The 144,179-nt window shown below is 40.0% G+C and overlaps 1 protein-coding gene across 5 annotated transcripts; it reads left to right on the plus strand.

The window, feature by feature from the left end:
- Window positions 1-36,137: 36,137 nt before the first annotated feature.
- epha7 (eph receptor A7) lies at window positions 36,138-113,817 on the plus strand. Of its 5 annotated transcripts, none has more exons than XM_046372310.1 (17): window positions 36,138-36,374; window positions 37,949-38,013; window positions 38,611-39,280; window positions 55,578-55,733; window positions 63,889-64,224; window positions 92,838-92,962; window positions 94,477-94,645; window positions 97,241-97,349; window positions 99,457-99,512; window positions 101,939-102,052; window positions 102,508-102,693; window positions 103,002-103,063; window positions 103,278-103,487; window positions 104,419-104,634; window positions 108,676-108,869; window positions 109,491-109,646; window positions 111,522-113,817. In XM_046372310.1, exons 1-17 carry the CDS (start codon window positions 36,281-36,283, stop codon window positions 111,634-111,636), a joined length of 3,033 nt encoding a protein of 1,010 aa, XP_046228266.1. In that variant the 5' UTR covers window positions 36,138-36,280; the 3' UTR covers window positions 111,637-113,817. The 5 variants fall into 5 exon arrangements, with proteins under 5 accessions (XP_046228266.1, XP_046228265.1, XP_046228269.1 ...); XM_046372309.1 differs by having other exon boundaries at window positions 36,142-36,374; window positions 101,927-102,052; XM_046372313.1 differs by having other exon boundaries at window positions 36,142-36,374; window positions 104,485-104,634.
- Window positions 113,818-144,179: the final 30,362 nt, after the last annotated feature.

Below are 144,179 nucleotides of genomic sequence, written 5' to 3' on the forward strand. Positions count from 1 at the left end.
GCTTTTGTTTGTCTGTGGTAAGCTGCTGCCTCTGTCACCTGCAGCTTTGGGCTTCATATGATTGTATTTTTGGTCATGAGCAAAAGGCTATTCTGAATATGCAGCTTGTATTTTTCTGCACAAAAGGGACTATTGTCAGCAGCTTTTCCAGACATTTAAGTTAAGCTGTTTATGCACTGTGGACTGCGGTGGCTGTAATCTCAACTGACTGCAGAAAAGGGTGGCCAGCTTGTGATGTCACAGTTTTAAACTCAAGCACTCGGCCTTTCTTAACTCACCGCAGTCATCACACATGATCAAAAGATTCCTGACTTTGTTACACACAATTTTTTTTTCATAAGCACGGTCCCCACATGTACTGTAGAATGTTTGTTGCTTTAATTGTTGGGCACCCACCCACTCATCCACATATAAATAAAACCCCCACACACATCCTCATTTACACACATGCACACACAGGCAATGAATGCCAATACAGGAGCCAAAATGAAGCCTTATTATTAGAAATTTTGGGTTCGGCCAAAGTGCACAAGAGCGCCTTGGGATTTGGAATAAGACACAAACAGACATTTAATTAATCTACCATGAATTTTTCAAAGTTACAGCCCTTTAAAGTAGGATTATTATTATTTAGTATCTTGGGTTATGGATAAATTATGAAGAGAAACAGGCACATCTTACATGCATTTTAATTAATCTCAGACTGCAGGGGAGAGAAAAAAAAATGACTTTTTATCTGCTGCCAAGTGATGGACCACCTACAGCAGTTGAGCGCCGTCTGCACTGATGAGCGTCACTCTGGCCAACAGTGGGCAGACGGAGTCAACAATTTACAATGCATCATCAGCGTGACATTTTTAAATTTGCAAATAACATTGTTGGTCACAGGTAAATCTCAGGTTGTCACGTTTTACACAGACCCAGGTCAGTAATTGTAGCTCTATACATATTAGTGTTAAAACCTGTAATTACACCAGGTCTTGTATAAATCCATAAGCTCCACAATGCTGTAATTTATGGTTTCAGCAAAAGTGAACAAAGTGGTGTGACTTCAGAATTTTTGTGCTCATCATGAAAAAGCTTCATGCAACCAGTTTTTTTATTTGCTACAATGAGAGTCTGCAGCCACGCTAGAAGGTGTGAGAGGCTATAATACTGTAATTTACTACCGTGTTGTAAGCAGTGATTTGAGCTAACTGCTAACTTTAGGGTTTAGACTGTTAGCATGCAAATATTTTCTAACTGTCAATAAACAACTGAGAATTATGGTCGCCTCATTAGTTTTGCAGGTATTTAGACATAAACTAAAGCAGCAGAATTTCATGACAGTTTGTCCAATGGTTGTTGAGATACAGTAGGTTTTGCTTTTTATTTCAGTGCCCGTGTTATGAGGTTACAGCAACCACACTGACTACATGTGCAGTGCAGCTTCAGAGGTGCCCACCACCATTCAGCGTTATGCCTGCTTTTTCTGCATCACATGTGTGGTTCACGGCAAAAATAGACCTGAAAATGATCTGCTGATAGTCATATCAAGATCATAGCAGCATGTCAATGTTTCACTTTTACAGATTCAGTGTCTATATGTGCAGAATATGTCACAGACATGAAAAGAAAATCATCAGGTGAGGAGCAGAATTTTTTCCTGTGCTTTCTCTCTATTCTTATTATTGATCATTATCAAAGGCAAAGCGCTTGTTTTTGTTTTTGTCAAGCAGTGCTCACCAATCATGTGCTAGCTGCCTTTCTAAATCTGTGAAAATTGCACAAAATGACAAAAAAACACAGAGGAGGGAGACACACGTCGACAGATTTTCTGAAATATTACATCTCTTTCTTTGAATGTCTTGAAACAGACAAAGATATAATATTCAGCATTTACACATTAATGATAATGCTCTAGACCTTTCTCATGTCTTTTTAATTGTGTACTTAACATTATCCCAAATGAGTCAGAAGTTGGTTAATGCAAAGTGGGTCATGTCACATTTTCATTGGCAGAGGTGGTTGTTGAAATAATGAAGACGACAACTCCCACAGTCCCATGCTACTTATACCTTTAGGTTTGACTGACAGACCCCTAGTGGCAGAAAATACATATTCTGCTATTAGCAACTGCTGTCAAAGCTGGTGACTGAAAGTACTGTTAGCGGGACTGATATGTCACAACAGGAAATGAGCTAACATTAACAACATGTTGGGCTGAGTGAATGAAGTGAAACAAAATGGCAGTTCAGTCTAAATATCTGCTAATTTCATGCTTAACTTAGTAATGTTTGATGCCACAAGAAATCTGGATCTTACAAAGGAGCTTCATGCTCATTCATACTCTAATTCTCTCTCGAAGTGTGAAATCATTAGAACCCTCCTTCAACTCATTCACCTCCACTTCAGCATATTCAGTGCCCAGGTTTCCTATGCTGTGGTGCATGATGTAGCCTAACCATCAAAGTCTCAGAATCTCCAAAACCTCATATTTATCATCTTTATGGTGTCCATGGCAATGAAAATACTCACATACTCATACTTCGCTCAGGATGAAGTTTCTCCTGACTGAATTGTAAATACTGCTTGGTGTACACAGAGGATACCAACCTATAGCTCAAGACTCACCAGAGTATTTTGGAAGGTTGCTACATGTGTGCAAATAAAACAACAATCTTGCCTAATAATCATGCCAATTTCTTGCACTCATTGTATGTTTAAACTTAAACCTCACTGCCAGAGGATTAGTCAGCACACACACACATACTAGGCAGCCAAACACTGTTAAACCCATAGAACTTTATCTCAGATTCTAGTGGACAGCTCTGGGCACTGAGCCAGGTAACATCACCTTGTTGACCCACTTACAAAAAAGGCAAATCAGGCTTTTATGAGATTGTTGCTCAGGTCTAAATAGGGGTGACGGTAATGGCGGCAATCTACAGACGTCTTTGACTGTGCCTGGAGCCGTATCATTACAAATGACACAGCAGAAGAATCATGGCAGCTGCTCTGCAGAGGAATGCATCTTGTATGCGATGAAGCTGAAGAAGCAGAATACCTGCCTGTGTGTCTCCTCTTGCTCCGTCTCGCCATTGAAGAGACGTCAAAACAAATCTGATCACAGTCTGTAACCTTAGCTAAGCATAATGGACTTATTTCTGGTAATTTACCCTCTCTGCTGTTCATACCTCTTAAACACGCTTGAAGAAATAGCTGACTATAAGCATCAGTCAAGACATTGAATTGCACTCAGTTGCTTTTGTTATGCTAAGCTTGTCAAGCAGCAACTGCTCGCTCTCAGATTTCTTCTTACGCCTATGAAATCTTGTATTTTTGGACAGATAATCATTGCGGTGTTATGTGAATCTTAAAACACTAAAAATGTATCCCTTTTGCCTCTTCTGCCTTTCAACATTTCTGTACTTCTCCTTTTCTTTGTGTTACTTCCTGGCAGAAGAGGAAGTAGCCTTCTCACAAAGCTCGATCGTATCTTGTGAGTCCAGCTGACGCTACGAGATCTTAGTGTTGAAAACATGCAGCTGCTGAAACTAAATAGTAATTGCTCTTTATGACAAACCATAATGCATTCAAATCCAGACTGGGTTAAACTGAGTTTGCGACATATAGCCTGTGTGTGGGTTTGTCACATGGAGCCAATCCGGACCTGAATGGGACTACTCATAATCTTCTGCCTGCTCTCCAATTATTCATCTCCACCCTGCTCCTGTCCCATTATTCAAAGACCGGTCCAGCCTCACCCTCTTTGTCAGATGATCCTCTACTGCTCTGTGGTATCACATCAGGCCTGACTCTGGTTTTGTGTTTTTAAGTTTTTTGGATGTCTTGTTTCCTTGTGGGGTGGCACGGTGGTGCAGTGGTTAGCACTGTCGCCTCATAGCAAGAGGGTTCCAGGTTCGAATCCCGGTCTGGGCCCTTCTATGTGGAGTTTGCATGTTCTCCCTGTGCCTGCGTGGGTTTTCTCCGGGTTCTCCGGCTTCCTCCCACAATACCAAAAACATGCACATTAGGTTAATTGGCTACTTTACATTGCCCCTAGGTGAGAGTGTGGGAGTGTGTGGTTGTTTGTCTTTGTGTGTTGGCTCTGTGATTGACTGGCGACCAGTCCAGGGTGAACCCCGCCTCTCGCCCGCAGTCAGCTGGGATAGGCTCCAGCTCCCCCGCGACCCTGATGGATAAGCGGTATAGAAAATGGATGTTTCCTTGTGCTCGGGTTCACCTGCTGCCTCTGTCTGCCTGCAAGAGTCTACGTTTAGAAACTCTTTTTGGAGACAGCATGCACTCACCTGCCACCCCAGCCTTTGAGAGGATTCCCCTGGTTTTGAGATTTTGTGTTGTTTAGCCATGATCTACCCTGTGAACTGTGAGAATCTTTTTGAGTTAACTTTTAAACTTGGCTCGCTGAGTGTTCTGCTCTTTTGGTTTCACTTAACAGCCAGAGGCACAAAATAAAACCTACCTTGTAAAACAAAACAAACAAACAAACAAAAAACCCAAAACACCTTGACATATGACATCTCTTGGTCTAAATGTGCAAAGCCGGAGGAAAAAAGGAGTAAAAAAGCTTTAGTGTCAGCCAATTCTTTCAACTAACAAACTGCAGGCTCTGAGTTCAAATTGCATTGTTCTAATTTGTCCAAATGAACCCAGATGAGAACAAGGTTCCAGCGTCTGAACACACCAAAGCTAGGGGGCAAACACACTCTCACCGAAGAGATAACCAAACACCATTTGATATAGCCAGTTGTCTAATTTACACACTTTAGCTGTCAGCATTCCCACACGTCTGTATTATATGACAAACTAATCAAGTACCATGGGAACAGGGTGAGCCTGGAAGACATCTGCAGCCGTATGGAGGATGGGACTGAGCAAAGCCATTCTATTCTCTACGCCTCGTTCTGGTTCTAATAAGTCATCAAGTACCGTCCTGCAGGCCTCCTGAGCTGCTAAGCTCTTGTTCAAACATGATCCTTGCCATGTTGGTGATTTGCAGGACAACTGGCTCATTGGGGATGTGAAAAGGTCAGGCTGAGGTGCTTGTCTGGGCCCCTACGCTAAAGCTGATACACAAGCAGCCCTAATCTCCATCAGACTAGCCACCAGGCTGGGAATAGGAAATTTTGTTGCTTCGCTTTCAAACCTGCAGTTTGCTTCGCTTTGGTCAGATTAAGTCATGAGGTCATACTTTTTATGTGCTAGTCTATCCACCAGTTTGGTCTACACTAAAATGTCTCAACATCTCTTGAATGCATTATCATGAAATTCAGTACAAACATTTATGTTCCCAAGAAGAAACATCTCAATAACTTTAGTGATTCTCAGACATTAAGGTCAAAATTTCACCTTGGTTAAGCGTCGGAATTATTTTGTTAATTGCAAATGTGTAGTGACTTTTCAGCCTCAGTTGTACTTTGTCTTCAGCACTAAATAACAAATTTTCACAAACCAACTTTGTGAGCATGGCAAACATTATACTCTCTGATGAGATGAAAACAACAACTAATTAACAAAAGGCACAAATTTATTGAAACAGATGTTTCATTTCCAGTCAGACATTCATTAGGTCAAATTGGTTGACATGGACCACAGCACTATAGCTGACAGGCTCTATAATGACAGGTGGGGTTAATCCCACCCACCCAGTGTGCCTCTCTGAGGCAGCATACAAATACTCTAATAAGACAAAAAGAAACATCAAAATGTACATGACAAAAACACTTAAAATGTGATTTTATTTATTTTGTTGGGATGTGTTAGGGTATTGGTGTTAAGGTTCTGAAAACGGGACCTCAAAGCAGGACACAAACAAAAGCCAAACAAGCATTTACTGAACTAAAGAGGTCTTCTTTACAGAAGATGAAAGATAATGGAAATCCAAAGAGCTGAGCAGAGCATCCATTCACAAACAGACAGGCAGAAAAAACACACAGAGGCAGAGCATGGGCAGACAAATGTAGGCAGAGCACAAAAACAAAAGTCTTAAATCCAACTTTTAGGAAAGAAAACATACAACAAGCTGGGGGCCAATCTGAACACAGCTAAAGTTAATCTGGTGAGGGTGGAGAGGAGAGAGCGGTCTTAAAAAGGTGGCGGGTGATTGGCACATTGGAAGCAGGTGTGTGAACAGGCAGGTGAGGAAGAACAGGAACGCCCATCTCAGCTCCGGATTGGACCCTCAAGAGAGACTCGACACACCCACTCACAGAACCAGGAAAGGGGAGAGATAGGAGAAAAAACAACTAAACAGAAAAAACCCCAAACCCAACAACTGGGAGGAAGGAGGTATAGTGAAAATGGCTAGGAGAGAGATAACTGATAATATTAAGATATAAAACTGCTGACTGACATTCCAGTAGAGAGTGGGGAAATACAAACAGCCTAGAAACATCCCATAAGCAGCAGTGATGACTTAAGTTTTGACAATTTTGCCCTTATTTATTTATTTTTACCTCATATTATAAGATGATGTAACTTAAGAGGGAATACAATTATAGAAAATTATTAATTATTATTGTTACTAATACTGCTATCATAATCACCGTAGTACCTCATGTATACTCCATTATCATTATCTACAGTTCCAGTATTTCCCACCCCCCTCTCCCTCTCTCTCTTTGTCTGTCTATCTTTCTCTCTCTCTCTCTCTCTCTCTCTCTCTTTCTCTCTCTCTCTCTCTCAACCCAACCGGGCCAGGCAGATGGCCGCCCATCTTGAGCCGTGGTCTGCTCCGAGGTTTCTGCCTGATAGAAAGCAGTTTTTCCTCGTGAAGAGTTTGGTCTGGACCTGCTCTAACTGGAACGTGTCATGAGCTAACTTTTACTGTGAATTGGCGCTACTAATTGAATTAAATTGAAATTAATTAATTAATCATTACTTACTAATTAATTAAAAACTAATTGAACAGCTGCATTTTATTGATATTTAAAATAAAACCTGACAGAAATGAAAACTCTCTATCTAGAATTCTGCTTTGAAAATACAAAAAACATCTATGCAATAAGAGCATGTGTCTCTTTCATTATTTTTCTATAACAACATTGCTGATGTAAAGCAGTCATCACTGTGCTGTTTTTGCTTGCATTTCCCAGAGATCTTTGGTCAAACCATGTGGCCAGTTCACCTGTTTTCTTTGGATGGGCTGTTGTTGAACGTTTGACTCAGTTCCGCTGTTTCATTCCTGGGTCACAATCCAACCTTTTCGTCAAAGTCTTCAGGACAAAATCTTCGTTGCTTTGAAGAGAAAATGTTAGAAATATATATAAAGCATAAATTAATTTGTTTCAGAGCTGTTATTAAGGCTAAGGGGGGCTTTGTACTCACAACAGTAAATTTGTACTGGTACACAGGAAGTAAATTTGAATTCATCTTCTTCCCCCTGAATACTGTGCAACAGCTCCCTGAGAAACTGCTGGCACACTGCATTGCTCTGTGTGTGTGTGTGTGTATGTGTTTGTGTGTGTTGGGACTGCATCATCACTGACCTGAAGAGAAACCGTGTGTGGTCTTTGCAGTTCATAGACGAGCAAGTCGAGAGCTGCTTACCAGAGTAAGAAAATGATGAACAACTGAAAACAAATGGATATGCCCCATCTCGTAACAGGGAAGTTGGGAGACTCACAGCCAGTTCAACATACAGTATGCAGGTTAAATTTGTTTATCTCCCTAAATGTCTCTCAACTTAGACAAAGATTTAATATTATATTCACACATTTGTGACAGTGATTTAATATAAAATTTGCACAGGTTCAACCGATGGCAAGTTGGTCCCCCCACCACCTCTCTAACACACACACTCACACAAAAACACATACATGCATCAGCTTTCTTGACAAGAGAAAAAATATAAATGCAAAGTACTGCAAAGGCAAAAAACATAACAAATATATAAAAAATAAATGAAGCAAGCTGGTACGTGGCATGTCTCCAGTGAAGTATCATTGGTGTCTGTGAACACCAGACACAGCTGATCAGCACAGTGCTGCAGGATGGAAGGAGAGACACAGTCTGATCCAGATGCTTTGTGGTGGCCCTGTCTCTCAAACAGTCTGCTGACGTCCCACTACAGTTTGGATAGAGTCATCACTGTGGTAGGAAATGAGGTGTGCAGTTGTGGAGAGGGCCTTGCTGTGGTGGGGGAGGTGGGGTTTGTGGATGGAATCACAGGAGATAGTGTCAAGATTGTCCCACTGTCTGTCAGCCACAGTTTGGCAGCCATAAGTTGGCCGTGTGTGTCTGTTTTAGACCTACACCAAGAAAACCATGGAAACCGCTCATGGCCAGTTAGGCTCCCAAACAAGCAAGTAAACAACTTGTTTGTAATGATAGCTTAAATTCCCTAGATGTTGTTTAAGCTAGTCTTACCTTGCAGGATCAACGTTAATACTGAAAACTGGAGTTGTTGTTGAGATCTTTAAGTCTGGACCAAAGGAGCAACTGATTGAAAAATTGTCCAACACTGACATACATGGAGCCATGCTGGCTCCATGGATACAAATAAACGATAACCATGAACAATGGAGCAGATTGAAAACCATCAAAATGATTTGATCCTGTGGACATCCATTCATGAGCTGCCACGGAGCAAAACCTCTCACCTATGGAACAACACTGTGAACAGCCATTCACAGTGTTTTCTGAATGGCTGTTCAGCCTTTTTAGTGGTCAATGTCTGGTTCACTTAAATAACGAAATGTATTTGTACAATGATTAGTTACATTTAGACAAGAAGTACTTCTGAGTTTAATGCCTCTGAATAAACCTAATGTAACAGCAAATTTATGGATCATGTGACATGCAATGTCTGTGCTTGTAAAATACAGTGGAAACAAAAGAACTTTGAACCAAAATTTCTACAGGTTATGGTAAGTCCCTCATTGTTGTCCCCACAGCAAAAAAGTTTTATTTCTCTTTAGATGCTTATTTGATGGGTTTAATAATTTCAGGAAAGCATTATTATTTATATGTATTAAATACCATCAAGTGAAATGAATTAACATACAAAAATGGTATTTTGTGGACAAAATTCTCATGCAAAATCTTGAATGCACTGTTTACGATATTTAATAGCAGCACAAGTAAAGTGCATGATGTAATATTATGCAATCTTTAAGCAGATTGGAATGTGGGTATTGGACTTTAGTAGTGAGAAAAATGTGATACAAAAAAGCTGAAGCTGTGTTTGTAGGTGATGTAGTCTGAATAGATGAAGGAATACTTTCATGTGATTTCTGATGGCCCTGCCAATTCGGAGGGGTTTGTTGCGCAACTCAGTTCACTTTTTATATGTTTTATGGATCGCCATAACTCTGACACTGATGCTGACTATTTTGACAGCGTATTTTGTTTTTCTGCTCTACAGAAGGAACATAGTCAGTGTTGTTTCAGCTCTGCACGCCTCCAAAGCAGTTTGCAGTGCAGGAGGGCACCTGCAGTGCTACAGTTGAGATTGCTGATACAAGGTTCCGGTTGTCCCCAACCTTGATACACCCGGGCACCACCCTGTGAGCCAGCCAAGCCTCCTGTCCTCTTTCCTCGCCCATAAATTTTGAGCAGGGGATTATGGATTCAATTGGCCAACCGTTTAGCTGCTGTTGGCCTTTGACTGGAGGGGCCTCCACAACATGAGCCCTGCTGCACGGGGTCTGCATGCTAACACTGAGCCCAGAATTCAGGAGGCAGCCCCCATCTCTCTGACAGTCACAGCCCCTGCGCTTGACATGGTGTCAAGCCCAGGTGCCGCGGTGGCTCAGCTCCTCTGAGCGCTCCAGACAGGCCAGATCCAGGCTCTGACAGGCTCAGTCTGTGGGGAGAGGCTGAGTCCAGACGCTGCTCTGACCCCGCTGGCCTCCTGTATGTTGTTTACCTTTAGGTGTTGGCACCTGCTCAAAGAAAGAAAGGAGGGGAAAAAACAGCGGTGTCTGCTTCCACCTTTTCCAGACAGGAATCAGAAATTGACAATGCTAGGGCTCAGAATACCTCAGCCAGACCTTGTGGGCCCTGTGGGGCTGCCAAGAACTGACTGGAGCTTGACCATGGTTTAAGCAGGTTCTTCAGGCCAAATTGACCTGGATTCATCTTTTACCTTGACAAGAACAGTTTAATAGCAAGTTTCTCTCTTGCTGCTCTAAGGGAAAAAACACTTACATTTAAACTTATGTTTGAATTAACTTTCCAAGTATATAATGAATGGCTTTCAGGTCATACAGCATTTGGATCTGATTTGTACTTGAACTCCAACCAAACCTTCAATTACAGCAGTAATAAAAGAAAAACGAAGAAAATTCAGCCACACTGGTGATTCCTATGTGAGTTCATGCAGACTAAACTGCCGCTTTGTTTCACCGTGCCTCGATACAAATGGGTTCTTTTTCATTAGCTTGACTTGATATCATTTCCTGCATTTTGTCCAACAATGTGACATCCAAATGAGAATTTGAAAATACAATACAGATTTAAATACATTTGGCCTCTCAGTTTGGGGGCTAAAAAGGCCGGACGTCAATTGCAGCAGATATACTTTCTTGCTGATGTTTACTGCACGCTGATCTATTCTTGGTGAGCATTAGTGCATGAGTAATTATGGAGAATTATTCAATGGAAGCATAATTATGCAAAGTCTTTTAAATGACGGACAAATCTGTCACATTATATTCATTGTTTTGCAAATGTGGTTGATGGTTCTGTTATCTGTCTCTTGCTCTGCAACACCTGTTTTGTATAATTAAAACAAACTTTGACATGGGATTGTGACTGTGGCAATTAACAGCATCATAAATGCTATTCAACCATAGAAAATAGATGGCTAATGATGGCCCACAGGTGATTTTTTTTTTCTTCTTCACATGGACATTCTTTCATTTAGCGTGGGCAGCAGCACATGCCAAACTAGATCAGAAGTGTGGATTTGAATCCATGAATCTTGAATTTTTTATTTTATTCTGAAAGACGTCCACATACCTGCCAATCTATCCTCATTTAAAGAAATATTAATGCACTAAAGAGAACTTCGGACCCTGTTTTTGTCGAAAATTTTTCTTATAAGTAGCAACCACTGAGAAAACCAAGGATATGTCCTCATTGTTGCTTCTGGGAATGTTGGGATGTTAAGTACATGAGAAAATTTGACAGCAATTGTGTACCAAAGTATGTATGCACTAGAAGTGCTTGTTTTTTGCCACTGACAGGTTCAGATTGTTATTTTAAATGTGTGACAACATCAGGTTCTTTTTTGTTCAACCGGAAACAGTTGCCAAACTGTTCGTTCGTGCCAAAGCCACCAGATTCCAGTCACTAATTTTATCATGGTTAACATCCCTCATCCGAACTTGACAGAAACAAAATAAAATTCACCAAAACCATTTTGGTTTGCCAACTCACCAACTCTAGTTTGGTGTAAATAAACCATCAATTGACCACATTAGATGTGAAAATATTCTGTCTCTACAGGGTGTTTCCCCAGCTCATGCCCACAGCAGTTTTCTTTCAAAACTTTCTTCTATCTTCTGTTGAAAATTTGTTTTATATGGACATAATATTTTAGGAGTCAGGGTCATGGGTCCTGTGCCTATGTGCCTATATGAGTGAAAGAAGACTGAATGTGAGAGGCCCACAATGAAATATGGCATGCATGGCGTACTGGAAAATATCTGCAACACTTATTCTAACACTAAGCAAGTAGTAGAGGCAGTAGTGGTGTTAAAAATAGCAGTATGCTGTATTTCTACCATTTAACAGGAACAAAAGGCATTTTGTAGTCCTCTCAAAGAAATGGCTTACTCGCACTCGTGTCAGAATCCTAAATGAATGAGAGTAAAGGTGAGAAAATAGAGGTGTACATCCATTTGGATTGTTCTATTGCTTGAACTGTAGTGTAAGTAAAGTGTCATCCTATGTCTGCAAATATATTCCCCCTGGGATCAAAGTCAATAATCCATTACATGGATTAAAGGAGCCCCTTCTGTCCTTCACTGTTCACTTCTGGACAGCAAATAGCTTCTGATTTTTATTCATTGGTTTCTATCGCAAAGAAATAGTTGGTAAAGTATGTGTCAAAGCAATTTACTCCCTAACATATACTCTCACACAGAACAAGACTCATGCTGTTCGTCTAAGCATTGGGCTTCCTGACACACAAAGGCACAAAAAAAATGTGAAAAAAAAAATCCCATCTTGAAGGAAATCTTAAGCAGATGCATAGAAGCAAGAAAATCCCCCTGTATAAGCCGTTATGGTGTGAAAGCTTCTCTCTGGTTATGAGCTGACAACACACAGCCTTTATTAAACACAGGTTTCATCTGTGACAGATCTAGAAAGGTATTTCGAGATGCACCGCAGGTTGCGTCTAACCTGGATCCGCTGGTACGGCCTATTCACAGCATTTAAACCACTGCATCAGAGAAATGAGACTCCTCCAATCTTGCCCTCTGAAATCTAGGTTCATGCTTGACAATGTATTTAACATTTAGTATGTGCTCAGTACACACCTGAGTTCTAACAGCCTTACATTTCTTACCATTGTCACATCCACAGGATCCAAGAATCCTTTCAGAACTTATTTTGAGTTAAGATGAGGTATAATCACATCAATCTAGAGTAATCCCTTGGACGCGCAATATAAAGGGCATGAACGTTGCACTTTTCCTAAGACCCCACTTAAAGGATAATTCCAGTGTATTACAACTTGGGTTTTATTTGTGTACCTAAGTCATCATTTCAATCCGTAATAATGGCAATGTACTCACCAAGTTGTTTGCTGGGGTCTGGGACATCTCAGATTCCACCATGCATTACAGGAAATTAAAATACCAGGATGCTAGGATGAAAGCAGCAACACATCATCCATCTGCACTGTTCAGACAATGCATCAAAACACACTTTTCAGTCATGCTAATGGCGTGCCTATAGGAATAGAAAGGTTGGGCCTTCAGTCTACCTCTTTGGTCCAGAATGAAATATCTTTATATAACTATTGGATGGATTGCCATAAAATTTGGTCCAGGCATTCGTGTTCCCATAGAGGACAGATGTTGATGATCTCCTGGTTACTGTACTGCCACAGTGGGGTGACATTTTTGGTTTAAGGTGAAATGTGTTGACAACAATTGTATGGATGGGAATTAAATTTTCTATATTCATGTTCCCTTCAGGATTATCCTCCGCATTTTATCTAGTGCCATCATCAAGTCAAAATTTTTTGTTCAATACTGTGATTCATGACTGAATACTTTCAAAACTAATGAAATTTCCTTCATCCTCACCTGGACTTTGGCTTATTTCTGACTAGGAAATTGAGTGTATTAAATATTACACTTCATTAATGTATTTATTTTAGCATTTTAATTATGAGAATGTTAGCATGCTGATATTAGCATATAAATTAAAGTTGTGTGTGTGTCAAGAGCCATTCACATGGTATTTAGACTTTTATTCTTAGTAGATGCCAGTCATGGCAACAGCCACATTTTAAAAAGTCTTGGTCTCTCCACAACAGTACAGCATATAGGAGATCTTGTAATCACCCAGATTATTCTTTAAAACCCCATCACGGCACTGTTAGCAACAAAGCGACATTATACTTCAGAAAAGTGAACTCTCCACTGGTTCAACCGCAATTCCCCATTTAGCCTTTTGCAAGCTAAATGGGGATTTGGGGACTGGGGATTCATTGCTGGCTGGAACTATAGTACCCTAACTCAGCTAACCCTGCCGCTTCACCAATATGACCTCAGGATTCAATAACCTTATTTGCCTATTTAGTTCAAGACATGCACTGCAGACCGAAGTTGTTACAGCAAAGCAGTGATTTATTTAGCCAATTAAACTTGGGGATAATTAGGTGGCGACAATGAAGGAGCCGGGCAGGGAATGTGTCCAGTATGCCGAGGTTAATGATAATCCACTTTGAGATAAGTGCCATGTGACCAATGGGAGTTCAGATTGGAGTGCCTGATCCAGCGGACATCACCGGGTCTCTGAAGTGCACAAGGCAAGCGCCTGGCTGATGTACTGTAACTCCCAAATGTCACATTCATTATTGTAATGTCTTGTCCACACTAAGATACACCCCTGCATTTATTTGATCATGTTAATTTCAGTCTTTAGCACTGATGTTTGTACTTTTTGCACAATAATGAATAACAGAACATGAAAGCATCTGTTATTTTCTTAGTGAACATGGCAAGTTTGGAGTAATTGTATGAACAGAGATGAGACCTCCAATGTTGTAACTAACAAACAACAATGTTGGTTTTTTTTTCTCTCTGATTTACACATTATTGACAGCAGTGCGTATAATGAAATAATCATTGCCTAACCAGACATATTAAGTGCTATTTTCCCCCACTTATTCATTTAATGGACATTTTGAGCTGTAACATTTAAATAGATATGGATGTGCTTGTTTTCTCTTTAACCTTGGTGTAATCAAAATCTGTGAAATAATAGTGACAAAACTGACATAAGACATAATCATATCCAGAGAATAGATCAAAGTGTAAATATTATTATGTAACCATAGCCAATTATAGCATTTAAAATAATAGCAGGTAATTTAATTCATTAGCTAACAATTTGGAAATATTTTTTCCCAGCTGTATGTTACTACTGCAGCAGTCTAAACTAAAATGTGAACTAAAAATGGAACTAAAACTAAGGACAATCTTAAACTCTAAATAATAAAATGAAAGTGCATGGTAATGTAGTACATACATGAAAGTTACAATATATTGTATGTTCATGCATTATATTGGTATGGCAAGGCGCTTCAATGGAACAGCAAAGATTAATCATAACAATAAAAATAAACACTGGATATACTCTGCATATAGAACAAGTGTGTACATACTGTGCAGATATGCATGTGAAGGTATGGAGTACAGAAACAAAAGGTTATATCCACACATATAGCTGTGGTTCCATCATTTCATAAATATTACATAAACTTATATTTGTTTCCTGAAGACTTACCTAAACCATAACCATAACAGTTACTTGCCTATGCCAATGTTGACTTAAACTTAACCTCAACCCAACTTCAAATTTAATGATTTACGTTACTGACGTACAGTTTTGCTTCCATAAAGAAGTTGAGTGCTCACAATGTGACTGCGTAACCAAATTTTTGTTCCCAAAACATGAGTAATACAGATCTACATGTACACGCACACACACACACACACACACACACATCTAGGCAAGGGTTAATCACTTTTCAAATAACAAAGTTTAAAAAGAAAGCATGAAAAGTGGAGAGGGAGGGTTTTCACATGGCGCTGACGGTAATTACAGAGCCCTACTGTAGCAACCCTGCAGCAGTTAAAAAAAAATGCTATGTGCTAATATCTCTGCAAATACATCAGTACCTGTTTGGACAGATCTGTTATTGTGTATCACAAAGCATGCCTCATCACAGCTGTTCAGGATCTACTGTATTAGCATCAGAGCAACACAACCAGTGAGTCACAGCAGCAACCAAATGAAGAAAAACACACACCTTGCCTTTCCTATACCGTACGAACAGTGAGCCTCATTATCCACTAGTTACACATGGATTTGAGTCAGAGCAGACAAGTGAGTAAGGAAGGGATCAGACACATCGCATCATTATGCACTAACCAATGTGAAGTTAGAATGCAGGTCCAGACTGGAGTAAAATGCAAAGTCATAATTTCCCCTGGTGAAATCAACACCTTGGGAAAGCTGACGTCATGTATTTCATGTTACTCAGATCAACAATGTAAACAGCTAGGTAGCAGCAGTCTGCTCATGATTACAGGTTTTGTGATACACTGCTAAGTACAGTTCTTTAAAACACACATACTCAAGCAAGAGGCCTCCTCACAGGGAGGACAAATAAGTTGGTAAGGGATTTGAGCCACAGGTGGACAGGGCACCAAACTGGGCAGTTAGTGAATCCATTTCTACCTGCTGTTAGAACTGGGGAGGGAAGTGCTGAGCCCCCTCTTGTATCTGCTATGCAGCAGGTCTGTAGCAAACTTTCAATAAATAGCTTTTGTCCTTCAGGCAGCCAGCTTCCATAGGTGGACCTGCAGCAGCCCAAACAAACAAAGGAAGTGTTGTTGGAGGAGCAGCTGGATGCTTATTCTCAGACACACACTTCTTTCCTTATTGTAGGGCAATCTGAATGCCTCACAGCAGCCTGAACACAGAGTGAGAGGTTTAATGACTAAAACCATGCTTAGATTTCATCAGTTTTTTCATCGTAGGGTGTAATGATAAGTAATGCTTTTATAAAGGAATGATTTCCTGAGTAATGAACCTGAGGGAATTGGTACAAGAGGAGTTTAGTTTTCCTGAATATACACACCTGGAAAGAAGTGGTATTTAGCAACATCAGCTTCAAGTTAACGGGCCAGTAAAGAGCATTTTTGATATTAGTTAGATGAAATTGCTACATTTGAAAATGTCCCATTGCTAATCACGTCTTTTATTTTAAAACATGTATGTATATATGTATGATGTAATTGTAATTGATGTAGTATGATGTAATTGATGTAATTTGTTATATGAGATGAGATGAGATTTCAGGAAGTGGACAGCAGTAGTTTGGGGAGTATGATACAGGTCATCTTTAGGGTCAGGGGTAGCCTTTAGCCACCAGTTGGGGAATTGCGCCCTGCTGCTGTCCATTCAACAGAACATCAATGCTGCCCGGTGACAGATGCAGTGGTGAACAGCTGGTGCATACTAAGTGTAGAATTTTAACACCAGACATTCATTCACAGTGTGCGATTAGCAATGTAATTTCGATCTATCTATTGGACTTTGAAATTTTAGCCTGATAATGATGCTGTAGAAAAGGTGAGGAGGGGGTCACCAACATCTTTGAGAACTGTCCTCTGGGAACAATTAAAACCCATATCATGTTTCACAGCAATCTGGCCTGTAGATGTTGAGATCTCTCACTTTTGTCTTGGATGGACAGACCTACTGAGCAAACACCAGACATCACCATCCTTGTTTCGACTAAAATTCGTTTTGCTGTTCTCAGAAGACGGCATCATATTTCCATGACCTGCAAGCTCCTTGGGAGCATTGCCCTTTCAAAGATCATTTTCATGACATTTGTGCTTTATTAGACAGTTCACAGTGCATAGAGATGTTAAGGAAAGCAGGAAATGGAGCAACAAAGGTCAGAAGCTGAATTTGTACCTGAGATGTTACAATTACAGACCAGAAATAAACCACAAGGAGACCCCACCAGTGATCTCTATGGAGATTTTGCCCCTCTTCCAGTCTATGGCTTGCGCCTAAATTAACATTCTAACACAACCTTGGCACTTGGGTAGATTTCGGGTATTTGTCAAGAAAACATAACCTGCTATGAGATTCAAAGGGACAGTAGGAAAGCTACAGTGGGTGTATCTGTGCATGTGCTCTAATTCTTGTGATGACAAACTGAAGGTGAAAATAAAGTTGACAGGAATCTGATGGAATGTCTGAACTGTTTAGTATTGTAAGACATCAAAAAGATGAATGATTGCATGTGACAGATCTCAGCATGGGATATGTGATATTCTAAACAAATGATTATGTGTTGTAGTAAAAGACAAGTGGGGACGGATACAGAATGAAAACTCACTATGTGTGTAAATTTTGTGGGTGAGACACACAAAAAGCTGACACGCCCACTCCCACTCACACACTTTCATGCTTGAGTCGCAATGACAGGTCATGAGAGGCAAAAATGCTGAGGGAGATGTTTATCAGGATCTGAAAGATGAGAAACGATAACAACAATCAGGACAGGGAGAAACGAGGAGGGTTACAACAGACCTCGTTTCAGGGACACTCAAGTAAATAAGTTCTTTTATAAGGAAACAGCTCATTCGCAATGTAAACTGAAGCTAAGACAGCCGGAAAATGTCATTATTGAAGATATAGTTACTTAGTTACACGCCTTTAAAGCTCCTATATATATATATTAATAACAATCTCTTAAAAATATACAGAAAAGTAAAGGACAAAGGATTATGGTGTTGTAGATATATGCAAAAAATAAATACACCCTATGAAGGACATATGATTGTGGTGCACTTTTCTAAAAACTATATATATCTTCATGTGATATTAACAAAAGTGCACTCAGTCAGTAACACATTCTCAGCCTTGGTTAATAATCATGTAGTGGGAATTTTTAAAGCCAGTGTGAGGAAAAATGCACCTACACAGAGAGCAAGTCCTCTACCATGTTGCACTGACAACAAACACTGACTCTAGAGAGGTTATTTCACATTTTAAACATCCACCCACAGTTTTCCTGCACGGCTGGAAGGAGAAACATATGCTATTTAAATTATTACATTTTAACAATGTCAGTAATTGTGGTTTTATTTGTCCTGATGACACAGTTCCACACATTGATGCAAGGAGGGTCCCCAGTACACCTACAGGCTGACTTTGCCTGACTTGAGCTTGAGTGAAATATTTAAATCAAACACTGAGCATTGTTTTATTTTTCAAGGCTGCAGCATGTCATTACATGCTAATCCTATATGTCTGTTGTATCATTATATACACATTTTTTGTTTCAACATTGATTGTTGCAGCACATGTTGGTGTATTTGTGCTGGTTACAAAAACATGCCATGTAATATTATAATTATTAGGCTTAGCAAATGGGGCATACTATTGTGTTTTCTCAATTAGAACAGACATTTATTAAAACCAAAAAATAAAGACGATAGAAAATATTGTCAACCAAAGACTCAAAAACACATCTGAGTTCTACACTGTAAAATGTTTCCTCCAGCAGTACTTCTACTAGTACCTCAATTAGTCATATTTGTGGAGGCAACACATTTCCCCTACCATGAACTGTGTTGCACAGAAAAGTCTCTCTACTGTATATATGAGGCACAGCGGGCACCTCTGTTACACCAGTGAAAGCTATGTTGAAAGGATGTGACCTGCATACATATATTTTGAAAACATGCCTTCACCACAGAGGGAGGAGGAGGAGGAGGAGGAGGAGGAGTACTGTGATCAACATGCCTGCGCACGACTTGGATTCAAGCTCACTCCACTGTAGCCTTAAGTCATCACATATAGAAAAGAAAAAGCTGCAAATCTAGAAAGATCACCAAGCCCTGACAAGAAACCAAAGACGCAATCAACACATTTAAAAACATTGTTTCCATTGTATCACATTCTGCATAAAAGTTTTGGACTGTGAGACACTGCTGCGGAGAGACTAATGGGATTATCATGAATATCATGTGGTGATGTGGCAGCTACACTGATGACTAGCCCAAGGGTGTGGAAAAACAATTATTGTGCAAAACCACCAAAGGGAAAAGCTTTTTTAAAAAGAAGAAAAAAAAAAGGCAATGCATTTCCTCTCCCCTCATCTTCATAAACCTGTGTGGAGAGAAAGGGAAAAGAGCCGCTATGTTTTAATGGCTGTCATGGGATGTCACTCACATTTCAGCAGTTTTGACAGGTCGAACATCATCCCTCAAACCACAAAAATGTAGAGCAGCACGCATGCCAGCGGCTACTGTAAAGCTGATGAGCTGCTAAAGTGACTTATTATGATTTCAGATGCCTTATCTATTATGTCAAGGGAACAGGGTTTCAATTTAACGCCAAATATAACTTTACAACAGCTCGAACCCCACAAAGTGCATTTTTCACACTTCCTTTGTTATTATGCTGACTATTATTAAGCAAAGCTCTCGAAATGAGGAATAAGTGCTTCTCTTGTTCTTTATAATCCTCTGATGTTGAGATATGTCTGGAAATAAAGCGTGTGTCTCTTCTTGCCCTTTAAGTGGCAGTTTCGATTTCACGTGTTGAATACGTCATGTAAGAAGATGTGGGGCCCAATTGTTTAGAGATTTAATTATCTGATAACATTGTATGAAGTATAGCTTTTCCAATTATTGTAAATTCATGTATAGTGCCCTGTCTTGTCAATCCTGATTCTGACCAAGCTTTCTTAGCCTTCTCTAAGCGTCTTTTGGATCATTAAGTGATTGGTATCTTTATCTCACCTTGTGTCTGTCGCCTACGTCCTTGTATTTATCCTCTTCGTAACAAATCATACTGTCACTTTTTATTGCTTCTGTTTTTTTTTTTGTGTATGTGTTTGTTTGGGTTTTTTTGTTGTTGTTTTTTTTTGATTCCATATTGTCTTCTCTCCACAGGTCATTCTTTGAAATTTGAAAAATTATGTATGTCTGATCTCAGTAGAACAGGCTAAGGTTGCATGGCATGTAATGTAAACAGAGGCAACCTTTCTGACCCACTGTATGCACCAACAAATAAGAGTTCTGAAAGCTGCAGCCCTTCTGTTTGCGCTTGCATCACTTGCAAGCTTTTCAAAAGGGATTTTTTAAAGGTAAAACCAGGACCAGCTTGGGCTGTTTTGGCTCCAACTACAGCAGGCTCTCTTGTCTGCCTAAATTTGGACTTATCAAAATGCTGAGTGCATGTGGAGCAGAGTTAACATCCAAAGAACTCAGAGGGTTTACTTTACCAAAATTAAAAAAAAAAAGAAATAAAATAAAAGTTTGTTTCTTTGTTCTAAAATAAGTTGCAAATATCTGGCTAACAAGCTTCCTGCCGACTCTGATAACAAACTTTAATTAGACAGCTGATGAAAAAATACCAGAGAGGTTAAGTGACAGAATTGAGAGTTTAAAATGAAATGTCTGCTTTTGTCTACCTTTGTCCAAAATCAAACACCCATAGATTGAAGAATTTCTACAATTTAGAGTGAAATCCACGTATTGTGTTAGAATTAAGCATTTGACTGGCGTAGCAACAGTAACTAAACGGGACAGGCCAATGCTAATGGACAATCACCTGTTTTGCACTGCATAAACATTATCGGAAATCCAAGAATTTAGTCTTTAATATGATAAATGTCACTGAAACTCAGATATATAATCATGCAACCCAGATCATCTCTATCTAAGAAAGATCTTCACTCTCCATTTACACCTCTGCAACTCTCCATTACAACATCCATTCCTTGTTATGGGCCTTATTGCCAGATGTTCACAGTCCTTGTTACATAACACCAGAGCTAGTAATGATTATAATGACAATTTGTTTTGTTTAGTTATGATAATGATTACATTTACTCATGTTTATTCTGGATGGCAGTGCATAGTTGCCTATTGTGGCGTAGTAATTCTTTTAATTCAGATGGGAGTGCAGGGTTGGGGGGGTGCCCTTAATATACGTTCTAATAGCTGCATTGGTTGAATTATGGAAGGACTCAGGCAAGTCTCTGAAAAGTAGACAATTGTAAATAAACTCTACACTCTAAACATTATATTCCAAACATTATATTTCAGGTGCTGGAAATCGGCTGCTTTAAAACCCATAAAAGCTTTATGTTATTATATGTAGTTTTTATATACCCCCACATTAGTGTGTAGTCTTAAAAGCCCAGTTATTAGTATTACATAGGTAAGAATAGGCATTATGTTCAGTTTAAGGGCTCAGTTGGAAGACATTATTGTATCATTGAATCTTGGTCCGATGCCTGCCGAGCAGATTCATTTGAGGTGAAGGTGGATTTTTTTTCTTCTGTATCTGTCATATGCATAAAAAAAGTTTATCATGTGGCAACAAGATACACCACATTTAAACTAAGTTGCCACATATCCATGCTTTAGTGAGCAAAGTGATGCTCAGGAAATGCATTTTACAAAGTGTAATTCTCATTTTGGAATCAAAGTCTCAGTAGAATATTTTTCCTTGTTGCACCAGTGTCTCAAACTGTCTCTTCCTTCTTGACACCCCATAACAGGCTTTAATAAACCCATTACTGGTTCTTCTTGCAAATGCTTATTGGCATAGTGGAGGGATTTATGCATGAAACGTGGAAGGTTTTGGGCTTCACACTATTTCACACTGGATATGTTTGGTGACAGCGAGCTGTAATGGATTGAATGGTGTGAATCCATATGGATTTACTATAGGGAAGTAATAAAACATGTTGGCTGGCTCTTTCAGGGGGAGTGGGTGACCCAGCTGTAGACCCCGGAAGATGAACAGTCTTTCTTGGCTTAGCATGAACGCAGACAGATTTCACATAATCACAGATGTGTGGTTCAATCCCCACCTTCAATCAAACACATTAAAAATAGGGTTGCAAAGGTTTTGCAGTTCTACTTTACAACTTTATTATTAATCAAAAAGTTTCTCTTGTCTCCTTTTTAGACTTCTATGAAGTTTGTTTATGATTTCGAAATTAAAGGTGAACTTTTCTTTTTTTTTTTAAAATTTCTGTGTTAATTTGTTCATCTTTACTTGCATGTTATTTTATCGACTTTAGAAAGAGTCCACTCTCTCCACCCCTCTCATATATAGCTTTCCCAAATGCACCTCTGTTAAATCTCTCTTTAATCTTTCATTTGTGCTCGATCGCATATCTCTTGGATTCATTTCTTGGCACTTTCTCCTTTCTAGTTGAAATGTGTAGTCTGTCTCTCATCCACACAATGTTCTCTCTGTGCTATCAGTTGTATGCAAATAAAGTAAACATATAAAGCTGTTAATTCCAGTGAGCCTTGAGCATATGTGACTAGATAGTCATGAAAAGACATGAAAGCAAGAAGCAGAAACGTCCTCTGGGTTTAGTATAAAAGCCATTTAACAAGAGTCATTTCTACCGCAATGTAAAGGACAATAAAAAGAAATCATGATCTGCAGTTCTTTATATAACATCTATAAAATCTAAATGCTACAGTCTCTTAAAGTGTCCTCATGTCAGCCAAGGACATGATGAGTGATTACATCGTCTTTATTAATGTTTAATTTTCATTTTCTTCTCATACATTTTTCCCTTTTTTTAAAAACAGCCACATAGACAAACTTCATCTGAAATACTATTCTTATATCTCTCAGACTTTCCGCTTCTTCCCTTCCTCCCCCTCTTTTTATCTACATCACAGAACAACAAACAAAGTCTTGCTTCTGTGGTTCTGACAGCCACACGAAACCCAAAGTCACACAAGTTAACAAGTGGCATATTTCCACATGCTAATTCAGTCGCTCTGGGAAGTGGGCACGCAACAGTGACCTCTCTCTGAGTCAAAGTATGCCACCGGCATATTAATGCCAATGTAAACATAGTCGAGGGCTAAATTACAAAGCTACAACTGCATCCTCTACATTTTAATAAAAATGATGTAGTGTTAGCACTTGATATTTATTTTCAGTGATGCGTTCTCTAAATCTCAAAGGTCAGTGTGGTCAATCCAAACTATAATTGTGAAAAAAGCTTTAGGGCACATCACACATATCTGTCAAAAAGAGTATATTCAGAATGGTTACTTTATACACAGTAATCAGTTCTCTAAAAGCAGTACTCTGTGTAATGTGTAAGCGCAATAGTTCATAATTTTCATGAAACTATCTTGGTCATGAAAGTAGTAAACACCGAAGATACAATAAAATACATCACACAGGAAAAACGGCTAAAAAAAATAAACGCAGTTAAAAAGTAGTAAAATCTTTGACCAAATTTTAACTATTTCATCTACTGATTGGTAGTTTAATTTACATATCTCAAATAGTATGTTTCATTAAACCTGCAAAGCAATTAGTAATAAATGCAGTGGAGTAAAACAATACTTCCCTTTGAAATGTAGTCAAGTAAATAGATAAAGATAACATATAACTTAAGTCATTCATGAAAAAAAAAGGTGAAGGACACCAGTTAGTAAAAATTACAAGCAAGGTAAACACTCTCTTACGATCAGAAAATATATCAGTGAAGAGGGAAAAATTGTGCAGAACAAATGTACTAAATTATTTATGGATGTGAAACATACCAGGTAACTGGTAGATATGATGAAAAAAGAGCAGAAATGAGTTTAAACTGCTTGAGTTAAAACAGCATAAAATGGAAACAAACTTGTTCGCACATGAAGTAGTCAAGTAAAGGTTCATAGTTTCTGTACACTTCCATTAAAACTGACTTCACTCCAAGAGTTAGCATTTTAACAGGGCAAGCTAACAGTAGCTTGCTGAATCTTCTATGCAAAACGTTGGCAAAATTTAAGCTACATATATTAATATATTAATGCTAAAGGCCTAATTTTTAAATATACTTTTTTGCTTTCTGCGTGTCCGTGAAGCAAGAAGATTTCAAACTCATGTCTGTGTGTTCAGTACAGATCCAAAGTCATGTTAACCTAGCTTAGCACAAAGACTGGAGGCAGGGGGCAAACAGCTAGCCTGTTTCTGTCTCTGAAGCTTGATAGCATATTGTACCTTGTTTGTTCATTTCGAGCACATATTTCATTTTAGAGGGCATTTCCTGCTCAAACTATTTCTGAGCTAACATTAGTATTGACAGTGACTGGCAGCTGTAGGGTTTTGTTCCATTGTGCCTGTGCAGAGACCAAAACAAAAACCTGTGCTCAATCACTGATTGTTCCTGGCCATTACCTGGAAGCTGCCTTTTGCTAGATGGATGCAAACATTGTTTTTCATCCATTGAGATCATGTAGTAGTAGGTGAGTGTTTAAACTGGACACTACACACTCTAGCTATTTCCCCCTGCTTCCAGTCTTTATACTAAGCTAGACTAATGACGTTCTCACTCCAGATCTGTACTTAACACAGAGACATGGGCTATATATAAACATCTTATCTCACTCTCAGACAAAAAGCAAGCAAAAATAATCGATAATATTTGAACAATAAATCGGTTAAACAGACTGCACAAAAATGCATCATCAAGACATCAGTGGTAAAAAGACTGAAACAGAAGTTCAAAATAAATTTAGAGGAAATAGAATATAGAAAGTGACCAGTGCTTTCCATTCTCCATTCAGGCAGAGCTGTATATGAATGCTGTCCACCCCGCTTCAAAGCCACGATCCACTCAGCATTCCTTCATGCTCCTTCCTCCAACCAATAATTACCCCAATCAGAAGATAAAAAGGAGCGGAGGGGCCAGGGCTAGATGTGGGCCGATCCCTATAAATCTTACATAATCCCCTTTGTTTCCCTAAAGGGCAAAAAGAACTGAATCTGGAGTCAAAAGTGCACGCAGGGTGTTTTAATGACAGAGACGAGCTGAAAAGTTTGCAGCTCGCCAGTGGCGTCTCATTAATATATACACATAGGCTGGAGCCAGTGTTAAAGGATGACTACCTGCTACCATATTCCACCTCAGTCAGAGCTGATGTGCTGAAGCTCAAACGACTGGTGATGAGGAAGGAGTTTAAGAGAGGCGAGTGGCTATTGATGTAATAATGATAGCAGATTTCTCCCAAGGCTGCTGCCTTGCTGCTGGAAAGCTTTGGGCCTGACTGAAACCTGCTGAGGAGATCTACGTGTTTTCTGTGATTTGTCAGACGATAAAGACATTATTTTATGGCTAAATTCCTTGCATAACAGTTAAATGTATAAGAAAAGATTGAAGTGCTGCTTAAGTCTTTTGTTTTTCACATGTAACACACCAAGTAGGCATTTTCTGTGATGTGCTTTTACCAGATCTCCATCTTTAACTAAGCATCTACCACTTTACACAAAAGGGATGGAGAGGAGTATTAATTATTTTGCTGGAAAATCTCACAGAGTGTTAATCATAATCAGAAATCGTAAAAAAATGTTCCTAACTGGGAAGATTCACTTATCTTAAAGAAATACAGGCAGAGAACAGGGTCTCTGCACACCAACACACACTTGTAGAGGGTCATAAATGATGATTAAGAGGGATTATTTTTGCATGAGTCTATACATTTTTTTAGGAAGTTCCTGCACATTATGCCTTTAAATCGTTCGTATGTTCAACTTAAGAACAAATCTGTTGAGTATGAGTGGGTCTCATGAACTTTGTGTTTTGAGCCCTAAGCAAGTCATTATTTCCCATCATTAAACTGAAATAAGAAGAAAGAAAATACTGATAATAATAATGATAATAACGATAATAACGAGGGGCGGTACGGTGGTGCAGTGGTTAGCACTGTCGCCTCACCGCAAGAGGGTTCCAGGTTTGAATCCCACAATCTCAAAAACATGCACGTTAGGTTCATTGTTCCCCGCCTCTCACCTGTAGTCAGCTGATATAGGTCCTCCCCCGCAACAGATAAGTGGGACAGAAAATGGATGATGGATCATGATAGCAATATAATTATAATAATTAAGCAGCACCTGGGCAAGTTGGGTCGTGAAGCCATCTTGACCATTGGACAGCAGGTGGCTATAAGTCAATATTGGCATTTCAGTGAAGCTTGCACTCTGATCCAACACCTGAAGTTTGCTGCACATTGGACAATGTATACTGGAGTTACAACAACCTCCTGTTTCACGGCAAAGCATGGAAATTCACCGTACAACCACAGAAAGGTCATTCCATGACAACTCATCATTAAGCTCTTACGACTGTTCTGACCGCCTTTGAGGTGTGTCTGGTCAACCCGAGGGAAACAGTACACAAAAATTGTCAAATATGAACATAATTGCTAAGAATACTGAGTTGGATAATAAAGGGTTAACTCTTGCTTTCATTAAATCAAAGCTTTCAAAACAGAAAAAGACTGAAACAGAAAGAAAATCTATGTCATCTTAATCACAGCCCTGTTTGTGAGGGGACTTTTAAATGAACTTATTTAATCTTCAGCTGATCTTCAGCCTTGGGCAAATTTGATGCAGGTTATCTTCACCATAGTTTTTCTTTGTAAGTTATTTCCAAATTCATTTCAAATCAATTACATGTATGAGTTTTTCTAAGCATATATTTTAAAGTAAATCTTCATAACACTGAATCTACCCACAGAAGTAAGGAAGCACACTCTTGATTCTGATACTCGAATGCATTAAATTCTTGCTAAACAAACTGTTCAGATGATCTGGAGAGCCAATCATTGTTATCTTCAAGGTTATACTCAGCTCCTTCACCTCTCAGCAATATTTTGAATGTTTGTTTTGTGACAGATATACCTTAGCATGCCCCATGGAATACAAAGATATGCACGATACATCTGCATTTAAAAATAGCATTTGCCTTCCGGATATTGTTACAAAACATGGAAAAGCACTAAATTTTAATTTTCTCCAGTCGTTCAATGCACCAAAAATCAGACGTTGATTAAGTGGACAAAGAATTTAATTTTCCCATCTACCAATAACACCTTCCCCTGCATGTTAAAATGGTCATCCCATTGTGAGGGCAGCTGATTAAAGAGTAATTGTAAAAAAAAAAAGAAGGACATCTATTTCTCAGGGGTCTTCAGTGCCAGACAGGCCGCGTGGCTGAAGGCTATGTCTGGGCAGAGGACAGCCGTTGGACAAAGTGCCGGGGGAAATGCAGGCCAAACATCGCCTAAACTGGATGCTGTCAGCGTTGCAGCAAAGAAGAAGAAGAAGAAGAAGAAGAAGAAGAATCAACTTTATTGGCAGTATATATATTTTTACATACACACACTGAATTCGTCTTCTGCATTTGACCCATCCTTAGTTGAACACACACATGCAACACGGCAGCTGGAGAAACACTGAAATAAAACACCTTTCTGCTGAGCATCATTCAGATTCACGGAGGCCACCTTCTTCTCTTTCACACCATGGAAACCCTAACTGCTTCACCCTGTACCCCAAATGCTGAGCTCTAACTAAGGAGGTTCATTTATAGGCGACAGTTCAGTAACTCGACACTGCTGCTACATTTGGATCTGGGTGATACAGAGTATACCTAAAAGTCTGATGTGTTCAGTACCTGAGCAGGGCGATACGAGCCCCGTGGAGCCTTGTTAATCCTATTTCACTTCATAAAACGAGATTTATGGCTGAATGAACAGCTGTACAATCCTATCACTAAACTGTGTTTCCAGTTGTGCCTTGACATGCATGTTATGGAACTCCAAAATAGCCAATACTCAATCATTAAATACTGTAAGACATCATGAGTAACCATAGGAATAAATAGTAAAAAATATAGATAAAGTCAGGCAATATTTCATTCATTCATTATTCAATTAAATATCATTTAAAGGACTGGTGACAACACCCTTGTCTTAAAAAGTCATTGTGCCATGAATGAGATACTATTACGAAATAAAAATAGACTTTTGACATATAAAAATGTCCACAAATTAATTAAAAATGACCTAAAGCAAAAATATTTCTAAAAACAACCATAAAATAATATTTAACAACATAAAGAGTTTTAATAGTTTAGTATTGGCACTTTTTGATTTCCATACCAGCATTAGCAAACTGTCCATACAGTGTACTAAGCACAACAGTCCTATGTCAAACAACGTGTACACTTTCTGTTGGTGTGAATAATTACACAGTAATCCAACTTCTTTCATCCAGCTGATGTATTAACAATGGCACATTGCATTGGGAGTTTGTTTTCAGATGTCTTGACTGTGGGATTCTGGGCAAACTAAATGGAAGCTATTTTAATCACTCCTCAGTAAACAAACACAAAAAACATAATGACGGTGGAGGAACCAGCCAGGCCCTCATGTATGGATCATGTGGAGTGAAACTGACCACATGTTTCTCGGATGTATAGATGTCTGGCTATCTTCATTGTCAACAAGGATTTGAGCAACCCCACGGTCACACTAACGAGTATGACTTAGGAAGTGATGCTGTCATCAGACCCGCACACTGCAACATTGTGACATTTCACTGAATGAAAGTGATTCCTGTGTAAAGCCACTCTTTTAGTTTAAAGTGAAAGAAGAGCGGTGATCCTGGAATGATTTGAAATTAGACTTTAAAGGCATCGCCTTATGTGAACAAGGCAGATTAATTAGTGCTTTAATTAATTTTCATTTGCATGGAAATATCAAACTTGAATTAAAAGGACTGTCTTTAATGTGGATACATCAATTACTTTTGTACTTTATAAATACGGAGAATGTTGAGTCATTTGAGGCGACATTAGACCTGTTTATGTCATATTTTACATTCTGGCTGCTGTTCTTTCTGTAATTACAACATTTTTTTCTGTACTGTGGGAAAATGAGTTAGTTATAATGTCTTGTACACTTAGAAGTTGCAATCACACATCCTGTGATCCATTAAATAAGGCGCAACACACAACATCTTCTGCTGTAGCAGCGTAACTAAAAACTAGAGCAACGTCCCAGACAGAAATGTGCTTAAGAAATACAACTGCATACTTCTCTCTTTGAATCTCCTAATTGGATCTCATAGAAATGTGGATTTCTGCTTATTTCCTTGTCTCCTGATGAACCAATTTTCATAATTGTAACCCGAGGCACATGTGACTTTAAACACAAGGGAAATTTTGTGCGCAATAGTTACTCATTCTCCGGTGCTTTTGCATTTTAAAACTTCACTGCAGTTGCATACAGGCTCCAGCAGGAATGTGATTATATCAACAAAATGGTGTCAGGTGCAAATGGCTTTGAGCTGCCCCACAACAATACCAGTTGAGTTTTCAACACTTGAGATTTCCTCTGGGACAGCCATTCCATATTACCAATCTATAAAAAGAAGCAAATTGCCTGCTTGCACAACCAAACCGCCATTTGACAGGGCCTCTGGGCTGCTTCTCATGGTCGCTATTAAAGCTCCGGGTGGTGTTTTCCTTCAGGGCCTGACAGGCAGACTTCTGACGGCCCCCACCCTGCCTGCTGGATGCCAGGATCAGCCAGTTCACAGCCCCACTGTCTGTGGACGGCTTGTTCGCTACTTACTGACACAGCCTGAGTGGTGCAAAGGAACAAGATACAACTGTGTACATAAGTATTTCCAACTTCTTTACACATCTCAGCAGTCTGTGAGACTGTCTAAGAGGTGTAATTCTAGCCTGCAGGGAGGAAACACTGGGAGAGGAGTTAAGTGCTGCCTGCCTGATGAGGACACTAGATGAATGTTTAACAGATTTCTCCAGAAAGGAATACAAATTGTTAGTCTCTGTTTACTTTTATTTCGTATACATATATATTTGTTCTCTACTTAGTATGCAGTTCTTTTGACAATTAAAAAGAGTTTTAAAACATTTAGACCATTGTAAGAGGGCTAAAACTTTCCACACCTGAGTTGATGAAATGTTTTATAATGGCTTTGCAACTCCTGAGGGAAGGTGACCCTCAGCACTGGTTAACGTAAAGGAGGAACTTTAATACAGTGTTAGGATAACAAGTCTCCAGGCAGAATTTTTTTCCTCAGTTTCGTTGTCCCATGTACAATGACAATAAAGACTATTCTCTTCTATTCTATTTAAGAAATGCTGGGCCCCCACCCACCCACTCAGCAAGAACTTTTTGACTAGTCACCTAGAAAGCACATATTCATGAAGCACATTGTCTGTCGTTTGCTGAGTGATTTTGATTCACTGGCAAAGAGCACGAGGAACATTTCTTCCAGAAAAAAGGTTGTAAATGGACCTCAAAGGCTTCTTTGGTCTAACCGCTATCTTCAAAAACGAACTTTCATGCTTATTATTTTCTGAAAATGAAATCTCCCTTCATAATGGTCTTAATACAGTGTCAGAGCCCTGTTCTGACCTGGAATATAATTCTCAATTATGAAATTCTTTGCATCGTTATGTAATTATTACTTTATTTCACTTTTTTTTTTCTTTTTGTCTGAGTGTCTTTTTTTAGCTTTTGTGTCTAAAATAATAAGAATAATAAGAATTCATTCTCAAAAAGCCACAGGTAAAACTACCTGATGTACAGAAAAAAAACAACAACACAGTCTCACAGTATTAGTGAAAAGTATCTATTCCGAGTGTTACTAAATATGAGTTTGGTTAAGTATGTGATGCGTTTTTATTTATTTGCTTTATTCAGTATAGTATGTTTTGGGAAGCATGGAAAACATCCAATGTCTCTGTATGTATGTTTATTTTTTCACAATTTAACTCATTTTAGGCCAATAGAATCAATCAATCAATAAATAAATAAAAATAGAAAAAATAAATAATTCAGTATTTACCTACATGTATTCTGAGTGGTGAGAAGGTTTTGAAAGCTAGATCGTCATGTCAGAAAGTAAGGAAAAATGTTAATGATATAAAAAGTAATGGAACAAAAGCTGAATAAATAAAATACTGAAAATTCTAATAATTAATATGCAGAAGAATGTAGAGACTTTTGATGTCTTTGGGGATGTGTTTGGGGAATTTGGCTTCCGTATTTCAATCGAGACAGGCTGATAATAAAACAGAAGGAGAGAATTTGAAATAAGGTTACATTTAATGACAATAAAGAATTAGAATGTGGTGCTTAAACCCTGGCAAAAAGTAGATGACAATGGGAAAGGGTTTGACCACTTAGGAGACTTTCCTCAGGAGCCTAGACACCGGCCATCACTGACTGATACTTCATGAAAGAGGAACTTCCAAGCAGGATTTGATTGGAATTGGCCATACATCTGCAGTAGTGGTGGTGAGGGGGTGGAGGTGCTTTGCATCTTCATGGCACTGAAATGTCAGCTAAATGACAGCAGACAGAGAGAAAACACTTTTAAAGTATGACAGCTCGCAAATGATTGGCCAAAGCAGAATGTGACAGGTTGTGATAGGATGAAGAGTGGAAACATTTCAAAGCGTACAACAGTCCTGCAGGCGTTTCATTGTGTTTTTCTTATTTTCCAAGCAGCCTCTGATTTCTATTCATTTCGTATAAAACTAATCTCAACTGAAATCTGAATGCTGCCACACTTGACCGACAAACCATTGTTTGATGTGTGTTCTGCCGTTCCTGTTTGTACCTTGGGTTGATCTGAATGTTTCTAAGTGCGCAGTAAAATTACCCTGCTCCTTAAACAGCTTTTCGCATTATAACTTTGTTTGCCTTTTTTGTGTCTGTATCATTTCTATTTTTCAGTCCTATTATCCTATTATGCCTATTATTATTATTTTTGTTTAACCCCAAAACCTCTATGAAACTCTATGAAAGATTTTATAAAGTACAAGTGGCCAGTATCCATAAATGGTAAGTGACTTGTATAACTTCATACACATGTCAGCAGACTTACATCTGTTGAGATGTCATACAATGTAATTTATTCTCTCTACGTATTTGTTCATGTTTTTCAAATGGTTTAGCCCGAGCCAAGCCATACAACAGTGCAATCATATCACATCCATACAGGGTTAGTGCAGCTGTTTTAAAAAGGTATCAGGAAAAATGATACTGGAACATGAATACTTCAACTACTCAATTGATATCTCAAGAAAAAAAAAAGTGAGCATAGACAAAGTTGTGTCCATTGTCAGTGATATCTACACAGCTGGGTCCATTAGGTGTGTGTCAGTAATACCCAGTGCTTCTTGCTGCGACAGCTGCATCTTCTTCCAGCCACTCCCTCATCATTGCCGCCTGTTGTGACAGAGCTGGAACATGTTCCACTGGTAGAGAGCTGGTGCACGCCAACACACAAAGTTTCACAGCTCTCTACCACGAGTGACATTTTGACAAGGTGCACGCTTACACTTCTCTCCGTTAGCCAATCAATTTGGCAACGACGAGGCAAGGCGATAGCAGCTTCATTACTGTCAGTGCTGAACATAATGCCTCTAATGCTTAGTGTCACTTCCATATGAGGATAACAGGAAAGCCTTAATTAGGGGACAACATGGCAACAGTGAGCATGTTTAGGTTAGGTACAATGAGGTGAAACAGACAGCTTCCAGTTTAGTTAGATATCTCACATTAGTCAAGGCTACTGTTAAAATTGTCAGGAGATGTTAGGAGAATGACAAAATGACAAACATTGGGGACACACAAGTACAAAGATGTCTGGTGGCCTTCATCTTGTCCTTAACTTTTAAAACTTACAGTATATTCCAAAGATGAAGTGGAGCTTGTCATAATAGAAGCAAAGTCGGTGAAGAGGACAGAACAAATACTTCAAAAACAAAGTCAAACAGTAAAACTATTACCCAAACTGTTCTTTGTAAACTTCCATCACAGTTTACAGGGTTTCTTTTTATTTGTCATATGTTAACACTGAATGTAAGATGGTGAAACTTCTCTCTCTAGACAATTCAGATGCAACAATTTTAGACTTATGTAGTCAAGTGGTTAAAAATATCTAGAAAAATGTTGGTTTATTTCCAATATGTCTGATCATTTGACTGGCAAGGTGAGATTTTTTGTTTTTTTAGTTGAACTGTTGTAGTATTTGCAAATAATGACTTTGGTACAATACAGGACTAGTCAGAAATGTGAAAATATTAGGGTCATGGATCAAAATGGATGAAATGTTGTCACATTTAAAGATAATGACTACTATTAAGAATACCAGAATATGTCTTAAAAAAAACTTTACTGTGTGCATGTGTAATTATGGAATGAGCACTCCTGTTACTCTGTTGTTACTAGTGCTAACTTTAATTTATTATATATAACATAAGACCCTAAATGTAATACACCAGGATGATCCTTTGAGCACAACGAGGTTCGCTGGGCTTTATGTTGTCCTTAACTTTAAGGAAAATCTTACAGCCACAGAAGTAAAACCAGCTTGACGGGAAGAACGCACGCTGATACGTATTCAGATACTGATAAAATTAGTGTACAACAACCAAACCTTCTGAAATCCAGTCCCTGATGGAGACTGGTGCAGTGATGGCTTGTCATACAGACTGTTTATGAAAAAGGTTAACATTAATCCAGATTAATTCAACAATCGTTAGTTCTACACTTCTGTGAATGTGTATCAAGGGCAAAAAGGATTAGCTGTAATTTGCATAATAAACAGGCCAAGCAAACAAACAAACAAAAACAGAAAAAGCAGAGGTAAATAAACCTTGAAGTGAGTCCTTGTCTGCTTCTGTCCACTTTTATGTACACACTTTATTAATCAATATTTGTTGGCCGTAATTACAACTGTTTGGCTTGTTGGGAGGTAATGGAGATTAATTAGTGACCTGCAACAAATGCTGTATGTATAAAGGGATAATGAGCTTCGCTTTATGCTTTAATTTTTAAGTAATATGCCAAGTCATCCAAGAAAGTGGAAAATTAACTTTAGACTTTTTAATCATTTTTTTTTTGTTTGTTTGTTTGTTTATCTGTGTTATTTAAGAGCCCCGAGCGTTTCATCTTTATGGTGAAAGTCTCTCAGGCAGCAGGGCCATAATGACTCAGGTCCTGTCGTGTCAATGAATCTTCTCAGTGGGGCTGTCCCTCACTTAAAGTGAACTTCCACAGATTAAAAGCACCATTTAACTATAGTTTGCTTAAATATTAAAGACACTGTTCAGAGTTCAGGAGCTGAATCACAAACTCTTTAGTTAGTTATATAATTAATGCTCATTCTGTCTCACCGTCTCCTCTAAATTTGTCTGCAGTAAACACAACACCTCTCACACTTTCTTCAGTCCTGAAAGAGGCAGCCAACCTCTGTCCTTCCTCCCGAGTTTTCTTCTTTCCATTTCTTTTCGTTTTCCCTTCCCTTTTCCCTAATCTGAATCAAGCCTCTAAGGGCTGAAAGTGTTGTATGTTGTAGAAATGGCAAAGCCCTCAAACCTTTGATTTTGGAAATAAAAACTTTTGCTTTTGTGTGGTAACCCCAAAGCATTCAGGGTTTCTCTCACAGTCTGTTAACATGCAAACATGCTGTGGGTTGAGTGTTGAGCAAAAATCCTGTCAAAGTTCAGTGGTGCAAAGTAACAAAGATGCGTTTTGAGGTACATGTTGCTACACCACAAATCAGGGTGGAATGCTGTTTTTTTTACTACATCTATTTGACAGCTGTGGTTACTGGTTACTTTTCAAATTAACCTGTTCAATTATATATATATATATACACTTATAAAATAAGCTTAAAGATTTAACCTGTTTGGTTTGTGAGAAAAAGCCTTATTGGGCTTCCAGCAAAGGCTCAAAACATTCAAATTATAGAATATTTCACAATAAGAGAAGAATTAAGAGGGGAAAAAGTCTGAAAGACAAATTTGTGTTTCTGAACTTTTGTTATTTCTTCTTTCCTCTGCCATTAATTTTCTCATGGCCCATCAGGTTTATCTGGTGACCCTTCAGAGGTTAACTAGCTAACCGTATATAAAGTTGTCTTCACCCAGACTGTGAACTTTTTTTTCGCTTCAGAGCAATGGCTTTTACTTTTCGACATTTCGCTGATAGGACTTTTTTTTTTTCTTTACCTGTAATGAAGTGTTTTTACATGATTATACTGATAGAATACTTTAAAGTAAAAAGATCTGAATAATGCCTACATTAAATTAAGGTTTTATTCAGTTTTTATGATATCACACTGTTGTCATACTGTAATGAGTGACATCACAAGCATCCTGGACAGAGTGATTAACAAAGTTAACTCTTTTAACAAGGTTAAAAGGACAACTCTAAAAAAAAAAAAAAAAAAACAACAAATATTGAAAAAGCTTTGTGGATAAAAAGGAGCTCATCGACAGCTGCTTAGTTTGCCTCTGTGACAGGCTGGCCCATGCCAAGAGCACCCCACCTCCTCCACCTCCTCCTCCTCCTCCACCTCCTGGCCACCAACGTAGTCGACATATTAAATTCAATTCAGTTTAACTTAATTTCAGACACATAGCTCCATATCAGTATAAATAGTTTATATGGCGTATATATCTCAGGATGAAAGTGAGTCTGAATTCTGTGTATAATTCATGACCCAGGAAACAGTGAGTTTTGCAGCGTGAACTTTGTTATGTCGCTGAAACACACAGCTAAAAATGGGAAGCAGAAAATGCCCCTACGAGCTGGAGGTAGGTGAGGTGGATGTGGCTCCTATGTTCCAACAGACAGATACAACTGTGGGCGTCTGATCGGAACTCCCTCATTTAACGACTCAGAGGTGACACAGCAGTGAAGTGAAACAAACTTTAAAGAGTGTGGAGATGATTGTTTTTCAGAGGATACTTCAGCCACACAGAATCCTCTGGGCAGAGACGCTTGGGTGTGCGTGTGCGTGCGTGTGCATGTGAAGATAGCAACTACACTAGTACAAGAGCATCCCTAAACCTTCTGAAGAAAACTATAGACATCTGAGCCGAGTTGTGACAGCATTTCCTCCTCCGTGTACCCCCCCCCCGCTCCAAAACCAATCCACCTTGACGCGCCTATTGGCCCTCAGTTTTCGTGACGTTTCACTCTCCGCGTTACGATTGGACAATACCTCCGCCAGTCGACTTGACTGACATCACCGGAGCCACAGTCTCCTCCCAGTGGCAGCAGACGCTATTTGAGTGGGGACCAACGGCTTGTTGTACATAGAGCCGGTTTAGTGTCGTCAATGGGAAGCACGCGAGACGGTGGCAAAGCGAGTTACGGTCTAGAGTGAAATCCACGGCTGCACCATGCTCTCCAGGTCTCTCCCGTGTCTGTGGATTACATTTTGCCTTCATTTATGCTGCAATGTAAACTGCGGGGAAGCACAGAACGCGAAGGAAGGTAAGTTCTTAAAGTTTGGAGTCGTCCATCCCATCGCATTTGGAAGACATCCTCTCGAGTCCAAAGCTAATAGACAGCTTCTTCGTTTTCTATTTTCTCTTTAAATCCCATGAGATTTGTCTTATATTTTTCACTTAATTTTTTTTTAACTGAAAAGGTGGATGCTTTCTATGCGCAGCGCGGTCAGAGAGGTCGGTGTGCGCGGATGACAGCGCTGTCTGCTCCCGGACTGTTGGCGAGCGACCTCTCGGTGTTTTTACGCACGACAATTCAGCGCCGTACAACACGGGTTAGACGCAGGAGCTCTTGTTTTTTTTTTGTGTTACTCCAGCGGCATAACTAGCTTGCTCTTGAAAGATTAACAATCCGCCACGATAAACTAGGTAATGTCAGCGGATCGATCTTTCCAATAGACTCGCCTCGCTCGAAGTGAGTGAGCCGTCTGTCTGGACGCAGTTTGGGGAGGTTATTTCCTCCAAAGTGGCCTCGGCTCCAACAGTCCTGTCTCGTCTTGTTTCTTGGAAGGAAAATACAGTAGACTGATGTGTAACACGTATTCTCTCTCAGACGCTCAAGTTGGCCACAATCGAGGCTGTAAAACACCAGAAATAAGAAATATTAATTGAAAAATCACTGAAAATTGGCACTTTTAATTCTGTTTTGATTAATCAAATGATATTAAGCATAAAAACAGAAGATCACAAAGCAGACACTGATTTTCTCACCACCGAAACTACAGTATAATAACCGTGCGCGGTGTGGATGTAATAAACTGAGATGAATTGTAAATCCTCGGTGTTTATATGCGGGAATTCGCAGACCTCTGTGTCTCCTGTAAAATATAGCCGGAGCATTTTATTATCAGAATTATTATTTTTTTTCCACGGCGGTGCGTCCTGGCTGCTGTCACTCTTTGATTTTGGCGCTGTCTGCTGATATCAAATTGAATTAAAACAACTTCATTTCTATACACACAAAAAAAAATTAATAATAATAAAGCCGCCATGGTGCCGCTTTGCGCTCCCGTACGCTCCCAGAACATGAAACAAGCTGCTTTGATGAATCTCCTCCTCAGATTAAAATGCAAACAAACCGCCTGTTGGATTGGCTCATTGTAGTTTTAGGGCCGTTTTGAGCTGAAAATATTCCTGAGTTTAAGCGCATGTCTTTGTGTGTGTGCGCCGGAGTAGAAGCAGCAGCCGCTGCTTTGACCTTAACGCAACAACTTCCACTCCAAATTCGAATTTCAATAAACTGATGCCCAAAATAAGCGCGCGTTTAACAGAGTACATGTTCTTGAAACCTTACGCGAAATGACTCCGGACACATTCAGTTTATGTCTCCTCTGTCAATGTCTTCATTTGTCTCCCACAAAGTCCCCCGCAGTTATGAGGACCTGTCTGCTGCAGTGTATATATTTCGTGTTGGATGTTTCTGCTTTAGCTGCTACTGCTGCTAGAAATTAGGTCACGGTTATATGCGCTATAGATATCGATGTGTGGCCTATCAGTAATGCCCAGCCCCGGTGCTCCCGGTGAGATTTAACCACCTGCTTCTTGGTTTCCTGTCACTAGTGATTCTGCTGGACTCCAAGGCACAGCAGACAGAACTGGAGTGGATCTCCTATCCTCCCAATGGGGTAAGACTGCAGAATCTCTGCATCGCTGGCACACTCAATATCTATATTTTTCTTTCCCCAGCTTTCTCTGATGTCCCTCGTCTGTGATCGGAATAATAATATTTAACACAGGCACGAAGCATACATAAGGATCAGTAACCTAAAATTCGCTGCTCACAAAAGTCTTCCCAGAATAAAAGATAAAGAATGCAAGAGGTTGTTTCTGCTGCTAAACTCTCCGGGCTTTTGACATTCAGAGCACAAGGGCCTTAAGCAAACCACTTCCAACTTGGTAGTCTGATTAAAAGCAGGCTGTGAGCAACTTTTTAAATAAATAATATGAGCAGAAGCAGATAAACTGCGCACAGTGGTTCTGTAAAGATGTGTTTACGTGATAAAAAATGCAGCTGTTGATCTCGCCTCTTTCACCGCACTTTACTGTAAATAGAAATGACTATATTTCGTGTACATTTATCATATCCATTACAGAGCAATCACCTCCAGCTTTATCTCCAGTCATTAGATCTCTGTTTCACTTTGACGCCTTTCACGTCTTAACTCAACGTGCTTATGTCCTCTGATGGATCTATTCATTCTCAAATGTACGTCTTCTTTCAGTGGGAAGAGATCAGCGGCTTGGATGAGAATTACACACCCATTCGCACGTACCAGGTTTGCCAAGTCATGGAGCCCAATCAGAATAACTGGCTTCGGACTAACTGGATAGAGAAGGGCAATGCCCAAAGAATTTTTGTGGAACTGAAGTTCACCTTGAGGGATTGTAACAGCCTACCCGGTGTGGTGGGGACTTGCAAGGAGACGTTCAACTTGTATTACCAGGAAACAGATTCCGAGGTGGGCAGGAGCTTAAGGGAGAACCAGTATGTGAAAATTGACACAATCGCCGCAGATGAAAGCTTCACCCAGGGTGACCTGGGCGAGAGGAAGATGAAGCTGAATACAGAAGTGCGCATAATTGGCCCTCTGTCCAGGCGTGGCTTCTACCTGGCCTTCCAGGATGTAGGGGCGTGTATTGCCCTGGTCTCTGTCAAAGTTTATTACAAGAAGTGTTGGTCTATCATCGAGAACCTGGCCACGTTCCCAGACACCGTGACAGGATCAGAGTTCTCCTCGCTGGTGGAGGTCGAGGGCATGTGTGTGAGCGACGCTGAGGAAGAGGCCGACAACTCTCCCAAGATGCACTGCAGCGCTGAAGGAGAATGGCTGGTGCCCATTGGGAAATGTATATGCAAAGCTGGATTTCATCAGAAAGGAGACGCGTGTGAACGTGAGTGCCTGTTACTTTCCTCTCGTGATCAGAGTGAAATATATTTTTAGTAGTCATTTAATTGACTCATTAGCATTCCCAGAGGTTTTTTTTTTCTTTTTCTTGTTGAATTAACTTTTAGAAATCAGTCAGGGGCATCGCGGATTTCAAACAACAAAAGGTGTGCCAAGGAAAAAAAAAAAAAAAAGCAATAAACTGGGGAGTATTTATGATTTGATTATGCAAATCAGGTAAATGACAATTAAGGCATCGCTGGCTGAATAGTTGTGTTGGCAAATGGGATTAAAGCGGCTGATTTGACAGCCGTAAAGATGGATAAAATACTGAGGACAAACATCCCCAGTGTAATAATTGGAATTCTTGTTAATTGATTACGAGGTTATTAATTTATAGTCGTGATTCTGTTGACTCTGGGATTAAATAATAACTTGAGTTTAGCTCCTCAGCTCGAATACTCATCTCTTTCTTACTGGCAGTGAGCCAAGACAATCACCAGCAGAATACACAGGTCTAGAGGAACTCCAGTCAGTCTTTTGGTATCTTTCTACGCGGGCCAAATGACCCTGACAGAGAGAGAAAGTGGATAACTGTCGTACTGTGGCATTTAGGTCTCAGTTTTGCATTGTTGCTCTGCCGGATTGTGCCGCTACAATTAATAATAACATGCCTTCTGTCACTCAGAGGATTATTTTCACTGACCACCTGACTTTAAAGATAAAAATCACTATGGATTAAAAGGGGGTGACTTAGGTCACAGAACTTAAGTGGCTGGCCTTGTTAGCCAAGCCAATTTTTCTTTTTCTCTTTTTTTTTTTGAAAAGTGGGCAACCATAATCTAAGCAGCTTATGAGGAGCAGCAGCCAGTAATAATTGAATGGAATGCATCTAAGAACAAATTAGTGTCCCTGGCAGACAAGCCTTTATGTCACGCTGTCATCCATTAGGGATCCCACTGAGGGAGGTGTGTTAATGAAATATATTAGGCCATGTAATTTAGAGCAACACAGCTCGCCTCAAGTTGTGCTACATCTCTAGTGTTAGCAGGCTACCTCTGATTGAACCCCATGGACCTCCTTTTTATTGTTCTCGTTGTTAATATGCATAGATGGAAGATCCAGTTGTGCCCTTTAGTGGAAAGAAAGAGCTCAATTTATTTCCACGGGGAGAGTGATGCACAATAAGAACCAATACTTCTGGCTTGTCAACGTAATTTTAGCTACCTTTTCTTATTACATCTTCATGCAAAGCTCTCCCAGCACAAGACTGCTGCATCTTACCATTAATTAATCCGTTCACGTGTCAACTAAAACAACTACCTAGATATAGGCAGTGAACCTACCCTCAGGTTGTTTAAAGCCTGAGGAAGATGGCTGCTTAATGTCTACGTGGATCAAATTCCAGTCTTGACACTGCACCTTTATGAGCTTTATCTCCACTGAGGCATGAGAAGCCTTTGTATTAAGGGGTAGTTAATCTAAATAAAATGAGAATCACGGTGCACCATCAGCACTTCTTCCAGCAGCTCTGCTGACATTAAATTGTCCATTCAGTAGTTTCCCCCAGCACAATCTAAAAGCTATTCAAAGTATTTCTATCAGCTGAACAGCAGAGCAATAAGTCCAAGTGACTGTGACCGTTCAAAATGTGAATCCTGGCATTTGGACCTCAGACTAACTTGTCCGGTTGGTTTAAAAGTACATCTTTCTAATGGTGTGTCGTGGTGATGTTTATTATAGGCTTCAGTATGCTCCAAACAAAATACTTAATGTGAAGTGAGGACTGAAAAGTAACCAAACAGGAAAATGGCGTGAAAAGTCTGCCTTCATTGAGACGGGGGAGATGCAAAGAATTGCACACTTTTGAACAGTCTGTCCCCAGAGCGTTCTTGTTTGCATGCACAAACAGTGATGGAACTAGTTGTGTGAAAAATAATAAAAGGAGATTGAGTAATTCAAATCCTTCGTCCATACGCCTGGTCAATCACTGCTTGAGGTGCGTATAACTGGCAGGTATCAACTCTGTTCAGTTACAGTTGTTGTTGCAAACATCAATTCAAAATTCAAATTCTGATGTCAGAAAGGTGTGGAGGCAAAGGGTCTGTTTCAGACCCTAATGGACAACCTGACAGGCACTTCTTTAGCAGCATGTAGGTGACTTAACACAGTCCTTAATAAGATTTTAGTAACTACTGTGTGCTATGATTATAACATGGCCGACAAGTAAAATATTCAGCTGGAGGGTGGGTGCAGGTGGAGTGAGTTGAGCTGTCAGTCATGACATTTGAGGAGCCCCCTCTGTGGATGCAAAGGCCTCCTCTGAAACGTGTTGTGATCCACTCATTCATCACCGTCAGTAAAGAGGGACCCCTTGTCTTTCACCCCCGCCCCCCCTTACCCCCCCCCCCTCCACACCCCGGTCTCTCTTTAACTCTTTGTGTGGCAATCTTTGGCAGTAAATGTCACTCTTCTTCTCCACCCGCTGTGTTCAGTGGTCTCAGTGTAATGGGTACTGAAAAAGGCCAGTTGAAGTGTCTCCGCAGCCTGCGCGGGCTTCATTTCGCGAAGAAGTGCGTGTTGTGAAAATAGCGCCCATTCATCTGCTGGTCTTGTTTAGCGCTGGCTACTGGTTGCAATGGAGCCACAGAGTCGTTTAGACAGAGAGAGGGCCCTTGTGGGAGGACATTGGCGTCTTTGTTTCACTCAATCCCGGGAATGTATGTTGTACGATTTTGACACATCACATCATTGTGGTACTAAGTAACCAGTGCCTTAGAAATGATTAACTGTTGACCCTCGACCACACCAAAAAAGGGAGAAGCCTCTGTCTGGTGGAAAACAGATAAAACAGGCTGTATCTCACTGCTATCGGTGCATGCTAATAAGAAAATTAATGAGAGGATACAGCATCCTGTAGACGCTGGCACCATCCATCTTGACTGTCAGGGAGTTGGACAGAAGTTAGTTGGAGACTGATTGATGATTGAGCCCCCCAAGGGAAGGGGTTGACCGCGACAGTTAACATGTATGGAGGACGCCTGGACAGCACGAGACATGGAGGAAAAGCTTCACTTAGCATTTCAAATAAAGCCAGGAAGCCAAGAGTCAGGAGGTCCTCATACATCTTGATGCTCCCCTGATTGATAAGGTGTGAATTTAATACACCAAATGGCTCTCTTTTACAACTGCTGCAGAACTTAATTATGCAAATGACAGGTGTGCGCCAAATCCACAGGAGACCCAAATGGACCTAAATCACTCAAGATTGAAATAAATTGGTGATGGATGGGAGCTTGTCTTGTCACTGCCAGTGTCTGCTTTGTGTGAATAGTAGCATTCTTCCACAGCCCAGGGCTTTTCCTGTTTGTTGTCTTGGCATGGCAGGTAGCAGTCAGATACACAGATGGTTTATTCTTTGCTCAGGGTGTTACTACTAATACAATTGGCGCTGTCCTGAAATTGATAAGTTAGGGGCGGGCTTTGAGAAATAAGTTTCCGAGAAACTAAAATGTTTAGGTGAATTATTTTAGACAAATATCAAATGAACTTTCAAATATTCTCTGGTTCTTTAACTTCTAAAATGAGAGGATTTGCTTCTTTTCTTTCACTTATATCCGTGCGAATGGAATGTGTTTGGGTTTTGGAGAGGTCAGACTGAATTCTGTTGATGGTATTTAATTATTTTTGGACATTTCACAGACTGAACAATTAAAGTAATGACAAATGTTAGGTTATAAACACACGATGCTATATTATTTTCTGTAATTCTTTATGAAATATATAAATTGTTTTCATTGTTTAAAATTAATTGTTCAGTCTAAAAGATATCAGCAAATTTGCAAAAATGTCAAACACAGTTCCATAACTCATTGCTACATCTACCAATGTGTCCAACAGTCCAAACCCCAAAGATATTTTGTGTAAACAGATGAGATCAGAAATTTTTCAAGTTTATTGGACAGGCAAGATATAAGGGTGCGACATGCAATAGGTCAATGAACTGATGTCTGTGCAGCGACCATGTGACATGTGCCAAAGTTGGTGCTTGGACCATTTTTGCTTAAAAATTAGTTAAAATGTTGATGTTAATTTTCTTTTTGGCCAATTCATAAGTTATTTAATAAACTCTTTTCAGCTCTAAATATATTCATATTTTAGATTTAGTTGGATTTCCAGGATTATCAGTAGGGCTGCCTAATCATGGTTGTTCAAATCATGAAAAATGCCAATGAAAAATTTGCTTAACTAAGAACAGATGTAAGCCTGTCTTCCTGACCAGAGGAAATTACTGTAGTGTATTATGCGTATATCAAATTGCTACTCATTAGGAAAGACTAAACCACAGCTACAGTTAGTTATGAAGAGGAGGCAGAAGTCTGAACTGCTCTGGCAAGCAGTGAAGATTATTTATTTTTCTTCTGCATCCAGTGCCCCTTTTTAACTATACACATCCACATGAGAAGCAAAGGCAAGAAGAAGTTGTTTCCCGGGATACTCTTGCTTGAGCTGGTGCCAGTCGAGCTTTCTGTGGGATCTGACTGCCCTGTCATCACGTCAAATTAAATACAAATGCCTCATTTTACATATGAAAAACTTTCACCGAGAGGCCCATTCACAAAGTCGTTTGACTTGGTAAATATTTGTCTCAAAGTTACAGTCTTATGAACCGCACCAATTCGTATGCTGAAACAAAGGCAAGAAAACAGAAGAGTAATTATTTGCTCCAGCTGGTCTCCAAATTCACAGATATCACACTGAAGTTGAGTGGGATCTAAAGAAAAAAACACAATCTAAGCACAAAAAACTTATCTCAAAGCCTGCCGGTGTCTGGTCAGTGGTAATGGGTTTGTCTCTCACCTCTGCTGATAAACCACTACTGTTTACAGCTACTCACTCATGCATATATGAATATCAAGCAGCTGATGGAAAGCTCATTCCACTCCTTGTTTAGAAAAAAACTATTTTGAGCAACAACAACAACAAAAAAAAAATCTTGAGGTATTTTCCAAATACTACTAACTTTATGGGTTTTTAATTTTAACTCTCGAATCCTTGGTCATTTTTCCTGTTTCTCAAAGAATCTCTAGTCACCGCAAAAGCCAGACATGGCATATAATGTTATTTTCAGACTAATTTAGCCTCCTCAGAAATAACACCACTCGTCATGTCAGTGGTACCATACATGACGTATTGTCGTATTTTTAAGTGATTTGAAATTGTATAAGAAAGAACAGAGAGTGATGCAAGGATATCAAACTTTGTTTGACTTACAGTATTTCTGTCAAAAACAAAATGACTTACAACAATCAAATGGATTACCAAATGTCTAATTTTGTTGATTTTGTTTGTGATATCTGCTGTTTCCGATGTGACTTCACAGAATCACAAATGTATTGTTGTTTACCCTTGATGCAAATAGAGATATTGACATTTCTGGGTACGGTACTCTGCACTGATTCCAGTAATTTGTGCTTGCTGTCTGGTTTGACTTTAAGATGAAGGAAAGGATGTGATTTTAGATGCAAATGGTGTGAACCAGCTATTTAATGCTACAAGTCGACAAGAAAAAAAAAAAAGCGGTCGAAAGATGACTTATCAGTATCCACGTTTTGGAATTTGACCTGCCAGTCCAAATTTGAGACACTATGTTGCATGACATGAATGGACAGAATCCAAGTAAACAGCCGTCATTCTCATGCAAACAAAGACATGTGGTCAGTCATATTGGTAAGAGACTTTGTTAACCCTGCAGAAAGGGAGACCTCTGTGACTCTGCGTCAGATAGTGTTATTTCCAAGGTGACACTGGGGTCCACATTTGTCCATGCATGAGGTCTGTGAATATTAACTTCATTTACACATGGCTGCAGACCAGTGCACCACCACAATGGAGGCCTGCCTGTTGTGTTTAGTAACATGATCGCCCTGGCTGACAGGACACTGTCAAGACAGAAGATGGATGATCGCAGCAGTTGACCTCTGATCGCCAGAAGAGTCACCTCTCCGGCCCCCTCTCCCTGCATGACAAAAGAGCCCTCCCTGTGGTGCAGCGGCCCTCATCTCCACTTGCACTAACAGGTTCAGACATCTCCATCGATCCCTTGTTCCATACCTCTTGCAGTTCTGAGCTTTTGCCCTTTTTAGCTATCCAAACTGTGGCACAGATGTCTTTTTTGTAATTGCTTGCCTGCTGACTGCTTGAGAGGGATGTGATCAGACAGGCGAACTCCATGTCAGAAGACAATGTCTTTGGTGTTCTGTGTTGTGTCCCTGTGGCATGAGAGGGTGAAAGTGATATGTGACTGGGCCCAGGGTCTCACCACCTTGAAGAGGCAATAGGGAGGGCCCTGTTGTCAGTGGAGCTACTCCTCTGGGATGCCTCAGATCACTGGCTCTGTACTTCAGTTTTCCTTTAACAGGAGAATCAGTGACTTATTACATAACTTCACACTTTTTCCCACTTAGATCCAGAGCAGAGGAAGCGGGACATAAAATTGGTCTTGGAAGACAGATTGCAATACAACTATACAATGTTTGCATAGTCAGATAACTTTGAATTATCTAATCGTCTGTCAGTAATTTGCTAGTCTTTTTGATTAATTGTTTGGTCATCATATGCCTTTTATAAATTCTCAGATCATAATGAAAATTGGTCATTTTTCTGTCTGCCTACGTTGAAAATTAGCATCCATTTAACCAACAATTGAAGAGCAATCCTGATCTAAACAAGCACTTGTGGGCACCTGAGGTCTGGCTGGTGTTTTTGTGTAAGGGGAGGCCATGGGGCCCTGACCACAGCGGTGACCAGTTTGGCATTGTTCCATTCATTTCTGTCAGAGAGGAAGGGGGGATTGGGATGGGTGGAGGCTGGGTCATGAGGGTTGGTAGGCATTGGTACAATTCAGAGATAATGCTCAGTTGCTGACTGTGGACATTTTGAGTGCAGATTTTGCTTGGGCTGCAGGGGGGCTTTGGATCGGTCAGACCTTTGGACCCTGTGCTTTCATCCCCAGAATGCAGAGTCCTCCCCTCATCTGCGGTTCTCCCTTTTTTAGAGATGACCACCTCATCCATTAAAGGTAGCCGCCTGGCTGGCCTTAAGGGCCCTCTGTCCTGTTTCCCTGTGAGTTAAATGAACTAAACAAAAGACGATTAGATAGGGACATTTTCCATGTCACTGAGAATCCATTTCAAAAAGCTCACTCCGCATGATAGCTTAAGGAGGCAGAGACCTCTTAGGAAGACTTTGCACAGATTGAGCTGCTGCTCAGGCAGAATGTGAGGCTGTAAATTTACTGATGTAATAGGTTTAATATGAATGCCTTCGTTTGTGACAAATCAGCAGGAGAGCTGAAAGAGAAATATGTGTTCATTAGTTTGCCATTTATTACCAAATTGTCCTACTTTTACGTCAAACTGGACGGATTGGCTGTAGCGTGACTTGTAGCACCACAGCAGGAGCATTAGCTTAAATATTAGGATAACTTAATCAGCGTCTGGCTTTGATCTTTGCTGTGAACAACTGAGTATAGGCACTTCCTTTGGGTTTTCGCTACTCAGAGAGCAAAGCTGCATGCCCTCCAACACTGTGTAAGGGAATGCTAATCTTCTCTTTGTTTCTTGTGGAAAGCTACTTATCTCTCGCTAAGCACAGGTACCTCGGATGAATGGCTCGGTTGTCTGTACGTGTGGAGTGCAGCAGCAGCCAGACAGAGCCATTCCAAGTATGTGTGGGGTGATGGGAGCATCCAGCACAATGTGACATCGGATTCTTTAACCGTTTAAACTTATGTCCAAGTGGCTCCTTTAAAGCTGTCTACTTTTTATTGGCCTTACTGTAGCTGTATGTCCTCGGCACCCTCCATTCATGTTGGAAATGAGGGTTGGAAGGGGTTTGACGCTAAAACTCTATCTCTGTCCTGGGAAGAGATTTTCAGCACTGTCTTAGTTGTTTTACTTTTCTTTGTGTGATGTGCCACTGTTTCCTGAAGCTCATAGGTAGGAGATTAACACGTCTGCCGGCAAAAACCCGGCTCCTGAGCATCTCATTCTTTATTAGAAGGGGGAAAAATGATCTCGATCTCACAACAGGCTCAGCGGGAAAAGAAAAATTTGACAAACACCTGCTGCTTCCTTTGTTGCTCCTCTGATCGGAGCTGAAAAACAAAACATGTCAAAAACAGTGTATGAAATAGAAAAAAAATCTTTAGTGGAAATGATCAGATCTGATATTCAGCATTTTTCCAGATACTGGAATTAGAAAATTAGTTGTTCAATAAATACAAAAAAACAAATTGTAGATTTATATTTTGTTTTAATAATCTGCATCTGCAAAGTAACTAGTAACTACAGGTAAAATGTAGTGCAGTAAAAAGTCACAGAAAATGGAATCACTCAAGTAAAGCACAGGTTCCTCAATCAGTAAATTAAAATTAGCAATAAGATTTGGTAGAAGTTTTAGTGTAAATGTATGTCAGGTCCAAATATCTGTTATCACCTTTGTTACAAATAATTGGTATCAAAATATAAAATCCCTATTCTCTAAACAAAACATTAGTAAGCACTGCAGTAAGCTTAATAAATAACTCATGTCTTCCTTTGAGGTGCACTTGATTTCTCTAAAACCTTTGCCGCTATAAAAGTCCACACATCACCTGCAAGAAGAGATCAATTGAGCTGTTCTTTTCAAGTAGAAGAAATACACTCAGCAAGGATTTTTCCCCAGGTCTGCCTGCCTGTGTTGCTCTGAAATTACTCACAAGATGTACTGCCTCTTGCATTGCAGAGGAAAACACCAAAGGCTTTAGTCCATAAAAGAGATGCAGCCATAGTTCAGTATGCATAAAATGCCAGTAAACACAGCCTGATGAATCTCCACACCAAGACCTACTATTTATTGAGGCAAAGAACATAAGTCACATCTAATCAGAGCAACACGCATAGACCCCCAGGCTACATTAATGCAGTAGAAATAAGCTCTGTGTGAGCTATTGACATCCTTCTCTATAGTCGTAATGCACGGTCATGGTCCTAAACGTACGCCCTGAAAGTAAAACCGAAAAACATAAAGCAGGAGTTGGGCTTTTAAATAGCATTTCATGGTTGTCTGAACATCCAGCTAGACACAGCGTAATGGCTGACAGAGAATGTTTATGACAGTATTAACAATGGATTGCAGTGTAATAGAAGCGATCAGATGAGTTTGAGGGAGAAAAGTCCTTCACAGGTGGCACAGGAATATTTCTTTCAGCACCAGATGAAATGTGTCCATAGCATAGGGTGCTGTAAAATTCTCAAGTACCAAAAGAAGGCACTGAGTTTCTGGTCAGATTCAATCTTCAAACATGAAATTCCTCACTTAAAATCACATTTTTTTTTTCCTAATTTTAGATTTTATTTTGGCAAATGTCTTGACTGTACATGTTAGGACAACATTTAATATTTGAGCAGGGGCAGATTAACCTGCTACTGGTTAACCTCTGTTAACCATTATAAATTTATTTAGGTATATACTGTACAATATACACCCATCGCCCACAACAAACCACTGAAAGGTGAAGTGAATATCATTAATAATCTGTTTACAATGCAATGTTCTGTGGGGAAACCTTGGTTTCTGGCAGTCATGTGGATGTTCTTTAACAAACACCAGCCACCTAAACGCTGCAGCAGCTTCCTCACAGCTGGATAATGTACCCCATCACATTTCGACAACAGCTCAGGAATGTCTCAAAGAACACAAGAGCAGCCTGTATACCCTCGGCAGCAAATATTTACATTTAAGAAGCTGAAACTTGCAAATAATTGACATTTTTGCTTTGAAAATTACAGAAACCCTTATTAAAATAACCCTCACCCCTAATCCCAACGTTTTATTTTAATTTTCCTTTGAGCAACTAACTAAGTAATTGTAATTATTTCAGCTGTAATTTCAACACAGAAACTTCAAGAAGGAAGACCCACTTCAAGGCAGCTATCATTATTGTGCTTTAGTGTTGCGTGTTCCTAAATTAGCAAAAAAACTAGTTGACACCACTATTTGGAGCTTTTGCGGCCCCTGGAGTTCTGGGGTCTGGTCTGCATAGCTGCTCTGCATTGTTGCATTTGAGAAGTTTGTGGGGAAAAAAAACAAAGCAAAGAAAAAGAAAAAAAAGTGTACAAAAAAATCCTAGATAAAATATTCTGAAGTTTATATAAATATTATATATTTATATGATCATATTCTGTGGCCTTCTTCAGCAAATAGAAATTGCTCAGCGAGAGTAAAATGGTTCTGTAACAAGGTAAAAAACCCAAATCTCTCTGTAATCTGTGCCAGAATATAGAAAAATCTAGATATAGATAGATATCAGAACATTTCAATGGATAGAGGTATGCATGGAGGCCAGCTCGGCACTGGATGACAGAATCATGCAAAGGAAAAGACTCTTGGATAGATTTACTCACAGACTACAGGTGACAGTCTCGTCATCATACCTGGCCAGTGTTTAGAAACAGTATAATTATACATTCTGAATTATAAAGACATTTCCCTGTTGGAACGGCAGTGGCCGTGGCAAACATTTTACAGAAATAAATGGTATTTTTAAAAAAAACAAAAAACCAAAAAACTGTTTCCTTTATCACGCTTGACCCATTCCACCTGGCATTCATCAGCGGCAGGGCCTGCATGTTGGTCCTGTCTGCTGCTCTCCTCCCTCTGCCTCTTTTATCACTCTAATGGGGTGCTATCTCCAAGCTGCTCTCTCTGGGTCTCCGCAGCCCCGCTCGGCTCCCTTCAGCACGCATTCTTTCCACATCCATCCTGACACACGGGCGGATTTAACACATAATCAGGCCGGACGGCAGGGCAGCCGGAGAAGGGGGTCGACCCAGCCCTGACAGGACTCATCATGCTAGAACCGTGGAGACACAAAGGCCCACACTAGTCATTCTCACTCTGTCCCTGGTAGTCTGCAGAAGACAGGGGGAATCTTCCACTTTCACAGCCCGTCCGGAACAGTATTGAGACAGATGGGAAGAAACGCAATATCCCTGCTGCCCTGCTTGGACCCCTCGGAAACTCCATGCTCAGTAGTAATCAGCATTGTAACCTTGATTAGATTGGGGGCTGCAAGCAGGCAAGGAAGCTCGGCTTCCACTTTTCCCAAGACGCAGTATTGTTCAAAGTTTTTTGATACCGGCAGCAATGCAATACCTTCAGTAGAGTTTCAGTACAAAGACCAAAACAGTACTTTTGTGATATTTTACTTTCTTATATAATACTAACCACATCTGCATGGGCTCCATGATGCAAAAGTGTAAATGTGTCACCTGACAGTGTCCGCAAGGGTCTTCCTCAATGCCTTTGTAGATACCTGCATGCTAATCAAACTATATGACCACATGTACTGTACACACGTCATACACGCTGACTACTTGTCTTTGAACACATCCACCTGTTCAGACATCCAGCATATTATAAAGTGAACCAAAGCAGGTCAGAATGCGACAGTAAGAATCTGATGATAAGAATCTGACTGAGCATTCTTGGTTTCAGTCAAATTCAGCTCAGTTCCTGATAGTTGATCCTATGAATGTATTTCATTTAATAAGCAGTACTAGTGAAAATAGAAATATACACAGAAACTAGAGGAAATTTGGAAATTTTGGCACAAGATCAAGATAGTGTCAAATCACAGTTTTTGGCCATAATAAGGAGTGGAACCTTGACTGGATTTGTGGGTTGAAAGGAAGTTTCTTTTCCAGTTTCTGGAAACATGAGTGCTCATTTAAAATGTTTCCGTACATATGCCACTATGATACAAAGGTCGTTAGTTTAGGTGCCAATACTGAAACAACAATTTTGATCCGCAAACCTCAAAATATACTTTCTGTAAGAAGCTCACTGTTTGCATGACCTAAACATTGTATCTGGACTTCCACTAGGGTGTCAGATTCTGACCAAGCATTTGTGGTCATATTTGATACAGTTTTTGATTCTTGTGGCCATGGATGACATTACTTTGCTAAGCAGCCCCAGAACATATCAAACCAGACAGAAAACAAAAAAGGGCAAATGTGGAATTCAATCTCTTAGCAAAGCCACAAGATTAACTAAGGAGAAAAAAAAAGTGTCATGGCGTCACACCCAGACAAGGGAAATCATTATTTCTATTTTGGCCAGGAAGGGATATGTCAGGCTGTCGCATAAGGAGTTATTGGTGCTCTCCTACCTCCTTTGCGGGCCCTCACTCAGAGCATCATGACACTGTCAAAGCATGAGAGAAACTGGATGTTATTCAAGAATGTTAAGAAGCTCTGTGGAAAAAGAAATAAACTGAGGGTTAGGCTTAAAATACACAAATCTACCCCCCCCCATTTTTGCATATGTGTCTACATAAGATAAGGAGACCTTGTTTTATTCTCTGGGCCAGTGTGTGATGTGATTGAGACGCTGTAGTCACGGGAGTGTTTGATTATCTCTATCCCACTACTCTGAGGACTGCTCCTTTCTCAGGCTCCTCTTACTTCTTTCTGTGTAAAATTGCTGACTGCAGCTTGTCCCTGCACACATCACTGAATGAAAGTGCTTGACCACTGGAAGGGAAATTACAGATGCTGGATCTGTAGCCTGGCGAGGAGCTGGCTGGAATGTAAGACTTGTATTTTTTTTCTCTCTCTCTCTGCTTAACCTCAACCCGCTTCTCTAAGGACTAACTAATTTCTCAGTGTCGTAAATAAGCTGGCTGTTGTGTCTGCCTCTGCGTTTTTTTTCAACAGGCCCATGTGTACGAGCACAAGCCATTAGTTGGCCTTTATCTGTGCCAAAAGCAGAACAGACTTACATTTTTCAAAGAGCCACTCTTATACTCTCTATCCTTACTAATTATCCTTACTAATGTAATTACAGGTTGGATTAAGTCTTCTTCGTCTCAAAGCCATTGCAGCTAGTAAATAATCTGAAGTTTTGCATGTACATGCATGAATGTCAGTGTTGCCCAGTAAGGAATCAGTCATTTTATCAGGCTACTTGTTGTAATTGGTTTGTAGATATTTTTATTCAGCCAAAAATTGTTGCTGCAGGGACAGTTGACAAAGAACCTCTCGCTCACTATCATCCCATCTCAGTGTCTCAGAGTTTCTCTTCAGCATCTGGTGCCAAGCATGGAAACTCGCCAGCAGTGAGTCAGTGTGCACTGCACTGCCGCTGCCGCTGCTGGGACAGGAATGCTGGGCCGGGATGGCTGTGTTTGTACTTGTCACTCAATGCACTGCCAGTGGTGGGGAGAGCTGCAGAAACACTTACTTGCCCGTGTCATACAGCTATTCGATTTTTGAGGCCTCATTTGCTGCCTTGTTGCTTCTGTAAACATTTCTGGGTGCCAAACCCAGTCAGACGCACTGATAAACACATATGCCTTTGCAGGGGGGAAAAAAAGAGAGAAAATGAAGTTGTGTTTTGCTTGTGAGCTTGAGGTAAAGGGCAAGTCCGCTTTAATAAAGTGGGGTCTCATTTGACCATGTTAAGCAGAATAGTTTTTGCTTAACGATATAGTATGTTTTTCATTCATTTTTCATTTCAGTTTCATTTCTGAATTAAAGTGATTCAGAACAGCTAGATCTTTTTTATATTCTTTTGAGTTGTGTACTTACATTATCCCAAATGTTTCCAACAATGTTCAATCCCAGAGAAATTTGTATTTTTTTTTCATCTTAAAGGTGCATTTCATTTGGTTGCCCGTCACCATAACTTCCAGGAAGGAAATCACTGACCGTAATGGGCCTTTACTGTGACCAGAAGTGTTAAAGGAGAAGATTTCAGAAAATGGAACTACATTTTAATACACAGCCAAAAGTTATGTTGTTTAGCAGGTCAGCTAGAATTAAGATTTGATGTGTAGTTACAGTACTACTAATGCATAAAAAACTCTTAATTGCTTTAATACAGGCAGGCTTACAGCTCTTGACATTGGGGCACAGAAGAGCACTGGTAGGTCAGTATATGGAATTGGCCAGTACCCTGAATCTGGATATTAGTATCTGTATTACTTTGAAAACTGTGAATTTGTAGTGAACTGGAGTTTTCCAGAAAAACTGTGTTTACTTTCAAAAGCCTCCCACAACCTGACCTTGCGTTCTTCTTAATCTGGGCTGTGGATTCTCTTGTCTGCTGGAGTGGTGGTCACGATGGGAGATAGCCTTGGTCCCTGCCGGGCTTTCCCCCTCTGCACACTGGCCACCCAGCAGATGAGCTCTCAGAAACCCAAAGGCAAACAGACACACTAGCTTATCAGAATGTTTAAACAGCCTGGCATGGTGGGTAGTGGGGGTGGGGGGGGGGCATGGACTTAGGCGAGATCTAGCCAATCTTTAACCTGCTGGAGAAAGTCCTTCAGTGTCATTATCAACATCCATGGGGGAGTGTTTACACTGATACTGCAACTAGACATGGTTTCCTTTGCTGTTTGTCAAATGTCATGGCTCATCACAAATGTACATACAGTAAAAAGCAGTTAAATATGATTAGTAAGTACTTGTAGATTCCTGCATGTTTTGTCTGGTCAGCATTCAAGACCCACTACTTGTAGCCTCCCATGGCTCTGTTTTCAATTACTGGCTCGAAAAGGTAAAGGAAGATTAGAGATAAAATCGTGTATTTTTCCCTCTTGAAAAAGGTCTTCTTTCATGAGGTTGTGGCAGAGCAATAAATGGAGAATGACAGGACTTTCATGTAGCTGCAGTGGGGATACCCTGAGCTGCAGCCTCCTCCTGACGCTCTGGAAGTGTTAAAACTCGGATTCTTATCCTTCTTATTCCAGACCAGTCACATGAGGTGGCCAATATATTACCTCACAGAGAGGAAATAAAAAAGGAGCAGAACCCAGACCTGTAATGTGGAGTTGCCCAGAATGAAAATCATTGCTTATTTCCCTCACTAGCTCATGAAAAATGCATTTTTAGTGTAATTTCATAGTTTGTATGCAGAGCTATTCACAGAAGTATAGATTTCTTGCAGATTGTTTAAGAAATCACGTGGCCTGGATTGCAGTTTTTCACCAGGCTTAGCTCTGTTTTGCACACACACAGCCAGTCACTGTGGATTAACTGACTTGCTAAAATAGCCAGACCCAGAATAGACCTTTTACTTTATTTAAACATTAATCTGACAAATACATGTGACTTAGAATCACTGTATTTTGTTTGCCATTTACTTTCTGCCTTTGTCATTACTTGTTTCCACATTGTCCTCCAATGTTTCATCATTTGTGAATTATTGGGCTTAAGAATGGAATTCTTTAATCCCACCACACAAGCAGTGATGAGTATTTTGTTTATCGTCTTGGTCAAAGGTACAGTGTTGAAATGATCCATACGCTTGTGCTTGATATGTACACTTATCTCTACTGAAGACTGTTTCCTCTCAGAGATAGGACTCATAATAAACAACTCAGACCTCTGTAATGACCTGGGGATTCATCAGAATAAAAATAGCCTTGTTATTTTCCTTTCCGAGAGTGAGGTTGTAGTTTATCACTGGGCTAGCGCTTCAACATGAAGTATGCAATGCTGTTTCATGGCTTGGTCTGCTCGATGAAGCCCAGGGAAGGGGACAGGTTCATTCAAATACATACTGCTTCAAGATGTGAACACAGTAGTTTGTTCTGTCATGCCCTTCTTATGGTGGGAATTCAGGTGTGATGCAAAGACTCTTTCAGACTGTGTTTGAACAAGACCGATTTTGCCTTAAGACATTCAGTGATTTGTAATAACTCCTGGGATCATCAGTGAATATAATCCTGTGAGAACCTGGCTTAGCTAAGGGTTTACTAAACAGAATATGCTGTGAGAATTTCTGGTATCTGTTGAGTTTCTGGTTAAGGGTGGTTACAATTTTGAACTGTGGGCTGTGGGCCACCAGTGTGAGGAGTTTTGGTCCTTAAAAAATTTTCAAGTAAAAAAAAAAAAAAGCTAAATACTTCTCAGTGCCTCAGCATTTAATATTGTTATGTTTTAATAAAACATGTGTCTTGCTGTCCTTTGTTGTACTTTCTTTTTATCTCACTTTTTTAAGTTCCTACCTCCATAAAAGCCGATTTAAGGGAAGGGTACAAATTAGCATCTGCTATAAATATTATGATAACTGCATCAAACAGCTGCTTCAGTTTGTCTGTGTCTGTGCTATCAAATAAGCCACAGACTAATCAAATTGTGCTCCATAAAATTCTGACTTTCCTGTGAACTGAGCTGACCTTACCTGATAAAACCTCCACCATACTCTCTTTGCAAACGCTCACTCATTTTTCTTATTTCTTTCTGCAGCGTGCGGTCGTGGTTTTTACAAGTCTTCCTCCCAGGACCTTCAGTGCTCCCGTTGCCCAGCACACAGCTTTAATGACCGCGAGGGCTCCTGGCGCTGCGACTGCGAGGATGGCTACTACCGAGCCCTTTCCGACCCTCCGTCTGTGGCCTGCACAAGTAAGTCTGCCAGGCCGTTACTAGGTAAACACAGTGCAGATCGCTTGCCGCAATCTGAATTTAAACAGCCTCACATACTGTTTAAAAACACACCCCAGAGCCCACACCAGACCTGTTCAGTCAGTTTGCAGTGGTCTCATGAAAGCCCCAGATGTGTTCCATGGCAGTTCCTTTGCCTCCTAGTATGTCATTATAATTATGTTTGCAGGCTTGAATGTCTGTTTTCTGTCTTAGCTGGTTGCTAATGATGAGAGGAGCAATTTGCCATTTCCCGTCTGAAAGATTGCAATTACAGTCAGCAGCGGCAGCCCAGGCAGCACCCTGCGTCTTCATTTGTCCTGGCTAGTGTAACAGTTATGTGACAGCCATTGATGGCTTATTTACACAGACCAGGGGATTCAGACTGAAGGGTGGAGCTGATTTGCTTCCAAATCCATTCTCAAACATGGTCATTTCAAGGTGCTGCTGGATGTTTTTGTTTGTTTTTTTCCCCATCGCTTTCAGCTACTGTGCGTGGGGAGTGGCATACCCAAACGTTAGCGCTGTGCTTTATCTCCAGACATGAACAGCACCCCTAAACATAATCTTTGCACCTTATCTTTCATTCTAGTGATAATGAATTACAGGACTGCTGGAAAGGCCCACAGGCTTCAGGGTGCTAGATGCACACCTCTGTCATTCTTTGTTTGACATATCTGTTAAGAAGGAGAGTGGATAAATTAACACGTCGTGGTTATTTATTTTGTACCATCTTCATGTTGATTAAAAACAACAAAATCAGACGTGCATTTGCGGGAGAATCAGCATGCCCGCTTCGCATCCTGAGTAGTGCCTCTTTTTCCCTGAACGACCAAAGTAGGCCAAGTCAGAATCTCTAACGTGTGTGCATGCATGCGTGTGTGCGTGTGACAGAGGGAGACTGCTGGTGAAAAACTGTTACGGTGCTATAGTGTCTTGTCTGTGCATTAAATCAAAGAATCAAAGACAGGATTATATGGATTGCAGTTTGGATGTAATGTTGTAAATATCCTATGAAAAATGACTCGTTGTCATTTATTGGTGTCTGTAAAGCAGCCGTATTGAGCAACATCTCTGTCTCTACCCGATTTGTTTCAACATTTCAGGTGCATTTGTGTTGCACCTTTCTGCTTGTATTACATAACTGAAAATAAATGAAAAGATTGGCTAAGCTAGAGTGTTGCTCTTATTGTGCTACATTTAGCACGACAGAATAAAATTTCCATGGGTTTTTATCTCAAAAGTAGAGCAAGAATTGAACAGAGACTTGTTTGATGCTTGTGGTAATGTTCCTTTTGCCTTGAGTTAAGCCCTGTTGATGTCTTTAAAGCAATTGGCTCCTGACAAATGAAGTGTCATGCCTCCATAATTGTTACTCATGGCTACAGTGGCTGTTAGCCAGTGGCCTCCAGAATCTGGCTAGAGGAAATGGCACACAATGTAACTAGTTATGTCTAACAGTTTGCCATATGGCAGAATTGTAGAATTTGAGAATGACAAGTGTCTTGTGAATGAAATCAGGGAGCTCAGTTGCCTCTGAAACTCCAGAGATCGGATCTGCACATGCAAACACTTTGCGAAATGTCACAGCTTCTCTGTAGGGGATACAAAACCTTAGATTCTATACACCTCAAATGTCTGTCAGATATGTACACATTTTTTCTGTATTCAACAACTACTATCACTATTACTACTACTATCATCATCATTATTGTTAATACTGTTATTGTCATTCCAATACTCTGTGGTTATCGCTGCTGTAATGCATCTGTCTATGTAACCCCCCACTCTCTCTCTCTCTGGCTCTCTCTCTCTCTCTCTCTCTCTCTCTCTTTCTCATTCTCCCTCCCTCTCTCATACAACCGGTCAAGGCAGATGGCCACGTTGAGCCGGGGTCTGCCTCATGAAAGGAAGTTTTTCGTCGTCACTGTCGCCAAGTGCTTGCTCATGGGGGTTTTGTTGGGTCTCTCTGTACTGAAAATCAAATGAAAGTTTGGTCTAGACCTGCTCTTATAGGAAAGAGCCATGACTGAGACAATTTTTGTTTTTTATTTGGCGCTATTTAAAAAAAACCCAAAACAAACAAATAAACCTGAACATTTGCGATACCTTGATAAATTAACATATATCTGTCACCCACCACACCCCTTCCACCATCGAAGTGGATCAGTGACACAACATAGTGGCCAGACTTTGCATACCTGGACATCTACAAATATTTGAACGAGTCAGCCTGCTGTACAGTTGCTTTTCAGTATTTTCTTTTTTCTTCTTCAAAAGTCACAAAATATTCAACTAATCGTGACTCACAGTAGTTTCCCATTTGATTCTTTCCCCCTAAACGATGACGTGATGGTGGTCTGGCTTATTCTCATCACCGTCTGACACAAACAAGTACATAACTCAAGCTAAGTAAATTTGAGGCCGGCCGATGGCCGCAAACCACCGACCTCTCTGCGTGGCACTGAGGCATCCATGCAGATCCTGTTCCAGAAGACAGGTTCATTACTCACTCCTCCAACCACCCTAATCAGACATTAACGCTTCACTCTAACTTCTCCTACTGATCAAGTACAGGACTCACACAGTGGTTAGAACAGGAGAAAGTTCCCACTTCTTTGCAGTGTCCTCTGGCTGTTCCCTTCTGGGTAATCACCTTGGCCAAGTAGCGCAGTAATTACCGAAGTTGCCTAATGCACACTTTCCATTATTCATTTTCATTAACTTTGGGTCTACACTTGATGACCCCATACCATTATATGTAAATATGTATTTTTAACTTGTATGAATAGCTTCACTCCCCCCTCCTCATATACCCAGCACAATTTTTGCACGGCTTTCTGTACGTGCATTTCCTCATTCATCTCTGGATTAAGTCAGTGTGACCAATAGTCACTCTGGTTTCCATTTTTTCTGGCCTTATCCAGAGCAGAAGTGAAGAGTAATTGAAAATGAATTTGCACTGCCTGAACAAATAGCTTGATTGACAGATTTTTTTAAATACGGGTTTGTGAAGCTACCATATCGTAGGCCTTTGCAAAACAGTGAGATGGATCTCTGGCACACAGAGATTAAGGATGTGTCTATGAGGATTTGAGGGGAAATGAGATGAAGATGTAATGTAGGGACATGAAAAGCCAAATCCACGCTGAATAAAGATGAGGGGAAAAATGGCTCCAAAACATAGCTCCAAATACATTGTTTCCCATGTGGTATGTGTTAAGAGGGGGTGGGAGGAGGAAATGCTTTTGTTTGTTGAATGTTTGTCTATGCCATTCATATGCAAAGTTGTGTGAAAATGGGATATATGTGGTTGGCCATGGGGAAGCATTTTCTCTAGAGGCAGGGCAGATACTGCAGTCGCTGACAGGTTGGGGAGTGGGCATCAATCATGCAACAGCTGTGAGCAGTGCTGGTGCAAGCTAGGGGCTGAAAAGGGCAGTTGTGAGCAGCCGTCTCCTCCTCCCAGCCCCCGCTGCCCCCCTTAAAAATGTGCCACCTCAACAAGTTGACGTCTGTCAGATGGTCCATCCTGCTCGGAGTTGCTAGGGGACTGTGAAAGGGCTGCTGAATGTAGGGGCTAGTGTTACTATCAAATATGAGGACGAGGGTTAGGATACATTTTGTGCTTTTCTTTTTTATTCTACTGCCAGGCTGAAGCTTACACCCGGGAATCCATTCGCTTTCAGTTTCAGATAATTTGCCTTTTTGCAGTGTTGTTTGCTAATCCTTTTTGACATGCACTCAATTGAAAATAGGGCATTGACGTATATATTTAATGTTTTTACTCATCAATTTAATTGATTTTTGTAAATGAAGCCAGCAGTATGTTTCAAATTATTTGGGATGGAAACAACAAAACTGGGAATTTGTTAACAGTGATAGTATCATGATTTAGTATGAGAGGGGCAACCTTGAAAGGCTCATTCACAAGCAAGGATGATGCGAGGTCCAGTTTATCAAATTACCACCACCAAGTACTTGCTGCTCTAGTGTTCTGGAGGTTTCGAGACCTTCGGGATCTGTGGCCTCTGGGCAGTGGCTCACTTTTCCTAGTTGGTGATTCATCCATCAATTCATTATATATACCTTATCCTTTTCTTTAACAATGTTATATAATTACGAAAATCAAAACAAAACAAGGAAAAGACAAGTTGTCTAAGTTGTAATAAACCAAAAGAATCCTTTAAGATGCTGGGAAATCACACAACATATTACCACAATGACCAAATCTAACCACCATACTTGTATTTACTTGGAGTCGATAACTGCAAACGATGCTGATCAAAAGGCAAAGCCTCTCTTTCTCTGTCTTGTTCATGCACATGTAAATTCAGTGTAAACTGCTGCATGTTTTTTGCCCACGTTGTAATTAGCATGGACCATGCAAATAGGGATTGCAGCCAATTCACTCACAACAAGATTCAAAAGTACTACTGGTAATATCGTCTATATATTATATTATAGTTTCTATAAAGATATCATACTCATTATGCTATCATCATTGTTTAACATGACACGACAAGACATGAGAAATATTGAATTTATTGTGGTACCGAGGTAGCACATGGAGCAATTCTCCTCTTCTGCATGGCTTTCCTCTTAAAGGTTCTGCTGTAGCCACATCATTAGAGGCTAGGTCAGAGGGTCACAACACACATTTGTAGAGTGAGGATTACCTCATGGGTGATTTGAATACCACTCACCCCTGCCGCCCCTCTCCCCACAGCTCCCCAATTAGAGCACAGCCGGCTAATAGGCTATGGAGGGTTCAAGCAGCCCCGAGCACCTCTCAAGGCCGATAAGAACCGGATTCTTCTCTCCTAAGCTTGGATTTACTCAGGTCTCACAACTCTGCACAAAGTGGAGATGGGCTTTGAAACATGACCTAAAAACGATCGGCTACTATTCTATGTTTTCTATATGGTATTAGATGTAGTGAATACTTGTTTAAGTACTTGTTTTCCGCTGAACGCTGTGTGGTTTTTCTCACCACTTTTACACATGGGAGTTCTTTGTTTATTCCACAAAATCACAGGTTCTGCTTTAAAATCTGTTCCATGTTAGCATGCAAATGATGTAGCAGGAAACATAAACTGTGCATGCACATATTCCATATTTATGCACAACAAAAATACCCTCTCTCTGTCACACACGCACACACACACATACACACACTCACCCATGCTTGGTCACAGTGGCAGCGTTGGAGGGAAGCTAGCAAGTGATTGAGACATTTCAGGCTGTGGGGGCTCTGGCAGGCTAATCCGTGAAATGAAACTTGACTGGGAGGAGGGGTGAGAGGAGAGAACACGAAAAGATAAGACAGGGTGGGGGAGTGAGAGACAGAAAAAAAAAAACGAATAAAAAGAAGAGGAAGAGTGACAAGGCCTTGAGCTATAAGGATGAGCAGACAGACAGTGGAGGGCTCAGGATGTGGCACAAATCTGTGCTGTAGGTGAAGTCGGGGCAAAAGAGTTTCATATTCCTGAGTCCAGTAAGAGCATGTGCGGTGAAACAAAGTGATGCCAGGCCAGAAGAAGAAGAATGAGAGTTTCAGTATGCTTGGAAGAAACTGGATCATGTGATGTGTCAACATGTCTAAAGAGAAAAGTGTGTGTACCCTTGAAAAATGGCCACGCTCAAAGGCTGGGAAGAAGGTTCTGTGGCCTTCGACTACCTTTATCTCTCTTGACGAAGTATTGAAGATCTCGCCAAGAGCTCTCCAGCAACTCATCAAGAACTGCATTCGTGGCATTGCTCATACAAAATGTGACATATGATGAAAAGAGTTTGAGAAACAAGTTACAAACCTAGTTACTTTCACAGCACACTGAATTCTCATGAGGAAGAAAGGTAAAGCTAACATGGTAGCGTGCATCGGAAAAACAGGACAAAAAAGACAAAAGTCACACAGATCCAGGGTCAGTCTAATCTAATTTCCTTTTGCTTCTTATTGCCAAGAAATCATTGCTTTGATCTGCGGCACCTGAGACCCAAATGAGAGTGGCACGAGCAAAATGAAATGTTATCATTGCTTTCCGTGGCATAGAAATATTAGAATAAAAGATCCAGGAGGTTCAGGTGGGAGGTGTGTGCGCGTGCGCATGTGTGTGGGCGTCTTGGTGCGTATGTGCCGAGGTACACCTTCCCTTTGTCTACGAGGAAGACTGAAAGTGTGGGTCGAGTGTCAATGCCAAGGCTGAAGTGGAGTGGCGCTATCAGTAGTCACTCGTCTCCACTTCACCTGCCACAGGTGGCTCTTTCATCTTCCCAGTCCACAGTCTCTCTCTTATCTTACCCAATAATCATGAATATGGATGTCTCCACCGAGCCCTCGGTTCTAATGGGTGGAACAGGAAAAAACAACTAAGTGCTGTATTAATGAGCCTGAATATTGTGATAGTAGCTTGGGCTCTATGCATAAGCATGACCTATTTTGTTAATGTGACAAATTTTATGAGTTGAGGAGTCCTCCCTCAAAATTCCCTCAAAGAATATTTCCTGTGAAAACAAACAGTTTAAACATCTATGAGAACAAAATGAAGACATTCTTAAAACGTCCATAAATAAAGAATACAAGTCCTATAATCTTCACAGTGTTGGGGGGGGGGGGGGGGGTATATTTATATCAACATCTGGGTTGTAAAAGCCAACAGCCTGGAATTTGAAAGATGAAAGCAGCAGTTTGTTATTCATTGTTTTATGAGATGAGCTAATCTCTTTGCCATTAAGTGAACATTTACTGTAGGCCTGTGCACATTTGATGATATAGAGCTAGTTGTTACTGTGTGTCAAGTGAAATTGTATATGACAGTTACAGGGCAGAAATCTTCTTCATAAATTCTGCGGGTGAGTCAGTCTTTGAGTCTTATTTTGGAAGACATTAACTTTAAGTATCCTGCTGTCTACATGATATACCTCCACAGAAACCCGGTAAAGCCACTGTCTCCTGCTGGTACACGTGTATATCTTTGGAGGACAGGAAAACTTAGGCAGTGGCTCTCTGTGGCTTCAGATTCACTGGAAAGCATTTATCTGCCCATGTAACCAGGTCTCAGGCATTTCCATGGCAGCTGCAGATTTTATGCTGTTAACAATTGCTATGTAAACTAAGTTTGTCTGCATGAATCACCAGCTATGTATGCATGCATGAGTACACTGTAAAAAGAAGCACCAGGCTTTTTCAGAATTAAAATATGAGGAATCAGGCTGCCTTATGTTCGATGTCTTAAATCGCCTCTGAAACGCCCTAACTCTGTTATCATTTGGATTTTTGTCTGATAATTCGCAAATAAAATCAGTCATTCCCAGTATATTATAGTATATTACCAATGGATTACGATTATGTGCAATGTCACTGAATACTGGACTTCCTTCATCATGTGGTACAAAACACAAATCAGAATTTAAGTTAAAAGTAATGTCATGTCAGTGATCAGGCTTATTATAAACTATTGTACTAACTTTCTAATGGCAGTATTCAGTAAATAGTTGCCCTTTGGGTGTGTTTGCTTAAATTTAAACATGAAGGTTTAATTTGACTGAACTACCTGAATTTAATTTGAAGTTCAGTAAATAATCAGTTGGACATTTAGTTAAGTGATCATTTGTTGGTTAGCCATGGTTGTAAGAATGAATGACTGAATGACATAACTATTTAAGTGGACCTGACTTAAAACTGAAAAACCGGTTACTCATTAAAATATCATAATCAGTTTAAATTTATAGCGCAAAGATGGTGATGGAGGGATAAGGGGACATGGAAGTGGGTGGGTTAGACGGGTTCCCTGTTCCAGTAATGACAGTTCATAAAAATTGTGTTGCATGAACTCTGACTATGAGATTATTCTCCCTTTGAAATTAGGCTCCACTCCGTGATTTCACGGCCTTCTAACACTGACCTTGGTGCATGCCAGAGCTCACTTTCTTGCATTGTACCTGTACTTTTTTTTTCTTATTATAATTGAGTGTGAGTGTTTGGCTCTGGGGCTGGAGCTGGCATGTCCTATAGTGTTTTTTTTTCTCTCTCAGAGAACAGTGAAAGCACAGATCTAGTCAATGCACACTCTTGGCTGTCACTTTCCTTGGCACCCAGTTATTTAATTCTGGCTTCCTCCTTGTCCACCTCTGACAGGACCTCCCTCAGCGCCACAGAACCTGGTATACAACATCAACCAGACCACGGTTGGCCTGGAATGGAGCCCGCCGGCAGACACGGGTGGCCGCAACGACGTCACCTACAGGGTTATATGCCGCCGTTGCAGCTGGGAACCTGAAGAGTGTGTTCCTTGTGGGCCGAATGTGGGATACACTCCCGCACAGTCAGGATTAGTGGACACTTATGTGACCATCATGGACCTGCTCGCCCACGCCAACTACACTTTTGAGGTGGAGGCTGTCAATGGGGTGTCAGACCTGAGCCGTACGCAGAGGCTGTTTGCTGCTGTTAGCATCGCTACTGGTCAAGCAGGTAAGGACTCTTACATCAAAGAGTTTATTGATGGGGTTCATTGGTACTTGGAGAAAAGCTCTGTAATGTTTGTCTGTGGGGTGTGAGGGTGCATTTTGAATTAATTGCGATTGATTAATAGGAATCTTCTGGTCTGACTTTCAGAAAGAAAGCAAATAACCACATTTCCCAAACTCTTTCTTTCAAGATAAAGTTCCAAAAAGTGTGGCTTACTCCAGTCTGTGCATACTTCACCCTTTGCTCCGGCTGAGGGAACATTAGACATTAGGAACAAGGCGATTGGCAGTTTAATTTTGAAAACCTCTCATATGCAAACTACAGTAATGATTGCCCATTAGCATTAATGACCGCAGTCTGATATGATCCAAAATATATCCAGTATGCGTATTACTCAGATTAATTTAATGTGTATATCAGCACTACAGTGGCAAACATTATTAGCTTAGCAATGATGCTGACTCCCAGTGGTACCTAAAGAGCCAGGACTGTATTTGCAGTTCAGTCTCCAGAGAATCTACCGTAATTAAAATGCTGTATTTTGCAGTGACAAACTCTAAAGCCTTTTTTTATTCATTATTTCTATGGATCCATCCAACAAGATTCCTCTTTCATGCTTGAGCATCCGTGAAACACAGTTGGCCCGAAAGAGCATTCTGACTATGGTGATTAAAAGAAGGCTGCAATGAGAGCACTGAAGCTTTAGCTGGATATACAGAATAACATCTGTCTTTGGCTAACTACACCTGCTGCTTTTACATCGACATTAACCTGGTTTAGTCATTCACTTCCGTGTCATCATTTGTTTTACAGTCAGTGTTAAGTATAGCTGCTCACCTGCCACTTTTCTCTACAAAACATATTTCTATTTAGGTAATATCTAAGATTTCTAGGTGTTTGTAAGAAAGACAGACAGAAAGAAAGAGGTAGTCAGTTTAATGAATGTGTGTGGGATATAGTGGTGGAAATGATGTATTTTATGACAGCGGGTTCGTGACTGAGACGTGCTGGAATACGCTGCGGTGTTGGCAGTTCAAGTACACGAGGATGGGGGTAAAGTACAACATGCAGGAAAAAGCCAGAAAAAACAATTAACACACACTCTTTAGAGTCACTGATAGTTACATGTGGCAAGCTGACAACAGACAGTTACTCAGTTAACCCAGTGGAATATTTAGCCATTAGCTATTGTGGCCAAGATGGTGTCATGTTTATTATTTGAAGTAAGTGCCGCCATTTAATGTGCTATAACACTGTAATCAGTATACTGGCCAGGATGGATTGTGATAACTGATAATTTTGTGGATCAGTTTTTGATATCTGAGTTTGTGCCAACATCAATCACTCTAAATTTGCTCATTTTCATTATAAAGATAACTATTTTTCCCCCAAGTATTTATAGTATCACCATCAGTCTCTGAAACACTAGACCATGATGCAAATACAAAAATCCCTCTTTAAAACTGAGCTAATCAAATTCCCTCAGCAACTCCTCAACTGGTCAAAAACATTTCCAGTTGCCTTTACCCATGTGAATTTTCTCTGCCCAGTTTGAGTAGGTTCAGAACTCGTGGACCTTTTGAAACTGCATCCCACAGACTTCATCAGAAAAATGGAATTGGTTCAATTGTCATGGGTTCTGTTGTCATCACGTGACCTGAATATGGAACTACAGTCACAACACAAGAGATGGTCGGACTGTCTCAAGAAAGACCCTTCTTAGGCTTTCTTTCGGTTTACGGAAAAACGTCATGGTTTTGGCTAAAATAAGTGCTTTGTTAATGTTTGGGAACCTTTGTTGTGATGCTTAAAATAAGAACTATTTAGTTAAGGTTGTGGTCATGATTAAAAGAAAAGGTTGACTGAGGGAAATTTTGCTCATCCACCATGGCATCCTCTGTATAAAGTTTTCTGAGCAAGGTGGTTGAATTACAGTCAAAACTCTCCTGGCTGAAGTGCGAATCAATAGTCAGAATGAGGTTGTATTGACAGCTGTGTGATGGGTCTGTCTTGTTTCCCATCTTGAGCAGATATTAGCTCCACGCTGCAGGGTTCATTGGCCTGCTCACTGGACCCTCACTGTGTCCAGCGCTCTCTGGGCTGTTAAAGAACGCTCGAGCGCTTTGTAATTGGAACATTGGAGCTTCCTAAAACAATCGGTCCTTCCTGAGCTAGCATGCAGGACCACTCATTAGAGAATGACTGCATTATTAAAGCTTTTATGGCTCATCATTCAGAATTGATTAACCTTTGCGTGGTGAGGTGTTGCAGCCCCATAGCACTGAAAGAACATTAGAAAAGAGAAGCCCTCTCCTCCAACTCCACATCCTGCATGATAATCAGGATGAACGTAGGCTCGTAGCTGGGGACTGGGGGAATGAACGTGCAGTGTGTGAATGCAGATGGTGATCCATCTGATGAAGAATTCACACCTCCCCTAATTACACCAAAGGAAATGTCTGGAGCGAAGCTGGAGCTACACAAGGTGCTGAGTGCTTATTGTTCCCAGAAACCTAATTACCTCTTAGCTCTGTCTTAAATGAGTTTAAGTAGACGCTGCGAGTTCCTAAGCTTGATTTCTTCAGCTCCGTCCATGCAGCCGTTGCATAGAAATTCGTCATGTTGAGGATTTTCGTCGTCTTCGCCACCGCCGCACGCTGGAAGTTAAGAGCGTGTTTCAATCAACACTCCATTGTGAGTCAACAGCGGCACAGAGCCGCCCTCAGAGGCCCTCCGTGCCTTAGCCTTCCTCAAGCGCACTTGTAAACAAGGCCTTTTGTTCTTTCAGTACACTTGTGGATGGGCACCGCTCATAGAATAGCCATTAATATTTATTCAAGCGGATGTTCACATCTCCGCACCAGAAAAACCACTGTGGAGAAGGGCACAAAAATAGGATTTGAAATTAGCTATGGGAAGGACTACACAGCCTGTATGCGTGTGTGTGTGTGTGTGTGTGTGTGTGTGTGCAAGCTGCGGGCACATGTTCAGCTTGAGACTATCGAAATGGGGTTTAGGTGCGACCAGCAAGAGCTATAAACAATATAATGAGTGAAAGGAGGGGCCTGTGGAAATTGATTTTAATGTTGGCTGCTTATATTAGCCAGCAGCACAAAGCCTGCTACACTCAGATAGCAACTTTTACAATAGATGAGCTCAAGTATTCACAGGCTCCACGGGTGAGTCAGAGCAAAAAACAGGGGGTGTGACTTAGGCACATGCATTATTTAGACTGTGGTGATTTTGAATAGAAATTTCTCATAATGCCAAGAGTGTCATGGTTGTTGTTCAGAAAGGTTTGATAAGACAAAGACATGGTTTCAAATTTTACACCTGTCTTTGTGCAAAATCTCTTTGACACAAGGAATACCTATCTGTATCTGTCTATTTAAATACATTTACAGAAATGCTCTCACACCATTATGCACACAATCTCTTTATGACCTCGCTGGCTGCTGTTGTATTTAAATGTTTTCGTCACTGGAGTGCAACTTATAACCTGTTTTAAAATTCAAAAAACACAGTAGCTGAAACCAGCCACACCCTCAATCCCGCGTGTCTTATTGTGCCCTTGCGTGTTTTCTGTAAAAGTTATTGGTGCTTATTTACATTTACAACAAGCGTGCTACTGAACAACTGAAAACACTATTGGCACAGTTAATTCTCAAAATGAATAAACTAGTGGTGCAGATGCATTTGTTGAGTTGTTTTCTGCCACGACAGCCAGCTTTTCAGGCTGAGTCAAGTCAAAAAAAAGGAGGCTTTGACTGAAGTATCTTGCCGTATAAATTTGTCTCCCAGTGATTGTTATGGGAGAAAAACCACATGAATTGAGCTGATTCTATAGCAGGAATCAGATCTGATTTAGGAGCACATATGTAAATAGCCCAGATTAGAACAGAATAGAAAAGATCAGATTCCGTGTGATTTTTGCTGTTCACATTGTCGTGAAAAAAATAAAAAAGGATCTAAGTTACATATGAGCAAGGAAAAAACCGATTTGGGCCACTTTTGCCTGCAGCTTGAATGTATGTGTGTTGTATGTGTAGCTTGTGTGTCTGATTCTGAGATTATCTCTGATAAGTCCATGACTGTACATGGAAACATACACGTAGTAAGAATTGGAATATTCAGTTTTAAATCAGGTTTTGTGTAACATACAAGTTTCACTTTTTTTTTTTTTTTTTTACCTCTGAGGACTTTCAAAATCAGCAAACGGTACCTTTGGTGTTTATTTTTATCCATTCATCGCTTCATTTGTTGTTCAACACTGTGTGAATGTAAGATGATGTTATTGTCCCCCTCAAGTACAAACCTACTTAAACATTCAAAGAGAACAAGAGGCTATTCCCTTCAGTACAGTATCTCAATGAAAAAGAACGAAGAAAATAAAAAACCCAGCACTGAGGCTCATAAGAAGCTGTAAGCTAATCATTTTACTTTGATCTGAAAAGCTTCTGTGCCCTCGCATTGTGTGAGAAGCAAATATTCCCATTTTGTTAGACTGCTTCAGTCAAATTCTGATTCGCTGTCCTCGAGCCGTTCGGCGCTGGGAGTTCGGAGAGGAAGCTTCCAGAGTTTGTTGCATTATTTAATAATTATTTACTTCCACAAAAGAGATCAAATGATGATTACAGTATTAAATGTCCATGGGTGCAAATTGATACCTCAGCTCCTCAGTGGTAATCTATATGGCCACTTTATTGACACTTTATCATCACTAAATGGATATTGTTCAGTGAATTTGTGAAAGTAACACTTGGGGAACAATAAGGGCATTGATTTATTCCTTTTTGTGTTCTAATCTGCCATGGTGGCCTTAAACAGAAGCATTGATTGATTCTGAGCAGTCCCCGCTGACCGCTGCCAGCCAGTGTAATTTTCTAGTTAAGCGGATCCTCCTTTGTAGCATTTGTCCCTGGTTTTACGTTACCTGGGAGCCCATTCTTTTCACCACACCCCCCGCTCCACATGCTCGCAGTAATTTGATGAGAGCTGGGCAAAGCAGTAAGATTCAACAGCTGCAATAAAACTGCGGTGGTCTCAGAGCAGCAGCTCGGAGCACTTAACCTGTAGCTTTTCTGTAAATGCCTCCTGATTTGTCTGTCACCCAATCCGTCAGCAATGAATAATTTTCATGGAAGGTGCACTTTAATTACTTTCCCATTTAAATGGCATTATCGTGGCCTATCTAGGTAATTAATCTCACCAAGTATCCTGTTTCAGCCTTTTATTGCTGGCAGACGAGCTCCCTAAATCCCTCCGAATCTGCTGCGCTTGAATGAGCCCTCCCTCATAGCTGGTGTTGCCTCTTTCCCCTTCACTTGGTCCCTATCACAGTCATTGGCCAGTCCTTTCTCTCAGTGCAGGAAGCCTGTCAGAGCAACGGGCTGTTTCACTGCATTGGTTAGAACATAGGCAGACACATCCATGCAGAGCTGTATTCAAGATTGGGCCCCAACCAGCAGGCTAACACATTATTGGTTTAGGTTTTAGAATATGGAAACTTGTAATAATGCCAACTATATTTGTTTAATTTGATATCAAAACCTTGAAGGAATTAATTGTTTGATGTTATCAGTGTTTCCCCCATTATCGTATAGAGCATTTATAAGAATCTGGTTTGCAAAGTTGATATTTTGGCCTTTGGTTGGCAAATGCAGTAAAAGCCCAGTATTGAATGTATTGGTCAAATTATAACTGTATTAAGACACCAGCATCAACTGTAAAATTGTTTTTAAACTACATAATTTCTAATATTTTTAGTGGGTCTTGGGGGATCGCAGAGAAGAATGCTGTTACAGCCTGCAACATGCAACCAAATATTCCAGACAATCAGAAAAAGGGGATCTAGCATCCAGTTGTGGACCAAAAGAAATAAGATATCAGCAAAAAAATGTTTTTGAGATTGAAGACACTCAAATCCACAGATTTATTCTTAGTTCTTTGTTTCACCATCTGAATTACAGGTGTTTTACTGGCCAGAACCAAAATATTCACTTAAATATCACATGTAAAGTAGAGAATTGAGAGGAAGAGAGTGAAAACTGACACTAAAAATCCCATCCTAGAATCAGATAAATCTCTGTTTGTTTGTGTTTTGATGCAGAGTTATTAATTTGGGACATTTGCAGAAAGCAATGTTATTTCACTCTGAATAGTTGCAGCATGCTGATATTTTGGGTTCGGCTGGGAATATGTGGAAGTTGAAAAGGGAGCGCTGATTCACATTCACAGCTTCGTCCTATAGGCTGCGTTCCCCTGGAGCAGACAGACACCGTTTTAATTATTCAGACCTCTGTGAGGCAGCAGAAAGAGATTGAGGCAATGTTTTTCCTTTTCGTTGGGTGGGGGGGTAGCCAGTCAATCTGCTGTTTACCTTCCACATTGCAACTCAGATTTTCAGCCAGACCCCTCACCTTTCTGGATTCACTTCCTTTTCTCTCACAAACGTCAGCCGCTCTCATTTATCAGCTGGGACATTTGACAACTCATTTTATGCAGAAGTTGGCCACCAAACAATTTTCCCCAAGCATTGTTGCACTTATCAACATTTTAAAGATACCGAGTTTGTGCGATATCATAAATGCTTCTGTAAACAAATAAGGATTTCTCTGCAGGCATGAAGCAGGAAGCGCAGACATTGAAACATTTAACCAGACTCTGCTGCATGTTTACATGTTGGCAACTGGCAGAGTATTTAGACTTAAAGTCCACTGAGGTGGAGGGTGCAAGATCACCTCACAGAGTCTGAAGTGTGTTAAAGTAAGATGCGGAAGTGTTCATCGCTCCAAGTCATTCCAGATGAAATGATCAGCCAAATGCCTTAAAATGTGTAAAGTTGTTACAGTGGCTTTTTTATTATAAATGCTCTAACACCAGATTTGCCCTTATGAGGAAGCAAAATAAACCCTACTGTGGAAACACATTTCATTCAGAATGCTCCACATAAGACAGAGCTGGTTAGCACTGTCGAAGAGAAGGGTCCCGGTCTGGGTCCTTCTGTGTGGAGTTTGCATGTTCTCCCTGTGCCTGCGTGGGTTTTCTCCGGATTCTCCGACTTCCTCCCACGGTCCCAAATACAAAAGCGCATTAGATGAATTGGCTACTCTAAATTGCCCCTAGGTGTGTGTGTGTGTGTGTGTGTGTGTGTGTGATCACTGCGATTGACTGCCAGCCAGTCCAGGGTGTACCCCGCCTCTCGCCTGTTGTCAGCTGGGATAGGCTCCAGGTTAATCTGTAGCTACAAAAGTAAAAGCAAAAGCAAAAACAGTTTCCTAGATACTCTGACCAAAGAAAGGGAAGCAGATGTTATGGAGGAGGTGGAGGTATAGAAATATATTCATTTGGGATATATAAAAAAAACTGGACAGAATTAAACAAATGTTTTAGTGTCATTTTCCAACTTTGTAACTTTCCAGTGTATTTAAATAAGCTTGCTTTGTGAAGATGCATCAGCTAATCTATATAAAAGAGCAACAGGCTCTTATGTTTCTGTGTGAATTTGGATTGTATTTACCATGCATTAGTGTAAAGGTATGAACTGAGCCTTCTCCTTGCCACCATCACAGGGTGACGGATCACGAGCAGACTATTCGCTCCGTGAAATTACAGACCTGAGGGGTAGTTGATGAGAAATGTCACTGTCGACAAAAATGGAACTCTAATATATTCCATCTCAGGTTTGTTGGACACTTATTAATGTCTCTCAGTGAGTGCCACTAATTAAGGCAGTCAGTCTGATGTGGCAGATGAAGCATGGGACAAATAACAGTGTGACCTGAGAACAAAAGAGCTACGATGAGAGTATACATATTTAGAGACTCTCAGAGCGCACAGCGTCCTCAAATCCTCATTGTAGCAAGCACCTGATTATTCATAATCTTTCTTTACATGGTACTATCATTTCTAAAAATGAAATGTGATGACAATCATAAAGGAGTTTGGAAGGCAATTTTTTTTTCTTCTGATAGGTAAGTTGAATTCATAAGCAGTAAAACAGGAGAGAGATCCTCAGCACATGAAGTTGTCAAAAAATTCATCTTCCATGTTTGAAAATACATAAAGTAATGCCAATCACTAGCATACACCCTTAAAAGGTATTGACATGCTGCTTTTTTCCCGTGATTATTGTAAATTGAATCTCTTGGACTGTTAGCCACACAAAAGAAATCAATTGCAAGTTCACCCTGTGTTGAATAAACGTAGTGTTGAGACTGTTCACCATTTGCACTATTTGTTACCAAGTAATCGGGAAAGTAATCAGCAGGTTAATTGCGTGAATCAATGAGTTGCGGTGCCACATCAAATAGTAAAGCACACGAAAATCAGCAGACGTCGTCCTTGTTTTCATGCCTGAAAAGTTCAAACTGAAATGTGAACTTCCATATTTAAAGTTGCCCTGTGTGCTTTCAGGCGTTGACTGGTCAGTGAAGGCAGCTGGCTTTGACTGTGGAATGCAGCAGATCTCTGTTTACTGCCCACGGGTGGCTGTAAGGCCTCAGTAAACACCACAATACTTTCTTTCCTTCTCTCTCTTTATCTACTCCCTCGCTTCCACTCTCTCTCCGCTCTCATATACATTCAATCAAAACACACATACACACACAAACACACACACACCACACGCACACTCTGTCAGCATGCACCTGTGACTCCCAGTGCCTCTTTTTATATGGAACACATGCTCGGGAATGTCATGGCCCCGGCTGCAAATGGCTTCGGCACTTCGCAATAGAGCCATTCGAGTGTTTCATTTCCTGCCGAAGGAGTTAAAAGGACTTCCAAGGGTAATAAAAGCCAAGCGGGTTTGCATGCCATAGGTGCCCAATAGCAGAGAATTCCCCCTACTGGACACAATGCGCACAAACACACAGCAGCAATCCCCAGTCAATAGCTAAACTTTGATGGTTGTTTCCTGTAAGTGATGGTATTTTGTTAGCCAGAGAGAAAGCATTTCATCTGTCACGCAAAGGAAAACAGTCACTAGTTTTAAATTAATTTTTAGTACAAAGTAATATTTATTATATGTTGTTGAGTGTCAAAAAATTCCTTAAATTTATACCAAACTATTTTCTTATCAAGCTTGCTTTCAGCACTAGCAGGCTGCTTTTTTTTTCAGCAAAAAAAGTTTCCAGAAACCCACTATTCATGACCTGCCCAGGACCAGAGGGCACACTGATAAAGTTAGCAACTAGCCAGTGAAGAAGTCTGACTGGGGCTTTTTTTCCCTTCCTTTCCTTTATTCATAATTCAGCCTTGCTTCTGAGACACATTTTGAAATGAGTGTATAGTACGGAACAGCAATAAATAGGCTATAATGCAGAATTTGACAAATTTAGCTTACCATGTGTTATTTGTTACTGGTGATATTAAAGATTTGACATAAATAATATTTATTATACTTTAAATCAGATGATCTTTTTAGGAATAATATATCACAGACAACATGTGAGAATGACTGACTGGCTACACCTCATTCATTTGATTACTCTTATGATCACCTAAGGGCTGCTTCTAAAGTTTACTTTTTCACTTCTGAAAGTAGAAGTAAGTTTATTAATTCATCTTATTCCTTATGTTTTGCGAAGAATTTTACTTTGTACTGGTAAGTTTGCTTTCTCGAGGGCTGCACTTAGCAGAACTTTGATAAAGGTTGACCCTGATGTCGGGGATATTTAAGATCTTTTTTCATTCATTTCTAGGACAGGATTATGTTGTCTAGAGAGCATCCTCTTTCAGAGTGTTTGCATTTTTTTCCTTCCTGAGGTCTATGGATTGGTTTATGGCTGGAGTATTGGCAGAGGTTCGCGTTGTGTAACACGGTCGTGCATTGCAGTTGCAGGGTGTGTGGGGATTTTTTTTTTTTTTTTGGGAGGGGGTCTGTGAGCATTACTCACTGGTGCTTTGTGAGATGAAAGAATCGGAGGAGATTGACAGCTCGGCTTTTTTCTTGTCTTTCATTGTCTCATCAGCATACTGTCTCCTGCAGTGAGGAAAACTAATTATGTCTTCAAGCCCCTGCTTCACCCCCTCCTCCCCTTTTATTCAGATCATCACACTTGGAAATCATAATGAGTTTGTGGCAGACCACTTTGGCTTTGGAGAAAGGAAGAGGGGAAAAAAAAATTCAGAGTCCATTCGTCTCCGCTCAAACAGGCCGCTGGCAATTACGGACAACCTTTTGACCCCTGAAAGCTGTTGCTTCACATTCTTTCAGGGCCTGACCAAGACTTATGTTTAGTCGCGCACACCTGCTAGCTTCCTATTTCTGCTCCTTTAAACCAATACTGCACCCAAACCTTTTTGTTATCAAAGCAGAGGGAGTGTATGACAGCCATCTGGTAGGCTGCTTTTAATTATTTGGTATAAAGCAACAGTAGAAAGATTATGGCAGCCATGGATCTGAAAGGACACTAGTATTGGCTGTGGAGCAGATGGGCTTCACATCTGGGCCAGAGGAAGTTAGTGAGGGCATAAGGGATGCTGTGACAAGGTAACACGGCCAGGAGCTTCTGCAAACTTTCCAAGTCCCTTTGTATCACATGATCTCCTTCACTCGTCCCCTCGCAATTGATCATTCTGCTGCATCCATGGTCAAAAGGGACAAAGAGTTAGACGAAGGTGTTCGGGTCAGACTCAGGAATCGTGTGTCATGCTGGGGGAAAATGATTGTCCATTTAACCTTGTGATTTCAGAGACACTTGTCAAAATGCAACACACTTTAGCTTGAAATAGATCATCAACCTTCAGAGAATAGAAGTTGTGTCTTTAGGAAACAATATTTGAATATATTTCATACGTACTTTTGGCCACTGTTTTTCCCTTAAGCTTCCTTAAATTTTCTCAAGCCTTCGGTTACAGCTGCATACGCCCACAACCTAGCAACAAAACGTAGCACGTAGCTAAGGCACGATCACACGTGCAAAATTAACAAAGGTGGATATTCACCTCCCGTTAACTTTGGGTCGGGGTGTTTCTTAGTCTGATTTCAAGCAGGAAAAAAGTGGTGACCTTTTTGTCACAAACAAAACCATAAAGAAAAGCTCAACAGTACAATTTGTGTTTGTGAAAACAGCAAGAAAGAGGCAATGCAGTAACAAAACGCTGATTCATATTGCATCAGCAAAACACGTAATGTGAAATTTCAAATGTTGACCAGTAATGCTCCTATCGCTGTATCACTTTATCCATACTGGAGAGACCAAATCAGATTAGTCTGATTCTCAAGCTAGTCCTTCATTTTTGCCATTCCTGAAGTCTGGTTATGCTCTACATTTTTTGTTTCTTGTTTTACATTTCACATACCAAAGGATCATGGATAATCATGTCATGCTGACAGTTCTACAGCTTTGGCAGCGGAACAATTTTTATTGTTATTCTTTTATTTGGGAGCATTATAGTTTTCTAGTAAACTACTGCAGCACTCTGGAAACACTGTCAAACTCGGTTAAACCTTTTGCCATGGCACAATCCAAAATGCTTTTATTAGAAATCGAGCTCCGCTATAATGTTCTTTCACATGCTCATTGTATAAACAAGCCGCAGGTGTCAGAAATTATCTACTGCGTTGGGAGTTGCTCTCTCCAACAAAGGATGGTGGAAAACTTGCTGTATTTCCATGGTGGGTGGGTGTTATTTTCATTGTTTTTCTGTCATTACACTCTCTGGAGCTAAGCAGCCAGTGTGTGCTGCATGTCGTCAAGTACTGAGCCTGAGAAGAGCTATTCTTCTGTGAGGACTATGTGCTGAAATTTATTCTCCGAAGAAAGATTACATCTAAATGAAAGTTGGAAGAGCTCGTATCCTTAGAGACCGAGCTAATTAAATTTGTAAATTCCTCCCAAATCATCTCCCTATCACAATGGTGACTTGCTGTCGAAAGCTGCCAAAAAGTATGTCACAATGTGTTAAGACCAGTATACTTTGGCAGCAGACGTCTGGATGAGAGATGAAGTGAAAGGCCTGCGGAGACCCCTGTGTTTTCAGCTTGTTTGGAATTTTGTAAAAACACCCCTCTAGTTCTCAGGAAGAGAGATAATCACTTATTAATGTCATGACGTTATTTGATTTTGTCTCCTATGCGAAATTAAATTACATCTAGCTTGCAAGATTCGGTGACTTAATGCACTGACTGGAGGTATTTCAGCTGTATGGGCTTGTTAATCTGACATATTACTGATAATGTCCTCTGCTTTCTGGATGAAATTAAATCACGGTTGATACCACCAGATGAATTCACTCTGGAAGTCTAAAGTGTGCAGCATCTGACAACCGCCTGAGACGAGTGCATGAAGTCAGTGCCCTCCCCCACGCACTGAAAGAGTACACATGGTGTGCTACAGGAGGCAAACACTTCTCCCCCAGACTGCCATCGCGCTTTTTCTTATTTTGTCACCTTAAGCTAAGAGAAGGTAGCTCGCTTTAAATTGTGTGAAAATGCATGGCATTTGCATTAGAATAACTCACAGCTCTCCAATTAACTGGTGACAAAGTGGATCGGAGATATGCTAAGTAAACATACCGGACGTCTGACACAAAGAGGCAAAAGCCACTGTTTGTCATTGTCCCTGGGGTAATTGGGATGGGGTTTGGGAGAAGCTCAGCACCCTGGAAAGCAAGCTCTTTCTTTGGCCCTCCCACTCAGTCCTAAGCCTTGTCTCCTTTGCCGCCGATCAGACAGAAATCACCAATTACAGTAATGGCAAATCCCCACCAATACACAAAGGCTGACAATGATGCGACACCTTGCCAGACTTAATCAGGATGTTGGGCTTCATCTCTCAATTTTCGAGCGATCTGTCACTCGCGTTGGTACGCAACTCTAAGCTGCTTTGGGCCAATTTCACATGGTGCTTTTATCCTATTTGGACTTTGTTAGTAGAGACTTTGTCTGTGTTAGCTCAGATTTGCAAGTCTCATATAAAAACTTTTCTCAAATTTCTACTTTTGTCAGATGATAGTAAAATCCCACGGTATTTCAAGGTTTGATGTTAGATGAACTTTTGTTTAGAAAAGGTTTGGTTAGTGAAGCTGTTCATGATTTCACTTATAGGATAATAATAATAATAATAAACAATTATATCTCTAGTGACTGGACAAATGCTTTAACAACAGGGCTTGGTTGTATTTGAATTATTTTGATAGTGAGTTTTCTTGTCAATACCAGAAAGACTTTTTACTTACTCTGTGGAAAATCTTTCTTCAGTTAACAGGAAAAGCATCTTAAATGCTAAATTCACACTCAGTAACTTCAATAACAAAGTCATTACTATTACTAGATTAAAGAGTAGCATTATTAACCTGATCAGAGATTAGCTGCAAAATTTCAGTACTTGATAGCAATGCTTGGTGATACAAAGACCAAATAAGTACTGAGGTTTGATACACAGCCCTAATTAACACATATATGAATTAAATTATTTCATCAGCTCGAGTGAAGCAGGCTGACAACTCTGCAGACTGCTGAAAAAGCCTTAAACCTTCTCCCATCACATCTGCAGGGGACAACTCTGACTGGCTGATACATGACTTGTACTACAAGGCCGGGCTAAGCCTGATATACTAACAGACCAACACACTGTATGAGTGTGTATGTGTGTGTTTGTCCTCCACACTGCTGGTGGTCCTCTTCTAGTAGGGAATCTGCATCACAAACAGCTAACACACACCCCCCCCAATCCACCCCATCAACCCCCCCAAACCCCCTGCTGCTACTTTCTGAGGCTGAATCTACCCAGCTCTGCTAGGCTGCAGCACAGAGCAGCCGTCTATATAGATATGAATGGTCCCACCAACTATTCTTGAGTTTAATAGTGAGGGATTAAGGCAATTCAGACAGATTTACAAAGGACAGACGGGAGCAGCTTTTTTTAATTGTCCCTGTGTGACTAATGGCAGTTGCGTTAAAGCTTTGCATTTTAGGAGACAACACAATGTGTTCAAGGCATTGACTGCTGATTATTTCCATGAGGAGGCTGAGAATTTATTTGACCAGAGCATGGTATTTGCACCAGGGAAAGATTACCAAATGGCTTTTTATCCCTTTTTTTTATTCTTTCACCATAAAGAACCACTTTGACAGGACAGCTTTACGTTGAGCTGTACCTGCTGGCTTTCCCCTCTTAAGAAAACAGAAATATGAAGAAAAGAAAAAAAATGTAGTAAACTACATAGTTTTTTCTTCTTCTTCTTTTTCTTTTTGTCTGGCCAATCTCCAAACATTAATCAGTCCACCAACTTCAAGGAGGTACAGTTCTTTCCACAAGCTTTTCTTCCCCCGGTGGGGAGAGCGATTCATCTGCTTTGGGCCGCAGTTTTATGTGACTGCTCCCTACTTCTGTCATTTTAAGCAGCTCTCCATAAGCTCACCACAAAGCCATGAAAAAGCCAAAATGAGAAAACATTATAAAGCTAAAAAAACTACCTCTCCGGATTGCTTAATGCCACGAGGTGCCACCTTGAGCGTGCTAGGCGTATTGTGCTGCACGGTTCATATCAGTGTTTTGAAGTCCTTCTCAATATCGCCGTTATTTTCTTCGCAGCACCACTGATGATCTCTGACATCTCATTAGAGTGTCTGTTATTCGTATTACCTACACTGAGGCAAAGTGATCACTGAGGATATTGTGAGGTAAATTTCTGTAACCAGCCAAAGAAGAAAAGAGTCATTACCAAGTTCAATATATTGTTGGCAGCAAAACAGAGACACTTTGCTCGATAGAGGAAAGTACAATCTATGAGATTGTTTCCCAAGATACATTTTCAAGCCTAATTATCTCGCAATAATGACATCATTATAATGACAGTGAGCCAGGGCTCAGGCTGTTGAAGAGTGAAGCTTTGTTCACGCATACTGCCACGAACCGCAGGTTTTTCACCCAAAATGACTAAAACGTTCAAAGGAGCTGGAGGCGTTTTTTAAAATAAACAGTTCTGCAAACATTTATGAATTTACATCCGAGCTTTAAAGGAAAATGCTCAGATGCAATGTTGTAGTTGTAATGTTAATCACTGAAGGTATTCTGTGATGAGATATTCTGATTCATTTATGGGATATTGAATAGTTTTTCCTCAACCCCCCATATTTCCCAGACTTTTGACAGCCCACTGAAAGGTGGTGTGAACTTGTTGCTGTCCGCTGTGTGTTTTAGTGGGGAAAGAAGTCTGGCCTCATTTACAATTGGATTTTCTCTGTGACATGTTTTCTGTCCATTATTCAACACCATAACTCAGAAACAGAAGGGGAGACCTTGACCATATTTTACATTTGGTCACACTTGTTGTCTTAATATTAATTTTATTCAGATATTATATATATCATATGAGTATAGACAGACGTGGATGGAAACTGCGGTTTGACTGCAGCATGGAGGCAGCAGTCACAAGGCAGTAATTGAAGCTGATTGTTATTATGCGGACTGACTAGTTCACTATGAGAATGAGTAAACTATGAGAACAAAAAGAAAAAGGAGAAGGAAAAAAAAAGAAATTACAGCCAAAAGAATGTCTTTGGAGATAGCTGCTTTCCACAGGACAGTCCCTGTCAATGCCAGTCAATTATATTTGGACTGTTCATTGAACAAGATGTAACCTGTGGCTCATGAAAAATGGGATGGGCAGTTTCAGAGTTGCAAAAGAAATAATTAATTTCTTAGTGGAAAAATATTATGAAAAAATGATTAGTTACAGGCCTAATGTAGATGTAAAATTATATATACTGAGAGAGGATTTTATCCTTATTAGCCAAGTGAATTCAAAATGAGTTAATAGTGTATGAATTGTTTGACATTGTACTTTAGTGGTGAAAATCTCCTATCAGGTTGACAATAAACTAAAATAACTATATAAATAAACAATTGATCGTAGGTATTTGGGCTCACAGAGACAATATAATATAGCAAAAAAAAAAAAAAAAAAGCAAGATTCTCTGCTGGCACTTCCACAGCATCCCCCAACCCAGAGAGAGCTGTCTTCTCTTACTGTCCTCAGTCAGGTGTTATATTTGGTCCCTGGCATCAGTATGAGCTCCTGAAACAGATGGGAATGAGGATTCAGGCCCTGCTTTATGTGGGAGCCCTCTTGTTTATCCAGCAGGTGTTACAGCGTCACCGAACGTCTCTCCATGAAGCGAATCCGACACTGTGCAAGGCGATCACTCACCCTGGAAGCCAGCATTGACTGCAGGGTGGTGGGGGGGCGGGGTCGAGGTCGTAGGTGGGACAAAGGACAGTGGCGATGACTTCGCTGACTGAACTGGGAGCTGATCTGAGCCGAGTTCAGCCGGGCAACCTGAGAGCCAGCTTTGTCTCCACAAGCAGGCAATCACTCAACACAGTTTCGGTTGAAAACTGTTGGAAGGCTCACAGGGCAGAATAAGTCTGGGAATAATCAGCTCTTGTTAGACTCTGCTGCTTTTTAGTTCTTTTACATAACACTTGATAACAAATTATGGTTGTGAATTTGATCTAAAGAGATTCTTACAAGTACTGAGTGTGGCAAACCAACTCTGAAATTGTTTCACAAGATGTTTTTTTTAAATCCCTTGGTATACATAAACCCTACACGTATAGTCGCTGCTCGCCTCAGTCCGTGCTTAGCAGTCGTTAATTATAATCAGTAAGTTAACAGAAGATGAAGAAGAAAAGATGTGGCTCAGGAGGTCAATCACTGAAAAGATCAACACGTGCTATGCAGTGATACACATGAACCACCATGACTGTAAAGTATTCCTCCAGGACAAATATGCTTGCCGTTCGTTTGTGTCAAACGACACACCCAGGCGAAAGCGTTCGTGCGCTGCCGTCTGGTTCCCTTCACGTCCTGTCATTTGCTTTTTTGTCTGCACATAAAGAAGACATCAAGTGAGCTCATAGCAGACAGATGAGTGATAGAAGAGCTCACTGCTGATGACAGACACGAAAAAAGCCAATCCCCAAAACTACAGTCAACCACTAAGTAGGCTTTTGTGCAATTTTTTTTTTTTCTTTCTGTATTCTCCCACATGCTGTCTGGCTGGAGGCCTGTCTGGAGTGTCTGGCCCGGGGGTTACTCATCAAGAGCACAGCTGCCAGCATCAGGTCGTCCCCTTGATTACAGGGCTGCTGCTGAGTTGGCTGGGCGTTCCAGTCTTATCCGCTATCACCAGGTGCATTTACTCCGGCTACTCGGGCTCCATTTCCTCTAGATGCACTCATTTGAAAGCAAGTGTGCAGTCAAATGAGTTCTATACTTGCCATGTCAAGTCATTATCGCCCTGCAGCTTTTCAGACAGAATTAGGCATTTAGCGGAACAGTGTAAGACTTATAAAATAAAAGGCAGTGGTTAGCTGTCTATGAATGTGACATAAGCAGTAATACCTTTCAGCATCAGATATTTTTAAAATAGAGACCACAGCATCGCAGGGGCATCAGGAGTCACTGCTTCATTAGAGATATTCCTTTCTTCTAATTTTCCATCATTTACAGTTGACTTTAATTTCCCCTGAAGTATCTTTAAGGCTGTTAAAATAATCTTATTCCATACTGTCTGACAGCATCATATATCCTGTATTAGCTTGTGCATGGGAGCTTGCGGTGCAGCGGTGGAAGAATTACTCACATTTTGTACTTAAGTAAAGTAGAAATATCATAATAAAAAGTATGGAAATACTATCATCAAAGTCTTCAAGTATCAAATGCATCATGCAAAGGAAAGTGCAAAGTGGCTGCTTTCAGACTGCTTTGTTATTGTAGAATATTCAATTTCAATTCAATTCAGTTTTATTTAAAGTGCCAGTTCATAACACAGTTATCTCAAGACACTTTACAGGTGTGTAAACAACACATTCAAAAAAAAAAAAAAATAAAGAAATGAATCAGAGAGAGACAGGTCCCAGGGCAAAATCCCACACTGAGTAAGCATATATAGCAGAATATTATCTGATTGTGTTTTGATCACTAATGAATACATGTAAAAGTGTTTTCAGGTTATAGTTATGTCAGTGCCGAGCCGCTTGTAGGTGAGATACTGACCCGTTTGTTGCTGTCACATATCCTGCACTTTATTACACATCATGCAAAATTCTGCATCTAAATCAGGCGTAAAAATATTACTTTTACAGCTGTATATTTAACCCTTTCTACAGGAAAGTGACCACACATATATGACAGTATGTCACTTTCACGTGTTATCAAGTGATGTACTTCACTAGCGCATCCTAACAAAATCTGAATTTATCATGTCATCACTGAGCCAAATAACACATGGTGGACATAGGACACATTTGACATATTTCACACCTTTGAAAACTATGAAACACGAGTTTGTCGGTTTGACCTACTTGACCGCACAGCCTAAGTTTGTACTGATGCGAAGATGGTCCCCTTAGAACGAGGTGTGTTTGCTCTCATTCACATTTGTCCCACTTGCCGTGCAGCAGATTGTTTCTCGCAGATGAAAACACCAGCTCAGTGCGCACGTAACCAAACTTAGAATGTGTGGCTGTCATTTTATCTGAGTACCGAACTTGCTGACAGATTGAAAGTGCTCATCATTTTGACTACGCTCAGGGGAGTACATCCAGCACCTTACGCAGCTGTATGCAGTAGTTTGAGCGGGGTCATGTTCAGTGCCTTGTCCCGGGCTCTGATCTGATTTGACTGCATGGTGTCTTGGAGAGCTGCATGCCTGGCCTAGATCTGTTGGCAATCAGCAGAGTGTTGGACTAGACTGCTTCGTACAAAATTACAGACGGCTGGAAGGGGCCGTGGATATGATTTCCCTGAGATGGAGCCTGTCCAAGACCGTGATTAAAGAGCATATGAGCACTTATTAATATGATCATCTTCCTGATGACAGAGGTATTTTTATAATAAACGGTTGTTTATGATGCCAGCTCTCAGTGATCATCTGTCCCCGCATTCTGCAAAACTGGGCTTAATTTGAAATTTTAATATTTCTCATGCTGGATGCCAGACTTTAGATTTATTCACTGATAAGGGAACGAGAGCAGCTGCCTCTGTGCAAAAACCTCAGATAAGTGTGTCTATAGGGGTTGAAACCTCAAAATAATAGCATTGCCTCAGGAATCTGACCCAGTGTGCGCCATCAGTCTGTAGCACAGTGCTTTTTGCGAATTATCTCACTTATCAATCCCCATAGAGCTTGGATGTCCAATCAGGGTTTCAGATTGGAACGGAGGGCCCTCAGGCCGTGCTTTGACATTTAAAGGAAGCAAAGAGGTGGAAGGCCGTTTGGCTGCTTAGCAGCTCCTGTAAATATCCACAGTCACCACTCCGGGCTCGTGCCCTAATCGGTTCTGTGCCTTTTCACTCCACAGCCTTTGTTTTATTAAGATAAATGATAAAGCCACTGTGTATGCAAACACATATCTCTGCCTAACCTGGTCATGTATTTGAAAAGACTTGCCTTGCAGCTGCTTGTAACAGAAAGGTCAGCAAGGCAGTGGATAAGCAAAGCCAAGCGTGTACATTATAACAAGTACCAGTGCTTTCATTTCTCATCTGGCCAGTTCCTGTTTGTTTCACAGTGTATTCTCTCTGACAGTCCACGTGCTGAGCCGGACTTTGGTCATTATAGCACGACTCACTAAAAGGAAAAGGGGAATATGGACAAGCATGGTGTATTTTTATGACTTCATCAGGTTTTCTGGGCAATGAATTCTGCAGATCTCAGGAAATTCAGCAATTACAAATGAGGATATCAGGCTGCACATCATGCAGCCCGGCGGTTCTTGGGGATTTACTCTGATTAAGTGGGTTCAGATGGAGAATGGTATGCGAACAAAACCGAGGTTTATTTACAAGCTCGCCGAGCCTTTTCTCTGTTTTCGACCGCATCGTTTATTTCCAGCGACCTCCCTGAAACGAGCCCGCATCTCAAAGTGTTTAGCTTCATCTCACCTCACATCGCATTACATCCAGCACACACATGCTGGCCTGCTGTGTATTGTCACCATAATTATGACTGCCAGAATAAATCAACAAATATCCTTATTTGGTATTCTGGGACATTTATTACAAACAACTGGGCTTGTGTTTCTTACGTGAATGGTTAAGGGTTTTAGATCAAGGGGCTCAGTTTTATGTCTGTGATAAATAGACAGTTTTGGCACAATCAAGCCGCAATACACATTTAGTTTATGTTCCGTGTCATTGTCCTTTGAGTCATATTGCTGTTTCCCATCTGTCCAACTAATCGTTATGACCTTCTGAAACATGAACCTGGTTTCTGTGAGACAGAGGAGGAAATTACTGTTCACACCTGGCGTTATTGATATACGTCTCAACTGACTGCTTGCAAACAGATTTGCTCCACTGCTCATATTTTATCTGAGAAACAGCGAAAAGATAGAAGTATACATTTGCAATTGGCAACGAAGCCGAAGACTCGTCGTGGCTGTACTTCATGTGGTCACGTGTCCCTATGCACTGCAGTATTTGGCTTGAGCCTTCAAATGTGAATGAGTCCGATGAGATTATCCCTACTAGGCAACACGGGAGGATTCTGTAATCAGCCCTCTTATGTTGTCTTCCAAATTTTCTGTCACTGAGAGTATATTTTGAGCTGTCACCACCATTAGAGCAACACATTTTTTTCCAAGCTCTAAAAATATCATCTTATTGGGAAGTTTGAGGATATTTACCATTTGGTATTTTTTCAGTGCCATGATACAGTAGCAGTATTTAATAGTATTGAAAGTACCAAAGCTATAAAAATACTACTGTTGTTATGTCGAAATTTCAAATTCTGGGCTTATGACAATGTAAAGTACTGTCCTGCTAATTTGAATATATTAAGTCATAATAATGAGACAAAATTGGATAAACAAACCGTTTCCTTTAATGTGATGGAAATCTAGATTAGATGAAAACATTCTCACATGGTTATTTTATCTATCAACAGTTGATAAGCTAACTGACCAGAAATATGTGCTGTATTGTGATATAAACTGATATGGTTAAAGCCTGATGTGGTAAACGTCTGTGCTGACTTACCACCCAGTATTAACCCTCATAGCCTTCTATGAAGACTGTCAGCCTCATATCCTGTCAGCGTGTTTTGGGAACACTCGTGTATACCTGTCCATTCGGGATCACTCAAAGTTGCATTTTGGCACCCGTTGTGAACAGGTCCATTATTTCACCATTGCTACCATATGATTATGTAAATTTTGTTTATAGTATGATGAAGTCGAGATGACTCTTTTCTTGCTCTACATGGGGGGAGAATAAATATTCAGATTGCACACCCCATTCTAGCAGACTTGAAGAAATCGGGGAGTGTGCTAAGAGCTGCTGATGATAGGCTGCCAGCCCCGCTCCCTAATTTAGACACTGACACAGGAAAGCTGAGTGCCTCTTCGATAAGCGAGGTCCCTGCTGGCTTAACAATTATGTAACAAAGCTGACCAACGATTTCTGCATCTGTTACACTACTGAATGGCATTTTGATATTATACAAGATTGTGTGGCGTGGAACACCACTGCGGGTTAAAATGAACTCCCTGTCAGGAGGCATTGGAGGGGCAATCATGCACAGTGTGCCTTGTGTGTGCATGTCAGTGTAGCATGAATGCAATTTCCCCAACTGACCCTCCACTGTGATTCTGATTCCTGGCTTCACAGTAATGCACAGGGCTATACTTAAGCTGTTAGGTGTTGCCGATGCACTCAGTGAATCATGCATGCACACACACACGCACGAACGCGCACACGCACAAAAAAAAGAAAAAAAATTACTTGCTTGGGAGAATTCAAGGAGGATTTTTATTAGCTGAAGAAATTCTCATTGACATCTAATGTACTTCTTTATGGCCAAACACAACCCACCATCATTTGATAAGCATGTTTCTATTAGACCTCATTGTTGACTGTTGAAGAGAATTGGATCTGATACCGCTCTGTTGATACAGAGAATTGATGTGAATATATGATAGCGGAGTCCTTGAACTGGGAAATAATGAGGGGAAATTTGATGGCTGTCAGTGGTGAAAGCATCAGATATGTATTAATAATCATCCATCCACCTCTGGAGCTGTCAGCCCTATAGAACATGAAAGACCTGGCCTAGGTCTCCTTCAAATCAGGCCTAGCTAATTGCTTTCAAACGGTGCAGCCTTTGACCCTCCTTGCATGGTCACCAAAGGTGTCCCTGCCTCGACCAGCATTGTTATTCAGCGAACACTACGTCCTCTGCCAAGCACTTTAAAACTCTATTTTCAAACACACTTGGTTCAAGGGTATTTCGTGCACCTCCACCTGAAGTGTTCACCATGAATAGGAATTGTCAGGCCATCAAAATGTTTCCAAAATGATACCATAAGGCCTTTGATGGGAGGGCATGCTGCAGCTGTCGGGCCAAAAGCCACACGATCTTTCGACTGGAGGCCTCGTAAAGGAATTAAATTGATCAGATCGGATAAAACAGGTACCATTTGGTTTCAAAATTGAGGGGACATAGAGAAGTTATGACCTTTCTCTGTGAAAGCAGCTGCCTACTGCTCATGGAGAGACCTTTATGAGAGCAGAATTCGTTAAAAGAAGGTAAAAGTACTCATGATGATTTGCCACTATGAGGAACATCTTTGGTCATTTGATGACTAAAGTATGATGAAGTCTTTTATTGAAGCCTTGAAATTCTCTGAAACTCTCCACTGTTGGATGTTTTCCATATTCAAGTTAAAGCCATGATCCCCCATAATGAAAAGCGCTACTGACTGCATCACTTCCTTCTTTCGCCCCCTGCTTGGGACTAAGCAGAGGTGACATGGCACAGCATAGCAGTGGCTGGTGAAATGCAATGCCGTGCAGCCTCAATGCCACGGGCGAGATTCTGGCTCTGTAGTCCGAGAGCAAGAAAATTGTCACACCAATTTTGACAGTTCCCCTCGCATTCATCAGAGCTTGGATGTGTTATTGTCCTCCATTCTTTGCTCTGTAACTCACTGAGCGTGCTCCCAGTGCACTCAGTTACTAAAGGGAATTCTGCTTTTAATTCAAGAATGCTCAAGGTACACTTCCCACAGAGTGAATGAATGGTCCTCCGAGCTGAGCTGCAAGCTAGATGAAGTCCGGTCAGCTGCGGACAGGTGGAGAGTAGCTGGAGGCGGATAACATCCACCCACACACGTACACTTTCTACTGGGCTCACACAGGGTAGTAAACACCTGTACGCAAACATCCACATACAGGCATTCTGGCTGTAAAAACAGCTGAGGTTCCATGAAATTTGGTGAAATTATTGCACTGTCTTGGCTCCTGTATCCCCACCAGGAGAGGATCACTTGGAGAGGAGCTGACTAGAAGCAGGCAGCAGTTTGGCACTGAAACAGAGTGGCGGAAAGTGAGGGTGAGGAGGTTGCAGGGGGGCTGATGGCTCCGATACATTTGCCTCAGAATCCAGCGACCCACGTATGCATCTCAACTCATGCAAGCAATTTTTTTTCCAAGCCTGAGTGGAGGCTTTATTTTCAGCTAAAGTGAGTTTTCACTTAACCATGAGCAAAAGTTAACAAAACTGTCCAGCCTCAAACTTAAAGTTCAATGCCACCAAATCTGGCACACAAAAGTCAGTTTGCTAGTTTTCTGAGGCTCTAGGGGAGCTTTGTCAGGTCCTGTCAAGACTGAAAAAAATAACTGCTGATAATGTCATCAGGATTAGCTCAGCTCAGGCTTGCAGACTGCAGTTTTCAACAGAAAGTCTGGGTTACAAACTGCACCAACTAGGACATTCTAACAAAGTGATGGTTACTGGTCGCATCTGAGAAAGTGGTGGATACAGAGCTTTTGCTGTGTCTCAGTCTCTGCTGCTCTAGTTTTGCCATTCTATCATAAATCTGCCTCTTGCGAGTCTTCCAACATTATGTGTAATATTAAATATATGGATTTCACCTTTAACCTCATTACTTGTAATCCAGTCAGTGAGAACTATTTTTGTCCAGAACAATTAACAGTTTTTAAGGTGTCATGCAGAGATCATTCCTTTCAATGCACATTGCTGCCAAGATACTAATATTTAACAACAGTCACTTTCTGCCCTGTTATGGGAGCCCCAACATCAAGTAGAAGTAATTTTGATTATGTCACACCTTGTTAGTGTCAACCCAGCCCAGAACCAAACTGTCGCCAGGCTTTTGTTTCACAGGCTGTTGGAGATGATGTGTTAAAAAGGCTTCAGACTCCCTTGAACTGTAAATATTCAGCTGAGTAGTAATGAAAAGGATGAATGTTAAATGCATCAAACGCTGTCAATGTGTGAAATACTTGATATGATGGAGAACACAGCCAGCTGGCAAATCAGGATTTTAAGCATGTTGACATAGATTCAAACTCTACGGCCTTAAGATGATGAAAGGACGTTTATTAATGTTTCAGATTTGTTTTTATCAAGCACGTTGGGTCAGTAGTTGCACAAAAAGCTCTGCTTCTAAAAACTCTGCAGTATCCAAATGTCCTTAAATCATCTGCACTGTTTGAATTATAAAGAAGATGTGCTTTACTTTTTTTTTTTATGTACAAATGAGTTTTATCATCATTATTTTCTCAAAGAGACATTATAATCTCCTGTTTGAATTGAAAACCTTTAAAATGTTGTGCACTTTGACAAAGATGGTGCCATGGGCGTTAAGATACACAAGCTCTTTAAAACAGCAGTAATTAATATATAAGTTCATAGAATTGCTACAGTCCATGAGGCAAGCATGGAGGCAGAGAAAGACGCTTATGTAACGAACTACCTCTGCTCTGCTATTTTCCTCCGAGTCGAAATCAGCCAGCTGAGTGAAAGAAGAGGATATTAAAACGCACTGTCTAATGTATTCATAAGATATTCAAATGCCGAACACGATTGCGCCTGGCTTCTGGATCAGTTAGCTTTACAGGAGAAGGTGTTCGGGGTCACTAACACATTTTCTAATATTTCAAAATGAATGCACAAATGCCTTCCCAAACAGTCTCTTTAAGACTGGCATAACAATTATACAATTTTCCGCCATGCTAAGCCCCACAAGTATGTTTAAAGTGTGCGAGTGGCTGACTGCTTCTGGTCTCCATGATATCAAGTCAGTCATTAACGGCTGTCACACAGTGCTGCCTTAGCGATCCGCAGAGGAGACAGAGGTGCAGGTTTTTCTTAGAATTAATGCTCAATTCTGGTCTTCATTCTCAGCCCTGAGAATGTCTCACTTTCCATTTTGAAAATCACCTTCTGGGAATGATCACCTTTCAGCAGGTTTCTGTGTCTGCTAATGCTGTACACTGATCTTGTGATCCCTGTAGAAACCAAGGGCCCTGGCTCCCTGTCACCCACGCTGGGGTGAGGGAGTGAAGTATGGGGCGGGGCCGAGCTGAGTCACTGCTGCTAAAGCCGCGGGCCAAAGGGGGGTAAATGGGGCAGATCTGGTGCGTCACACTCTGGAGGGAGAAGAAGCTGTGTGGGAAAGTAGCTCATCATGCTGCACACGGGCTCTGTGGCTTTGGCAATAACCATGTATCTCTGACAAGTATGTGGTTTTTGGAAATGAAGATTGCTTCCTCATTTTTTTTTTTTAATTAGTAGAACGGTTCAAAAAAATAAACTCAAATGCACATGTGTGACATTTCAGACTTTTATTTGAAGAAGTAAAAGGTCATCCTAGGAGGCAAAAAAGATTAAGAATAAATTAAAATTTATAGGAAGCAGTACAGATTAAAGCATAGATCTGCATTTGGACAGTATCACCAGCAGCACTGGGGTGAATCAACGTATTTGTTTACGCACTTCTTTAAAAAGAAAAAAAAACAGCATGTGAGCCCTTTCTTTTTCGATTTTTAAAAGAAAAGCAGAAAAATGTAAGGAACCCAAAGCATCTCACAACAAAGACAACAAAAGATATCTACACTTGGATGCATATGGATAAGGAATATCTCACTTAATTCAATCACTAATTTGGGTCCTCTGTCATATTTTAAAATATCAGTTACAGAGTTTAAATTACTTTAAATTTAAGACAATAATAAAGTCACAATTTAAGAATTATAATCGGTAAAATCTCTCTCTCTTAGTTCCCTGAGCCTAGAAACAGACCACTGGGCTAATATCAAATTAAGTATATCCATTCACCAAAGTCCATGATTTCCTAACAGTGTAAATATATATCCAGAAATAGTTTCTCTATGCACACGCAGGACAGAAAAAGGGATCTGCAGGGGATGAAAGCAAATGTCAGATTAAAGCAGTAAACACAGATAAGAAGCATCATTTAGTGCCCATAAAGCCAGACCAGATTTAGGATCGGGAAGAGAAAGGTCCATATTTCAAGAAAGCCATCTGCATGGGGGCAGAGAAAGCAGCCAAAATGGATGGAGTTAAGCTACGCTAACTGCTTGTTGTGACTCGGAGAGAGAAAGCTCAATCGTCCTTTTGACCGGCTGACTGTGTTAAGAATGGCTACATTGTTCCTGTGTTTTGGGTGGATTATGAGCGGACATGTCACAACAGCAGGTTTTTGACAAGGTCTTGGGTGTCCGCTGTCGTGAGCATTGCTGTCAGGAATGCCGATGAGCCCTAATGAGGTTTTAATCCAGTCGGAGTCATTAGTGGCAGGTCATCTTAAAACAATCTAGGGTCAGGCTGCGTTAAGACTACAGAGGTCCACTCCCACCGGGTCACTGAACATGGCACCGACACTTCAGCACTTCAGCAGCTTCTGCTAGTCCAGGAAAAAGGTTGTCTTTTGTTGGTCAGTATGAAAAATATAGGATATGTCCCCCGTCCTGTGCATGGCTGAGACAGTGCAGTTTGCAGATTTTCGAACTTAATAGATTGTTGAATAGTAGAGAAATATAACCATGTTTTTATTAATTGCTTATTAAAGATCAACTCAACTTGTATCATCACACTGCCATTTTCCTTGGTGTAGATTTTTGGATGTGGTGGAGTGTTTAATCAATGCAATCAATAATCAGTTAATCAGTGCCCCTCACCGCCCCCTTCCATTAGCTCCTGATGTGCCCTTGAGCAAGGCACTTAACTCCCAATTGCTCGCCGGGTGTCTGAAAATGGCAGCCCACTGCTCCTGTGTGTTTCACTGCATGTTGTGTGTTCAATCAGAGACAGGTTAAATGCAGAGAAGAATTTCAGTGTATGTAAAAATATACTGACAAATGAAGTCACTTTTTTTTTTGTCATTTACAAGCTTTTATTTCATTTAAAAACACTCCTCTGATCTGTGTAAGTCCCGGAAAACAGAAGTACGGCTTCTGACAAATGGCTTTTACATTGGAGTTCACGCCATTCCCAGGACAGCTTTTCAAACTTGCTAAGACATATTAATTAATATGTTTTGCCCCAAGAGCTGCACGAGTCATCAAGATTTCATGGTAAAAAGGATTTTTGGCCTGTTTTGAGTGCACATTTGCAGTTTTTTTTCCTTTTGAAAGCATCATCTCCTTGGGGTAAGGTTTAGTAGACCAAAAAGCCCTTTTTTTTTCCTCACTCGGGCCTTAAAAAGTGCTGTACAAATTATCCAGATAATGGTGACAACGTAAAGATTATTGAAGATGTACCAGCAGGAGGCACAGCTAGAGAAACAGAAGCAGTAGTAACACACAACTTAACTGAAATCTTTATGTTCATATCAAAATCCTAACTTGGAGTTTTCTTTCAGTTAAAAAGTATGCCTCTTCAAGAAAATCATTCTAGAAAAAAGGTTCATTTGCATTAGCAACAGGATCAACCACTCCAACTTCCCTTCCAGATATTATTTACAACCTAAGAAAATTACATTAAAGATGCACTAATTGATATTTTTATATTACTTATGGTTGAAATGATGTGATGTAAAAGGGATCAGTGGAAATGAGAAATTCTTCAGCATTTTAACATCTTTCAGCACACTGTGACCTCACCTTTTGGTTCAGTATCACTGTTCGCATGAACTACATCTCCAGTGAAAGCGGGCAGCTAATATCTTACTGTGTGCCTTCTGTCCAGCCACAAATAACAAAAAGTTAGACGCATTTGTGGTGATTACATGAAATGATAGAGCACATACTGAAACATCACATAGTATCAACGTAGGCTCAGACTTCATCCATACAAAGCTCTGTTAAATAAGTACCATCATTTCCCTTTTGGTATTGACAACTAAAAATATAACTGCATGTGTATGTGCACAGTTTAGCAGATCTAAATGTGGTAGCACTTAATCCAGGCAGCCAGACACTTTAAATGAGTCATGCAAAAAGCCAGGGATAAGTGGTGCGCATAAGACTGGTGTCAGAAGGTTACAGGTACACCCCTCTCCCTTTAAGAGGCTTTCTGAACAGTTCTATCACCAGGGAGAGCATAAGTGCCTGCTTGTTCCACTGGAAATGTTGGAATTAATTGAACTGAATTGTCATTAATAATCTGCATGTTGGAGTTTTCCACTGGCTGGGGTACCGCTGTCTTCTGCTGTTTGCACTATAATTGAAATTTCGATCATGTGGTGTAAACATTTAGAGGCGTCCCTGCGAATATTTGCCAGCTCGCAAGGGCCGCTGAGCGTCGGTGGAGCTGATTACTGCCTGGCTGTATGCAAGTGCGTGCAGAGAGGGTTTGCACTCCGCTTATCGACATGTTCTTGTCTAAACAGCTCCGTCCCAGGTCAGTGAGGTCACCAAGGAGAAGGTGCAGCAGCGCAGCATCCAGCTGTCCTGGCAGGAGCCGCACCAACCCAATGGTGTCATCACGGAATATGAAATAAAATACTACGAAAAAGTGAGTTTCTTCTCTTCTCTGTGTCCTTCTCTCTTTCTGAAACCCCTTCACCCCCCTCCATCTCTCACGTCACATTCATTTTTGCCAACTCTTCATTTTGTATTCTATCTGCACGTTGCTGTGAGTGGAATTCGCAAGATTGTGCAAGTACCTTCTTTGTCTCATAATTGCAATAATGAATGAGATGCTCATAAGATTTTAATCAGGCTGTAGTCCTTCACAGCCGCCCACACGCACATGTTAGCACACACACACAATCCGTGGCTGCCGCACAGCCAGAATTAGCAATCTGTTACTGTTATCTCCTTTCCCCTTCCACATAGATTATACCGCTGCTTCCCTGTGCTTCAAGTCTGAACACATCAGCTTTTTACAGCGAAGTTTAATGGAGCAAATTTAACCCAGCAAATCAAAGGAAGGGTAGCAGAGCTCTGATGCCAGCTCTGCTGGCCACAGCCTCTCGCAAACACGGACGAATCAGTCTCCTGTGTCACGTACTGTGGCTGTGGTCTGCCCAGCTGTAAAACTGGAAAATTGGAAACAACAACTACACCCCTAACAGACCCTGGCATTCCATTTGGGCTTTTGCCAAGCAAAACATTTACAGATCAACAGCAAAGTACACAGTACGTGTAGTCTGTGCATCTAAATAGATTCTTTGATGGAGAAGATTTTATGTGTTTGTGCGGTAATATAATCGTTTCAGTTCAAATTAGAGATGTTCTGTAATGTGCAGTTGGTATAGAACATAACTGTAGTCAAATAAAGGCTGTAGCTCAATAGTTTATATGATATGGTAACTAATCAGTTCCATTTGCTTCGGCTTTGACTTTTTTACAGTCAAAGTTACTGTCAGTGATAGGCAGCACTTTTAGCCAATATGTCAACCTAAAAGTCTGCCTAAAAAGTCAGATTTTGCCTTACGAAAAAAACTGCAACGCTCTTAATGTGAAACATCTGCGCAGGAAGTTCCACTGACGGCATTAAAGCAAAGCAAAGGAGAAACATGTAGAATTAAGCTCTGTAATTCAGAGCTTACTGATTGTTGTACTGATGGAACTGGTACTGTGGAAATGCATTTCATTTACCAAGACGTGTTGGGTGTGCAACAACAGCAAACTGAAACAGGAAAAGAGTTAGGGAGATGTGTTGATAAACTACAAAAATTATATTGCTAAAAAAAACTGGAAAAATGATAAATATAGGCCTGACTTAATAAGCTATACACTATTTTTGAACTCATGGTATATACTGAATATTAAAATGACTACTATATTTGAATGGTTTAATCTTAAATCTCGGATCTCGGATGAAACGTTGTTGAATCACATTCATTCAGTTTACAAAGGGCAGGTAATTACATCTTCTGAAGCATATCTGCAGAAAAGATGTTAAAGATAACAACACTTCAGTGGGACTCGGGTATAAGCCAGACTTTCACACAGCAGTTGGATGTGGGTTTTGTGGTGAAAATGTTGTTCCTTTGAATAAAAGCTAATTTATTCCCTGTACAGGATCAGAAGGACCGAATCTACTCCACTGTGAGGTCCAAGTCCACGTCAGCCACAGTGAACAACCTGAAGCCTAGCACGGCTTACGTGTTTCAGATCAGGGCCTTAACAGAGGCGGGATACGGCACCTACGGCCCCAGATTAGAGATAACCACCAAGGAAGAGGCCACAGGTAGGATTTATGTACAGGCTACCAATGCAAGAACACTTATTCAGTCACTAGTTGTGCATTATATGTTTTATGTGTAGTAGGGATCTAAAGGAATCCAAATGCATTTGAATTTGTATTTCATCAGTTTTTAATATATCTGTAGTGCAACGTAGGATAAAAGCAATGTCTCACATTTGTTATTGTTACCATATGATGAGATATTGAAATCTGACTCCTGGCAAGTTAGGGGCTGTCTCAAAAGTGCATGTAAAAAGTTTGGGTTTTGTCAATAATTTTTGTTTTCATATCTAAAATATTTTTAACTTTGTTTTCATATGGACCCATCTGCCACTTCATACACAGGTCTTATGCTAACTAACATGATACTGAATACCTGCTTCATCTTGACCTCCTCCTATCACATCTGCAACATCCAGTATTGAAAGATAATTTATGCAATATTGTTTAAAACTTCCTCCTTTCATTCCCACACACCATAAACAATCACACATTTCTATTTAAGCTCAGTTTAGGCTTTTTCTTTTTTTTGATTAATTATACACGTGCTTTTAAACACTATGTAAAAAGTCACTTGTAAAATGTAATTCTGATAAACGCGTAATTACGCATATGTAGTGAGACGTGGATGCATCTATAATAATGGATAAATTTAGAATATTGCATTGTGGAATTTGTGGAATATAATCTCAATCTGTGAAGAAGCAGTTCCCTTTAATTGAAATCTTTGCAGTTAGCATTAATTGAGGAGTCATGTATCAGTGCCATACAGTATCTCCTTATGCTTTCCTTTGACAGAGTTTCACCTGTTTGTGTGAAAAGCCCACAGAGAGCAGTAGTTTGTCTCCAGGTGCACCACTGTCGAGCAGAGGGAGACTTTGACCACAATAGTTGCCTATATTAGCACATCATTCTGGAACACAGGCTTTCAACTCCAAATGTATGCACAACCTGTTAATGTTTTCAGCTTCTGTAGTAATAGCCCAGGGAAATTATTTGCTTTCATGCAAAACAAACAGAAATTGCTTTGACTTTATGCTGACAACACGTCATGGGAAAAATCACTAAGCACAAGGACAAGCTACTGTTGCGTCATGAGGATAAACTCATTTAAATCTAATCAGTTACATTAGCTCTGCCCCGCGTGTCACAGTGTGTTATTTTGAGTTTCGGTGAGGGATGCTGCTGTGAGGTGCTTGTGTTGTTGCATCATAGGATATTGTAAATATGGATAGAGATCATGTGGTAATAGTTTCTCTCAACTGATTCACCTTTAACTTTCAGACTTCCTAAAAGACTTCCCTTATAATAAGAGAGCACGTGCCATCTTAAAGTTCACATGAACTGGCGAGTATCTAACTTCCGCATCGTAGCGTATCTAAGAGTGAAACGGGATAGGCGGGTTGAACCTAAGGTTGGCCAGAATCTGATTTTAACGTAGAAAAGTGAACACATCAAGCAAATATCACAACAGCTGGTTAGCTAATGAATCTTAGCTCTGTGCCGCTAAAAGTTAAAGATGGATGTCATGTTATTATTGATCGAAATTAGAGATAAGTATGTTGACAAGAATCTGGTGATACAGTACTTCTCAGGATTCAGGGTTCAGGGTTCTTTGTGATTACTCAGGCTATATCCTTAAACTATGAGCACGAACTGTTCTTAAAACCATAGTCATTATAAGTTTCTCTGTTGCAAAAAAAAGATACAATTTACATACAATATGTTAATTAGTGAGTACAAATCCTGCAGCTAATATTTTCTTTTATTGTATTTCAAGTGTAAAGCCCTCTTCCAATTTGTAAACCATCTAACCCTCTCACACAAACAACATCCAACGTTTCTGCATAAAAGGACACATTAATTACTCATACCACATGCAGAGTGCATCCTGTAACAAGGTTAGAAGTTTGCAGTCCAGTCAAAGTGTCCTTGACCAGCACAGTAAACCACAAGTCTCCTCTGTGACAGCCTGGAGAGGGAAACCTGCAGGTGTGTAATATGACAGTTGAATGCTCTAATTCCTCCCCAAACAGACAATTAGTGAGATATTAAAGCTTGATTGAGTAACAGCTGATCAAATGTCACTACATTTTCAACCCCCCTCCTCCTCAGTCAAGTCACAAAATATCAGTCTTTGACTTAAAGGGTGCAGATCCACTTGATTTAAAATGCATGAATTTCCCCCCTCATACGCCACTTGCTTTGACTCTATGCGGCAACCCATTCTTCAGAGCAATCGCCAGTTTGTCAACGCAAACAGTTTGAGTACTGTGAGCGCTCTGAATGGGAAGCAATCCAACCTGAATGTGTCTTTGTTTGAGATGAAGGGCAGCGCCGTCGCCGTCTGGGACTATTAAGCCCACTTTCTGAAACAGTAGAGCCGTGTATATAAGGACGGCTCAAAAATAGAAGCGTCCCTCCTCCACTCTCTCAGAGGGAAAGAGAGGAGGGGGGGTTATCAATCTCCACGCCTCTCATTGGGCTCAATTATGTCCTGCAGATTGTAGTCTTTGATGTGCTGAAGTTCACACTGAGCATTTCTATCTTTTGAATCTGTGTGTGTGTGTGTGTTTATGTGTGTGTCCATCTCATCAGCCGCGATTGTCTCCAGCGAGCAGAACCCCGTCATCATCATTGCGGTGGTGGCCGTGGCGGGGACCATCATCCTGGTGTTCATGGTGTTCGGCTTCATCATCGGGAGAAGGTACGCTCTCGCGGGCCCCATTGACTCTCCGCTCCTGTGAGTCTGCGCTTGTCAATTAGCCTTTCTGTCACTCACAGGCCTCCACGTTAGTGGAGTCGTCACAAGCACACACACGTGCACCCATCATCTCGTGGCATGCTGTGCTAATGGGTTGTGATGCATCATTTTTTTCCCCCCCAGCCCCAACAAAATTTTTAAGCTATTTTTGCAGAACCATTATGAGACAAGTACCGCAGAGCGAGCAAGCTTTGGCTCTGCATCCCCGTGTGTGAGATCCTGAGGGCAGGATGAAGTATGGCACGCTTTTTTCTTTTTTTTTTCCACCCTGCCCATTTTCATTATCACCATTCCCTCACAGACTTCATCTGTGTTCTCATCTGAATGCACGAATGGCATTTCATCAGAGCTTGCTTAATATGGTGGGGTTCATCAGAAGTAGCACTCCCTGGTGCAATTTTGATACATGTTGCATTTTTTTCTTTCTTGCGAAAAAAAAAAAAAATTCTCCCTTCTTCTTTGAGTTATAACTTAGTCAAACCACACATCCCACAGGTATCACTGTAAATTTTACTTTCCGGTGATAGCAGTATCTCCATTGTCAGTTGAGGATAATGATCCGTGTATCTGTGTGGGAGTCATATAAAAATGATGTACTTTTTAACTCTAGATCATCAACATAGTCAGTGCAAACAGGGAGCTAGCAGCTAATGATGACCATGCATAAACAGGTCCCATCAATTGCCTCTGAACCTCCATCCATCCATTTTCTATACTGCCTATCCGTCAGGGTCGCAGGGGAGCTGGAGCCTATCCCAGCTGACTACGGGCGAGAGGCGGGGTTCACCCTGGACTGGTCGCCAGTCAATCGCAGGGCCAACACACAAAGACAGATACTCACACACGCACACCTAGGGACAATGTAGAGTAGCCAATTAACCTAATGTGCATGTTTTTGGTATTGTGGGAGGAAGCCGGAGTACCCGGAGAAAACCCACGCAGGCACAGGGAGAACATGCAAACTCCACATAGAAGGGCCCAGACCGGGACCCTCTAAACTTCAGTTTTATTAATAAACAAATGTTAGAAGAAACATTACATGTCATGGTGCAGTTTTATCAAAAAATATATTATTATGTCATTATTATACTTAACCTGGTGATAAAACATGGGTTTAGGTGTAAATAACTGGTATCATTTCTCCTGTTTGTGTGATGCACACAGAACTGAAACACATATATCCCAATTGGAAACGGAGTGTAATGTGCAAGGAGATACTTTTTCACCAGTGTTGAAAAAGTTCCCATATCAGAGTTCTCTTACACTGGTACACTGAGTACCCCTCAGCTCTGAAACACAGGCGTCTCCTGGTAAATACTGATGATACAACATTGGAAATTTGATGTACATCCTTCATCCAAGCCTTCAAATTGAATGAATGGGACTTTTCGTTTTGGAGTAACAAAATCTAGTTGGACAGAAACACTGCCACACTTGCCTGTCCAAGTATTTTACATAACAGGCAAAATAATTATTCTGAAAACAAAAAATATATGGAGCGAACAAGCTAACTCAAGGTCCATTTGCACATGGCAAAATGCGGCATACCCAGGTCAGACGTATTGACGATACAGTTTGCCTGGAACTAAAGGCAGTGTGTATAGAATTCATGCAGTATGCAGTAGGAATCGTGGAGACACGCCGCACACAGGCGTTCATCTACAGCAAGTGCATGTCCATCACTTGTGGTTTATTTCACCCTCCCACATCATCCTTTTTTTTCCACTTTGTGGCCAGACCGGCTTTGTGCAGTAAATCACCTGCTTGAGGGAACCTTCAGCACGTTAATATTACAAATTAATATTACAAGACACATTGAGCAGTCCTTTACAGTGCATGTATTATGTGATATATTACATGATTAGATACTCGAGCTACTTTCCCAGACTATAGGCTGCTGGGTTCAAAGCTCCTGCTGCTCTGTTGGGTTTCTTAGAAGATTTGTCATGCACGGCATTAGTTGCCGCATTAAAATTCTTGTAATTTAGGGAGTTTATTTCCTCCGTACAATCAGTTGATTCTGTCACTCTCTTCCTCTCCCCCCGTGCAGGCACTGCGGGTACAGCAAAGCCGATCAGGAGGGAGACGAGGAGCTCTACTTCCAGTGTGAGTGCCCGCATTCATCAGCATAAGTGCACACATGTAGCACATATGTACATGTACATACACACACATGCAGATAAAGAGATCTCTATCACTGCATACTGAACAGGAAGGGTGTCGTAAAACCAATTAACACCCGCAGGCATGACGGGCAAAGCCCAGAACAATCAGACTAACATCTGCTGCTGATTGGCCAGAGTCTAGTCTGTGGAGATGAAGCTAGTAAGCTACAATTGCATGAAAGGGACAGCTGTCAGGGAGTAGAGGTTGACCCATGAGGTGGGAATGTTCTGTAAAATCCATAACTCAAATGAATTTAGAGAACGACAGACTTCCTAATGTCCATGGCTTGTTTCGGCATTTGACTGCTTCTAGACGCCTCCTATCAGTAAGAGTGTTTTTGTGTCTTTTTTTTTTATTTGTCCAACAATGATACACCACCCATAATGATGCCCCTGGAGATGCAGCTGCAGACAGATTTCCCAAGTGGAGCCGTAATGATCCGCGCTGTAGGCAAACTGCTGATTTGGAAACAAAGGGTCAGGGGGTGTCACAAAATGTTGGACTAAAGCAGAGGCAGAGCTGGTGAGCCCAGGTTGGCCACTGCTAAGTATTTGACAGATCCACCTCAGCAATTCACAGAAAAAAACCCAAAAAAACGGGGAAAACACAAACAAGGCCAGTGTCAGTCTTAATGGAAGGAGCCGCCATGCAATATCAAATGACAAAAAGCTGCCAAGGAGACACAAGCTAGATAGTGCACCAATCCAACATGGAGACCCAATTTGTCTGCCACGCAGCGGCGAGGAAGTTGTGATAAGACATCTCCTATCGGATCCACTGACATCTCGGATGGACGAAGCAATTATGGGAGCAAGTGGAGGGAAATCTCTGCTGCCAGCGTACCCCTCGGTGCAGCACAATGCATTTGTTGTGTTGACACTGTTGGATTGGCCACCATGCCTCTCCTCCATGCAGAGAATAAGTGTCTCCCCAGCTGGATGAGCTCGCAGCTCGGTTCTGTTGTTTGGCTTTATCGTTTATCCAGTGCATTATGGCTGTGCTATCTCATTAAATTTGAAGTTGACAGTTTATATTGTTATCATTGGAATTTAAAATGCATAGTGTAATTGCCCCCACGAGTGGACTGTTCACTTAATAGTGCATAATATTGTAATTTGCTGTTAATTTGAAGCACTGTGCAAAACGGTAACCCCGTGGTTTATCTGTGGCCTTTTTCTAACCTTGTTTGTTTTCCTTATTTTCTACAAACTGCTTCCACTCTCATTTCATGTATATTTATGAACTTTTCCCAGATCAGTGTTATTTGAAATTGCACGGTCTTTATTTTTCCCAAATGTCTTGCCCAAATCACCAGTCTAACAAAAGAATTAGTACTCCCATTTTCCTCACAAAATTTTAGTTTCACTGAGACCTGCTGCTTGATGACAAAAAATGTATTTGCCGCTTATTTTTCAAACAAAATAATTTGTACGTTATTTATTTATTTATTTGCAAATTCAAATGTATATTCTGGAAAACACGTGTTTTTTGGGGGGGGTGGTTTCAGCCCAAAGTTGTCCGTGAACAATTAATTATGACTGTGGACGAACTACCTCACCACCAACGATCATAATCTTAACCTTTGTGATTTAGTGGCACTATTAACACACATGTTGGGTCAGGGTCACGGGACGACAACCTGTATAACTGAGAAGCAAACCACAGAAAAATAAATCTGCTTTTGAGTGCAGTTAAATACAGTAGGAGCTCAGAATCCTTAATGCCAAAATACAAAGAGCACTGCATTTATGGCAAGAAAATATTTTACTTAGTGTGGTTTGAATTTAGGTCTTAGGTCATGATTGATTTCCAGGTCATGTTAATATGGTTTTCAGGTATATACTGTGTATTTTTAGCGTTCACCAGTTCTGATAGCAAAATTGATTGGTTTAAAATATTTCAAGGCTGTAAAGTGGAATCAAGATTTCATCATGAAGTGTTTTTAGAAGTGGTTAAATTTCACATGTAGGTTTTCAGCTGTTTGTAAAATTCAAATTCATTCTTTTGTTCCTAAAAAACCCCCCAAAAATCTCTACTTGCTGTCATATTTTTTTTTGAAATTCAAGTAAGCGTAATAAGTTAGAGAGCCAACATGAGACAGATATTCTTCAGTGAGGTGATCTCAGCTGCAGGGAGATGGAAGGTAACCGACAGCCTCACAAGAGCACCACGTGCAGGTTACTCAAATGTTTGTGAGGAATTTTTCCTGTGTGAAAACCCTTTTGACACTGGTGGCTGACTGTTCAGCAGCTCCGTCTGAATCACTGGACTTAGCAATCGTTTGCCTGTCAAGCGCCCACTGGTGCGCAGTGTGCATATTTAATCATAACAGTAATCCTCTTACCTTTCTACAGTTAAATTTCCAGGCACCAAGACCTACATTGACCCTGAAACGTACGAGGACCCGAACAGGGCTGTCCATCAATTTGCCAAGGAGCTAGATGCCTCCTGCATTAAAATTGAGCGGGTTATTGGAGCAGGTGAGCCCGTCTGCTGTCTCTTAGCTCTTCCTGTTTATTTACTCTGTGGTCTCATACATCACACTGACAGCTAAATATTTACACCTTGAATGGGGACACAGCTTTATGCAATGTATATTGATAGTGCAGTTGCAAAGAGGGGAAAAGTTCATTGCAATTAATGTGTGGATTGTGTCTGGTGGATGCAGTCGCAGTGATTCCCACAGCTGAGAAACTGCTGCCACATGGGTTTTACAGAGACGGTCAATGACAGTATCTGTGCGTCTCTAGCATGTCTTATTATAGGTCTTGGCTACACTCCCCTGAGTATAACAAGATGTTGCACTCCAATTTGCATTCCTCCACTGCACAGCTGCTTTGTCTCAAAATGCACTAATAAATTTGTCATTGTAAAGTTTTTTTTTATTTTTTTTTTTCACCCACCCCTCACTCATGAACGGTTTCGCCCCTCGCAGGAGAGTTCGGGGAGGTGTGCAGTGGTCGACTCAAGCTGCCTGGGAAGCGAGATGTGTCGGTCGCCATCAAAACGTTAAAAGTGGGCTACACAGAAAAGCAGAGAAGGGACTTCCTGTGCGAGGCCAGCATTATGGGACAGTTCGACCATCCGAACGTCGTTCATCTGGAGGGAGTCGTGACAAGAGGTAACATACACTGTGAATGCCATGAGACAGTTCCGATCAGCTTCATCACAGTATATTTAGTTGTAGTTAGAATGACATTATATGTGATGAAATTAGCCACACGCCCTGTTTAACATTTTCTCATTTAGACGCTGTAATAGAAGGAACAGATGGTAACTTTTAATTAAAAGCCAATGAAACACACAGCTAAAAAAAAAAACAAAAAAACTTGGAAGCAGTTTCGGCATTGTGAAGCATTATGTAAGCAAACAAATTCAGGTATCAATTAATCACCTCCTTTTTTTTTTGTCCATTTTTTTTTTCTCCAGGAAAGCCAGTGATGATTGTCATCGAGTACATGGAGAATGGCTCATTAGATGCTTTCCTCAGGGTGAGTATCACCTTCGAAGCTCAGGAGGCTCAGAGCAGCATCTTTTCCTTACTTTTCTTTGTGATGGCTGGAGAGTGTTCCAGTCTGCAGTGGGATCTGTGCATCATATAAATATCATAAATCTTGTGCAAGAGCTGCTGCAGTGCTGTGACCTATATTTCCCTCATGGTCAATGAAGATGGCTGACCTGCCTGTGTTTCTCTGTGCCGCGCAGAAACACGACGGTCAGTTCACAGTCATTCAGTTGGTGGGGATGCTGCGGGGCATAGCGGCAGGAATGAGATATCTCTCCGATATGGGATACGTCCATCGAGATCTGGCCGCACGAAACATCCTTGTCAACAGCAATCTCGTATGTAAAGTGTCTGACTTCGGCCTGTCAAGGGTGATAGACGACGATCCCGAGGCTGTCTACACAACAACTGTGAGTCAATTAAAGCTCTCTCTAGCCAGAGCCCTGTCTGAATACTCTAATCAAGTCACAGCTGCTGCATGAAAATAGAGCAGACGTATGGGTGGACACCCAAGTAGTGTGCACCTTTTTTATTACACGACAAAAGCTGTAGTTCACTACAACTTTCTGACCAGGCACCCTTTATGTAGGGTTTATAAGTTGTGCCTTATTTATGGCTAGCTAATCATTTACTAATTCTGTCTAGTCTGGTGTAAACCATCAACAATAATAACTTTTTAGTTGCCAGCGTGGGAAATTTCTTCAATAGAGTCTGCAAAGGAAAATAATGCTTTATTTATTACAAATACAACATTTGGTTCCTACTAATTCATAACCAGTTAATTAATAAAATAAAGAGCTGAATTTGCTATTCATGTGCTGCTGTGACATTGAGAATTTCCTCACTGTGGGACTAATAAAGGTTTATCTTATCTTAATAAAATACATTGAACTTTCAAGTTATAAAATATTATAAATTAAAATGTTACACATTATAAACCCAACCGGTCAAGGCAGATGGCCGCCCATCTTGAGCTGGGTTCTGCTCCGAGGTTTCTGTCTTCTAAAAGGCAGTTTGTCCTCGCCACTGTCGCCAAGTGCTTGCTCAAGGGGGAATGTTGGGCTCTCTGTATTACAATTTAATTAAAGAGTTTGGTCTAGACCTGCTCTAATTGGAAAGTGTCATGAGATAACTTTTGTTGTGAATTGGCGCTATATAAATAAACTGAATTGAATTGAATTTCAGTATTTCAGTGTAATGCTATTAGTACTAACTCCATAAAGGGTGCCTTATTGGACAGTGTTGCCAGTGTTTTTCCTTAAGTTTGCAATTAAGTAATTACCTTTGTGCTTTTCACTGTGTGTAATTGTAAAACTAACTGTTGTCCAATTGATGTTTTAGGGGAAGATGCAGGATATAATGAATTTGATCTTTACTCCAGCCACTGACCTGCATTTTACTGAACAGGGTGGCAAAATACCCGTCCGATGGACTGCACCAGAAGCCATACAGTATCGTAAATTCACATCTGCAAGTGACGTGTGGAGTTATGGAATTGTCATGTGGGAGGTCATGTCCTATGGCGAACGGCCTTACTGGGATATGTCCAATCAAGACGTGAGTTACTATCTAATATGAAGTCATGAAGTTACTAGCACAATACGTTTGTGATTCTGTTGAAGCACTGCATTTAAGGTCGTTAAAAGTAGTAGTAAAAAGACAGTATTCATATTTCAGTTTAAAGATTAAATGTATGATTTCATACATGTGCAGATTCTGATTCTTGACTTTGGCAGTGATGGTGGAACCTCTGTGCAACATACAATGAATGTTTGGCTAACATCAGAGCTATGGTTAGGGCTAAGATAAAGATAGTCACTTTGCTATTTTCAGTCTTGACACTTATTTTCACCAAAACCCTACAGTACGCAATGACACAAATCTCCCAGTCCAGTCACATTCAGTGTTATTGTTGGATCAAAAAGTCAACTGACAGAAAATTAATTGCCTATAAATTTAATAATTGTGTTGAAGTCAATTCTTTAGCAAAAATGTCATACCTTCAATGATACAAACTTGTGGAATGTTTTTATATCATTGCAAATTGACTGTCTTTTGTATCTTTGGATTTGGGCTGTTTGGCAAAACAGCTACAGTAAAAAGGCAAAGGAATCTGAAGGCACTCACTTAGGTTCTGAGAATTTTTAATTGGTTGTCAGGAAATTTTATTTATTTCATGACATTTTTGTGCTGAATTCCTCAACCATAAATCATTTATTGTGCAAAAATTGATATTTGTAACTAGAATCAGAGGCATGAATTATAAGGATTTTATATGGATCCTCTGACTCCAGACTCCTCTCACTGTCCCTTAAAAAATAATCTCACTAAAACATTTGAAATCACTGACTGTGGTTCTTCTTTGAGCAGCTCGGCAGGGACAGAAACATTGGACTTCTTTTATTCAAGAAGTGCCGTTTGAATGCATTTGATGGGGAAACAGTCCTGAAATGGGACGTGCATCAACATGAACTCCTGAGAACATAGATTTGCCGGTGGTCTTAATAGAAATAACAGGAATGGGAAGCACTTGTCATGCAGAATACTTCTGATTCAAATGTCTTTAAACGTTTATAATGACTTATGGTAATGTGAACCTTTGTGAGCAACAGTGTTGAACCAATTACACAGCAAGCAGTTCATGCATATTTTGCTGTTTGCATTGCACTTGTTTTGTTTAGGACAGAGAAGTCAAAGACGCAAAGGCGTAGATATACTCTGAATGTAAAGGGGTACTTCACCCGTTTTTACACACCAAGATTAATTTAATCATAATTATGGGTGTAACGAATCACAAAACGCACTCCACAGATCATATCATTTTGTGTCATGGAGCAGATTATTTTTTTGGATTGTCAAAAAGGAGAAAAGGGTTAGGGCTAAATTAATATAAAAAAATTAGTCAATCAATCAATGTCCTGCTCACAGCACTATCTGATTGGTTATACATCTTGAGTAATGGCCTATCACCACTGATGAGTACTGTGCTTGACAAGCAAAGACAGAGTAGAGTGGAGCTGTGTCTCATAGGAAAGGCAGCAGATATTTTCCAAGCTGTCAAAATGTCACAATCTCACAAACTACTTTCTCAGAAGAAAAGTCGTCGGGCCATCTTAGCTTGGACTCAGAGACTACACAGGAAGCCTACATTATAAACTGTGGAGGTGTGCATTTTGAAAAACATGGACATTTACCAGTCAGGGAGGGTCTAATGGAAAGATGATATTGGTTGCATTATGGGAATAGCTGGCCCATGCTTGTGTCTTAAAATCAGATTAAATTGGTCTCTGCTACTTTGATTTTGACCACATTTCTTTAATTCTATCAAAAGCAGTTCTTTAATTATCCCTGTTACAGGTGGTAAAATCAAATGGGTCAAATGGGTAAACATGATTCATAATCTTCTTTACCATCAAGTCAAGCAGATTTAATGCAACAGTCACTGGGAATTTAAGTCCAACACAAGATATATGAAGTCAGTCTTCACATCAGTCGGGCTCTAGAATGCAGTAACTATGCAGCCCATCTTCCCTACATTCTTCCATATATATATTTTTTGTAACAGCTACTACTACTGACAATACCCAGTTTTCCTCCTCAAAGAATGCATTTATCCACATTTCTTTATACAAATGTCTCAGACCGCTATAATGGTGTGCCATCCTCTGAGGACTGTTCCCTGCATTCCTGCGAACTCCCACTGAGGGAGTCCAGCTGTGCCAGACTACTTGGGGCTGTGCCTTATTGCCAGACACTTGATACGTTTTGATTGACAGCAGAAGTTAGCTCTGTCTTTACAATCCTATATAGTGTCTGGTGTTCAGCACCCACAGCATTAGGCCTAAACTTGATTGAGATTCTTCAGTGCTTCGAAGCGAAGGCCTGCTGATTGATCAGTCGGATGTTTAAAATGCTAAACAAGAAAGCTGGGCATTAAAGTGGCCGATGTGATGTTTTGATGCTCTGCTACTTGACAGACATCAATGTCAGAAATTTTTGCACTTTGTCAAGATGTCAGCAAACATGCTCTGGGGGTGGAGGAAGAACATTATTTGCATTTCCTCCCAACAATTTCAGCGTTTTGACACCTTTTCCCTCAATGACTCATTCTTGTCTGAGCAGTCCTGACAGGAATAACTGATGAATGTATGGAGAAATGTACACAGCTGCTTTATTCTAACAATAAATGAAGGGAGCTAGGAGCTCAAATCAAAGTACCCGCTGCACCTCCTGTTCTTACGGCACTGACTTTTAATGAACTCTGTGCTAAACTGCTTACACGATGAGTAACAATGAATTAGGCTAAAGGCTCTGCAGAGAGATTTTTTATTTATCAGGATCAAATATAAGTTGTTTAGACAAGAGTAGGAATTTTACCCCAGGGAGACAACTTAGTCTACACTCTGGCATATAAAATACTAAATCTCTACAATGTAACCAGAAGATTTACCCTGTAGTGCCTTAAAGATTTTTAGTAAAATCTTGCAATCACTTCTAAAGCTTGCAGGCAGCCAGTAAAGTGAGACAAGAATTGGTGTAATATGAGTCGACCTCCTGAAGTGCTGGTTGAAAGCAGCATGTACCACTACCCGAAGTCACTGAAAAGTGAAGCCAATACAGAAATGTCTTAAAACTACGTTCTTTCTAATAAACCATAAAAGTGTGGCTAACCTGTGACTGACAAATATAGCTTAATAAGATCCAATTAGGATTTCCTCTGCAGCTCCACCATCTCTGCAACATATGGGCGCTTCTGTTTTCACAAAAAAAAAAGCAAGATGGCAACAGCCAAAATGGCAAACTGGGAGCTTTAAAATGTTAGTCCTCAAACTAATGGGTGACATCACAGTGAATTGTCCACTATTAATTATACAGTCCTTGGGCTATTATCACATATAAATTATTATTCACACTTGTGTGTTTGGGTGCCTTCTGGGTGACAGTTGTTGCAGATTTAAAAAAAAAAAGAATACAAAGGTAAAAAATAAAACTGACAAGTTTTAATTAATTAAATTAATTAATTAAAAATGACTTAAACAATTATACACCATATGGAGAGGCTGGTTTGACACGTAAACACACAAACCAATTATAGTAGTAGGATAACATTTTGCTCAACAATCCAAGAAGAAGAACCTGCATCAACTTAAAGTCCACAATTCAGATGTATTATCTAAACACAATACAACAATTTTTACAGACTTAGTTGTACATGTGAAGCTTGTCATTGCTGTTCAAAGCTCATCAGTGTAGATGCTTTTCGTTGTTCTCCTTTGAGTCCTCGTGTTTCATTGTAACAAAACTGGCACATAATAATTAAATCTGGTTAGGCCTTTATTCCCTAGCACACAACATCTGCTGTAAGTAAACAACAAATGACTGTGCTCTGACACTTCTGTTTATGAAACTTGTTGATTATAGGAAATATGCAAAAAGAGCAGCAAATTATTCACTTTGTCAGAAAGGCTTAGGGTGATACTAAAGGTTGATTCTAAAGGTTTAGGGTCAGGGTTACATCAATACTAAGAGGTGATAGCAGAGGGTAAAGATTATATTTAATACTTACAGTAATGACTCCATCCGCTCTGCATTCTCCAGGTCATAAAGGCCATAGAGGAGGGCTACCGTCTTCCAGCCCCAATGGACTGCCCACCAGGCCTGCATCAGCTAATGCTGGACTGCTGGCAGAAAGACAGAGCCGAACGTCCCAAATTTGATCAGATAGTTGGCATCCTTGATAAAATGATCCGCAACCCTAACACTTTGAAAACCCCAGTGGGAACATGTACAAGGTAAGGAAATAAAAACCCTGAATTAATCCTTTTAAAATGTAACTTCATATAATAAAGAATTGTAACTTTTATTTTAGCGCATTAGCGGTTGTTCCAAAGTGTCCAGTGGATGATTTAGCCTCTGTAGTTCACAGATGAAAGATAAATCCCAGGGGGATCAATACCCCAAAGCAGCTTCCATGGCTTTATGGTCAATAGCATGGCTTTTAAATCAATCTCTATAATGAGTTCCTGGTACTTTCAAGTGCAGTGGGAGCTCCAGCACTCACTCTTACGTTTGCAGTGAGAACATACTTTCCCAGGGTGAGATTGAGACTCAGAGGTTACAGTTGGTTAAAAAGCACTTCATTACATGGAGGTTGTGTGAGGTGAATGTATTCAGATTAAAAAGATATTGACAAAAATATTTTTCAACAGCTGAAAGCTGACATGGTGCATCTGTTTGTGAATTTCTTATTGACTGAATCATCCAATCAGGCAGTTTTTTCATGTCTCGCAATTTACTGCACCGCTGGATGCCTTTGGTTGTCGTTTCGTCTAGTCTCCTGCTTGATTGTGTTTTTCAGTGGAACATTTCCTTTTCACATAAGACATAAACATCTTCCTGTGCTCATCCCGCAGACCAATTAGTCCACTGTTAGATCAGAGCACACCAGACTTCACCGCTTTCTGCTCAGTGGGAGAGTGGCTAGAAGCCATCAAGATGGAGCGATACAGAGACAACTTCACAGCAGCTGGCTACAGTTCCCTGGAATCTGTGGCCAGGATGTCAATTGAGTAAGTATATGAGCAAAAGTATCAGCAGGAAACATTAATACCATCCACACTGAGGCTCTGATCTTACCTACACTTCACTTCCTTGTATCTAAACATGATTAGGCAAATCTATTTTGTTGTATTTTACATTCATGTGGAGTTCTGGTATTCTGCTAACCCATGAGGTTTACAGTTTTCACAAACTTAGCAGAAATTTCTAGAGTGACCTTTTTGACCTTACCAAACTGCAGAGAGAATCAGACCTTTCTGGACAGGTTTATATTACAGGCAGGCCTTTCATTTCCTCCCTGATCTGTGAGTGTACTTTATTATTAGATTTGAGCGATTACCTAATATAGAGTATCACCTGAGTAAAATGTGTCAATATCAGTAGTACTCTTTTATAAAAAGCTTATTCTGTAATAATACTTTCCTTACTGTTGTGATCAGAAACACTGATCTGAAGGACAATTCTGTAAATAAATAAATAAAACAACTGATCAACTCATATCAATTTTAAGCTGACATTAACTTGAAATTAACTTGTGGTTAGCATTGCCCAGTTCAGGTTTAGAACCACACACTTTGTTTGTATGCCCCGCCCATTTAGTGTATGAATACGGATACAGATAATTTAGTTGGCTGAGCAGAGGATAGAGGATAAGATACCCTCAGTTAAACTTTCTACGCAGATATTTCTCATTAAACAACTTTCATGGCATAAATTCTTCTGCATCCTGGTTTAATTTTAATATAAACATGGAAAGTTTTGTTTACTGTACTGGTACAAAAATGGAACTGATTTGTGAGAACATTGCTTGTGACAAAGAAAAATGACACGACATTGTTGTTGTACTAGACTACTTTGGTTATTGGGGAAGATGCTAGTACACATATTAAGCTGTAAAAATGTTCCAGCAGATATACTGATGTTGGAATTTTTGTGAGGTATTTTATTTTTCTTGTGACAAAGACATTATTTTATGGTTTAACATTAACATTTATTGTCTACATCACCGCACTGCAACAGTCACTGGGAATTTAAGTCCAACATGAGATATATGAAGTCGGTCTTTACATCAGTCGGGCTCTACAATTCAGTAACTATGCAGCCTGTCTTCCTCCTTATATAATTTTTGTATTATTTTATTTTTACTCCCTTTATTTGGAAATTCACAACTTAAGTTACAACTGAGCTGTGGCTTGATCGGAAACGTGTCCAGATTGGCTTCCAGTTTGAGCTTCAGTCTTGAAACCTCTGACCTGGTCAGTGGCTCGCGTAGTCCGGGTAGAATTGGACTGTCAGACTTTCGAACACCTGAGTGAGTCAACACCTGCAAGTGCAGTTAAATGTGAGTTACTGAGTACTTGTGCCGGTTCAGCTTTATAAATGATCTAAAATCTCAAAGCATAAAGCAACTTTGATGTCCTGTGGTCGGCTGGGACACCCATTTTCACTTTTTCCACAATTCTCGTAAAGTGCGTCCCCAGCTTAAGCGTCATGGACTTTTGTGAACTCTTTGCCGTTTACTGCATTCTCACTGACTGAATATGAGCAAAAGCCCAGACTGTAAATGCCCTTGAGTTGTGACTCAGACCTTCCAATGACCATCTGATGTCAACATCTCTCTCCACATCTCTATAACATGCTTCACATAAAACCTTTCCAAACACGCTTGCCAAAGAAAGAACTAAACTTCAGATCATACTTTTTTTTTGCTACATCATCCTTGTTAAACTGTAAAATGTATTATTGAGATTCATAAACAAAGGCTGCTGTGTTGCCTTTTTGTTTCCCTCTCTCACAATAATGAAAAAGCCGAGGCTGTAAATCTCTCTTGTTTTGCCCCTTACTGTGGTTGGGCACATTGATTGATGTGCTGTCCTGTCTTCCAGGGACGTGATGAGCTTGGGGATCACACTGGTGGGCCATCAGAAAAAGATCATGAGCAGCATACAGACTATGAGAGCCCAGATGCTGCATCTCCATGGCACGGGTGTCCAGGTGTGAGGGACAGCGACGGGCTGCCGTCGGACAGGGCGAAAAACAAAAACAGAACTTACCTGGAACAGTGCCTGGGTCGTAACCAGGATAATGGTCGAAGCAAACGGACATCTGTTATGTCTGACTCTTCCGGCTGCGTCTGGAGTGAAATCATTCCTTTGTTCCTCAGTGAAGGATTGTGGTTCGCCTCTTCAAAGGGCACTGAAGAGAGGAAAAGGGCAAAAAAAAAACAGCAACAACAACAAAAAAAAAAGAAACTACCTGGATGCGATGACTTCCTTTTTTTTGGTCTGCTTTTGTTTTATTTGTTTTGTTTTGTTTTTTTAGAAGCGCTTATGAACTCAACCACATATCAAATGGCGCATAGGAAACAAACATAACTTAATGATTTAAGTACACACCTTGACTATGGATTTCCTTTAAAAAGAACAAAACAACTTGTCTTCTTGCTGTGGTTTCCCTTGTTCCTTTTTCTGATTTGTTAATTTGCTTTCTGTCTGCCTCAGTGAGATGTTTTTTTCTCTCCTCTATTTGGACTTGACAACAGGGTAAACTTTTTTTTTTTTTTTTAATCCAATCACGGAGGGAACCTTTTCGGTGTGCATTCAAAGGTACTTTTTTGTGCTGACACATGCTGGACTGTTTGAACTGTTTGCAGTGTTTTCTTTCATGTGCTGTTGAAGTGAAAGTGGTATCCTGGACTGGGTATTTGATATGGTTTCATTCTCTTGAATTTTTTTTTTTTTTTATTGAGGATTTTTTTTTTTTTTCCGATGAGTGCAACACTGAGGAGATGCAGGAGGCGAATACTTCTTCGAATCACCTGACTTTTATATCAGAGTAGCAATATCCTTTGTCTTGTGTTCACTACAGGAAACTTGGTTATTTAGTAGAATGTTGCAGCGCTGTTGAAAGATTGTATTGAATTTGAGGCCACCGCAAATTGTTTTGCCATCATTTCGCCTAAAATATTGCACATGTTGTCTGTTTTGGTGTTTCGTTCAGCAGCACATACAATTTTTAAGGGTGGATCTATGAAAGGTGTAGACGTAATACTGCCTTAAAACGTGTTAGATTAAGTATTGCCACTATTTTAGGCACTTCAATGGCAATGCTTTATGCGGTTCATTTAAAGTGTGGACAAGCTCCCTGATCTTTTTGTTTTCCCTCGTCGCGTGATGTCTTTTTATCTGGAACTTGAGCTTGTGAAATCGAGTGCACGGACACAGTTCAGTGCCAAGAGTGTCAGCGAAGAAGAGATGGACTAAACAGAGCAATAATTACCAGGTAGAAATGGTCCTCACCTGAGATTTTTAAGGTGCTAGGTTTTATCGCATGTGTGTGCTGTGCTGAGATAAACCCTTTGGTAAGATTCAGTCGCCACTTTAAGGGAAGAGAATGTACTTCTTTGACCTAAAAGTGGTTCTGAAAAGTGCTTGGAAAACTGCCGTGACAAGTCATCAAATGAAATCATCATGTCACATAATATTTCGCTCAATTCGGCACAGAAATGCCGAACTGAGCGGCTGCAGAGATGAAAGAGGGCACCATTTGGAACACTACAAAGGTGCCAATTAGTCATGCTGACATCATCTTCTGACGACGGCCAGAAATGTTAAAAAAAAAAAAGAAACGTCAGGGTTTGGGTCTGAAAATGCAGGAGCAAGCGATGGCCGCAGATTATGATCCCATCATCCCAGCTCCGCAGGCAGCCTTGCAGCTCCCTTGTTTATTCATGCGTCTCTGCCGTTCATCCTTCCTTCATAGACATAGATGTGACGGAACATGCATTAAAGTTTCTCGTAAGATTGCTCCTCTTTTCTTCCATACGGCTTTGCATGAAGGACAGAGATGAGAGGGCTTTGTCGAAGATGTGCTAAAAGCCAGTCAGCTTATTCGGTGCCATCTGTCTCCACCTTAAATGCAAGAAAAAAGAGAGAGAGTTTCCATGTTGAGTATGTTATAGTGCAGTATTGTTTGATAAGAAAATGCAGTTTTTCAGATGAGTGGTGTTCGCAGAAGGAAACCATTATAACTTCCTCCAACTGCTGCTGTAACCTGAGAGATTAATCTTTTTTCAAAGCAGTCATTTCTTTCAACATTTTTCATCTCAGATGCTTAGAAAAAAAAAAAGCATCAGAAATCAACCTTGAGCTCCCTAACAAGCAGTCAATCCATCAGTAGCTTTCTTTCTTCTCTTCATTGTGTCTGCGTCCACATTAAGCCGGCTGCATTCGGGAATACGCCTTTTTTCTCTCTGTCCAGACTAAGTGGCGTGGAGCCTTTCGAGAACAGTGCTGAGAATCAAATCTGAAAGGAAAACAAGGAAGATGTAGGCCTATTATTGAGTGTGTCACTTCTAAAGAGGTAGTCCTAAAGCTCATGTGGACAGCAGACTTGCACAGTTGCAACAGACTGTGTTCACATATGTCTGGACATCTCCTTTTCTGTAAATGCAGCGCAGTTGATCCCACGACGCTTGTTTAGTTCTCATTAAATTGACTGACTATTTGAGGTGATCAGTTACTTTGCAAATTATTTTCACAATTAATCAATTGTCTGTAAAAATGTCAGAAAAGTTCAATCTGCCCGTCAACTCTCCATGGAGAGGCTGCAACCAGGGAGGGGCTTTCAAGAAGTTTTGGCTTTTGGGCGTGTTGTCCGTATTTACATACAGTCAGTGGTTGAGCACACTAACCATGCCCTTTCTGAGGCAAGGTTTAGCCAGATGTTGGCTGCGTTGTTGTTCACTAACTCTCAAAAGATGTTGTCCACCAGTTTAATGAGGATTGAGACCTTCATGAAAATTCCCTGAAAAAGTTAACATGGATGCATGTCGTTTTTAGATGTAAACTACGTGTTTAAAAGTATTCAACTTAGTCCGGACGTACACCTAGATTCATATTCACTGCGGGACTGACCAGCTCCGAGCCCATGTCACACACTCCCTCCCTTTATCCATACAGCAGAGCTCAGCAATTGGGCCTTGGCCAGACCTTTGAATTGAATACCGGCATAAAGTCATTCAGTCAGCACAAAACTCCCCAGTTCACAGGCAGCACTCTCTGTCTCACCCCCCACTCCCTGCTCTGATTTTAAAACGGGGGGCCCCTGGAGGCCTCTCACACCCCAGAGTGGAATGCCTCTGTCCCCTTTATCCTGTGCTGGGGAAACAGCAGTTTGAGCCAAATTGAGATTAAGGCCAGGATGCAATCGATTCAGTGTTCAAATCACCTGTATCCTTCACCAACAAAAAGTCATTTCACCGCACTGTTTCATCCACGTTTTAAAGTTCAGGTTGCTCAACTCGGGATAAAAAAAAAAAAAAAAAAAAAAGTTTTGTTGTGACTCTCTTTCAGTAAAAACACAAAAAGAATTAAAACATTAAAAAAAAAATAGAAACCTGCAGGATATAGAGGACTAGTTGGAATCAGGAATAGAAGATAAAGGATGGAGTTATTTTCAAATTTTGTGCTTCAGCAGTTGGAAAATAGTCTCATTGCATTGGCAAGGTGGAGGATTCCAAAGAGTGCAGCACTGTTGATTGTGTCCGAAAGAGCAGAGACTTGAGGGAATCTTTGTATATGTTCTAATTGTAAAACTTGTACATTTTATTTATATTGTTTTTTACACATATTACTCAGTAGAGAGCTCTGAATACATTGAAAATGCACTATATTTTTCTATCTTGCAGAGGAATTATCGTCATCCACAAGATTTCAGTTGTACATAATTTTTCATTTAGGACCAAAGACAGCTGATAGGATTCCCATCTTTACTTTGACGTTGTTTTGATTTGCCTTTTGGTTCGTTGTACAGTAATGCAAATTGTCGATTTATTATTTATTTTTCTGTGATGAAAGTATGGAGAATATTCACTGGTCAAAAGTATTTTCCCCAACAGCAGAACTGTAAGATCATTTAATTAGACAATTTCTTGTTACATAGACAATTCTTTTTGCTTTGTAACCTTTGTAATAGACTGTACATATATTTTTGGAAATATAATACAATCTCTATAGAAGTTTTGGGTGTCTTTTGCAGTGCTTTTTGTCATTTTTCATACCCTGGGAATTTTAGACATATTTAGTCAACTACTCCTTTCCTTTATGTCTTATTTTTCTCCGGTTAGACACTTTAATTTTACATTAGACAAACTTGACATATTAGTATTTCTTAAGTCAGAAATGTTGACAAAAACACATATGAAAATTTTTGCCAGACTAAGCTAAAATCCAAGACTGAATTTATCCTAAACAATTACAGGTCATATGATTTAAAAATACTTATAGGTGTCTGATTTGATATCACAGACTTTAAAGAGTCTCGCTTTCTATTAAGGACTTATGTAACCAATGATTTTATAGATATGTTCCAAGTATTTAAATGGAACATATTTTGGGTTCTCACATGATAGCATGATAACTGTGACTTTGAACTGTCACTGAATCCAAATCTATAACACTGCCGCTTGTTATGACCAAGACGTTATCAAGTGAATTCTGCATGTCAGCTGTTTTTAAGGAGACAATGGAAACATGCAACATGGCATTTAACTTTGACATTACGATGGTGATTTGTCTTTTGAACACTAACGTTTAGGAAATGTACTTGCTTCATAAATATACCATTTCACTGGGAATTGTCCACTCCATACAGTTAAATCTACTGTATAAAAAAATATCAGCCCAGTTTAATTTCATAGGTAGAAAAGTTGTAACATAAGACAAACATGAGGTTTACTAGTAGCACAAAGTATAAAATGATAACAACTCCATGGATGAATGTAAAGTGGATTTTTCACACATCACTTTGGAGGAAAAAATGGGACAAAATAACAGCAGTGACTACGCAGAAAAACAAATGAGATTTATGTCCATGAGTCTGTTGCCCTAATGCATGCTGGGAGGTTTCAATTCACACTTACCTCATATATGAGTGCTGATTATGACTCTTTACTCCTATTGACTTCTTTTCAAAATAAGAGCACATTGTCATTTAGCATTCAACTTTATCTAACATTTGACTGAATCAATCCTCTACATGCATTTGAAAAACCAAATGAACTGAATGAGAAATAGTTAGCATGTTATCCTACTAGCCTCAACTAGTTAAGACGCTTGTGAAGAACTGGGCCCAGGTGTGATAATTCTTACTCTGATTTCCATCGTTTCTGTGTATTTTTTTTTTTTTTTTTTGTGTTGATCATAAAGTAAGTAATGCTTAATAAGTTCTTTAAAAAGATTTTGGCACTGATTTTCTACAGCCCCTATCTGGAAGGTAAGTGGTCAAACAGACATAATAGTCAGAAGAATTTTTTCATAGCGTGGCAACTCAAAGTTGTAGAAAATTATTTATTAACGATTGTTAAAGTCAGTGGTTATGTTAGAATTTTAAGGGTAAATAATGTAAAGATACCACTACTGTACACTCACTCTTTCTTTCCACAGGAAACATAGATTCAAACATACGTCTATTTTTTTCTGTCACTCTCTTCCTTAATTGTGATTTATTTTTGGTCACCTTTTCGTTTGGCTACGCAGCCCCTAAAAGCTGTAGGGTGCAGCTAGTGCACCGACACTGTGCTGCTCCAGCCCTATTGCCACGCAAGCATGCCGATAATTCTGCACGGAAAGGAAAAGATCACGGTTAAAAGAAAAATAAACTGTCATTAAAGGCGTCTTGTATAGTTTTTTGATTATTAGCAGTGGTATGAAGCAATATTTTTGGATTTCTGTTTTGCCTGTATCGCAGGCAGCACAATGAACATTCCTGCCCATGGTTTCATATTATTCCTACTGACTGTTGGCAGCAGTCTTGTGCAAAAAAAAAGTTTTAATGCACCAACAAAGATTTAAAATTTGGTTTACAAATGCTTTTCTGAAGGGAATACATTCAACAACGTCTGTTAGACCTAACAGATAGACTCATGCATGTTGGTGAGTCATGTGGAATTTAAAAAAAAAAAAAAAGAAGAAGAGGAAATTCCATGTGGTACCTTTAAAAAACAGGTCAATTATTTATTGTGTTTTTGGTGTTTTTCTATCATTCCGTGGTTTCCCGGTAAATTCTGTTTGAGCGCCAAATCCTATTTTCGTAAGCCCTCCTAAAACCTTTTTCCCATGTGACTTGATGTAGGTTTCTGATGATGACGCTGCTACATATAAGCCCCCTGGCTCGTCCGGTTCTTTGTGACTTCATGAGCAGCAGGTGTGTGTCTGTTTGAACAGGACTGAAGGGCAAGTCCGAGCTGCAGACACACTAACACAGGACCAGCCACACACAGCGGACAGGTTAAACCATAAAATTTGGCAAAGAGGCACCTTCCCACAGGATTGTTTTGTGATTGTTTTGGAACATAACCACCATGAAACAATCAGAAAGTAACATTTTATTTCTCAGATTCACTGCCTCTGTTGCGCTAATGCTTGACTTGACCACTGCAGCTGTGAGTCTGAAATGAAGGTTAAATCATAATAAAATCATCTCCCACCTCCAAGCTCCAATCTTACCTAACACCTCCGTCACTCTCTATGTTTCCACTGTCTGCAGAATTCTGTGTGTGTGTGTGTGTGTGGGCTGAGGTAAAGGAGTGCATCTGTGCTCTAACCGACGGCTAGGTGAGAGTTTACATCTGAAAGAATGGAAAACAAATAGGATGGAGTCACCCTTTGTGATACTAAAACACAAGCTTAAAGTGTGGAGAAGGTAGTGGTTACAATTAATAAAAAAATCAAAGGTTATGTTGCTCTGTGATGGGATATAACACCCAGATAGTAGCTCCCATATCAGGAACAATGGGCATGCTACTGGGAAGATGACCCAGGCCTGCAGGAAAAGCAGTCATGGATCTATGGATTTATGATCTGTTCGCTTGTTTCCTTAACTCTTAGTGACTGTTTTCTTTTCATGAAGTTATTCCATCTTGTCAGTGTCTTGTCTACATAAAAATAGGTTGTTCACAGATATATCTTTCTCCTCATATTTTCTGTTATTGATCTTCTCCTAGATAAATCTTACAGCCACATTTGAGGTTTGTGTGTGTGTGTGTGTGTGTGTGTGTGTGTGTGTGTGTCTATGCTTGTGAGACCATATGGACATGATTTTTTTTTTTGCACATGCACACATGATAACACAGCCAGAACAGATCTCCAAACTTGCTGGTTTTGTACTTTAATCTTCAAGAAATTCCGGTTCTTTGAACGGATTTCTCCTGATCACATCTTTCAGCAGTTTTAGTATTTATTTTGGTAAGTCCAGTAGTGGCTCAACATGCTGTCTCCAATCCTGCTGCAAGAGTGTCTCAGTGAAACACAAGTTTGGTTTTCACATGAATTTGTCTTCCTTCTGTGTTTCTCTGTGGCTACTTCTCACTTCCCAGTAACTTAAGCTGATCCTGCTTAAATATTCAGATCATCTGCAGATGTTCTGTAGTGCTGTGGTGCTTTTTTTGCCTAGGGTCTGGCTTTAAAATCTCAAAATCTCAAGATAGATACTTGGCTTAATAGTCTCTATTACTTATATTATTCACTTTGTAACCGCTGTGTGTGTTTTTGGTTGTTATTGTTACAAAGAAAAGACACGATGAGAGATGTTAGATGGCTTACTCAAGCTTCAACTCGTCAGTTCGCCCACATTACTTATGACATTTCTTTTTCCAGAAACAGGCTGACTGTTACCCTGGACAATAACCAAAACAGATTTTGAAGGGTTTTCAAAGGGACTAGTTCTTTGATAGAAAGTAGTTCCAATGAAAACCACAACAAATTCCATAACAACAATCAGACTACATTTGCTAATGAAGATCAGAACAGTTAATAAATGAACTTTGTGGGGAGGTTGTTTACTCAACTCTGTGTCTATAGTCAAATTACCACCAAAATGTTAAACAGATTTTACTTGAGTTTCCAGAAAATCTGCAAAAGTATATTTGAATTACATTTAAACACAAATTCTTCAGGTGGGTGCCACTAAACCTTTGCAGAGGACACAGCCAGTTGGTGGAGGAGATAGCTCCGGTCAAACCTCCAGTGAAGGGACATCATTCCCACAACATGATGGAAATATGGCATTTATGTTTATTTCATGTAGTAGAACACTGCAGTCTCAGCATGGCTCCACACATATTGGATGTTTATGTCTGCTGCATATTTTGATTTTGACTGTAGATCTCAGAATATACAACTCACATGTTAATATATACTGTATACTGTATATGTTCAACCTAAAAAAAAAAAACCCACACTGATAATAACACCACCTAAATACCTACATGAGTTTCTCTGCATTTCAATATTCAACCAGTGTTGGATCATAATTACATGATTTACATAAGATGCATTAGATGGCAAATTAACTGTCATTTACTGTAAGTAAAAGCAGTGCTTTTACAGAGTTGGATTCCTGTTAGTTACATTACAGTTGTTAGGTAATCACCACTTTGTATGGATCAAGTATTGGATCTGTATCGGAGTATGAAATGTTCCCATCTACATTTCTTCAATACACTCATGTACTGCCACAGAAAAACAGAGCAAACTGGCAGACTGCCAGAGGAAGATAACAAAGAAAGAAATCATTTATATTTGGCAATTCTGCAATAATCCTGAACCCTGCTTCACCATTATTACAGTATCTGACATTTTGCATCTAATATAGAAGTCAAAGGGGGATATGGAGATGAATGGTTTTAAACTGTGTAAATTGATTAGGAAGAACGTGCAGGCTTGACTAATGGTTTACCTGTTGGACTCCACAGAGAAAACAGATCATGACCCATTTAGAAAACAAAGGCTTTGCTTTTCACAGTTCAGGGGTATCCTTTGGGGAAATATAATGTGGTATTTACAAATGCAACAAAGCAGACTTTTCACGCCTAATCCTTTGCTCTTGTCTTGATGAAAAATAGAGGTCATTTCCAGGGAAAGAAGCTCTGTTTCCAAAAAAAAAAAAAAAGAGTTGGTGCTTCATCAAAAGTTTAGCCATTGACTTGCCTGTAGGAAGAGAGCATCAATTATCAATCCATACTCATTATGTTGTGGATGTTGTTGAGTTCCAAAGTCTTGATGCAAATCAGATACAGTGATTTCTTGTATGTTTCAAAATTTAAGAAAACAAAGTCTCCTGCTTCCTGGCCAGTGCAGCCTGCAGGACATTGACCCTACACACAAGATGGGTGTGAGGCCTTGATCACTGACATCTGTATGCATGCCTACCATACTGCAAAACATAGCTAGTTCAAGTCCAAGTAACTAGGGCAGAATCCCATATAGACACAGTTTGAGGTAGCAGAGTCGATAATAAAAGGTAACATGAGCAGCAGCTTTATCCTCTCTACACACTAGTAGTGGAATTCAGTGAAGTATATTTATTTTAGTACTGTACTTTCAAAATTTTTGAATGTTCAGTTACTTTATACTTTTACTCTTCCTTACTCCACCACATTTATTTGACAGTTGTAGTCCCAAGCTATATATTGCAATCAAACATCAGTTCATAAAATATGATGCACTGCGACAAATGAAACCCCCAACATTAGCGAGGTTAAAATAATCTCCGTGTTCGCCCGCAATAACAGTCTAATAATGCTCAATAAAAATAATTCAGTTAAAAAAGTATGACTGCATTGCAAGCCTGGTATAAACACATCATTGAACCCCTTGTAAAAGTTGAAGTTTTTATTTTATTTCAACAGGCAAAGGCTAAAAAGCTCCTGACACAAATAAGAAGTGAAAAAAAACAAACTTAAGGATGGCTCTTTAACCTTCTAAACAAATCGAAAACAGAGCTAAAATAACAAGAAATCAGAACACTTTTCTAGTGATCAGAAATCCACAAATTCACTGTGTGTGGTATTGAAGATGATGAGGTGCTTTCTGATTTGGCAAACAACAGACCTTTGCCTTGATTTTCCCTTTAATGTTGTGTGTAATCCTGAGTAAAAAGCTACTCGGGCTCTATGTGTCAGTCGTCAACAAAATAATCGGAAAATCAAACATTGTCTCTCAGCTTAATCTTCTCTCTGGTTTCATCATTACGAGGGTAAACATCATATTTTCAGCACAAGTACTCACATTCCTCCGAAGACGCTCTTGATCAGAAATTCATTCATTACTGCAGAGGAACCTGAGTGACAGTTCCAAGGGCATTTAAGCTCTTACACATATGTATGTATTTTACTTATTTATTTACTTGTACTCCGTGACCACTTCTGCAGCTCTTTAGGTGTTACATCAGTTGAGTTGACAGTCACCACATTGATTATGCTCAGATACTGTATGAATTCCTTTCTGGAAAAAAACAAAACAACAAATAAAGCAATAAATATTATTATGTTATGTTTTTTTTTCTCTTTCCCACACCCTTACTTTCCACTCTCCACTTCCTGCCCTGATGCTGAGCATTAGTATTGGACATAAATCATGAGGTGCAGAATTGTCCAACATGCACACAGTTCACAGGAATACTGAGCTGAAATTTTGTCTGTGGCTTTAGCTCAATGCACTTTTTGACGCAATTTCATTCCAATTAAGTGTTGCTACTGCAGTCAGATTCATCAAATGTCTGTATTCAGTGTCTCAGGATGCTTTGGGCTGATTGAGAGTGGCCTAGCCGCTTTGGATTCATGGGGTCCTTTTTATGTCCAGGCCTGTGGCACCTTTCTGCATTAAGTATTTAAGGAGGCAGTAAAATATGGCTCCCTGCGCTATGGTCCGCAATCCCCAAGGTAGATGATCAGTTTCACAGGCTGGCAAACGCCTCTGTGGGAAAGGTTGATGGATTTGGCAGATACAATGGTTTCTTCAAAGACACAGTGGAGCAAAATGAGCGATGGTGCTGCTGCATAGGCTTGCTGCTTGCTGAGAGTATTTCAGTTCTGTTTCCAGCTCTGGAGCGACTCCTTCAAATATGTACCACTTAAATGAATGCACTGCATGGAAATCTCACAATGTGTAGATTAAATAATAATTATAACCAGAAGCCATGCTATTTTTAGCTCATTTTTAAAAATATTTTATTGTTTTTTTTTTATTCCTCTCATTTTGTACATATTTATACCATCCTCTGTGTTACATATTGTGATCCATATTGTGAAAAAATTTTAGTATGTTTTACATTAATAGTTTTTTCAGACCAAAAATAAAATAAAGTATTTAAATGGATATAAATGCATATAGTGCAAGTTATCATTTTGGCATTTGAAACATTCACTGTATAAAATACGGGTCTGAAAAGTAAAGCCTATGCTTCTTTCTATTGGCCAGAATGGGGAAGCTTCTCTGGTTTCAAAAATAAGACTAACTGTGTGTAAGCTTATGACAAGATGAATCTATTTCTCACTTGATTTGTTACCTCAGTAAACAGTTTCCTAGTTAATTTATGGTCTCAGCTGCTGGTTTCAATAAAGCAAGTTGTTTATTTTGTAAATCAAGGTCCCATTTACAGTAAAATAGATGAAAAAGCAGGGTATTTTCTGATCCATCTAGAATAAGTCAAATACCCCTAATTTGTTTCATCCAAATGCAGAAGGTAAAGCATGACAGAGCTTTGGTATGTGATAATCTGGGATGAGAATGTGTTGTACATACTTAGCTTACACAGGATACCATTATAAGTGCAATCTGCAACCACATAAAAAATTACAAAGACAGGAGATATGATAGATGTTTAAATCTAAAAGTTGTTTTTGAGGGAATAGAAGTATGTGGTGAATAACCCCAGAAGCCACAAAAGTTCCTGGCCTATTTGTCAACTGATTTGTGCTAATGTTATTGTTCTGGAATATGGAGCACCAAAGCACAATATCAAGAAACACAATGAAGGCTTTATTATGGGTTTTATTCATAATTTTTTTTTTACACCTAATTTTGGTGATGTAACCTCAAGAGAATTCCTGTGTCAAAATCAAGTTCTAGACCTCCATTAGTTAAATTTTATGCTTATACAGTATGAAAAATGGGAGTTCATGGGAGCCTGCCAGTTCCTTTTGCCATGGAGCCTCCCAGGAGTTAGCACCCATGCAGAGAGCAATGTGAGCAGCATAAAATAGGGTTATAATAGGGTTATAGCAGCAAAAAATAAAAAAGTAAGACATCTGATTTGTTTGTGTGTTTGATTTGTTCCCGTTTGAAACATTGATAGTCTTGCTATATTACAGCAATCTTCAGTAACTGCTGCCATCTTTGTAACTTCAACAGCTTGCAGAGCAGACTCTGTTGGTGATCATACTGAATTAATTTCGTAATACCACCGAGTGATTTTTGGAAAAGTTCAACTGATTCACTTGGGTGGCAATAATGCAGTGACATTTGGAAAAACTGAATAGTTTACGTGTTGATATTCACTCTAATTACAAGTGCTGTGTGTTTGATTTAATTCAAACCTAAAGTGGACTGAATGAGTTTTGTAAAAACCCTCTTCATCTGCAACAACAGTGGCAGGTCTCTGTGGTACAGGCAAGGCTGCCTGGAACAGACAGTAAGTCACATTTTCACCACACAGCAGAAGTTCAGAGGTAATACTGAATAACAACATACTAAATATTGACTTGGGCAAGTAATATAATATATAAAATGCAAAATTATGGGTATTTACAAGCAGTCCCATAAGTATTGCTTATATAAGGTATTTATATGCGAGAGTACAGACTGCAACTTCACCAAAGCTTCCCATCCAACCCACAGAATATTAATGAATTCTGAAAATGTCTACATCTTACATTACTCATCAGTGGAAAAGGCTCAGTCCATCAATAAGATGGTCAACCACAATCCAAAAAGTCACCTGTTGTACAGAATTAGATTATTTACCATCTCCATCCTCTCTAATGACCCATCAAACTGCGTGGTTCTCAGCCTGACCATTCCCTGAAGCTGACTGATGACTGACTGGACCGCAGGAGGTACTGGATAGTTGTCAGAGAATCACTAAACTTGTAGATTATTCACTTTCTCTTGGCCAACTAATGTATTGAGTCTCAAACTAGTATTTTTGCTTGTTTTCTGAGAACCTGAAGTAGAGTCTCTTTTGGTGAGATACAGATTCAGTCATTAGTTGACCTGTGGGTTTTGTAATGATTACTCACTGCCTCCTTGGTCCAGATGTAACAGCAATTTCTGGTTAAGTATCTCCTTGTAATTATGGATTTCCCATGTCTGGTTGTACTGATATAGAGTAATAAAAATAAATTTATTTGAAAGTCTGGTCCTCACACCATCTGCCTAGAAAGATTCTGGCCCTTGGACAGATGTAGTTGATGACTTCTGGTGTATGGGAAACCACAATGGCCGTCTTTACAGCCAGTACTTGATTTGGCCATGAGGGTACTGTAGAAATATAGTGGTGCAACATGGAGGATTCTATGAAAGAGGACCACTGCATAGGGTAACGAAAGCATTATTAATTTCATTTGATTATACACTAATGAAAATATAATTACAAGTATCATAACTTCTGACAATAGATAATTTTAGTCCTACACACTGGACTTCTGAAAGATGATTCATAATAGCTAGGTGCATTGGTTTTGGTCTGTTGGCAAACAAACTCTAAAACAAAGCCAAACCATTAAATATAAATAAATAAATAGTATTTTTTTAATGGGTCTGACAAGTTGGAAGTGTACTCATTGTACTCTTGGTATTTTTGGAGGCCGATATGGATATGCATATGGGGTAGGAGAAGAAACAATATATTAAACATGCAGTATGTGTATCAGGGGCTAAGGGTAATCATCGGCCCCATTCACATTCAGATGACGGTGTTTGGAGGCGATGCAGCTGTCATCAAAAAGTCAGATCCCTGGACAGCTTCAGGAGCGGAGGTAAAGACTTTATCAGGTCATCGCTGCCTCTGATATGTAGCAGGAAGCTCATTAAAAGACTGTAGGTAGGCCTTGATTCTGCAGTCCCCAGTAGCTCACCTGGTGGAACCTGTACTATCAAGGCCAGCCCGGACCCTTTGCTGCATTTCATCCCCTCTCTCCCCTGTCTTTGTTATCTCTCCCCATATATCAATGCAGAAATACCCCCCCCAAAAAAGAAAAATCTTAAAGTGGTTAGCAGGATTTGATTTAAGATATAATGCCACACATTCCTTTAGATGACCTTCGATACTCAAGAATCCAGGCACTAAGGAGAGATCACCTTTATTCTTAGACCTGAACATAATAATGGCCACAGGGTTGTTCCAAATTTATACATACAATACTCAAACTGAAAAACACAACACGAACCACATGCATGTTTCCTGCAGTAATGATTTCATTGTTTGCATAAAAAACAACTGGTTCATCAAAAGCCGTTGATTGACACAGCATGTACTAAACAGCCAGTGATTCACCCTGAAGGCAACACTGTATGCAGCATCTTGTCAGGAAGTGAACAAACCAGTCTAATCAGGACTGATCAGTAGCGTCCCAGCAGTCAGAGGTCAACGAGAGTGATTTGTGTGGGTTTATGCCTGTGTAAGGTCAGGACGTGCTTCGCTGCAAATCACCCTCTCACTGGGCAGCAATGTGAGGCATGAAGTGGCCGCGAAATCACAGAATGGCCTATTGTAAATTGTGCTGAGCAGGAGATGTGGGGCCAGCATTGTGACACTATTATCTTTCCATCTGACATGAGATATGCCACATTATTCATGGCGAATGAATAGATGGAGGATCCCAAAGGCTTGGGTGAGTGGAGACGGGCAAACAAAACAATAGATGAGTATTTATGCAGTCGCTGTAGTGGAAGCGCTGCCTGGAGATTACTTACAAACTGATATATAAAGTGCATGATATGCCATCCCTTTAGGAATGATTAGACTGTGCACATTTTCAGATTTTCATAAAATGAACAGCAATTGTTAACATCTGTCTCTTCCCTGCTTTATTTTGCACAAACACATTTGCAGATAACATTCAAATGCCTCTGAAATCAGCCACAATTCACTGCATCTCTTACAATAAATGTATAATCGTCTGATCCTACTGGCAAACAGCTGCTTGGCTATCCTCTTGCAGGAAGCTTGATTTCCATAAACACAGCTGATAAACTCACTTTGCACAGTATCCAGTAATCACTGTAATAATAAAAGTGCTTTGCTAGAATGCATGAAAGGTTAGTAAATGTACACGATACACCTTTAGGATGGAGAGGGATGGACGAGTGTCGCAGCAGCTGTTGAGGCCTATAGGGTCTCTTCACTGACCGGGGTAGGCAGGTCGATGCTCAGAAGCCAGACCCAATAGGGGTCCCTAATGGGTCTGTATTGATCCTAGCATGGTGCTCACCCCATGGGTCTAATGGAAGAGACTGCAGAAAAAAGGAAAAAGTACTCTCCATTCTCCAAATTTGGATCACACACTGGGGCAGAAGTGTTCACTTTGCCATGTCCTTCGGATAGACACGGCTGATCTGGAAGATGTGTATTTGAAAAGTTGAGAGCAGAGTTGTTGCTCAGTGATGAGCCAATATGGAAAAAGAGCAGCTGAGGTAGGCTCAATCTGCTCTTAAATGTCTTGCTGTCCCTTTGAGTAAGTCCTTACAACCACCAGCTATGATATATAGCCTACAAGTCCCCTAATGACCTTGATGTGGTATACTGAATGTAAATTAGTTTTCAGAGTATGTTTGCGTATAAAGTGTGGTATCGGGTGCTAAAGGGTCATCGTCAGTCTTCAGGCCAGATAAACAGACAGGTTGGTTTATATCTGGGTCAGGCTTGTGTGCCAAAGATGCAGGTTATGGGAATTGGGAATTATGTTCAAATTCTACACAATTTAGATCCAGTTCCAACTGCCAGTATCATTGCAGGAATTTCTGTAGCCTTTACGTATCAAAGTGAAAAGTTTAAGGTTGCAGAGGTCAACATGGTGGATGCATATGGGACCGAATCAGTGAATTACACTGGGTTACAAAGAAAAAAAAATTGTATGTTGTCTGTTTTTTCAACTGAATTAGGACCATTTTGCACCGCTGAATCCAAAAATGACATCCATTTTTCTCAATCAGGTAGAAATATCCGATCTTCTGACTAAATTGATTATTTTTGTGACATTATCAGTTGAATTTCATTAATATTTCTCATCCAAAAAAGGTTTTAGGAGAAACAGGATGTGTTAACTAAATGTTACAAACTTCAATTTCTGTAAATTTAATAATAGACATTGATAAAGGTAAGTACATGTAAATTGAATGTTTTATTGCCATTGTGCAAAATTCAGGGCATGAACTTCCGTTTCTTCGACCCCCTCGAATGCTCAGCAGCAGGGATGTCTCTCTTCAGAGTCCAACAGTAAACAGCCATCATGACCGCATCCCAGCATCCCTGATACCTGGTCTCCATCTCGTTTATGTCCTTTTCCTCTTCTATCCTCTCCCCTCGTCAGTTTAACATGCAGTTCATTATTTTATGTCACTAACTGTGTGTCCAGTTCTCCTTGTAGTCTTGTGTCTCTCCCTCCCTTTCTCTCTCTGTATCTTTCTGCAGGTATCTCTCCATCCAGATCTTCAAGTTGAACTGTAGCCGGCTCTATGACCAACCCAATGTGTATTGTTGACATCTGCCTGTCATTCCTCTATGTACCGACTATGGGCGGGGTGGTTCTCCCTACGGGCCGAAATCGAACTGATAGGATAGTGATTCTCAACATCACATAAAAAAAGAATACATGAATGTTAAAGCAGTTCATTATAATTTCCATTACTATAATTTTCTTATAACTTGTAAAATGTTAAAATCATATTGAGGTGGTAGCAAAAAGTGAAACTAAACAGTTGAGATTTTGTTTTGCTTATCTTTTTAGTAATGTCATTTCTCATGTTGCAAATTGCTTTCCTGCCTGTACAACATCCATTGCACGTCTGCCCGTCCTGGGTGAGGGATCCCTCCTCTGTTGCTCACCCTGAGGTTTCTTCCATTTTTTCCTGTTAAAGGTTTTTCTGGGAGTTTTTCCTTAGTCGATGTGAGGGTCGAAGGGCAGAGGATGTTGCTGATGTTATGTTAAGCCCTTTGAGACAAACTGCTTGTAAAAATGGGCTATACAAATAAAGTTGACTTGACTTGACTTGACTTGACTTGATGGAATCTCTCCCCCTGCTCATCACTCATTGATCCCAGATTCTCAGGAAACTGATCCATATGTGAGAATAAGTAATGCATTTTGATGCTCATGTTGCATCCAAGATTTCTGAAAGCAGTCAGCATACTGGTGACAAGTTCTGCATAGTTCCTGGCCTTGTTGTTGCCAAGAAAGTTCTTCATGACCAGAACAAAAACCTTCCATGCTTCCAGTTCCACTTCGTTCATCGAGTTTTGATGAGCTGACAGATTTGAGGACCATCAAAGATGCCGGCTTTCAACTTCTCTATGGTTAATCCTGGAAAAGCATGGCACAAATAAGTGAAGCAGTTAGCATCCTTGTCTAGAGCTTTGGAGAACTGTTTAATCAAGCCGAGCTTGATGTGCAGCGGTGGGAAGAGTATCTTGTCTCTGTCTAGCAGAGGATTGTTGATGACGTTCCTTGCTCTGCAAGGCACCAATTCCTCCCGCACAGGCCAGTCCTTCTTTGTGTAATGCTGAGCAGTGTCCCTGCTATCCCACATGCACAGAAAGCATGGGTACTTTGTGAAGCCGGACTGTTGTCCCAACAAAAAATTCACCATCTTAAGGTCAACAAAAATAAAGCACTTAGGGTGTCGGACCCGTAACCGGTGGATCGCTGGTTCGATTCCCCGTCCCGGTGTCCATGGCTGAGGTACCCTTGAGCAAGGTACCTAACCCCCACTGCTCCCCGGGCGCTGCACGCGGTCGCCCACTGCCCCGGGTTTGCTGTGTGTGTGTGCACGTCACTTGGGTGGGTTAAATGCAGAGAACAAATTTCGTTGGAGTGAGTTCCCTCCAATGACAAGATATGTCACTTTCCTTTCCTTTCCAATATCTGTACAGTACACCAAGACACTTTTGCCCCTCATCTGGCTCCATAGATGAACAGGCAAAGTTGTTTTTTGTTTTATTAGCCCGATCTTAACCATACCTTTAACAATGGTCACAACTATTGCTTCGTCTTTCCGCCATGCACAGATGATGAAGTGACAAATTATTTTAAAAGGGCTTGCTTTTTGGTTTTGACATTGAAAAACGTTGTAGTAATTTGTATGTTGTTGTGCTAAATTATGGTGCTGGACATGTCTGTTAAAATCTACTTAGATAAAGTAGAAATTTTCATGTTGAAAGATATAATGTAACATTTTAAGTGTTATATTTTATATATGTTTTACTATCTATTATTTTCACAGGAGTAAATTTGCTTTCATACAGAATTTGTACAGTTTCCTATATAACAGAAAGTTGCAAACAATAATTTTAGAGCTGGTTTTTCCCAAACCCAAGCTATAATACAAAGCTACACTAGAACTCTGATGATATAATTGCAAGCTTCAGTATGGATAGAACGGTAATGAACAGTAGAACATGAGAAATGCCAATGACCATAACAGTAAAACTCCAGTCATGTTATTGAGACCTACAATAGAACATTCTGAGACATACAAAAAAGACCCTGTGAGTGCACTCCTTCCCCCATTGTTGGTAAGTTGTACTAATGCCTTGAAATAATGACTGATGGCATTGCCTAACTGTGCTGGATAAATACATTAAAAATGAAAATAAATAAATAAATCAATAAAACAAAGCAAAACAAAAACAGATAATGAAACGTGTTTTTAGTATTCTATCACTATTCTGCTCCATATTTTATACTCGGTTCTAAGGAATTCACTTTTCAATCCAGCAAACTTTCAGCTGGAAAACGTTTGATTCGATGATAAATGTCTCCCGTTGTCATAATTTATCGCAGCTATCATTACTGCAGATTCACTGATTACCAAATTAACCTTCAGATCACTTTTCAACCATAGTTGTTAACAAGAAATGTTTGCCTGCAATTGATCGTTCTATTTCAGCCACTGACGCAGCTGTCAGCTGTGGTGTACATCTGCAGGGAAATTGGATATATGAGAGAAAGATCACGCAGCAGCCAGCACAGTGAAGCTTTCTAATACATAAAGCATACTTTGTGTTATACCCCAAACTTTTCCACATCCTACAGAGTTTGATCAGATCACTCAGCTGTGATTTATGAGAAAGGTCAACTAAATTCATGATAAAATGACTGCCAGAAGATTAAGGTGCTGATGTTTAGTGAGTCATCTCAGGAAGCAGAAGTTTTGTTGTCTTTTTTTGCTATACCAATAAAGACCACGCCAAGACAGGCAATAATTCATTTCGGTTTTATACTTGAAATATTCTTGTGTTGTTGTTGTGATTTAAAAGCATTAAATAACAATTTCACATGATGTTATTTTTTCCACCTACTATATCTTAAAAAATGTGCATAGGCATTTGTGTTGAAAAGATGTTTCAATAAGGCTATGATGTCTTTGAAATCCTCAAAACTTTGGCTTTTACAAATTGAAAAAAAAAAAATAAAATAAACTTTGTTTTTCTGTTTTTATTAACCTGGATTTAAAATTAAACAAAGACCTCAGTTATCTCTCCTGGTTGTTTCCCAGTCCTGCTGCTTGAGCTTCACTTTTATATGAACTACTTTACACTAAAAATCTCTCTTTACAAGAAACTCAGAGTGCTAATACAGAAAGTAGTTTTAAGATGGGATGTGGAAAGTTGGGGTGGGTTGGAAAGTTTTTTAAATACCTGTGTTCCAGGGCAAGTATTAGACAAAAACTACAAATTTACTTAGAAGTTTTATTTTCACTCTTACTCAGAGATTTAAAGATAAAAGCTCCTAACCACATTTCCTTTAAATTAGAAATACTTAAGTATTTAACTAAGCTCCAGAGATCCTAGTCCTTGATGATCAGCATTCATGGTCAAAGATGTATCAAGTGAAGCATTATGTATAATTTAGACTAGGATAATTTTAAAATACCAGTTGTACCTGCTCTCTTCTTATAGTATGATATTTCCAAACTTTTGATTGGAAGCTACATCACTTTGTTTGCACTTACACACTTATAGTCTGTGTTGACTTTTATATTATTTAATCATGACTACAGATTTCCCAAAGTACTTTTAGTACCTTGACTTTATCTGAGTCTTAACAATACTTATACATACAGTTGTACAATTATATGTTGTTGCAGCTAAAATCATAACCACTGAAGCAGACAAGCCCCCAGAATTGATTTAGCTGATGAAAAATAGTTGAAAGTAACAGTTGCTGTTTGTTTACCAAACAGAATTCAAATTTCACATGAACAGCTGAGCTCGAATTGCAGAGGGATACAAACAACTGAAATAATGCCTCATAAATGTAGCATTCATCATACACAAAGGATAGATGATGATGGATTGAATGTGAGCGGGACCGAAAGGAAACTGCCTTTCTCCTGATCTGTATGTCAGACTATCAGGAGAGGTGAGAAATGGATACAATTAACACTGTGTCATTGGCTGCATTATCATAAATATTGCAAGGTGAGGGGTAATTTGTATGATTGATAGGAGTGTCTGACCAAAGACTCAAAATATTACTATAGCTTTGCAGTTGAAGTCCAATAAGAGATAAACAACGAAAAAAAAAAAACGGTATTTAGTTTTAATATATAAAAATGACAAATATATATTTGTCATATATTGGCTTGTTAATCTAAATGTACCATAATCATTCATTTAACTATAATGTCTAAACTGGAAGTTTTACTTCAAGTGTTAATGTTAGAGTAAAATGAACTCTTTTGAATTAGTAAGAGCCTGGGTTTTAGTGTATTATTTTAATATGTAAAGGGGGCTTGTCCATGCAAAAATGTGGTGTTCAGTTTTTCTTTTAAAGACAGGGGTTTGTAACCTCAGGAAACTCCATATCAGCCACTTCTAGCCTGGGCTGTGGAGTACCTCAAGGTTTACTCATGGGATGATTTTCTTTTCTCTTTATATGCTATCTTTGGTATGCCTTATGCACTGTCAAAAAGCCAGTTTCCATTTTTATGGGATTTGGGTTGTTTTTTGACTGAGTTATAGAAACATTTTTCAGAGGAAGATACTTCTATATTAGCTATGTGCACAGGCTGCATAATGGCTACTGTTTATTTGTAATAAGTGTGAAAACCACAAGTGTGCAACCTTTGTAAGTGAAGCATACTTTATACTTCAAGTCTGTTCTCTTTTGCATTATGCATTTAGGCTCCCTACAGTGATTGTGTGTTGGGTGTACATCAGTGCAAAAACTTGGGTGACCCACTCTCAGTACTGTGCCTGAACAGATCCTGTGTAGTGCAGATGGAGGACTGAAGCTGCTGTTACAAGAAGTGTCGAACTGAGCCAATGGGGTTTGAACAGTCTGCCACAATCTTTTTCTCAAGATCTTTTCTCTGATATGGAGCAGTTTAGCAGTGGGAGGACAACTCAGTTTATTTAATTATTAGACTTTAGGTTTAAAAAAGTAGATTTATCTTCACCTCAACCTGTCTGCAGCAGTGAGACACATAGGTGCAAACTTGTACTGTAAGTGGTCACTCTTCATAAACCGTTTACTGGAGGGGAAATGTACTTTATGTCACTAGCTTAGAGATAGGAGACAAGAGTGAAAAAAGAATAAACACTGAAAGGAAGTAACAAGCTAACCAGATTCTGGTGAGTGCTGAGTTAACTCAGAGGCTGAACTGAAATCACATACAGACACACATGTCTTCTGCACCTTCATGCTTGGTTATGGCTATAGTACAGTTTTCAAACACTCAAAGCTTTGTTCAAAAACCTCAGTGTACAGTACACTGAGGACACCGTACTGTTGAGTTTGTATTCTACCCAGAAAGAGGAAGCTAGTTACCCTAGATTTTCAACATTAGCACTGATTCCCACTAAATCTTATTGCTCATTTAGTCACTTCACTCAGTGTTGTGTTTGTCTTGAATTATAGAAATTAAAGACTAGCAAGTGTTAGCTGTCATGGGTCTAAATACACAGCATCCTTGTGTTTCTACTGCTTTCTCAAACTGTATGACATAGGTAATTATTCTTCATTCTGATCCTTTTTTTCTCCAAAGTGGGGTTTAGGAGCAGTGAGACAGAATTCAATCCCCAAGTGAGGTGTTTCTTGTGAGACAAATAAAAGACTATTAAGAGCAGCAAAATGTTCTTCTGTTCTTCATATTGCATGTATGTTTCTCTCTCTCTCTCTCTCTCTCTCTCTCTCTCTCTCTCTCTCTCTCTCTTTCATCCTCTCTGTCCTGTCTACCTCTTCTCCCCTCCTTCACCCAGCCGACCATCAGCAGGATAGTTCTCCCTTGCAAGCCGGGTCCTGCTCAAGGTTTCTTCCTGTTAAAAGGGAGTTTTTCCTTGCCACTGTCTGCTTGCTCGGGGGTTCAGGCTCTGGGTCTCTGTAAAGCATCTAGAGACAATTTTGATTGTATAAGGTGCTATATAAATAAATTGAATTAAAATTGAGATTGTGGTCTGCAATTTGCTGAGTTGTTATTTTTCATGTGAGGCACACAAGCTACTAATTTGCACCTAAGGTGAAAAGGTGAGTCTTTTCTGTCAGGGCTTCTAGACTCTGGAATGACCTGCCTGCCGAGACTGAGGTAGCAAAAGAGTTTGCTCTTAAATTGGCTTTAATCAATCAAAGTTATGCTCTCAAACTGTGATTCCATATGTGATGCGGACAAGTTTTTAAAAGGGACAGTGAACATGCAAGCTGTGACACAAGCATGCTTGATGAAAAGATCATCTTGATCCCATCTGTACACGAGATAATCGTGACATCTCTCACAGCACATGTTCAGACTGCAATTAATCCTCTGAATTTTATTTTGCACATTTGCATAAGTGATTACATTAGTCTGCAGCACCCATATGTTCCACCTGTGTTATTTGCTTAATGGTGGAACAGGGGGATTTAGGACTTGCATGGAGAGATTTCCACTTAGAGGGAATCTGCAATGAAAAGTGTGTTGTATTGAGTCTTAGGTTGCCTTTCCACTTTTTGTCAACTTCTGGAGCTGAAATGCCTCTATCTGGAAAAAGCTGCTGACCCTTTGTTGGTGCTGGTTTCTCCAACTGTGGAGCCAAGATCAATTGCATTCATGTCATTTCTGCTGACGACGCTCTCTTGTAGTGGATCAATCCACTCACTGAAGAAGATGTCGCCACGTAATAACTCAGCCGTGTGGCAGAGCCTCTCTTGATCTCAGCACACATTCACCCAGGACATTGCTTCTTGTTGCTTCTGATTCGTTTAACACAACCACTGCAATTTTCCATTGAAAAAAAATACAACTGAAGGACAAACATTTGAGATATGGATTAAAGAAAAAGCCGGTTTATGAGTGTAAATGTGTAGACAGTGTCCATTAAAACTACAAATTTCAGGTAACTGAAAGAAATCTGTTTTCTCATTTCAGCTTTTTTTTGTTGGATTTGATCTCAAAATGTGAAACTGCAACATAAAAATCAAGAGCCAATACTGTCGCCTTGGCGCCTTTGGTAAAATGAGTGTGCAGTATGTACCTTACTCATGGAAGTTACTAGGCATGTTTTTTCTGTGTAAGGTGGGTGTACACATAACTTCAATAATAAATTGACATGGTTTATGTTATTGTTAAAGCATCACTTGGCCTGCTAACTGACTAACCATTTTTCTCTGGAAAGGGCCTTTGACTTTCGAAAGTGGTCAACTGTTTTTGCTTCTGATTCTAATCTGATTCTAATACAAACACGTGAATATTGATATCACATAGAGTTGCAAGGCCAGAGGCCAGTGCTACCTGACATTTCCATTTCTTTGTTTATGATTTAGATGTTTCTCTTGACAATATCCTCAGTGTTACTTAACACAGAACCACAGAGGTCAAATGTAACAACCGCAGTAGTTAATACCATGCCACCAGTTTCAGTTATTTCAATTTTGTTTTTGAAAAATAGGTTATCAGAATCAGAATTCCTTTGTTTATCCCAGAGGGGAAATTTATCGCATTAATATGTTGTATCTGCACTTTTGGCGAAAACAGCAAATTCAGAATTCTTTGTTGATACAATTGTCTGAAAAAAGTGAGTGAAATGTGATTTAATATTTTGATTGATGATTGGTCAGGGAGAGTTTCATGCCAAGTAAAGAGCAGATACTCATCCATATTAGAGGCACAATCTCTGATGCAGCTAAAACAATTATTCCCAGAAAAGCACATTGTTTTATTAAAGTGTTAAATAGGGTTCTTATTCTTGTGGCAAATAAGTAAAGGTTATATTACTAAATTAGACTTAAACACAGTTTTAAAGTCATTATCAATCAACACATATTTTACATCTTAATATGTCAGAACCAAGCACCTCTGATAAACACCGGTAGTTGTCATATTTTGGAGGGAGGTTTTTAACCAGCTCAGTAAGATCTTAACCACACTCAGTTTAGTCCTCAAAACATGCATGAAGATTATGAGCTGAGTCATAGCTTTAAGTTTAACAAAGAATGCAATGGAACGATTATTTCTTCCCTAATGGTGAACATCTCATTGAGGTCTGATACGCTTCATTTTAACACGATTAAACATGTGCTCTCTGCAGCAGAACAAATCAGTGAACACTTTTGGTAACTCTATCCACCACACAGCCAGTAAATGAGGGGTCAAACAATGCTATCCAGTATTCCCCTACAATTTAGACGTACAGTTTTAATCACTGGTTCACATTTTGTAAATTACATTTGGATATATGTAAAAATGTCCTCATACAGTTGGAAGGAAACAATTTTCAAAAGAGAGAAAAAATGTTTCTTTAACCATGTTGAGCTCCAAGATTTTGTTCAGTGCTGTGATATTCGACAGCAGATACCTTACAGAGATAATAAAAAAACAACCAACCGATCTCAACAGGAGGTTTACATCTTAAGGTCTCGGCTGGGAAAGGTATTGATAAATAACCATGTGGAAAAGAAGAAGACTCAAAGAAAACATTGCTCAGTATGCCCCAGTCAGAGTACTCATTTTTACCTTTCACCATCACCACAGATCTGGATATCATTCTTCAAAGGGTTTCCAAGCTTTGAAAGAGCACAAACATAGGAAACCTGCCTGTTTAACCAGCTACCTCTGTGATACTGTGATACCTCCCAATTACCTTTATTGTCTTGTCAGGGTACACACACAATGTCACCAAGATGCCAAGTTTGTTAAAGATGTAATAAAATGAATCGGACCTATTCAAATGTTCACAATGGTCTCTTGACAGATGAAAAAAAGTTTCACTCTAGCATCATAAAAACATTTATTGTGAAGCACATGCAGGAGGTGGCAATGTATCAGTGGTAGCTTCACACACACTACCTTACAGTAGCTAATGAACTAAATACAAAGGGCAACTGTATTTAATGGTCATTTGCAGTGTTTGGCTCATGCCTGATTAATAAAGCCTCTGTACATCCCCATTTCTGACCATCTGCATGTAAAAGCTATTATTCCCCTGATTTCTTCAAGTAAATTGCATTCTTCAGTGCATATTTACTGTCTTACCATTACTAGTCATACTACTAAAATCTCTGCCTTTGTCAAAACCTGTGTTTCACAATGCTACCAACAGAGTTGTGAACTCATAAACTAAACATCTAATTTGCTGATATGCCTGAATGATGGTGGCTTAAGGCCATTTGGGCAGTTTTAACATGTTTTACATCCTGATACAGACCTGACTGTATCTTGTTTAGGTGGGTTAGATCTTTACAGAATTCATACTCAACTAAGATTGCTACCACGTTTTCAGCACACTCGCTGCCACTGTTTGATGATCATAGATAGGGCTTCAGCATTTTATTCACTGCCACTGCTTTCCCACTGCTACATAACAAGCAGCATGCAAGCAAGGCCAGAGAGATCTCCCATGGGAAAATAGAACAAAGTAAGCTTCCTTGGGGTGTCTTTGTTACATGTTATCACATCTCTCTGCCTTTATTTCTTGATACATCTCCATTATTAACTTTGGGCTACTATAAAGCTATAAAAGTGCAGAACAATCTGTAAATAATGCATTGTTAAGGCTTAGATACACCAAGTGACACAGTGAAATTAATTTTCATGTCTTCACAAAACAGACAGTCCGACAGGTTTGGAGTCATAGTGACTACTCCCCAGATCACCTCTCTAAAATCCCAAGAGACACATTTGAGCAAATTCTGTCTCATTATTGTCTGCAAATCATGATTCTGGTAAAGAGTTTATACTGCAGTTTTAAAGAAAAGGTTACATTCAACTAAATGCCTTTGCACACATAAAAACCACACACACATACACAAAGAAGTGAAATACTTACCTATTTTACATCAAAACGAATCATATCTGTAGTGATACAAATTTTCAACCGTATGCTCCAACATGCAAATCTGATACACAGGTATATTGCAAAATAAAGAATTAGGTCTATCAACTAAACAAACAAGGTAGCGACAGACTAGCAACACCCCTAGATTCTGGATAACCTGGCCAAGAGGCAGCATACACAAAGCACAGAAGAGTTTGGTCTAGACCTGCTGACCAAAAAGTGGAAAGTGTCATGATTTAACTTTTATTGTGATATAGCACTATATAAATAAACTGAAATGAATGGAACTGAATTGATGCTATGTGGTGTTTCAAATTTGTTGACGTTATTGGCATTATTATTCATATTTTCTAGTATTTCGAGGAGGACCCGATCTAAGGTTTGACCTTCAGAGTGTGTGGCCCTTTTGAATGAGGTTAGGAGGCTATGAGGTCTAAAAAAAATAGAGGTAACTGGATGTGGCAGTCTACATAAATATTAAAATCACAAAGATGCAGAGCAAAATTGGAGGGCTAATAATGAAGAAACTTAAAAATTTGAAGAAATTAAAATTATTATTAATAATTAATGATATCTAAATATATCATTTTAAAAAAATCATTCTAACTGAAGAGGATGGGAGGATCCGAATCACAATTATAAGGACAATGACAGTGGTGAACGGCATTGTTGGGATCACTTTCAGAATGATTTGAATGATAGAAACACTGACAGACAAAATCTATCCCTGTAGCAAGTATAATATTGGTTTCAAACTTCAACCTGCATCTTTTATGTAAGCTCACTGATGGCATTTAAGAAATATTTTGTAGATGATCTACTCTTATCACTTAGCCTGCAGGGTGTGCTGGGCACCTCCGTTTTTAGAATCGTTCATCAGAGTGGATGCTCACACTGTTACCGTTATAGCTGTCGTTAAAGTTATCGTCCTTAGTGTGGACAACTCTTTACAGGATGACACTTTAAACATGTCTCACAAAAAATGAAAAAATGTCTGGCTAGCCCGCCCCCTCTGCCAGAGGGGCTGGAAATGAGAAAATGTGCAAAGGCAAGAGGCTTAACCCCAGTCAGGTGAACAGTGTACTCTGGGGCAAGTCATGTCTTATTAGTAATAAAAAGTCCAGATCATTAGACACAATAAAGTCATTAATAATAAAGGACTTATTACCAAGAGATCTCACGTTCAAGATGCCAAACCTGTAAGGTCTGAGAGTAGATGGAAGAGACATGGGCATGAAGCAAATAGGGCACAAGTTATTATTGTTTACACCTTGATGCAAAATATTGCATGAACTGCATGAATTCCATCAAAACGAACCTTTCTCAACGGTACAAAAGACAATGAAATAACTGCTAAACCAAACGAGGGCACCCTGAAGAGTTTTTCACCTCTAGTGGCTACATGGAACAAAGTTTTGATAAGAGTCACAGAAGATACAAATTCTTTCCAAGGGTTACATGCTATGCAACCGCAATCTTTGTTTTTGCACATAATTTGCAGCTGTAAACAGCCAGTAGCTAAGAGAATTAGCTTGGACCCAAGTTGGCCTCTGGAAGCTATGGAGTTAAGTTGAATTAACTCGTCTTAATATCAACAGTTCCATTCAGCTCATTTTAATCCAGAAAGGAGGAAGATTTTTAAAGATGGTCTGTCCGTTGACCTTCTTAAAGGCAATCCATTTTTTTATGAGAATACAATACTGTCAGCTCAATCAGCATGCAGCACAGCATGCAGGATTGCAAGTTGCCGATCTCAACTGCTATTTTTGCCTTTTTGCCGTAGCTAAAGCTGACTTTCTAAAGCCCACTATCTTCTGCTGTGCTGTGTAGGTCAGTCACAGTATTGACTGAGGCTGTTTTCAGGCATATTAAATCCGGGGACAGTTCCTAAGGTCAGTGGGTGGAGAAGTGACTACATTCACTGGATCATAATACGTTTTTGAGGAAATGGGGAGTTTTCATTTTCTGTGTGTACACAATGTATTCATGCATATATATGTGTGAGGTTGATAATCTGTTTACAGTTTCTGGGTATGGGTGTGCTACTGAGGAGAGCAAAGCAAGAAAGAAACAAAGAAATTGAGGAAGGAGATAAATAAGACTTGATTTCTTTTTCAGCTTGCAGCTACACTCTTTGAAGAAGAGTGTAGCTTTCTACTTTGCTGTTAAAGAGACCAATATACTGTATGTGGCTTTAATAGACTCACATTAAAGGGAGAGTTGTTTCATCTAAAGTGCTAAAATACTGCAAGGCTAGTGTGCCAAAGACTCTGCTGTGGATATGGTGAAAGGGAATCCATGTCATTTTTTTTTTTTCTCTGAAAGTCCTTCATTGGATGCACACAGTTTGTTCTGGATACAGATGCTAATTGCATTTTAATGTGTCATTAAAAATAAACCCATAAATCAAATGGTAGCACAGTAATTGGGGTTTAGAGACTTAGAGGCCCCTTAGGAAAAATAATCCCACTTGCGGAGGAGGGGGTGGTGTCGGGACAGTGCTGGATTTCAGGGCAAACACAGATAAATAGCCAGCTTTCCTGTCTGACCACAGTGTGTTCAGTAGGGTGCTATTCAGCGCTGAGGCCCAGCTTATGAAGGCAGGGCATGACAGAAACAGCATGGCCTGGATCCAGAATCCACCATGGCTGAATACAGACAATGGAAAAGCTTCCATCGGAGGAGGCGAACCAGGCTGCCAGGAGCTTTGAATCAAAATATGAATGCAGTCTGTTACGCAAACAGGACACATGCAGGTTAAGCTGAGCTGATTTCATAACTGAAACACAGGCAGGTGTAAGTGTGTGTGTGTGTTTAGGGGAGTTACACAGGGTTCAAGGTGGTTTGCTGCAATGTCAGATTCATTATTTGCAAATCAGTGTCAAAGAAACCTGTAGTTCTCATTTAAACCTGACTGACTGACTTCGTAACAGCTGCTGCATGTCCCTTCTCTACAAACTTTAAGGGTCAGTCCACTCAAAAAAATAGATTTCTGTCCATGCAAATAGTTTTTGTTTTATTTGTCAGTGTTGTGAAATATCTGACAAACATCTGTTGTTATCTCATAAGGTCAGGTGAATGGATTTTCATTTGTTGGACTAAGAAATAAACATTGGGAAAACTCAACGGAATCATGTCTTTCCCAAAGCATTACTCAGGAACTGTCCATTTTTTTTTTATTTTAAAGAAATTAACTTAATTAACTGGGCCAGGTTAAACATAAATGAAAGCTGGCAAAAGACAATCGCCTGCAGGGGCTGAACGTGGGCTGTGCAAGATGTGAAACACACAAAATCAGTTTGCTGGTTTTGTAGTCCGTTTGAGGGGTCAACCTTGCGCATCTTTGCTGTTGGTCGAGGCTGTGACTTTACTGGTCAAAGATCACCAAAGATTAACCCCACATGCAGCCAAGATGCAAATTTGCTCTATGTGTGAATAAAACAAATGTTTTATTCACACATTTTGCTCGGATAGAATGAAAGTGAACCAGAGGCGAATATTCATCAATCTTGATTTTGTGTATGTGTGACCATGCCCTGAAGCCTTCTCCAGCTCATTATTTTGGCCTTTAAAACACTTAGGCAGTTGTTTTCAGAGAAACACAAATAACCTGAATGTATCATATCTGCCCAACACCAAGCGGCAGACAAACAAAGTTTGCAACTAGCAAGATAGTGGAATATTTAGAAGCCAGAGAACCAAATAGTCTTCTCAGGAGTTGCTGAAAACTATGAAAGAGCTACAAGATGCTTAACAGGCAGCTGCTTGCTAAAACATTATTAATAAAACAGGTAATATGTTAAAAGAGTAAACACAGTTTACCAGCTCAATGTGATGTGCGTTAGCATGAATTAGCAGCAATTGCTAGTGATGACTGAACAAAGAATAGTGTCCTCAAAGAAAGTTATATGGTGCCTGTAAATTCAAAACAAGAAAATTACGGATCAGCACAGCAAATTGAACAGAACGTATGCAGAAGTCGGAGACTCTATACATGAGTCTTCACACACAGATCAAACAATCCAGAATAGAGATGAATATATTTCATCTAACACTGGAAAGGTGGAAGATAAGCTGTTGAAATCTGCCTGTCAGACGTGGCTGCCCTGATCTGTTGTTTTAACAGAATTAGGAGGATCTGAGGTGGATTATTGTTGGGGCTGAACCAACACTGTGTAGGGCTGCTGGGCTGTGCTTAGATGTTCCATGCATTTTACACTGTTGTCAAAGTGATGTGACGGGGAATGAAAGGCTTTTCTGTGCACACAGGCTGAGACGTCGGGAGGAGGAATGTAGCGTGCTATTGAACTCTGCTGGAGACACAATGATTAAGGAAAAGACATATTACTATTCACCCTATGAATTGGGGATTAAATAAATTCCAAACTGATTACATTTTGGCAACAGAAACTTTTTCACTACAAACTCGCATCGCTTTGGTTCTGTGTCAAACTAACCTTGTCATGCAACTGTTGAGTGATTTGTCATGCAGTGCTTATGGCAGGGCTGAAATGGAATTAAAACTAATCTGACAACTAACTTCTATTTTACACAGGCACCTGCACACTTCTGGGAAATCTGGTAACACTGAAGACCACATCTATGGTGCATTCTGGGAGCATTTGTAGTGTATTATAATGCATTAATGCTTTATAACTACACTCATAAACACACTTAATCTTTTCTGATGCACTATATGAACAGTCATAAAATATTACAGATGTGTAAGATCAAGTGTCTTATGAATGCTCTTGACTAGAGGTTAACTGATGGGGTTTATGAAAATATCAATCCAAAACACTTACTTACAACTTACAAACAGTCAGAAATGTTCTTTTTTTGGGGTGGGGGGTTGGCAGTTATTTTAGGTAGTTCTTATCATGCTGATGTATGTCCGATTGTTTATCTTTCTGGTTGTAATTAGTTGTTAATAGCATTTGAAACTAATGCTATTAAAAGGGGTGAAATGTCATGATTGGCAACTGAGCTCTGTGCACGACTGGGTCATATTCTGGTTTCAGATAATTATAAAATTGATGTTTGAATAGTTGTTTTTAATATATACCCAACAATGTATCATATGTAAATGTATTCTATCCAAAGCACGCTAACAATAGTGAATACATGCATTTTGTTGTTTTTGTTAGGTGGGTTTGTCCCTGCTGTCTGGGCAGAACACTTGGTAACCTAATTGAAAAAATGGTAAGTGTGTAATCTTGAAATCTGCTGATAGCTGATAGCTGATAGACTGCTGATTGTAGTGGTAGAGTGTGTTAGTACGCTCCACAATAAGGCCGGTAAATTAGAATTAAGTGTTGCTTTAACTGCATATCTATGGATTTTGGAACAAAATTGATCCAACAGAAGCAGAAAGTAATGAGATTACACTGGAGCTTTAGTTCTCTAGCCCATTCCGTTGCAAAGGATCATTTGAAGCAGGTGTTCAGTGTTGTGTAGCAGATGACACTGTGAAAGTAACCTTCCTAACCCTCACTGCCTGGAATAGAATGAAGCCATATAGGTAATGTGGGTCTTTTAATTTGTAGTATTACTGTGTTGCCAGTGCTGTTCAGATTATTTTAACAATAGGATATAACCTTAATGAAGAGCATTTTCGGGTAATGTAATGATCAATAATTGGAGAATTTATGGAGGGTGGATGAGTGAAAAGTAGTCGTCCGTAAAAGAAAATCAGCCAAATTATGTCTCTGAGAGGCTATAAGGACAGAATAACTCACAGACAGACAGACTCTTAATGACTGTGTCTCTATGTAATCTCCTGTCTTCTCCACTTATTTATGTAAAAATTAAGCAAGAGCAGGAACGACAGGAAGATACTTGCATCGAAGTGAGAGAGAGTAGTGGCAAGAGACAATGTGTGTTTTAAGATTCTAGTAGCTTTTGTTGTCATCCAATAGCAATGTGTCACTGTCAAATGCTTTATCTGTCAGCTGCACTCCTGCCCATAGACAGCCTTGGGCCCTGTGGGACACTTCATGGTGCCTCCCCCCTTCCCTCCCCCCGTGTCTGCTGCCTGTGGCAGGTGTGGAGTCATCACAACTCTATTAGCCTTGTTATGGCAATAGAAACACATTAACCTGCTAATCTCGTCACCCTGCTGGGGCTGTATGGGACGTCTACTGATAGAGGCTGACCACTACTTATATGTGTACATACAGAGTCATACCAAAGTCTTCTGTAAGCTGAGCACCTGAACTGACCCAAGCAGTCTATGC

The sequence above is a fragment of the Scatophagus argus genome, chromosome 19 (genome assembly GCF_020382885.2).
Source record: "Scatophagus argus isolate fScaArg1 chromosome 19, fScaArg1.pri, whole genome shotgun sequence".
In the NCBI taxonomy this organism is placed as follows: domain Eukaryota; kingdom Metazoa; phylum Chordata; class Actinopteri; family Scatophagidae; genus Scatophagus; species Scatophagus argus.

Coding starts and splice junctions, on each gene's coding strand:
- epha7 (XM_046372309.1), top strand. CDS start 36,281: ATGCTCTCCAGGTCTCTCCCGTGTCTGTGGATTACATTTTGCCTTCAT. Junction 103,064..103,277: donor CATTAGATGCTTTCCTCAGG/GTGAGTATCACC, acceptor TGTGCCGCGCAG/AAACACGACGGTCAGTTCAC. Junction 109,647..111,521: donor GTGGCCAGGATGTCAATTGA/GTAAGTATATGA, acceptor CCTGTCTTCCAG/GGACGTGATGAGCTTGGGGA.